Below are 144,179 nucleotides of genomic sequence, written 5' to 3'. Positions count from 1 at the left end.
GAAGTGGTGGTATAAGTTGAATTAGTCCTCAATTAAACTTTGTGTAGAGAATTAGGTCGTCCCTTAAAAGTTCGAAACTAATAATAAATAACTATGAAACCTTCTACTTCCATAAGCACTTCGCTGGTACAGTGGTTAGTGTATCAGCTTGAGGAGGCTTGAGCCCTCAGATTCAAGTCGTAGACTTTTTAAAATTTTTGTTAAAGGTAACATTTATCGAGTACTTCCTTCTTCCTCCCCCTTTCCTTTTCCTAACTGATCCAGACAAGTGATAGGAACATGGCGCATTGAGAAAGGTAAAAACATGAAGTTGCGCTAAACAGGAAACAATTGGTAAAAATATTTCTAATCGCATTGATTCATTATTGTTAGTCTAAAGTATAGAGCTATTACAAATTTAATTGCATGACTGATCCAAACGAACTGATACAATTACACTTAATGTAACCTTTTTTAAAAGTATTTTTAATGTTTCGCTTGTTATTATTATTATTATTACTATTAGACTACTGATTTATATGACGGTTTAGCGCTTGGCTTCCGAACCGGGTCCGAGGTTCGAATCCTGGTGAAGACTGGGATTTTTAATTTCGGGATCCTCGGGCGCCTCTGAGTCCAACCAGCTCTAATGGGTACCTGACATTAGTTGGTGAAAAATTAAAGGCGTTTTGGTCGCTGTGCTGGCCACATGACACCCTCGTTAATCGTGGGCTACAAACAGATGACCTTTACATCATATGCCCTATATAAAACAAGGGAAACTTTACTTTATATTCTGAATTAAGGAGCACTGCACATAAGATTATAAGTCTTTCTATTTCCTACTATACTCCCCTCCAGACCACCTTCTTAGATTATGTACTTACATCCCCCACCCCACAGTTATGTTAAGGGAGAGGAGGAGATGATGGACACCCGAGAGCTGCTCCTCGACCCCATCTCGTTTTTCACGGATCCTCCCACAGGCTCGGTCAACTCGTGATGGGGGATCCCAGGCCTCCCTCGAGGCCTCTCCGAGTTCGCTAGTGTTATCACCTCTTTGGACAAGGATGGAACGCTCTGCTACAGAAGGGTTAATGATTTCTGGAGAAATGTTAGCACTTGTGTATTTTTTTTTCTTTCTAGACAACAAGCAAACATTGACCTTCTGAACTTAATAAGGTCATGGCCACACTAGAAAATGATTTTTTTTTTCAATTCGACATTCACTCCTTAATGCATCATTATAACCAACCCAGAACACAAGAACCAAAAATAATTTTAAAAACAACAACAACTGATAAATCTCCACCAAGCAATAACAGTAACAGTAAAAAAATTACATGAGCTTAAAAATTTCTTTTTGTTATTTTTTTAGTTATTTCTTATTTCAAGTCTCAAAAGAAAATTTGAATTAAAAAAAAAAAAAGATGACCTTTTCCTTGACGATCTATGAGGAGAATGGAAGTGGTGAAGCTTACGAAGCATTGCGTTGTCTCTCCTGATGCCCCCCCCCCCCCCAAAAAAAAAACAACAACACGTGACAGTGCCGATTAAAAAAAAAACTCAAAACAAACAGAAGTTTTGATGATGTTGATCCTATAGAAATTGTAATCTCCAACTCTCTGCTATATTCTTAAAGGCCCTGACTGACTGACTGACTGCACTAATTCTCCCCCTTGCGGTTGACGAAAAATACGAGAATGAAACCTGGTATTACTTACCAGGCACAGAGAAAAAACTCTGACAAACTAAACCATTTTATAAACCGCAGCGTTTAAATTTATTAAAAAGATTTTGTATTCACAATTTGGACCCAATATTTTCTTTTTCAATTCGACATATTAAATCATGATTAAATGAACACGATTCTACTTCCTTTTGTTTCACAGCACAAATGAAACTCTTTTTGTCTTTAACACTGCTGGGCGCGTGACTTTTCTTCTCTGGCAGTTGACATCTCAACGGACAATTGTTTGTTTCCTTTGCAACTTCTTGGTTGACTTAAAAGGCTAATCCTTGATACACAGCTGCTTTTGTAGACATTATATATTAACAATCTTTGTTGTTTTCAGTTAAAACTGGGACAGCTTTCACGATTTTATAAAGCCAACATTGCTAGTGTACGTGTGAGTGGGTGTGTAAAAAGTTCAAAAACAAAATGAAATGTAGGTAGAATATGATTTCTGTCTTGAGGGTGGAATTGTTGGTTCAGGGAACGTTACCACTGTTAAGTGATATTAAAAAAAAAGGGTTCCGACCAAAGAGCAGCATTGAGCTTTCCAAATGTTTTAATATTGAATTTTAAAGCCAAAGAAAAATCAGTAATTGTTTTGTAGAATCTGGTTCAGGATTTTAACATTTTACCGTCACAAAGAGATAAAAGACACCAATAACAGAAACTAATAGACAATTTTAGAACAAATAGACATAATTTTAATTGTGAACTAAATGAAACTTAATGTTGTAAATGTCACAATGTTAAAGAGAAACTGGGGCATGAATGTAGATATTTTTGGCTATCGTACAGATTGTTTGCTCTAATCGTGTATTGTTATTTGTAAGGCTCAACTGTAAAACACATTTCCTCACGGATAATAAAGATTATTATTACTTTTTTTTGGGAGGGGGGGGGGGGTAATGACTGACAGGCGGGGAGGGGGGGAGTGAGTAGAAGTAAGAAAAGTGACCAAAGAATTCTCAGGCCTTTCTATTAATTTAAGTTAGAGAAAAAGGGAGGGAATCAATGTCCAAGTAAACAATATATAGCCTTTGAACAAATCCACGAGCGTAGCCTGTGGGTAATGCTAGAATATGAAGGTAGCATGTAAATTTCACCGTGTAAATAATGTACAGTTCATGAGGAGATGATGACAATGCCGATTGATGTCAATCGCAGAGAGCAACAGCGGGGAGGCGACCAAGAGGAAGAGCAAGAGGAAGTAACTATCTAATAGCCCCAAACGTGTGCTAAAGAAACAAGAGTACGAAGACAGTTTGTGTGAAAACACAGACTCAAAATCGGCACCCGAAGTGGTCCACCCAGGCAGATAAAAAGGCAGATTTCAATATTTTCTGAAAGAATATCAGAATGAAATTCTATCAAAGGCAAATGATAGAGAAGAATGGAGAAAGACGGTTGACAGATCTTTCATAGTGCCTCAACCGTTTTAGCAGACCAAGGGATAGGTGAAAGTGAATGTGAAGTTACATATGAACCTGGCCTAACTGATGTCTTATAATGATTATCTAATTGTTTTGTAAAGGATCAATCTCTTATTTTAAGTCAAAAGACAAAATAAGTAAATTCTACCTGACATTGTACATTAATAAACCTTTAGATGCAGTGTAACTCTAGTTATTAATTGTTGTTTTAAAGTATGTTCCACTTATTTGAATACTAAAATATATTTTTCTTTAAAAAAGTAAAAATTATTTTGTAAATGTAGTAGTTAGTATGACAGAACTTAACTTAACAATTCAATTGTAAAAAAAAATAAAATTATTTGGCACAAAATCTAAAACCGTTTGCATAAATGAGTTCAAAATATGACAAACGAATACCCCACTTACTAAAAAGTCTCTCGTGTTTGTTACTATTAATAATGAATAGTTGTAAAAATGGTGTATTTTTATGAAAAACTGCTTGCATAATTGATTTAAAAATAAGATTTTTCGCTTTCAGAAAAGAAAAAAAGTTGCCGTTGTATCAGAACTTTGGTCTTAAATACTATGATGTCGGATTTTCACTATCTTTTCTAGTTTACGAGATCTAAACGGGACGGACGGACATACAGACCATGCAAAACTAATAGCGTCATTTCCGCTTTCGGGGGACGCTAATAGAAACTCAAAAACGACCACTCTTCCATTAGGACAGATGAAACTCCTTGCTAACGAGTGAAGAATTCAGTGCTTGAAGCTAAATTATAAAATATTCAACCGGAAACAACATAAATATCACACACCTAAATATACATTGATCAGCAATTTTACTTATTTTACACTTTATGACATTTCTTTTAGCGCACTTGATTGAATTTCAAGACATACCTCTATTTATGTCCACCACCATTTACTTATATTGAGTAGACGTGTAACATTTTTAAATTTCTTGTGCTATTTTGTTATGCAGACTTTTAAAATGTCTTTTTTTTTTTTATATATATTAAAATGTCTTTCCCCTAAAGAGATTGAAACAGAAGACCCTTTTTTTTGTTGTTGCCCTCTCTTCCAAAAGAGGCGGGGAGAAAGGCGTCCTCTTGCTTTAGTGAATGTATTAAGTGTAAAGATCCTGGTCCAGCAGACGTAAGCGAGATAATGAAGAGGTAGCCAATGTGAACTGACAGCTCCTAACTGAGTTATACATCACCCGCTGCTCCGGAAGCTAATCCAATCTGGAGGTTTTTAGCCTTGTGTCCAAACAGTTTCCCGCGTGCCTGAACGAGTTTCCAGAAATACATTTATAAGGGTCATAAAAACAGTTCACCTGGCTTTAGCTGGCGGATTATCAGCGGAGCATTCGAGAGAACCCCCCCCCCCCACCCTTCCCTTATATTAGGAGAACTATGGAAAAATGGGAGGGGGGTGAATAAAAGAGCGGAGGGTTGAGTGTTGATGGCCGGGCTATTACTTGAGGTTAATCAATGCAATTATTGGGCCATTCTACGTCATGTCGGGGCAATTTACTCCCAAGTTCGTCATTTAGAATGTCTTCGCCCGGGACCGGTTGACACCGGGTCATTGGTTGAAATGATGGACTGGCGTACAGAGATGTGGTAATCACACGTCCTCATCCATGCGCACACGCTGGCACACACACATCCGCACAATCATACACACTCCTACGCCTAATCACAAATACACAAATATATATATAACACAGAACAATCGTGCACTCCCTGTCGCGACACATACCCTCTCAGACACACACACACGTACTTACACACATAGAGTCCCACACACACACACACATACACACACACACTTTCCATACTAAGATACTTTTTCACATTTTAATAACATAAGCATAATGAAATTAAAAGCTTTAAAAAAAGTGAAACTAGAATTATTATTCAATATGAACAATAAAAATGTATACAATATGGGGGGGGGGTAAATTACAAAGAGAGTTTGTGTTCTCGTGGTTCTGAATGCACGGCTGTGATTGAATGATCTTTTTAGTTCATGGAGCTCTTCATACAGGAGGGCCCCCGCGATAGCAGAGATTATTATGATCTAGTTTGTTAATTTTTCATGCCAAATGTTTCTGAATCATTAGTTACGTAGATTAAAGACTAAATCAATATTAGAGTAGCGGGGACGTAGAACATTGACAATATAGTAAGTAGTGAACTGAAACGGCCAATAAGTACAGTCACTTTGTAAGGTACCTAGTTATGTAACCATAATAAAGCCTTCTACAGCATTAGAGGCCGACGAGCCCATTGGCGTGATGTGGTACGGTATATATATAGTCTACGCTTACGGCTCCAGGGCCTGCGTATACTTGTCCGAGGCCCCGCGTACTGCTGAGGCCGCTTCAGCTCTTTGGAAGTTACAGCACACAGATTAATACTAATTAACATGAACAACTGACCATTTAATCTCGTTTTCAAAAATGTGTAAAATATGTGCATTCTTTTTTTTTTTTTTTTTCAACAAAAATAAACTTTTTTTTATGTTAACTATTGATACACCGAAAAACACATTAAAAAGTAATACATATATATTTTTTTATAACATTATTTTGACAAAAGACGAAACCGTAAGCATAATACCGTGGAATTCACTCTCCTGTTTTAATATATTCAACCCTTTATTTTTTTTAATTTTATGTATCTTGTTAAAAGTGGTGTATTTTTCATGAAAAGCGGCTTGCATAAACAACTAAAAAAAAAAAAAAGATTGAATGAATGCAGCCGTTAAATCTATATTTTGCAAGATAGAAAAGATAGTGAAATCGGATTTTTGATAGCTCTTCTATTTTTTTTAGATCTAATTACATAATTAATTAAAAAAAGGTTCATTTTAAAAGACAAAATTTAGCCGTAGAAAATCTTGTATAAAAAATGTTTTTTTCCTCATCTTATAGATTACAGACGCTTCTTGGGGTAGTTACAATCTAGTAATGGACAGACTGTATTTAAGAATCTAAAGACTAAACGTTTAGAAACCGCCCCAGACTGTCACTGTTTCCCTTTATACCCAAAATCTGAACCTTTTTGATTGCGCGATAATGCTACGTGGGGTCAAGTCTAAAAACAGAAATCAAAACAAAGTAACTGAAGTCTTCTATTTCTCGGGTCATGTCTAAACACAGGTAGGAAAACAAAGAAAACCAATTCTTTTTGATCTGCTGAGCTTTCATTTTGTCTCGAAACGTCTGCTGACTCCAAACAATGGCTATACGCAGTCTTGACCAGCCGTCGGCTCCAAGTTGATCTCTCGGAATCTCCTGTTTGCAATCTGGAGCCAGATGGATATCTCTGACTTATTTCTGACCTCCAGATCTCCAACCAGGGGGATCTATTTTCGGCAAAGACCACAATGAAGTTCGTTTTGTCTCCCGGCATCTTGGGTCCACTCACTGGACCGTGGCTAATATTAAAATATCATTGAGGGTTGAATGATTCATGCCGGGGTAACCCGAGCCCAAGTTTCATCTTTTCATGCACGGCTCGAAACTTTGTTGACACATCCTTGGACATCGACTTGAAAACAGAAGAGAATGTGTGGACACTGAGTTTTACAAACAGACTGATATTTAAAGAATTCCAATTGTATTTTGAAGATAAAGTTACGAGTGCTTATCGCTAATTTGATAGACGTAAACTTTGCTTGACTGAGGAACAAAACAACTGCAGTTATCTTTCCTGTTGTTTTTTAATCATGCAATGTTTTTGGTTGTTGTTTTTGGTTGTTGTTGTTGTTACTGTCCTCACGAGGTTCCCAGGTTTGAACCCTGACCTCGGCCATTTCCTTTCGTTGTGTGGAAGATTTAGATGAGGAGATAATATTTGAAATTTGTGAAGGAATATTTAGGTATGGTTAAATGGTTAATCCAATAAAATAAAACATAAAAATATATTTTAGTAAATTAAATTTCATTCTTTCAAACAAGAAAATTAAAAAATTAAAAAAAAAGAAAAAAATAAGCTTCTAAAAGGACAATATGTCCTTTATACAACTGTTTTCTATTAATAACTTATGAATGTTAGATCAAAAAACAAATGGAACATTTTTTAACACGCCCCATTTCCCCTGAGAAAGAATCCTGGTTAAGCGAATGTCTAGATCTAGTAGACTTGATACTATTCTAATGATAAACCCTTTGATCTAGACCTAGAAGAAGGTGCGCAAAATGTTCCTGAACATTCATTAATTAAACACTGTCAGAGTAGCGGGCCTTACACCCGACGTGTAGTCTGCTCAAGATAAGTATTTTCTAGTCCTCTAGCCAAAATTAAATTAATTTCTTTGTATACTTTGAAAAAGTATGACGGTCAAATTAAAGTTTTACCAACGAGCTAATAATTCTTTTTCCAACGATATGCGTGGTCGAGAGGTTAAATACGCTTGAACTTGGCTTGGGGGCTCGAGGTTCGACACTCGACTCGAGCAGAGTTGTGTTTACTGAGCGCCTAGAGGCAGCACGGAAAAACCTTCTCCCACACCGCTCTGAGCATGCTGTAAGCATGAAAGTAGCGCTATATAAAGATATAATGTATTTTATTTATTTATAAACATCGATTGTCTTATTCCTAGGAAAAATGTTAGAGCTGTTTTCGAGAACAGTGACCACCCAGGTTTTAGGTTTTTCCCAGATGGTTTTGTCCACTCCAAATGTTCAACCTGAGTAGAGGTCTTGTAACAAAGAAATAATATATTTCTAACATATATATTGGCTCTTATATATACTAATATATCTGACGCGAACAGCATAATATAATAAAGCTTGTCTTCGAGTCCAAAGATTAATGAAGATTGCAGTATTTCCCATGGTACGCAGCCCCAGCTGTGACCTACATATTTTGCCACATCCAGGGCAAGCATAGCCATTGACAGCAGGTGGTCGATTAAGATATTCTTTTCGCTGCCTGAGTCTGTCAGTGGATTTTCTTTTGGTCTCAAATGTGTATCCTGCGGCCTTTGTGAGTGACCTCCAGCTGTCTCGTTCTGAGGTCGCATGCAACCAGGTGCTCTCTTCTATGTCAGCGAAGGCAAGTTGGCGCCTAAGCTGGTCTTTAAAGCGTTTGCGTGGGGCACCTCTATTATGTCGACCACCTTTTTACTCACCAAAAAAAGACTGCTTTTGGCATATGTTCATCCAATCGTCCCCCATACGGGATACGTGCCCTGCCCAGCGTAACTGTCGGACCATAAAAAGTCCCTCTATACTGTCCATACCGGCGGTGCAAGGATAGCACTGTTTGTAGTGCGGTCTGTATGTCCATGATGGAGCATCGTTGGTGAAAGCGTTCACATACCCATGGTGCATAGTAGCAAATGACGCCTCGCTTTCAAGGGAAGTTGATAACCGTCTGGTCAGAGACAATAGTGCTTTTGAACGCCTTCATCTGAGAGTTTGTCCTGAGAGTCGCTCCGCGATCAATGTCTACCAAGCGGTGGTTCTCTCAACCCTTCTATATGGATCTGAGACAAGAATATTATACAGAAAGTAACTAAGACTATATATATATATATATATAAACATATGTATACAGTGCTTTTTTGTGACGGTACGCACCGGTACGGCGTACCGGCACCTTTTTGAATGTAGGGACATTTTTTTTTACTTTTCTTGTATTTTAAGGTTTATTATTAATTTGTTAGTAGTTAAATGTTATGAAATCCATTACTGAGTACCGGCACCTATTTTTTTTTTTTTTTTTTTTTTTTTTTACAAAAAAAAGCACTGAATATATATATATATATATATATATGAGACATTTTCATATGTTTCTTTCAATGTTTTGTTTAGTTCATCCATTAAGACAAGTTCATAAACCTTTTTGGTGTATCCGGTGTACAGAATATAAAAACATTGGAAACTGAAAGATTTAAAAAAAAAAACTGTATTATAATAAATATTTTTTTGTGTGCATTATTTTCAGTTTAAAATCATTTTTTTTTTTCAGTTCTCTCACTTGCATCCCAAAGTACTGTTTATTCTAGTTTAATAAGGCCTCATTGACATTGTTTCTTTTGTCTATTTCTTTCACAAATTTGTTTCCGATCATACTCATTCATTTTCTGAAGTTTTTCTTTACGCTCCATCATATCGCCACCAAGTTTCTTCATATCGTTTAGTCTTCTTAGTCTCTCTTACTGTATTGTATGGTTTAAAGAACTGAACGGGATCTTTCAAATTAAAGTGAAATCAATGAACAGATTACTACGATTACATACATCTTTCTCTTTTTCCTTTCTTTCTTTCAAAAGAACAAGGTGTCGGAATAAAGCCTTTTTTTTATAGCATTGATCTTCTCAGACTGTATATGGCAGTGTAGGGCCATGTATAGGGCAATGTATAGGGTAGTATAGGGCCATGTATAAGGCCATGTATAGAGCAATGTATAGGGCCTACTTCAGTTTTTGTAACACTATATTTACATTCGTTTTATTACATCGTAATTTTACAACCAAACTCATTTTGAACGTTTTTCTTTTCGCTTATTGCTATTAATGTCGTGGTAGGGGAGTGGAGATGAGAAACAGTAAGGGTAGATAAAACTTGCACAACTCATTAACTCAATTATAGAAGACAATCCAACTTCATTATCTTCTCGGCTCCGCCCACTTTTCAGATAGTCTTCAAACATAAAAGTCTGCCAATCGAATGTTACAACCAATCAAAGGCAGCGAGATTATTGACGTTAGCAGTAGCAGTTCTTTCTTGCCTGTCCTGGAACGCTGGGGGTCCTCCCGGTAAGACGTTTTGGTGTTAAGTGTGAATGAATAAAACACAAGCCCTGTGAGGCCTTGTGATTACAATCTCATGTCATGGACATGTTTAGAGACTGGCAGAAGGATGTTTGGATACAGGGTGAAGGATGCTTAGCTTCTGGAATCAAAAGTTGTTCACATTATTGCTGAAACAAAGATACTAGATAGGGACCTATGTCTGTAGATACTTAATGCTTTGAAAACAATGAGGTTGTATTGATAGGGACCTATGTCTGTAGATACTTAATGCTTTGAAAACAATGACGTTACATTGATGCTTATAATGCAAGTATTGCTATTTAGAGATTCGTCCACATCAAATATGTCGGGAGCTTGCTCTCCAACGAGTTTCTGTCAATGACAAAGTCTGCACCTTGAAAAATCTTATATTAAATCATAACAGCTTCAGCTATTATATAAATGACTGTCTGGTCGTGGGATATGCACTCCAGACAGTCGTTTTGATGGTCCCAGATTCGAACCTTGTTTGCCGCCATCTCCCACCCGCCAGGAGGTTTAGGCTAGGATGTAATCCTCTTTATTATACGATGCATGCACAATAAAAACTATACATGTAATGATTTTTTAAAGAGATACATAAAGACTTCTATTTGTTTTGTGCAATATGTTTTGTACACTGGTTTCTGTGCAATGTGCGCTGATTTAACTCTTAATCGAAACGAGGATGGCTGCCTGGTCGTGCGGTTTGTGCGCTGGACTGTCGTTCGGACTTATCGACCGTCGAGGGTTCAAACCCTGCCCGCTCCTATCCCCCGTCGTCCTGCGGGAGGTTTGGACTAGGAAGTAAACTATCTTCAACTCTGAAGGAACATCCGAAACATGTAAAACATTTTTACAAACAAACTCACGATATTGGTATAAAATGGAATCAGATACACTGATAGGGGGTGGAGGGAGCACTACTTTCTGATACCTTGCGAGGTTGTAAGCTATGAAACTGACATACAAAGATATAAAAGAAGAACAGTGACTATCTGTGTCCTTTAGAAAGTAATAGTGGAAACCTCTTTTTTCTTTCCTTTCAATTTTGTGGAAACTGAGCATTGGAAATGTTAAGTCCCAAGTGTTGTGTGCCGTCAGTAGTTGAAATATTGACCCAAGACTGCAAGACATTCCTCTATTTATGACACACAAAAGTAAAGAACAAAGAAGATGAATACGGTAGAAGACGTACTAAAAATGTAAATTATAGACAAGATTTGGACTAAATTATCTATTCTATCTTTGAGATTTTTTTTTTTTTGGAAGTATGGAAAAGCTTTTGAAAAGAAAATATTTGTAAAAAGGTATCTATAAAAACCAAAACATATAGTGAGAAAAATTGAACAAGTCACTGAGCCTGTTCTAAAGGTCCGTGTAGTTTCTAGTGAGCCTTGATCTATCTTTTCTTGTCACTGAGGCTGTTCTAAAGGCCAGTGTAGTTTCTAGAGAGCCTTGATCTTTCTTTTCTAGTCACTGAGGCTGTTTTAAAGGCCCGTGTAGTTTCTAGAGAGCCTTGATCTATCTTTTCTAGTCACTGAGGCTGTTCTAAAGGCCCGTGTAGTTTCTAGTGAGCCTTGATCTATCTTTTCAAGTCACTGAGGCTGTTTTAAAGGCCCGTGTAGTTTCTAGAGAGCCTTGATCTATCTTTTCAAGTCACTGAGGCTGTTCTAAAGGCCCGTGTAGTTTCTAGAGAGCCTTGATCTATCTTTTCAAGTCACTGAGGCTGTTCTAAAGGCCCGTGTAGTTTCTAGAGAGCCTTGATCTATCTTTTCTAGTCACTGAGGCTGTTCTAAAGGCCCGTGTAGTTTCTAGAGAGCCTTGATCTATCTTTTCTAGTCACTGAGGCTGTCCTAAAGGCCCGTGTAGTTTCTAAAGAGCCTTGATCTATCTTTCTAGTCACTGAAGCTGTTCTAAAGGTCCATGTAGTTTCTAGAGAGCCTTGATCTATCTTTTCTAGTCACTGAGGCTGTTCTAAAGGCCAGTGTAGTTTCTAGAGAGCCTTGATCTATCTTTTCTAGTCACTGAGGCTGTTCTAAAGGCCAGTGTAGTTTCTAGAGAGCCTTGATCTATCTTTTCTAGTCACTGAGGCTGTTCTAAAGGCCCGTGTAGTTTCTAGAGAGCCTTGATCTATCTTTTCTAGTCACTGAGGCTGTTCTAAAGGCCCGTGTAGTTTCTAGAGAGCCTTGATCTATCTTTTCAAGTCACTGAGGCTGTTCTAAAGGCCCGTGCAGTTTCTAGAGAGCCTTATTATGATAAATGCAAAGTCTTGTGGAAAACAATGTGTTGTTTATTTTTAAAAAAGCTATTTTGTGTGGCCTGTCTTTCCGTCCATTTGTCACTTTTAGATCTCAAAAACTAAAAAAATAGAGAACAAAATTTTAATTCCTATTTTTTAATAATGTAAAGCTTGCAAAGCGTTGTAGCAACTGCTACTTTTTATCTAATGACTGCAAATCATTTTGTTTTACATTGAATATGTAAGCCGTTTGTTTTTCTTCATAAAAATACACCATTTTAAAACTATTTACTATTAATACCTACGACTGTTTTACACATATCAAGGAGGAATAATAATATGGTCCAGTATGATCATGACACATTGCATATAGTCTTGTTGCTTCCAAAATATCCTTGTTTCAATGTTTATGTCAGGGCAACTTAGGGCCAACTAAATGTTTTGTTTTGTGTTGTAACAAAAATTTACAGAATATGTTTATTTTTAATAGAATATATTTCGTACGTACACAATTATGCACATTTTTAGAGTCAACAGGCATTATATAGCGTTTTTTTTTATAGTAAGGCATTCGATATACTGATAACTAAGTCCTGTCCAAATGTAGGGACTCAACTAGAAGACAGCAATGAGAGATTGGACATTTCCCATCCTGCTATCTCGTAAGTCAGCAGTCATTTAGATGATCATACAATCACATCCGTTAGGCTGGCTCACTCTGAATCATATTTTCATAAGAATCAGTTCATTGAATACTAGTCAATATTAGAAATGTCTAATAATAATAATAATAATAATAATAATAATAATAATAATAATAATAATAACGTCAGCGGCCAAGCAATTAAAAAAAAAACGTCAGTAACATTTTCGACCCGCACACGTCAGTTTTGTTTTGGAGGAAGTAGTGTAGTGGTGTTGATAGTTTGTATTTCATAGCTCAGGGCTCGCAAAGACCTTCCTTCAAGGAACAGCAAAAAGAAGAAAAGGCAGTCAGAGAAAGCGATGGAAAGACAACATGAAAGAATGACCGGGGGGGGGGGCATGGCATTAAAATTGATTCTATACAAAGCAAAAGACAGAGAGGAATGGAGAACGATTGTCAACTAATCTTGTGTGGTGCTGCAACGGCCCAACAGACTAAGGAATAGGTGAATGTGGTGAAAGTGATTTCAGAGCTTCTGATATTTAAACTAAAATACATATTACCTCCCTTGCTTACAATAAATATGACCCACGGATGGATTTCTGGGGGCATCTGAATTAATGTAAAAATTGAATCTCTTTTTCATTTTGACCTAGTCGTGTTGAGTTTTTCCAATCTGCTGTTTTGTGTGTGTGTGGGGGGGGGGGGGTATATTTTTTTATTGTATGCTTTCAGAATTGTTTTTGTGTTGTTCTAATGTTATGTTGTTACGTTGTTACGTGTGTACGTTGTTATTGTGTTGCTGTTGTTTTTTTTTCAGTTTGTTTTCACTTTGCCACTCGCTGGCAGGGCATGCCGTACTGGCTTGAGGGGCTGAGCAGGCCTTAGCCCTCCAGTTCGCATACATTTAAAAAGCGATCACCCAGATACCCCATCTTCTTTCTCCCTCCAACCCCTTTCCAACTAGTCCAGACAAGAGATAGGATCATAGAATATTGAGAAAGCCAAAAGCATGAAGTTGCTAAACAAAAGTAATTGATATAAATAATTCTATTATTGTTAGTCTAGATCTATTACAAATTTAATTGACATGACTTATCCAAACTAATTGATACAACTAAGCTTAATATAACCTTTGTTTTTTTTTAAAGTATTTTTTTTTTGTTTTGCTTGTTTTAACTCTTTACTCTCTGATGCTATTAGGATAAGATCTAACACTCGACAGATGGCTAGTGAAAAGTAATTGTTGGTCAAATGGTTGTTGGTTGAAATTGCAACACCACAACAAGCATAAGTAGATATTAATTCTCAAACTGTGACTCTAAATTCCACAGGTTCTAAAATTTATTTTCTTTTTCATCTTTTCCCCTTCCCTTCCTTTCTCTCACTTTCTGTCTCTGTCTGTCTGTCTGTCTGTCTCTCTCTCTCTCTCTCTCTCTCAAAGCCTCTTTAAAAATTACGCGTTCAAAACCTACAAGCTGTTATTAGTCTTATAACGTCTTATAACGTCTGAACTCATTTTTTCCAATGAAAAAGAAACTATAAAACGACGCTTCATAAAATTTACGACTTTATGTTATCGGTAGCAGACGACTTTCATTATTTACATTTCCATCTGCTGGGGAAGTTAAAGAACACCAACAATTAAGCTAAGAATAGTGTACACATGAGTATCAGACACCCTCACACAAACAAGGACCAGTAGATGTCCACAGGCAAGCAAACACACACAGACCAACATTCATCCACATACACATACAAACATTATGCAACACACATAAAAATGTCATAAATATTGGATTTTTAATGGCTGTAGAATAAACAATGTGTAACATCTGACAATACAAATGATCTCTAAAGGGAATGTCTTTGTTAACATATGACTGTCCTAGAGGCCCACTTGTTTTGACGACATACTCATCATTACGTCTCCTAATGTAGCTTTGTACTTTTCTGACATATGTACTTCCGATGTATTTCCGATGTCACGCTGACCTGGGTATCCGGGACCTGATTGTATTTTTTTTTATATTCCCCTCTAATGTATGCATACATGTGTAAATGGCCCGGATGTATGCATACATGTGTAAATGGCCCGCATGTATGTATACTAAACATTGTCTATGTGGGCCCTGTTGCTCATGTGGTAGTTAATACATGCTTTTATTGACCATAAAACAAACGGGATCCCAGGGACATTCGTTTGATTGATGGTGCAACCAATGAATAGAGAATACCATAGGGGAGGGATAGTGTCCAAATGGGGGGGGGGGATGAGTGGAAACATTATATGAAATATGCTTATTTATATTTGCATCTGTGTGTTACGAGAAAAAGAGAGAGAGAGAGAATGAGACGAGGCAGAAAAGAGAGAAGGAGAGAGAAACATCTAGAAAGAGAACTAAGATAAGAGGAAAAAATGAGAAACAGAATGACACAAAAAGAGAAAAAATTAAGACTCACCCTGTGAATTAAACAGATAGATAGATAGATAGATAGATAGATAGATAGATAGATAGATAGATAGATAGATAGATAGATAGATAGATAGATAGATAGATAGATAGATAGATAGATAGATGGATGGATAGATAGATAGATAGATAGATAGATAGATAGATAGATAGATAGACGAGTGCTGTAAGATAGATAGATAGATAGATAGATAGATAGATAGATAGATAGATAGATAGATAGATAGATAGATAGATAGATATAGATAGATAGATAGATAGATAGATAGATAGATAGATAGATAGATAGATAAGAGCCCAATTCTATCAAGCTGTGGTTCTGTGTGTGTGATAGTCCTTCTCTGTGTGTGTTATTTGTGTTTGCGCCTTTACAGTTATTGTTATAGTAGTAATGGTGAAGTGAACAAATGTAGTCAAGCTGAATTTCCATTTCTTAGGGACCATTTAAATCATTGTATCTAGTTTTATATTCGAGTAGACAGATAGGTAGCCCCATGTGCCAATACCCACTCAGAATGAGTCTCAGAACACAGATAACAATTTCTGGGCTTTGCCCCATCAAAAAATCATCAGGAAAACTCAAAAATTCTAAGACTTAACGATAAAAGAGAATACAGGAACGCTAAGACCCACACCTGCTGTCGCTGGGCTAGTTAAGCATGCCTCAGCAATCCCCAGTCCAGAAAGGTTGTTTATAGCACAAAAAATTACGTCTTTTGTCGGTGCCCTATAGAAACACATTGATTGGGAATCTATTATTAACAAAGCCCAGACCTTGCCAAGACGCCCAGAGACTTGAAGATATACTCTCAGAAAATTAAGTAAGATTCTTTTATTCTTTCTTTTCAGTTTGTGGAAACTGAGCATCTGAGACGTTGTTTTCTAGGAGTCCCCAAATGTTGTGTGTCGGCACTGCTTGAAATATTAACACGTGACATGCCTATATTAAAAATGGCGACCCGTCGTGAATTGGAAGACATATGTGAAATTCGCATCACGTGACGTGATACTGTGCCCCCATCTCGTGTCAGTCACGAGCCAGTGTTTGGTTTATGTGTGAGAGTGTTTTAGTGAGGTACATTCCACAGAATAGTCTAGAAGCTAAAAGTAATTTACATTCATTCTGTTTATGGTCTAGGTTATCTCCATTGTTTGAGTGCTAGATGAGGATAGCTATTAATGTCTTTTTTTTGGTTTACATTGACAATTCTATACCAATAACTAGGCTCTACATTGTATTATTGACCTGGATAGTGCTTTACATCCTTTATCTTTTGAATACAGTTATATTTTACAATATACGACCACATGTATTTAAACAATATCGTATCTTTATTTTTATAATAAAAATTCGAAAAGTTTTTGATATAGTAAGAATGGTTAAAACAAACGGGAAGAGCTCCGTCCTTTAAACTTATCAACCAATAATGTACAAGTTATTTCGCTTATTCGATGTCAAGCAAAATAATGAATTACCAATAGATAATTGACTAATATAGTATTTTTGTTTATTTTTTCGTGTTTTGTTATGTACAATAAATAATTGTTTAAAGTATCAACTTGATCAGAGAATGCATGAGGGAGAAACAGTGTTAACAATTATTGAAGGGGACTAAACCCAACAATTTTAATCATATTTGTGAATACTGAAGTATTAATTTCACTTGTTGCAATTAAAACAAAATAATGAATTACCAGTAATTAATAGTCTAACTGGTAAGTTTTATTAATTGATTCACGTCTTGTCTATGTCGATGAATAATTGTGCGAAGTTTCAGCTTGATCCGAGAATGGGTGTGGGAGAAATAACGTGTACACACTTTTTACCATACAGACAGACAAAGTGAGTTGACAAGCTGTTAATAAAAATACATATTCATATCACAATAAAAATATGTTTATAATAGCAACTTACTCATCGAAGCCTTATTTATATCCAAAGAATTCTTTTGACTTTGTAAGTTTTTCATTTTGGTGAACAGACCGTTGCACATAAAGTACAACCAATAGAAGAAGTAGGTCACACCTTGAAACACGCTCTACCTTTAATCTAATGATTCTCAATTTGGGCTTTTAGAAGCTCTACTCTATAATGGTCTCATCGAACGGACTATTTCTTTTTTTTTTATTACAGCTTAATTGTGTCTTTTGATTTTCGACTCATCCAAAAGTCATTCCTCATTGACATCGAATGAGTCTGCTCTTCCCACCCCACCCCCAATATAGGGCCCTGTAACCCCCAAACCCAACTCAAGCACTATGTTATGAAGTCAGAGGTCAACGTGAATAAATAATGAGCCCCGTATCATCAAAGATAATCTGGCTATTCAACACTTTCCCTTTTCTCGACAAAGTTCCTCTTAAAACATAGCAGGTGCTGTGGACAATGGGGAACTAAAAGGACGGGGGGCGGGGGACGCAGAAAGGTAAGGCCAGACAGAGTTCACTTTTTTCACCCTTATTTCATCTTTCAAAGGCAGATCCTAGCATCCTCTTATGGCTAAGAACTATTAATATTTTAGACTTTTAATTAAATCATTTCTTCAGACAGACTCTAAGATTCCCTTCCAAATGTCGCGTCTAAAGCTCTCAAAATTGAAAGCAATGAAACAAAGTTCGAAAGATCTAGATCTACTTTCTTTTAATAAACAATTATATGCCAACATTTAACTCTAGGGGTAAGTTCCATTTCTTTCAAATTATAATAAAAATGGGTTGCATTCTAAGAGATACATTACTCCAGGGTATAAAAAAAAATGGCCTGTTCAGACATTGTTGTAGTCATTTAAAAAATAGTCTTTTTTTTAACCATTGTAAGTCAATTTCAAGAAATTGTTTTGTTTAAATAATTTCCTTTTTCATTTTCATTTTTTAAGACCCTGTTGTTATGGTAACTTTTTTTTTATTGCTATGACCATTGTATGTGTTTTTATGTCTGATAATTAGACTGAGAAATAGTAACAATTATGATATGTAAGAAGGCAAGTAGTTTGCACATAAAAATTACAAAATGAAGAATGTTGACTTTGATGATAATATTTAAATTGTTAATGTAGTGTTTCAATAATTCGCAATAAGTGAAACATACAATAAACACTAATTTATAGATCTATCTCTTTTTTTTTTTCAATTAACAAAATACAGAATAATCACCCCAAGAGTTACAATAAGAGCAATAATTGTTTTAGAATTATATCTTTGTTTTTATTTTATTTCTTTGTTTGTTTTTGAGATGACAATGTAAACATGAACAGGGTATTGTGCACTATTGTGCTGTCCCAGGAAAACAAATCTGTTCATTTTTAACATCACTATAACTGACTATAGGGAAAAAAAAATGTGTTTACTTTGTACACTTAGAGAATATCTGTTGTATAACATGTTAGATAAACACCTCGGATTAACTAAAGATAATTAAAATTCTAATGGGTACTAAGTTATTTTTGAATCGATTTTAAACTAATTAATATTAACCTAGTTTGCTTAAAAAAGTTTAAATTGCGTAAGGATATTTAATTACCATGTTAACAGGTCTAAATGTATTTCAGTTTTCTGACAGTTGATGACAAATGAATGTAATTATACTGATAATTCATAGAAGATCAAGTTTATGCTATTTAAAGCTCCAAACCGGGGAATCCACTGTTGGACTTTTTAAAATTAATTACTAAGTATTAATCTGTCTAGGTATTAAAAGTAATATTAATTGCAAACTGTGTATGTTTTAAATTAATTTATAAATTATTTTTACTTTTATTAGATATCATTCAGTCCCAGAGTTCAGCCCAACAGTCACACCATACACACCCAGTTGTACATAAACTAATAAACGATGTGTTTGATGATTTAAAGTAAACTATGAATTTAATAAAATGATATTTATACAATGAAATGACATATGATTAATGGTAACGGTAAATGAATACAAGTACATATAGATCCAATACGATATGAGAAATTACTAAATCATAGTCTAATTCCATTAACTACTGAATTATTATTTCAAATACAATGATAACCACCTTGTAATAGAGTGTCCGTCAGCATTGTTCTCACAATATTTCATTCCAAGACAAAGATTCTGCAAACTGTTCAAGGTAACATAAGTATCTTCCAGCCAGGACGAATGTTCACCCACGATGAAGAATCAAAGTTCAGAGTAGCACCAAAACTTACAACTTCACAATGTAACACTAAGTCTGGACATAGAAAACCCGCAATCTGGAATCTGGAACCTCAGACTCGAACCCAAAAACTTGAAACCTCAGTCCTGAAACCTGAGACCCTATAGAAAGACAAATAACAGATTCTTCCAATCCTTTAATCTTCTAATCTAATTACAAAATACGAATACGACCAAATCCATATTAAAAATAACTATACAATATGAAATAAAACTCACCCTAAACAGGGGTCAAGATAATCCTTCAAGAATATATACCAAGGCCAACGCTAAGGCTCTCCAGTAACGAAGACACAAGTATAATTCAAGAACTCCAAAGATACAGCTTGTCTCTACAGTCCAAGATGGAGGGAGTCTATCAAACGATCAAGACGAAAAAGTATTGACGTCATATCAAAAAATTATGACGAAGCACAAGGGGAGATCACTATACTGCTCAAGAAAATAATTAAGCGAAAATGACGTCATCACCTATTGATGAAATCGGCGCTATTAGACATATTTACAACACAACTAAATAGATAGTTGCGACATCAACTGTCTGAAGAAATGAGGCTCTTGAGTTTCTATGCTGTTAAGAAGTACTTTGTCATGAGTTGGGATAGTGAGAACTGATTATTTCGTCCAGTGGTGTCCAGTTTTATTTTTTAACCCGATGGTCACACAAGTTTCTAACCGAAATAAAAAAAATAGTGGAGTCAAATAGAACTGAATTCTTACAGTTTCACTGTGCACTGTCTGCAAAGTTTCTGTGGCCAAAAGTACCTCTCAATGAGCCGGATACATCCCGCCTGCTCTATTTTGGGTATCACTGCAATATTAACACATGAATGCGCCATTCAAAAAACAAAATTATTATTTTCAATTGCCTTTTTGTCTTACAAATCAGAAAAAAAAAGGTTCGTCCATCGTGTTTCGATGATGACCACTTTTGTCATCCAGGGAGCTGATGGCTTTGCACTGGGGTTTTGTGCCTCCTCATGTGGTTGGAGAGACTGGAATGTTCAGCTGCACACTGGGCAGGTTATTCCAGATGGAGCCAGTGTCAGAAATCAGAAATGTAGGAGTGTAGTTTACTTTTATTGAAATAAAATAAGTAATATATTTTTTTTTCTATTCCTCATTAAATATACATGAACATTTAGCGAACTGTTTTGTGTAGAAATCATTAGCCTGGCACACAGCTAATATCCTCGTGTAACAGCCATAACAAACTGAAGTAGTCCTGTTTTGTCTCACATAATTTAGAGTAGTCCTGTTTTGTCTCACATAATTTAGAGTAGTCCTGTTTTGTCTCACATAATTTAGAGTAGTCCTGTTTTGTCTCACATAATTTAGAGTAGTCCTGTTTTGTCTCACATAATTTAGAGCAGTCCTGTTTTGTCTCACATAATTTAGAGTAGTCCTGTTTTGTCTCACATAATTTAGAGTAGTCCTGTTTTGTCTCACATAATTTAGAGTAGTCCTGTTTTGTCTCACATAATTTAGAGTTAGTCTGCACTGTCTCCCTTATAAGTAAGAATAAGTCTGTATCGGCCCACAGAATTTAAAATAAGATTGCATTGCCTCACATAATTTAGAAAAGTCTTTTCTTGCCCCAACATAATTTAGTCAAACTTAGTGTTGCACCCATAGGAGAGCCTCCAAATTTAATTCTTTCGTTTCTTGTAAGTTACTAAAGCAAAAAGAAGGAAGCCATCACGCGCACACCAACAAAAACAATGACACACCCACTGAACCACACACTTCATTAATATACACAAACTATCGCTTTTACGCCGCCCTGACAATAAACTGAGTCTATGGTTCGCGTGAACTGACTTGCAGAGACTCGCCTTGACAAAGAGGGCGCATTAAGCCGGCCAACAATGAACTCATTATCCCACGGGCCCACCGGTGAAACGCGACACGGGCACAACAGAATCTTAATCACTAGTTCATAGAAGAAAACAAAATTAATTGCTAAGCCATTACCCGGCTCCCTGGCGTTCATTAGGAATATTTGCTGTCACTTCTTCATTAATTGATTTCATTAAAGGAATTTGATCCAATTTCGCATTGTATTTTCTTGAAAAAAATTTTTTTTTTTTGTTTATCAAATCCCAAGCCTTGAAAACAAAACAAAAATAACATGAAGGCTCAGTGATTCTCCTTCTTCCCGCTCTGTTTTTACACATGATATTGCTGGTCTTGTTGGTTGGACTCTACGTTCACGTCTGTTATCTTTCAACTCTTGCTGTCTGGAAGTCATGTTGAGATATTTTCTGATGTTTGTCTAGTTGTTTTCCATTGATTTCTCCTGCAAGCAATATTAAAATATTTTCTTGACCTTAATTACTTTCATCTCTTAATTTGCTCGCATTTAACAATTAGATTGTTAAATGTAGTTTTGTTTTGGTTGCTGTAAATTGTTGTTAATTTTCCGTTACGTAAATCTTTTAGCGCTTGTTTTGTTACTGGGCATTTGTTGAAAGCCTCGTTCTCAATGTTACATTTATTTGAAGACAATGTTGGAAACGTTACTTATTATTTGAAGAAGCTACATGATTGTTAGAAGCTGAAGAATCACGCACGTCCACATACACACTTCATTACTATGTCACACACACATGTACAGACACAAACACACACACACATAATGCCACTCTGGGTTTAATTTAAGTTGTCAACTATTTATTTTCAAAGCCTTGACATTCGAGTAATGAAAACGTTCTTCAAATAAACAGAAGTGAAGGTTTTGTTTTGGCTTCGCTTAAAAGCTTGAGACTAGCATTGCGTCACGTCCTATTTATAGTTCAAAATAAAAATAGAAAGAAACAAAATGACGAACAAGGGACAGAGGTATTAATTGAAATTGAATTGTTCAACTACTGGATTATTCAATAGGATATGTTTGAAATCGTTATTGGGCTTCTACATAGATTGACAAGACTTGTTGCATTTAAAGGATCAAAATAAAATTATAGATCAAGCCTGGACCTCTTTCGTCTTCTTCTTCTGCGTTCTCATCGTATTGGTTGGGTGGGGGTGGGATCATATAACTTGTCCAATATATGAGATGAATGCGCCAATGTTTCCAGATTTAGCAGCTCTCCATATAATTTTTCTTTTGTAGTTGGGGGGGGGGGGGGGTTGAAAAACTGGGGATTTTGAATTTCGAGATTTTTAGGACGCCCCTGAGTCCACACAATTCTGATGGGTACCCAACATTAGTTGGGTTAAGTAAAGGCGGTTGGTCGTTGGGCTGGTCGCATGACACCTTCGTTAACCGTCGGCCATAGAAACAGATTAGCTTTACATCATCTACCCTATAGATCGCAAGTTGTGAAAGGTGACTTTTTGATTTCATTAAGGATGTTTTAAGGCCAGTGTCTTGTTTTGGGTAGTATGCAGTTCTGAGGACATGGTCCGCATTTTTGGTCAACACTCCACAAGGCATATTTCACTAATCCCAATTTACAGCCTCTGTTGTCTAATTCTGATATGTCCGGTTCGGAGGTGAAAAACTATATATTGATCTTGTCGGGGTTTATTGTATAAATACTATTAGTTAACAAATGTGTGATGCAAATCTATAATTAGCTATCATTTTGGTGTATGCTGTGAATAGACAACCAAAAGTGATCATACTGTCTCTATGTTTTGAACTCTTTTAATAGTGTTTGTGCACTTTCAGCCCTGCAGAATCCAATGTCTAAGGGTTAGGGTTAGGGTGAGAATCCAAAGGTCTAAACATTCTCCCTGATTGGAGATTGTCCTACAAGGCGGGAAATGCACAAAATGGCGTCTACCAGTTATTTTTTTTTTTTCTATTGAAAACGTTTTGAACATCTAATCACTACAAGAAAAATGGTTTGCTGTTCAGTTTAGGACGGCTGCCTGGTCGTGCGGTGTGCGCGCTGGAGTGTCGTGTGGTCGTCTCAATGGTCTCGGGTTCATATCCTGCCCGCTGCCCAAACATTCTCCTGCGGGAGGATGAAGATTATCTTCAACTCTGAAGGAACATCCGAAACATGGCCAACATTTTGCACATTAATATTATAACAGTCAGCGTCTCATTATGAATCTTTATATGGAATAGTGAATGTTCATAATAAAGAGAATAATAATAATAATTTGAATTGTCCTTGGGGGAATTTCTCATACAGTTCTGCATTACACATAAATATACAATATAAACAATAATTTGGCAATTAAATCGTATATAACTTACTGTTGTAAATTTCGCATGTAATGTTAAAGAGAAACTGAGTTATGAACGTATATCTTGTGTGCTATTGTGTGCGTACAAATGTTTGCCCTAATCATGTATTGTTTTTTGTAATGCACAATTGTAAAAAAAAGTTCCTCACGGATAATCAAGATTATTATTATGTATAAGTTAGTACCACTACTGAAACATGTGAAGTTTAAATTAGAACGTTCATTATTATTCAATGATGTAACTTCTGTGAAACAAAAAATTATTGAATGAAGCTGTCGGGAGAAGATCTATAAACATACTCGAATATTTTAAATTTAGATTTACATATGTCATGCACAATCAGTACGCTTTAAACAAGTAATTGACCTACATATAGATTAGGCCTACTGTATTTAAAAAAAAAAAAAGACACCAGATCAGTGCAATTCTTACAAGTAGGCTAAATGTCAACAAAAATGTATATTGTGGAAGTTAAAGAGATACGTGGATCATGTTCCCAGCATGTTCCCAGCATGTTCCCAGCAGGAACTGTTTACCTAACAATGTACACCCGAGCCTGTATTTTAGTTTTGTACAGACTGTACACTCAGACTACAGTCTCAGTCGAGCTTTGCAGCAGCGCTCCAAAACACAAAAAAAAAAACGTCAGTCCCCAGCAGAGTCGACACGGCACATCCTTAGCACTGTCATGTTGGCAACTGTCATGTCAAGTGCTTTGTCATCATTGTTTTCGACAGACGACGTCCTCGTTTCCCGATTCACCACCGCCCCTAGCCCCTCTCTCCTCGCCCTTTCAGCCACCTTTGAGTTAAATGTCACCCAGGTTAAAGTTTGACATAGACAACAGTGCTATATTAAGGGTCGTCCTGACACCTCCTTGCCAGTAATACACATAACCATTTTTTTTTAAAGTCTTACATTTCATTTTTATTTGGGGGGAGGGAAGGGAGGAGGAATATAATCGCCTCATCACTTAATTTGTCAGATAAGGAGGCAATTATCGTGTCGGCCAGGGTTTATTGTCACAAACAATTAATAACAGTTATGAACACTATTTTCGCTTAATGTTCTTGATGTCATACACAGTGCCTAGCAGACTCGCTGGCGCAGTGAATGGAAACACGAAGAGTAAATGGATCATCAGGAGAGAAAAAAAAAAAAAAGATTCTGCTGTGGAACACGTCAGGGTAGCGAGTTCGGGCGTAGACTCGAAACGGTTGCGCCTGTCAGTGGGCCCACACAGGAAGAGCGGGTGGCATTTTTTGTTCGGGGTGACTCAAGGAGGGCCCACCCTCCAGGTCGCCACCGGGGTGCCCCCGCAGACGCTTTAGTTCGCACGGCGGATACAAGTGGAAGAAGAATAGGTTGACAAGAGGAACATTTGAGATAAACGACTCACGCCAACCGGCCAACATGCAGGGGCGGATCAAAGCATCGATCGTCTTTAGCCGAAAAGTGAAAGGAAGGGTGGGGGTCGATCGACCCAAGTGGACATTGATAGCGGGCATCTTGACGACTATTAAGTGGGTGGACTGTGGCCAGTTGAGGTCAACTTAAGACGGGGAGGGTCAAGCGCTCTCGGGATACCATCTGAGGACTCCGTTCCTTGTGCACTATGGAGTTGACACGACTTAATCGGATAACATTTAAACTAAAATGGTTACTTCGATGGGGAGCCAGTTGGTATTTTAGAAATGTCCGCCTTGCATATTAGGCTTTCGCAGCGTTCTTTTATCTGGACAATCAGCGGACATATTGACACAACACACATGCGCACAAAAATATTTGCTCTATTTTGTTTTTTCAAAATTACTTTTTGATGCCTACTGACTATAAATGAAAAACTGCGTCTATGAATAATTTATTGGATTATAGAAATTTAAACACTTTTATGAACTTAATATTTCAAAATCATTTTGTATTTATCTAGCGTTTACTAGTCTCAATTATAGAAAAATCATATTTATCTAAGAATTGTTGATAAATGAATAACAATGCGTCAATAATCAAGATTTTAAATGAAGTGTAGGTGACCCTTCAGGGTGAGTTTTACCCCCCCCCCCCCCCATATCACACTGAAAAATAGTAGGAGTTCTGAATCAACACAAACTTCAATTTAATTTTGTTTTTATATCTATATGCAAATATGTGCATACCATTTTCAGTATCAGTTTTAAAAAACAAAAGTCATTGCTCTAGAAAGTTAGTAGCTTCCAATACACACTATATATTTCTAAAACTTTCTTAATAATATATTCATTTTGTAAAAAAAATACTCTATGTAAGTGTTATTTAAAAAAATCCACTTACTCCAAATTTTATCAGCAGTATGTTTTTTTTTCTTTTTTAGCAGTCCCCGTAAGGGGAAAAGCCGCTATTATGTTTGTGCAAAATGTTCGTCTGTCTGTCATCATCAGGATAAAAAAACGCTTATTTTTGGCATTTTATTTGCCGTTCGGTCTGTCTGTCACGTTTAGATAACAAAAACAACAACTCTAAAAGCTATTGAAAATCTGAGTTAACCTTGAATGTTGCTTCCGAAACATCTCTATAATAAGTATCTATAATAGATTGTTCCGGATGTTTTTGTGAAAAAAAAAAATCAATGCCAACCAATGTTTGATGCTCTTCTAACTTATATTACGTTTAATTTCCATACTTAAGTTAAACTTGCAAAAACACATGATCAATAATATATTGTTCCGGTTTTTTAATGTAAATAGCATACAAATGCTAAATGAAAGTAAAAATAAAATATGTCAAATGATTGTTTGAAATTGCATAATTGACCAACATTACACTAATATTCTTTGACAATACGTCACTATAGTTTAATTATCGATATCAAATCGTTCCGTATTTTCAACTTAAAACAAATTTATGTGAAATGAATTTTTTTTTTTTCAAAAATATCGACAATAGGTTGTTCAGGATTTTAAAATAAGAAAGTGAATTGCTAGAAACGATTATTGAAAATCTATTTTTAGACTTATTTTACAGTTTGCCGAAACATAACAAAAGCTTTTTAATCGTTAAAGAATGTTCCGGATTTTGTTTTGAAAAAGAAATCGACCTACATTACTTTAATTTTTTTTCAAATAGTCGCCAAAAATGTTCCGAATTTTATATGAAAAATCTACTTTCTTATCTTATCTTATATAATACAGACGTTACTTCAAAAAAGAACGCCAAATAACTGTTTGAAATCCCTCTTCTAATAAATAAAACAGATAATCTTCTTATCATTTATGAAAACTAACTCTGTTTATGTAAAATCGCACCACTCCCTTACACTACATTAAACTTTCTAGCTAAAACGTTAGAAAATCTAATTATCGTTAATTGTTAATAGTATGTTCCGAATGTTAAGAAAAACAACCTTCTAACACCAAAGTATGGTTTCAAAATCTCTCCGCAATGTTATGGTACATCTAATTTTCATAAGAGACCATCCCAAAAATTAAATAACGGCATTTGATTTATCTGGAATTCTTATTTTCTCTCACTATATATTAATAAACATCCGGAACAATCTATTATAGAAACTTACAACTATTGCGATGTTTCGGAAGGGAAATTAAATTTTAATTAGATGTTCAATAGCTTTTAGTCTTCTTTTTTCTCGCTATTAACATGACGGACAGACAGACTAAAAGCAAAAAAAAAAATGCGTCTTTAATCCTTATATATATATATATATATATATATATATATATATATATATATATATATATATATATATATATATATATATATATATACACGCACACACACACACACACACACACACACACATATATAATATAATAATAAGAAGAAGAAATGAGAAAAGTATTTCTGTTGTAAGATAAGGTGTGTGTGTGTGTACATACAGACGTTACTTCAAAAAAGATGATTGCGTAATACGTCATTCATCAAGTCATGCATATTAACCTATGACTTAAATTCTGCCAAGTCACTGGTTTTCCTGGCTAGCTCAGGCAACTCATTCCATGCTCTAATAGCACTAGGGAAGAAGGAGCATTGGTACAAATTTGTCCTAGCACATGGAACGAGGAATGTGTCCTTCTGAGTATTTTATTACATTTTGTTTTTGTATTTGAAGATTATGGTTCAGTGTTTTATGTATAATTGATACTTTACTTTTAAGTCTTCTATCCTGAAGGCTTTCTAATTTTAGTGATTTTACTAAAGGTGTTACTCAAGTCAAATGTGAATATTCGTTATTTATGAATCTCACTGCTCTATTTTGTGTCTGTTCCAGTTTCTTATTGTTTTCTTGAGTTGAGTGGTCCCAAACAGAGGATGCATATTCTATTATTGGCCTAACCAAGGTTAAATAACATTTTAAATTTATGTTCTTATTTGATTTATAGAAATTTCTTTTAATAAAATAAATGCTTTGTTTGATTTTTTGAAAGTGTCATCAATATGTGGATTCCATGACAGTTTTTTATTTATTGTAACACCTAGGTATTTTGCGTTTTTAGTCTGTATTACTGGTTTACCATGAATAAGATAAGTGGAATTTATTTGATTTATTATTTTTTTTTTGCTACTCTTAATAACTGGCATTTTTCTAGATGGAAAGACATGCTCCAATTTGATTCCCATTTCTGTAATTCATCTAATTCTCCTTGTAAAATTTCTGTATCTTGTGTTGTTTTTATTGTTCTATATATTATGCAATCGTCTGCAAATAATCTGACTTTTGTTCCTGAACTAATGCAGTTTGGTAAATCATTTATGTAAATTAAAAATATTAGTGGACCTAAGACTGTTCCTTGAGGTACACATGAGTTTACTGTTATTGGTGTTGATTTAGAGCCATTTATTATTACAGTTTGTTCTCTCCCTATCAGAAAATCTTTAATCGACTGATGCAATGGGCCATTAATGCCGAAATATTTTAATTTTTTAAGCAAACTATGGTGGTGAACTTTGTCGAAAGCCTTGGAAAAATCTTTTAAGATAGCATCTATTTGCTCACTATTATCTAAACCTTTTGAAAAATCATCAATTAGTCAGTCCTATTAGTTGTGTTTCACATGATCTATATTTCCTAAAGCCATGTTGGTATGGAATAAGGACATTATGTTTGTCTAAGTGGTTTATGACGTTACTACAGATTATGTGTTCTAGGATTTTCACGTGATGCTGGTAAGTGATACTGGTCTGTAGTTTCCTAGGTCAGATTTTTCTCCTTTTTAAAATAGGGAAGGGGGGGGGGAGGTGATGTTAGCTTCCTTCCAGTCCTTTGGTACTCTGCCCTGGTTAAGTGAAGCCTGAAAACGTATTTTGAACACTGGGGCTAGCTCACTGCTTAGTTCTTTGAGTAATCCATCTGGAATACCATCAGGTTCAGTTGCTTTATTCGGTTTAATGTTTGCTAATAGTTTTCGGATCCCCTTTTCTTGTACCTCTATATCTCCTATGTTGTCATCTAGGTTCAAATTAATTAATATATCTTTGTCTCCTGGGGCTGAGAATGCTGATGCAAAGTATTTGTTTAGGATGTTAGCTTTAGTTTCATTATCATTATGTGTTAAGATATCTTCTCGTTTTAATGGTGCTACTCATGTTGTTTCCATTTTCTTAGACTTAATCTATGACCATAGGTTTTTTGTTGTTATCCTTTGATATTACATTGTTTATGTATTCACTCTGCAGCTGTATGCTTACTTTTGGGGTTAGGTGTTTAATTTTTATGTACTTTTTATAAACTCTTTCTGCCATAGTTTCTTTAAATTTTCTTTATAGGTTTTTCTTCTGTTTACAAAGTTTTTTTTAAATCTTTTATTAAACCAGCATTTATTTATTTTGTTTCATAAGTATTTAGTTGGAATATGATTTTCTGTAACTGGTTGGTTAATGTCTTTTTCTGATAAGAAAGTTTGTTGAAAGTTTAATGTAGCTTGGTATAGTTGTGTTAGGTTGCATTTGTTCCATAGTAATATATTTCTTTTGGGTTTTATATTGGCTACTGCTTTTATCTGACTGTGTATTTTAATGATATCATAGTCTGATAGACCAGGGATAATATCGAAATCTACTACTAATCCAGGTCTGTTGGTTAAGTCATAGTTCTTGTATGTACTCTAGACTAGAATTTGTTGGTCTGTAGATACTGCCTATTATTAGGGATGTTGAAGTGGTGTTTATCTTACAAAATGTTGATTCTATATTTGTTTATTTATTCACTATTATGTGTATAAAAATGGTGATGCAATATTTTCAGTGCTTTCATTTGTATACTTTAATAACAAAACAACTCAATAATAAATTTTATCGGGGCCAGATTTACGACAGTATAAGACTGTAGGGCCGCAAAAGGCATCGCCTTTAAAAGGTGTCTCCATATTTTCAAAAATAAAAAACTTTATATTCAACCACATTTACATCTTAAATGTAAAACATTTAGGAAATGATATTTAATTTACTTGTACATATATACATAGGACACACAAAGATGACACGCTTTCAAATTAATTCATATTACTTAGTGCATTTATATTCTAAGCTTGAAGCGGAAAGTGACCTTAAATGTAATAAAAGATCCTGCCCAGGACCTCCTCTTATTAAACTCCGGCTCTGTATATTGTACTGCTAAATAAAATTCATCTGATAAAAAAGTTTACATTTTGAAAATTTAAATTTGTTTCACAAAAGCTATAATGTAAAATAACTGTCGATATTATTAACCACTAGACAGCAACGGAACATAAAGAACGTATTGATAATACACAAAACCATAAAACATTTATTCATAGCTTATAGAAAAAATAGTAGCGTTGCTTGAAATAAACAAACAAAATTTTATTAAACTATTCTGAATAACAAAATTTATTTAGATTTAAAATATTACCAAATAAAAAATCTCACAACTTATACGTACATGGTCCTTCGGAAATTTTCTCAAAATTTTTCGATTAGTGTTATTGTAAGTGTTATTAGTTATCTTTTTTTTTCTTTTATATTTCAATAACGAGAAAGTCCATGTCACCGATAATTGAGCTCATGTCTCAGCCCTTTTAACAATGATGATGACATTAAATGTCAATGTCAGCCCAAGAATAAATTGATGTCAACGTCAGCAATCATCAATGCCAGTATCTGCAAGTAGCCAAGGGTGTTGTCAAACTAAAAGACTTACAAGGAAGATCGTGTCGGCTGCACACTCACTGTCAATCACAAACAGATATGGAGGTACGTGATCAAAATAGAGAAATGGCAGAAATTTGTGTCAACACGTCGACATTCTTTCTTACAGCTGAACGCATTGGCGACACTAGGGCACTGGCGGATCCAGGGGGGGGGCGGTAGGGGCGATCGCCCCCTCCACTCGGCCGACCCCCCCCCCCTTTGGGGGGGGGCGGACGAATTTTAGTATAGAATTCACACAATTTGTATACGAATTTATTACTTATGTTAATAATATATACTAATTATTTATATCTCAACCTATTTTTAGATTATTTCGCCCCCCTTTCTAGTATTTTGGCCGATTTGGTGGGTCGGGAGGGGGCGATGGCATCAATCCGCCCCCCCCCCCACCATAAACTTTCGAGTGGGGGGGGCGGTCCTATTTATTTGCAGAAACCACAGCTTGCTAACAGAATCAATTATATATCTATATGATTAAAACCTGTTATTGGTATTCTAACTAATCCCTATATTATATCGTTCATCTTTGGCCGATTGGAAGGGGAGAAGCGAATACCTCTACTGCCCTTCCCATCTAAACCCTTTGAGTGTGTGTGTGGGGGGGTCCTACTTTTATGGAGAAATCATAGTATGTGAACAAAATTAGTCGAATATCTATATAATATAAACAGGTGGAAGTGCGATACATGCAATCACCTTCCCCCCATCGGACAAACCAATACTTTTTCTTTTTGTATTATAGTAAGAAATTACAAAAATTTAAAAATCTGTCACTAATATAATTTATATTTGCTATAAAGTAAATTCTTATATCGAGTCGCCCAACCCCTATTCTTTAATGCAAAATGCAATCATTAGCAGAAATTATAAAAAGGAGCTGGGATTAATCGTTTTCATTTTACCGCCCTTCCCCTTTCCAGACAGAGTTTGTGTACTTTCACATGAATTTATCATAACTATTTTAAGAAAGACTATGCTTTGGAAAAGTTATAATTCAAACGAAATTTTTCAGTATAACAGTCACGGTTGAGATGAGTTAAAAAAACAGATAATCTATTCCTAGTCGACTTTTTCCAACCTTTACTCTATCTCATATTTTTCTAGTTAAATAAATTTAGGACTATAACTCAAAATTTATGCCTGTCACAAACCGCTGTGAGCCCACAACCGTTTGTGTGTGTGTAGCAGAACAACCGCAGTCCACTACCATGGCCTTAGTTATTGTGTAAAGTTTTAAGTTGATTTCTGTTATTTATATTTTATATTTAATGTCATTATTTATGTTTTAATATATTTTAATTAGATTTGTTTATTATTGGAAAGGGGAAATAAGTATTTTTTTGTGCTTAAATGTTTATTTTGTTGTCACGGGACCAGAGTACCTAGGCTACAACAAGGGCGGGGTGATCTGGGAAATCTGGGGAAAGGGGCAGTGGTCATCACTGGTCAGATACTGATGATGCATGTAGACGTAACCACTGAGGTTACGCGTCACTGATGATGCAAGGGGACGTAACCACTGTGTTGCGGTGTAGTCCACGTGGGAGGGTTCTTTTTGCTCTGAAAAAGAGACAGTTAGTTGGCGTGGGTCTTGTAGAGCGGACGGTCGTATTTCCCGCTTCTGCTTGTCTTCTCAATATTGTTCGAGAAACTGATAGTGAAATCTAACGTTGATAGCGATGTACCTGTATATAACGTTTCATTTGGAAGATTATATGTTGTGTGTAAATAAAGTTACAGATTAAAGTTATAGTTTCTAACTATATTCCGGTGTTAAGTTTTCTATCTTAATTGTATAGACTAACACCAAAATCGCGACAGGGCTAAAGCCACCAAAGTTCCAGCGTCAACAGTCGGGCCTCCAGAATCACCCTAGACTACGACCAGTTCAAGCAGGCGCCAGCACACTGCTAGCGTCTTGTGACAATGCTTACATTTTATTTAATATTAGGCCTATTAATCGAATTTTTTTTTTCGGCGGTGATCCTCAAAGTCTTAATCTAAAATATGTTGGGTATCTTATCTTTTCAAAGAACAAATCGGTTGTATTTGCAATGTATTAAGCGACTATAAATTCATATTCAAGGTCCTCTATAATAGAATGAATAATGAGCTGTAGATCAGGAGAATGCGTTAATGCAGTTAAGAATGCCAAAAAACGCTTTTAGCGTTGAGGCTTCGCCCCGAACCTCACTGATGAATAATAAGCTGTAGATGTCAGGAGATAGCGTTTCTGCAGTGTAGAATTCAAGAAAACGCTTTTGGAGTCGGGGCTTCGCCCCGAACCCCACTAATAAATAATGAGCTGTAGATGTCAGGAGAATGCGTTTCAGCCGTGAAAAATGCAAGAAAACGCTTTTGGAGTCGGGGCTTCGACCCGAACCACACTGATTAACAATGAGCTGTAGATGTCAGGAGAATGCGTTTCTGCAGTGAAAAATGCAAGAAAACGCTTTTGGCGTCGGGGCTTCGCCCCGAACCCCACTAATATAAGTTATAAGCTGTAGGTGTCAGGAGAATGCATTTCAGCCGTGAAAAATGCAAGGAAACGCTTTTGGCGTCGGGGCATCGCACCGAACCCCACTGATAAATAATGAGCTGTAGATGTCAGGAGAATGCGTTTCTGCAGTGAAAAATGCAAGAAAACGCTTTTGGGTTCGCCCCGACACCCACTGAGGAAACTTACAGTGCTTTCCCAGACCCCCCAAGCTTGCAAGAGAAAGGCCTCAACATGACTGTTTTTTTTTCGCCAAAGATTGAGAAACAGTCTTATTTTATTCTCATATATCGAATATATATACATATATATATGCTGTACGCACGTTTATGCATAGGGTTAGGGTTTACTGGGCGTTAGGGTTAGGGTTTGGAAAAAAATCGCCCCCCCACTCCAAAGTTCTGGATCCGCCAGTGCACTAGGGTCGGTATCTCCCGGTGCGGTCTGCACCTCTCGCTCTCCGTAGTGTGTGTATTTATTTTATTGTTCTACTTGTTAGTATGCTTTTTGTATTTGCTTCTATATTTTATTGTTATCGTGGTAATGCTGATGTGGACAGTTGTAATCAAACTAAATTCTCAGTTGTTTGAATCAATAAATTATCTTATCTTGTCTTATAAGATACATCTAGATATCAGTCGAAATAAACAAAAGCAATTAATGAAACAGAATTGAGATTTTTTTCGAGATCGCTGAATATCTTAATATATTTGATAGAATAGACAATGGGATCATGATTTCCAGATTCTCTTCCACTTTGAGCAAGAATCGTCCTAAAATGGCTTGGATCCTACCTGACTGAATGCACCCAAAGGTGTCGTGGTTAACGGGACAGTGTCAACTAGCTTACACTCGTTGTAAGGAGTACCCAAGGATCGTGTCTAGTCCCACTATGCATACTCTGTGGTTTCATACAGCCAACTTGAATACTCCTATGAAAATCAAGACGAGATTCTGCTACTGATCTCTTGCGCACACTTCATTGGCTTCCTGTGAAAGCAAGAATCGACTGCGAGGTGGCCACACTTCGTCACCAGTGTATCTACAACAAAGAAATGCTCTTGTACCTTAACGAACTGAGAGCCCTGTGCTCCATGGACTTTTTCAGTGCACGGATGGCTGCCTGGTCGTGCGGTTTGCGCGCTGGACTGTCGTTCGGATTTATCGACGGTCGAGGGTTCAAACCCTGCCCGCTCCCATCCCCCGTCGTCCTGCGGGAGGTTTGGACTAGGAAGTAAACTATCTTCAACTCTGAAGGAACATCCGAAACATGTAAAACAAACAAACGGACCAAAGGTTTGGAGCTCACTAACCATTGCTCTTAGACAAACAACATGTTTCACTACATTCAAGAAGAACATTAAGACCTATCTGTTCAAAACGTGTGTTTTTTTTTAGATTAGTTTGTCATTTAGCTCTCATGTTGATGTTTGTAATGTTATCACAGCGCCTTGAGCCTACATTGTGTTCTAAATCAAATTAATAGTATTACGCTAGTATCAAGAATGCCATTTAGATTTGGATGAGTAGAGGAATGGACAGAGTAGAGGAATGGACAGAGTAGAGGAATGGACAGAGTAGAGAAATGGACAGAGAAATGGACAGAGTAGAGGAATGGACAGAGTAGAGGAATGGACAGAGCCTTGAAGGATGAACGGGCACAACATGGCCTAAACGTGTTTTACGTGGTTCGGATGTTAATAGACAGCCTAGACCAAAGTAGATATGTGGAGGGGTGGCGATATAAGGTGGGCCGTTCAAAATGAACGTAACAGATACTAAAATTTACAGACCAAAATTATAATAACTGGGAAGAGACTAAATCGTAGCGGTTTCATTAGAAATGAAAAAAGAGCAGAGGGGGTGGGGTCCTGCCAGAAAACTATGTGAGGGAATGGAAAGATGCAAAGGATGCAATTTAAACAAAAAAGGACGGAAAGGGTTCCTATTTTAAATGTGGTCAAGTCTAGTATATATACATGTAGGCTATATATATATAAAGAGAGTCTAAAGAGCCAAATATCCTTCTTTCATTTTCTGAATGGATCTACATGCCGTCCTTCTTTAAGAGCTCACTATGGAAACAGTTTGGATAAATTCTCAATCTAAAAGTGGGACCGTTCTATTGGAAATACTTATGATTGTAATTCCCGTCATTATAGACATCAATATATATATATATATATATATATATATATATATACATAATATATATACATTAATATATATATATATATATATATATATATATATATATAGTGAAATTCTAAATAAGTTTTGTTAAAATCCTATGTCTTGGTTTTTGTTACAATCCTTTGTCTTGGTTTGTGTTAAAATCCTATGTCTTGGTTTGCATCGCCCGATCCACTATTCTACTTTACAAAGAGCCTAATTCTATTTTTTTTATTAAATTGATTCCTACTCAGTTTCACAAATTATGTTCGTATCTTGATTCTCTCCCTCTTTCATTGTTTTTTCTCCCTTTTTCTCTCAGTTGCTGCTAGACCTCACCGCTACAGTGACTCTGTTTCTGTATTTACATACATTTAAACTATAGATGTCAGTGACCATCACATAGTCTGAAGCACTGCAAATGCATACACAGAAAGTGGTCTCACACATAGTTAAAAAACCATGCATATCTACACATACACACATACACACACTTACAACCGCGGAATAAATCTCCACTCGACCCCTAAATTCCCCCCCCCCCACACACACCCTTTTCGATTTCGACCAATTTTTTTTTTCATTCCTGCGTCTAAAGTAAGACCAAATATTTATCTTCTGGCGCCTGAATTTTCTTGTTACGAAATAATCATGTTTAGATTGGTATTCCGGCACCCAGCTCCCCAGACGCCCTCTAGAGTGAGATGTCCGTCAAGGGAGAGAAGCAGCAACTTTCCCCGGCTAATTCTGCTTGTACTGTGTGCTGCCATCAACGTGATTGGTCCAATATCTCAGCCTTTGAATTATTAATCGTGCGGGGCTCTTCATTTGAGGGGCGAGTTCTCGCCCCCTTGTGTCCACGACGCCATTATTTGAGCAAGCGCCCTGGCGAGCTCCGTGCATTTTAAGGCCGGCAATTTAATGGAAGAAAGGCATTATAATCTCCCCCTTTTTTTTATCTCCTCTATCACTTCCCCTTCTTCGTGTCATTTTTTTTTCTCTCTCTCTTCTTCTTTTCATATTTTTAAAACGATTTCTGTGCAATCCTCCCAGTCTTCTCTCTGATTGGAGGGAACTACTGTGGAGGCTGTTAATGGTATCGATGCGTAGCTCCCCATTCATTCTGCAGACCAGCAACATCATCCGAACCAGGGTTTCAATTATAAAGAGGTATCGATTCGGGGAGGCCACTCTTGGGGTAAGATAAACATACACGAAAGGATTTTAGACTCGGATTTCAAATGCTCGCTTTCTCTCTATCTCCTTTTGGTTGGTCCAGGGATGGAAGGACTAGCTTCTCAAAATCTTGGGAGTTTACGCACAACGGCATTCCACAAAGACCCAGGCCCTCTGCCACGGATTTTGCTTATCTTAAACTACAGTGAGGGAACGTTCCGAGAAGAGAAAAAAAAAGCTTGAAGAAAAGGGTGAGGTGAGAGGAGTATACAGATTTCAGCTCTCCTCTGTTTGAAGATTTGGAAGGCTAGAAGAAAAACGTGTTTGCTTCTCGTCTGCTGGTGATTGCTGGGACTAAGAGGTGTAACAGACGTGATGCCAGTTTGTTATTTCCACGCCAATATCTTCAGAAAGTGTCTGAAGAATTTTCTGTTAGTTTTTTCCCACTTCAGCATCTTGAAAACATAAGAAGACGTTTTAACAAATAGTGAGATGTTTCCAAAGAGAACAGCAATCATCTTCTGTCGGTACAGCAATCATCTTCTGTCGGTAAATTTCTATTTCTTTCGGGTCTTCTTTATCTGTATCTGTATCTTTTTTTAATCTTTCTTATTCTCATTAAATTAAAATGGACTTCATTCACCAATCGTAAACAAACAACATTTAGCCAAAAAAAAATGTCACGTGACAGCCTGTGTATATTACGTAATTTGCATAGAAGAGATAGAGAATCACGTGGCTAAATGTTGTTTATTTACGATTGGTAAATAAGATCCATTGGCCATAAAAAAAAAGAATAAAAGTCCTAATCATTAATAGGACCTAAGAAGTGTAATTTATACTTTTTGTTTCTTCTTTGTTAAAAAAACAACAACAAGCCAATGTAAAAAGCCAACTTAAATTGTATTTAATTTTTCTTCTTTGTTAACAATGTATTCAGAACCTGTCTGATTCCACGACTGTGGTATTTAAAATCATCTAATGCATGTTTTGGCAGTATTTTCCAAATTTTTAAAACTTTTTAAAAGTAGTTAAGTAAAAAGTGATAAATCTACTTTGTGGTACAACAACAGGAGCCAATGGGATCGAATGGACGAGAGAAATGAACATTGACATTATCAAATAGTTTCTTCGTATAAATAAATATGATGATAAACCTCTGCCAGGTTATATGCAAAACCCTTAACATTCCTAGGAAGATTCTCATTGTCTTTTAGAAGGCTGTACTGCTGCAGACTTGCCAAATCACCAGAATATTCTTCAGTGGACACTGATCAATTGACTACATGAATTGTTTTTATTTTTAGCGAACTCGACCCTAGCAGTGCCAAAGAATGAATACTCTTTCGTTTCTAACATAATAATAATAATAATAATAATAATAACTGATCATCTACTGTACTGGGATAGGCCTATTTTGACCGACAAAACTGTAGATTTTAATCGCCCTGATCTGCTGCTCATTGATAAAAAAGAAAAAGTCGCTACCATTATTGACATCGCCGTACCACTATCTCATAATTTAAAAAAAAAACTGAGCTGGAAAAACAAAGAAAATATGGGAACCTTGGCTTGGAGATTAAGCGTTTATGGAAATTATCTAAAACTACAATATACCCCATTGTTATATCAACCGAGGGGATAATAACAACTGACTTCACAGATACCTTAAAGGCCCTTGGCATTCCTAGGAACATTCTCCTTGCCTGTCAGAGGGTGGTACTTCTGTAGACCTGCCACATCACCAGAAAATTCCTCAATGGAAACTGTTAAAGGGACTACGATGAATTGTGTTTCCCTTAACGATACTCGACCCTGGCAGCGCCAGAGAATGAATACTCGTTCTTTTCTAACATAATAATAATAATAATAATAATAGGGTATTGTATTCGAGTCCGAAGATTAAGGACGCTTGCAACATTGTACGTGAATACAGAGACCAATTTGCAATAGATGTTGTTTGCATATTTATTTATTTCTATATTTATCAAAGCCAACACTAAAACCCAAACAATTTTCCTAGAAATGTAACTGCTGATGTAGATCACTGAGAAATGGATTATCGACATGCTAGTTTATTTTTTTAAAATATTTTTTTACAAATATTTTATTATATTGTAAGTTGTATAATCGATGTATTGTCTTAAAAAAAAATGCATTAAATTTTTTTTCTCCTGGATCATTCAATACATAAAACTGTAAACATTAAAACGTTAAAGATAGAACTAAACCTTAAACATGGCACAATGAACTGAAATCAAAACTAGAGTCTATATAGGTAATGAGATTTGTAGGAGGCTTGCTACAGTACAAATTATAAATGTAAACTTGCTCAGATTAAACTAAATTTATATGATTTCAGAATTGTTGATTTTTACAAAGAAATTCCTTTTCTTTTTACTAGAGTGTCTTATGAAACATGAGAAATAAAACAAATAAGGATAGTCACGTTTCTGATAACATCAGTATAGCAGACTGAGTCGGTTAGAAATGTTGATATCTGAATTACAGCAAAGATAAGAATTACTTTTGATCTATTTCCTTTCAATATTGACACATTTGAATGTATTTTTAAAATAAATCTAAGTAGGAAAATAATCTGATTTCAAAATATAAAAAAATCAATTTGATATCATACTTTAGAATTAGGTCGATGAATAGTCAATAAAATTAGACCTACATCGAAATTTTTAGAAGAATTATTTTCATCGAAGCTATCATTAGTTATTTTTCACGTTAATGAGTGTCAAAATGAAACAGTTACTAAGGGGCGTAGCGCAATGTGCATTTGAGCTGCACATGTCTTGGCCAAACAAAAATACATGTAGTAACCGTAAGTTAATAATATTTTAAAAAATGGTTGTGTTTGAAAATTCTAATTTTAAAAGTCTTCCAAGGTGATACAGACTTGATCTATTTTTTTTTTTTAAATTGTGAGATTAAACTCGTGCTTTATATTGGTGATAGCTGAGTGAGTTATGTCGGGGTAAGTAGTGATTGTTGAGTGAGTTATGTCGGGGTAAGTAGTGATAGCTGAGTGAGTTATGCCAGGGGTAAGTAGCTGAGTGAGTTATGTCGGGGTAAGTAGCTGAGTGAGTTATGTCGGGGTAAGTAGTGATAGCTGAGTGAGTTATGTCGGGGTAAGTAGTGATAGCTGAGTGAGTTATGCCAGGGGTAAGTAGTGATAGCTGAGTGAGTTATGTCGGGGTAAGTAGTGATAGCTGAGTGAGTTATGCCAGGGGTAAGTAGTGATAGCTGAGTGAGTTATGTCGGGGTAAGTAGTGATAGCTGAGTGAGTTATGTCAGGGTAAGTAGTGATAGCTGAGTGAGTTATGTCGGGGTAAGTAGTGATAGCTGAGTGAGTTATGTCGGGGTAAGTAGCTGAGTGAGTTATGTCGGGGTAAGTAGCTGAGTGAGTTATGTCAGGGGTAAGTAGTGATAGCTGAGTGAGTTATGTCAGGGGTAAGTAGTGATAGCTGAGTGAGTTATGTCAGGGGTAAGTAGTGATAGCTGAGTGAGTTATGTCGGGGTAAGTAGCTGAGTGAGTTATGTCAGGGGTAAGTAGTGATAGCTGAGTGAGTTATGTCAGGGGTAAGTAGTGATAGCTGAGTGAGTTATGTCAGGGGTAAGTAGTGATAGCTGAGTGAGTTATGTCAGGGTAAGTAGCTGAGTGAGTTATGTCGGGGTAAGTAGTGATAGCTGAGTGAGTTATGTCGGGGTAAGTAGTGATAGCTGAGTGAGTTATGTCGGGGTAAGTAGTGATAGCTGAGTGAGTTATGCCAGGGGTAAGTAGCTGAGTGAGTTATGTCGGGGTAAGTAGCTGAGTGAGTTATGTCGGGGTAAGTAGTGATAGCTGAGTGAGTTATGTCGGGGTAAGTAGTGATAGCTGAGTGAGTTATGCCAGGGGTAAGTAGTGATAGCTGAGTGAGTTATGTCGGGGTAAGTAGTGATAGCTGAGTGAGTTATGTCGGGGTAAGTAGTGATAGCTGAGTGAGTTATGCCAGGGGTAAGTAGTGATAGCTGAGTGAGTTATGTCGGGGTAAGTAGTAATAGCTGAGTGAGTTATGTCGGGGTAAGTAGTGATAGCTGAGTGAGTTATGCCAGGGGTAAGTAGTGATAGCTGAGTGAGTTATGCCAGGAGAAGTAGTGATAGCTGAGTGAGTTATGTCGGGGTAAGTAGTGATAGCTGAGTGAGTTATGTCGGGGTAAGTAGCTGAGTGAGTTATGACAGGGGAAGTAGTGATAGCTGAGTGAGTTATGTCGGGGTAAGTAGCTGAGTGAGTTATGACAGGGGAAGTAGTGATAGCTGAGTGAGTTATGTCGGGGTAAGTAGCTGAGTGAGTTATGTCGGGGTAAGTAGTGATAGCTGAGTGAGTTATGTCGGGGTAAGTAGTGATAGCTGAGTGAGTTATGCCAGGGGTAAGTAGTGATAGCTGAGTGAGTTATGTCGGGGTAAGTAGTGATAGCTGAGTGAGTTATGCCAGGGGTAAGTAGTGATAGCTGAGTGAGTTATGTCGGGGTAAGTAGTGATAGCTGAGTGAGTTATGTCAGGGGTAAGTAGTGATAGCTGAGTGAGTTATGTCGGGGTAAGTAGTGATAGCTGAGTGAGTTATGTCGGGGTAAGTAGCTGAGTGAGTTATGTCGGGGTAAGTAGCTGAGTGAGTTATGTCGGGGTAAGTAGTGATAGCTGAGTGAGTTATGTCAGGGGTAAGTAGTGATAGCTGAGTGAGTTATGTCAGGGGTAAGTAGTGATAGCTGAGTGAGTTATGTCAGGGGTAAGTAGTGATAGCTGAGTGAGTTATGTCAGGGGTAAGTAGTGATAGCTGAGTGAGTTATGTCAGGGTAAGTAGCTGAGTGAGTTATGTCGGGGTAAGTAGTGATAGCTGAGTGAGTTATGTCGGGGTAAGTAGTGATAGCTGAGTGAGTTATGTCGGGGTAAGTAGTGATAGCTGAGTGAGTTATGCCAGGGGTAAGTAGCTGAGTGAGTTATGTCGGGGTAAGTAGCTGAGTGAGTTATGTCGGGGTAAGTAGTGATAGCTGAGTGAGTTATGCCAGGGGTAAGTAGTGATAGCTGAGTGAGTTATGTCGGGGTAAGTAGTGATAGCTGAGTGAGTTATGTCGGGGTAAGTAGTGATAGCTGAGTGAGTTATGCCAGGGGTAAGTAGTGATAGCTGAGTGAGTTATGTCGGGGTAAGTAGTAATAGCTGAGTGAGTTATGTCGGGGTAAGTAGTGATAGCTGAGTGAGTTATGCCAGGGGTAAGTAGTGATAGCTGAGTGAGTTATGCCAGGAGAAGTAGTGATAGCTGAGTGAGTTATGTCGGGGTAAGTAGTGATAGCTGAGTGAGTTATGTCGGGGTAAGTAGCTGAGTGAGTTATGACAGGGGAAGTAGTGATAGCTGAGTGAGTTATGCCAGGGGTAAGTAGTGATAGCTGAGTGAGTTATGTCGGGGTAAGTAGTGATAGCTGAGTGAGTTATGCCAGGGGTAAGTAGTGATAGCTGAGTGAGTTATGTCGGGGTAAGTAGTGATAGCTGAGTGAGTTATGTCAGGGGTAAGTAGTGATAGCTGAGTGAGTTATGTCGGGGTAAGTAGTGATAGCTGAGTGAGTTATGTCGGGGTAAGTAGCTGAGTGAGTTATGTCGGGGTAAGTAGCTGAGTGAGTTATGTCGGGGTAAGTAGTGATAGCTGAGTGAGTTATGTCAGGGGTAAGTAGTGATAGCTGAGTGAGTTATGTCAGGGGTAAGTAGTGATAGCTGAGTGAGTTATGTCAGGGGTAAGTAGTGATAGCTGAGTGAGTTATGTCAGGGTAAGTAGCTGAGTGAGTTATGTCGGGGTAAGTAGTGATAGCTGAGTGAGTTATGTCGGGGTAAGTAGTGATAGCTGAGTGAGTTATGTCGGGGTAAGTAGTGATAGCTGAGTGAGTTATGCCAGGGGTAAGTAGCTGAGTGAGTTATGTCGGGGTAAGTAGCTGAGTGAGTTATGTCGGGGTAAGTAGTGATAGCTGAGTGAGTTATGCCAGGGGTAAGTAGTGATAGCTGAGTGAGTTATGTCGGGGTAAGTAGTGATAGCTGAGTGAGTTATGCCAGGGGTAAGTAGTGATAGCTGAGTGAGTTATGTCGGGGTAAGTAGTAATAGCTGAGTGAGTTATGTCGGGGTAAGTAGTGATAGCTGAGTGAGTTATGCCAGGGGTAAGTAGTGATAGCTGAGTGAGTTATGCCAGGAGAAGTAGTGATAGCTGAGTGAGTTATGTCGGGGTAAGTAGTGATAGCTGAGTGAGTTATGTCGGGGTAAGTAGCTGAGTGAGTTATGACAGGGGAAGTAGTGATAGCTGAGTGAGTTATGTCGGGGTAAGTAGCTGAGTGAGTTATGACAGGGGAAGTAGTGATAGCTGAGTGAGTTATGCCAGGGGAAGTAGTGATAGCTGAGTGAGTTATGCCAGGGGAAGTAGTGATAGCTGAGTGAGCTATGCCAGGGGTAAGTAGTGATAGCTGAGTGAGTTATGCCGGGGTAAGTAGTGATAGCTAAGTGAGTTATGCCAGGGGTAAGTAGTGATAGCTGAGTGAGTTATGCCAGGAGAAGTAGTGATAGCTGAGTGAGTTATGCCAGGAGAAGTAGTGATAGCTCAGTGAGTTATGCCAGGAGAAGTAGTGATAGCTGAGTGAGTTATGCCAGGGGTAAGTAGTGATAGCTGAGTGAGTTATGCCGGGGTAAATAGTGATAGCTAAGTGAGTTATGCCAGGGGTAAGTAGTGATAGCTGAGTGAGTTATGCCGGGGTAAGTAGTGATAGCTAAGTGAGTTATGCCAGGGGTAAGTAGTGATAGCTGAGTGAGTTATGCCAGGAGAAGTAGTGATAGCTCAGTGAGTTATGCCAGGAGAAGTAGTGATAGCTCAGTGAGTTGAGTTATGCCAGGAGAAGTAGTGATAGCTGAGTGAGTTATGCCAGGAGAAGTAGTGATAGCTGAGTGAGTTATGCCAGGAGAAGTAGTGATAGCTCAGTGAGTTATGCCAGGAGAAGTAGTGATAGCTCAGTGAGTTATGCCAGGAGAAGTAGTGATAGCTGAGTGAGTTATGCCAGGAGAAGTAGTGATAGCTGAGTGATTTATGCCAGGAGAAGTAGTGATAGCTCAGTGAGTTATGCCAGGGGAAGTGGTGATAGCTGAGTGAGTTATGCCAGGGGAAGTAGTGATAGCTGAGTGGTTATGCCAAGGGAAGGGGGGGGGTAGTGAGGAGTACATTGTTCAGTTGCCTGCAACATTACGTCATTGAATCTATGCAGCACGTCAGGAGTCACTGATTCAATCCATCGACTTGCCAATTAATGATTGATCTATGAAATGACCGTTACCGCCAATGTGTCTCGGTATCAGTGAAAAACCAACAACATACTTACACACACACACAAATTTCAAATGTACAATTAGACATAGTTACATACACACATAAACTCCAGCACACACACTCTCAATCATCAGCGGTTATCTTTTCAATTAAAAATAAAAGTGTACACAGCGCTATTTCCAATACTAAGATTTTATTTATAGTCTTGATGCTCCCTCACTTTTTTCTTCTCTAATTGGCATAGAAAATTAATGACATCAGTGACAGCTCAATCTTTTTTTTCACAGTAGCTCTTTTTTTTTTCCAAAATCACATAACTATTTTTAGCATCCATTATTCTTCATTTCTCAACATCGTTTTTTTTCCCTCTTTAATGCCTATGAATTGAATGTTTTGTTCATAGACATATATATATATATATATATATATATATAGTGACAATATAGTCTATGGTTCTGTTACACAAAATATTAGCTTGCTGCCGTGAGTACATTTTCGAAGGTCAGGCTCCTACAAGTGTATAACGATTGTTAAACAATTTTTCTGATCCAAAGGCCAGCTAAATGATGGCAAATCTACACATTGAATGTGAAAATTTAGACTAGTGGTTCCCAAACTTTTTTTGGTCGTAGACCCCTTGCCCTGTTTTCCGGTATTCGGTAGACCTCCTGCTAAGCTAATATTGCTAAATTTTGCCGATTCGTTAGCTTCAATATCTTTCTTTTTGACACCCAATAACTTCGACTGTATTCAAAAGAAAAACAAAACGTCTTGTCAAACAAAACCTTTTCGACTACCATCGTTCTTCAGTGTGAAGTTGCAACTGATACAAGTTCTTATTTTCTAACATATTTGCTTCAGTTAACTTTGTTGATAACTAATTGAAACTATTCATGTAATCTAACACTGTTTAGCTACTCAGTCTATGTGTACACATGGGTACACTATTTACAGTAGGACCCAACCATGAAAGGTGCTCCATCCCTTGCTACTGAAATTATAGTTAAAGGGTTAGCATTTTCTTTAAAGTAGTCCTTCAAAATATTAAATATTGATTCGCCTTTATTGTCAACTATCAGTTTTCACAAAAAAAAGTTTTTCGTGAATTTCTTGATCCATATATAATAAAATAAATATATGCCACTAAAAGATGCTTAATTACGAGGAACGGTTGACTTGCCCACGTTTGTAAAGAAATATAGCGTTTCCAAATAATTACATAAGAAACTTTCAATGTCACAACTCATTTCCTCAATTGACCTTTAAACTGTTTTGTTGCTTAGAGGAGTTCATTAGTAATATCAGATGCAGGTTTGTTTACAAAATAGTTTTTAAAACTTCTTTAGCAGCTGGAAAATTATTAATTTTTCCATTATCATGTGCTGTTTTCCAAATTTGGCAATAAGTAAAAGCATGGGCGTAGCCAGGGGATGGGGGGTTGAACCCCCGAAGGGGAGGGGAGTCGGAATTTAGTGACTGATTTTTTGCTTTGATTTTGTTTATTTTAGTTGAGATTTTAATACTAAACCATCACTTGCCCCAGCACAACCAAAGGGGTTTTGAGTTTAAAACCCCCTACCAGGGGGGTTCGAGTTTAAAAACTCCTACCAGAGGGGCTCGAGTTTAAAAACCCCTACCAGGGATTTTGAGTTTTAAACCCTCTACCTGGGGTTTTTGCAGTTAACTCCCCCTCTACTATAAAACAAAACAAAAAAAAATGCAAACGAAAATCCCCTAATTCCAAGAGCACTGTTAAGGAAGATTTTGATTTTAAAACCCCCTCTAAAATTTACGATAAACCCCCCTCTTCAATATAAAAAAAAGCTAATTACGCACTCAAAATGTTATGAGCGTAGCTAAATGGGTTTTGACTCAGTTTTGAGTTTAAACCCCACTTCAGCGGGGTTTGAAGGTAAAAAATACCTCTTTAATAATAAAAACAATGCAAATTATACACTAAAAATGTTATGAGTGTAGTCAAAGGGGTTTTGAGTTTAAACTCCCCTCCAGTGGATTTTGAAGCTAAAAAGTACCTCTTCAATATAAATAAAAGCAAATTACTCACTCTAAAATCTATGAGCGTAGCCAAAGGGGTTTTGAGTTTAAACCCCCCGCCAGGGGGGTTTGAAGATATAAAAAAACATCTTCAGTGTAAGAAAAAAAGCAAATTACGCACTCAAAATGCTATGAGCGTTGCCAAAAGGGGTTTTGAGCCCCCCCCCCCAAACCCCCTCCCCCGAAAAAAAATCCTGGCTACGCCCATGAGTAAAAGGTATTTTAAGACACTTAATAAACCAAATCTTTTTTATATTTTTTTTTAAATGTCAAAGCAAAGCTTTTGTCATTGTAAATCTTTTGTCATTTTATCAATGAGTGTTCAATATTTAAAAAAAAATCTTCATCCTAACAGCAATGATTGTAAAAGTAGATAATTTAGATCACTGTTTGATTAGAGGCTTCTATGACTAATAGGTATGTTCTAGAAAGGAATTAAAATTAATATTTTTTATCCGGTTTACATTCAAAAGAAATTTCCTTAAGCAATAAAGCGATATGGAGAAATATGTGGAAATTTCATGAGCCTAGAGAAAAGAGTAATAAAATAAAAGGGGAAGATGGGGGAGATTTCAAAATTAATAGACAACAAAAAACAAAACAAAAACAACATAATATATGCTTTAAAAAAAACAAAGCTTGTATTAAGCGTAGTTCTATCAATTAGTTATGTCAGTCATGTAATCAAATTTTTAATATATCTAGACTAACAATAATAAGTCTGTGCAATTACAAATATTTTTACCAATGTTTTTTTTTTACCGCAATTTCATGCTGTTAGCTTTCTCATTACGCTATGATCCTATTACTGGACCAGCTGGAAAGAGGAGGGGAATAAAGAAGAGGGTATCTGGGTGATCGCGTTTTAAATGCATTTATAAAAAAAGTGACTGATCTGAATTGGAACTCGAAGGCTAAAGCCTCCTGAGCTTCCGCAAGCCAATACACTAACCACTATGCCAGTGAATCTCTTATGAAAATAGAAGGTTATATTGTTAGCTTCAAACTTTAAAGCGGCGACCTAAAAGTATAAAGTGCACTTAGTCAAGTATAATTTCTTTCCCTTGTTAAGATACCAAACAAGATAATTAATTACCAATTATAAATTAACTAATTGGTTAGTTTTTTTTAAATGATTCTTGTTTTGTCAGGTAAAAGAAATAATTGAGCAAAATTTCATCTTGATCAAAAATTGGGTGTTGGAGAAATAATGTGTACACACTTTTGACCAGACAGACAGAGTGAGTAAATACAAGCACAAACTTTTGACCAGACAGACAGAGTGAGTAAATACAAGCTTTGTCAAAATGTCGAGAATGCTATATTGAATGATCACTGTTGCCAACTAAAGGATTCAAATTACTATGTGGTACAAGCGGAACAGCTTCCAAATTTCACTCTGCAGTAGGCCTACTTAAAAGTGTACAAAAAAGTTAAATGCCTTTACAAATGTTGAGCTTATCCATATTTCCGGTATTTTGTAAAGGTCTACACTGGATTTACCTCCAGTATGAAAGTCTTCGTTTGACATTCTCATAAACTTTCTAGAAAGAAAAGAAAACAAACAAAAATCTTTTTCTTTCCATTTTCGTACAAAGGTCTTTCGGTCTCGGTCAATTTGTTTCAATTAGAACTTAACAATAGCACCTGGGAAGGCCATCGTGCTCCTGGTTTAAGTCCAGTCTGAAATCTTCCAATTCAATATTTAATATAATATTTGGGAGATTTGATCCTTCAAGACAGCGACAGCAGATGGCGGATAACCGAAGAAATCTGCCAATACATTTGGTCAACTTTCCCTTGTCAGGTCATCCCGAGTGAGTTGTCCTCTCTTGTTCCCCCATCTCACATAGGACAAAGGCCTGGTAGGACTGACTTTTATTGAGATTTAAAAGGGGGGCTGGGCTTGTGAAGTTTTCAAAGTGTCGAGTGCTACTTCCCTCCTCCTGGAAGATCCCATTCCTCTGTGCCTTCTCAAGATGGGAGGGAAACTAGGTGGACGGACCTCTGGGCCGCCCACAGGGTCGCAGTGCTGGAGTGAAATCAGTCAAATTACCTCCAGTCATCGCTCATTAGGGATAGTTGGAGACTGTGAAAGACCTCCCGGTGCGTGTTTACATGCCAGTTGGAGTACCTTGGATGTGGCCCCAGCAGGAGTCTATGCAAGCATTTGACAGCTCCGTCTCACACCATTGGACACAATTTATCAAGAGTCCCCGAGAAATCGGGACCCGCCGCTACACTCTCAGACGGTCACGGGAGCTACATGACATACGAGTCCTCCCCCCACCCAACCCCATTCCATCTCCTAGCCCCAACCCCTTTCTCAATTCCACCCCCTCCTTTTCACGATTTTGCCAGTGTCAACTGTTTGCTCACAACGCTTCCATGGTGAGTAGATGTTGCCTTGAATCAACTCTGGGCCATCTTCCATTCACCGGACCTTAATAACGCTGGCTAAGAGCGAAAATATTGTGAGTCCGATGATTACACTGGCACTTGGAAAAGCTTTAATAAGCTCTTACCACGCTAGCTTGTCCTCGCACAAAGCGTTTTTTTTTTCCATCTGGATTCAAATGTGGACTGGATGAAAAGTGGGAGGAGGAGGGAAGTGGGATGACAAGGGGGAAAAAAGGATGAGGGCAAAGAGACACGGTGATTGGCTACTGCAGATATTCATACGCGAGCAAACGTTTGTCCAAACAAAATCAAAACTAAATGAGCCCGCGCTAAACGAGTGTAGAATATTTGTTGATAAATTCACACATTTCTGTTGTGAATGGCTAACAATTTCTTCTTCTTCTTCTTCTTTTTTTTCGTTCCATTAATATTTTCTACATTCATCCCACGTACTAGACCCAGTGATGAAACAGAACAAATAACTCAAGATGGACGACAGACAGCTCAGCCAAGAAAAATACTCCACAGCTTTTCATTTTTAACAACTTTTGGGTTAATATTTTTCTAAAATTAGCTGTGAGTCTAATAGCTACTCGTACTATACCTTCGTATTTTCGTACATCCCAACTATCGTCAGATGGTGATTGTCTCCAAATACTGGCTCTCAAAATCCCGTATAAAAAAAGGGAGTGTGTATGAGAGGGAAGGACAGGAACCACGTGATCACTTGAGTACTTCATCAAATCTGCTACGACGAGAGGGAGTGGGGACTTTTGCTAAATGGCTTTCATTGTTTTCTCTTTTTAAAATTTTTTCCATTGCAATTATATTGGCGTAAAACTTGAACGAAAATCAGCAATTTGAAGAAGTCGCTGTTGTCTAAACATTGAACATAATTAGTACAACAGAGACTTTTCAAATCAGAGCGTGATGAACAGTTGGAGATATTCGTTGATTTCTATTGCTGACGTCATTGTCACTCTTCAAGTATTTATAGTGGCAGTAGGCTTGAAGAGAATTACAAAATGTCAGTCATTCAAAGCTACTACACGGACACACTGTCAATAGAACCAAAAAAAAAAATCAAACCAATAGCAAAGTCTTCGCTAACAAATCAAAACATAAAGAAGCTGAAACAGATTTGTGAATAACATCTGAAAATGATTAAATTTATCAAATAAAGAAGCAATTATGCCAAGAAGCCAATAATTTTGTTTAGATATTTTAATTAAAAATAGATTCACGCACTGGGCAAATGGTGACACAATAACAAAAACTTAGTCAATGGTGTGTAAGCTCGTCACTTGACTATATCGCTAACAGTGCTCATATACATGTATTAGCTACACTCTACATATCAAGCAGCAAGTTATTTGAGAGAAACATTTCAGTTGGGAATAAGAAATACCCGATATTGGTATTGCTATTAGTGTAAACTGTAAAGAGATTTGTATATGCTAATCATGTGCTAAAAAAGGTTGAGCTAAAGTATAATTAAAAAAAACAACAATCCTATAAAATTCTTTAAAAAGTAAGTTAAGTAAGCCTATATCTTTTATATTCTCGTCTTGTAAAAGAGATATGGTCATGTCTTTATCTCTCTTCACGAGAGTGTAATGTAATGATAGAACAGACTTTCTTTATATTGTTACAAATGAACAGTGATAGGTAGAGGTCAACGTATGACCCCGGCGAGATGACACAGCAGCTAGTGTTCCCTGGAATCTACATGTACAAACAAAGACAGGATGTGACGTGTCCTCACGTGTTGTTCCAGGGGACGAATAGATCTAAGTAGAGGGACAGTTACTAATGAACAGTGACAGATAAAGGTCACTACGTGTGACCCCGACTTGATGACACTGCAGCGAGTGTTTTCTGGAATCTACGTGTATAAATAAAGACAGGATGTGACGTTTCCTCACGTGTTATTTCGGAGGATACTAGCCGTGTTTGTGCAACTTTGGACAAGCGATTAGGGACTCTATATAAGCCAGAGAGTTAATGTGAAAGTCAGTCGTATGGAGTCGTGAGTGAGCCGTTACAGTCGATACAGACTATGTAAGACGTGTGCGGCTCTGTGGAAAAGAAATGTGTACGACTCGATGCAAGTTAACTAGGGTAGAGTTAACTGGAGTGAACTGCTGTCGTTAAAGTCTATACAGCGAACTACAGTGGACTTGAGTCGTTACAGTCGATACAGTCGATGTAAGACGTGTGCGGCTCTGATTCGGTAGACTTTGAGTACAACTTGGTTCAGCTTTGGGAGACCTGGAGCGACACTGGGAAGTGTGTCGTTGGTCTGTTCTGTGGAATACGGCTCGATGCAAGTTGAGAAGAGATAAATTGCAACGAAGTGAAGAGATAAATTGCAACGAAGTATAGCTAACTGTAAACTGACAGATATTGTACAGTCTTCTACACTACATGTTAAAGTAATAAATTGTTAGAGTTAATAGTCATTAAAGCTATATGAAACTGAAAGTTTAGTCGTCAAGTTCTTTGCAGTGTTTTTATTTGTGTGCCTACTAGTACATTTAGCCAGAAGATTCAGAAATACGTAACAATTGGTGTCAGAAGTGGGATCTTTCTGGCTAGAATGTATTCCTACAAACTTCTTAATGAGCTTGACTTGAAAGAACTTAGACAAGAGCTTCGAGAAAGAGGTCTACGGCTTAACGGAAATAAGGAATCGCTAACAGCACGTCTCAGACAAGCCCTGTTGGAGGAAGATGAGAATCCAGACACTTGCCAATTTGAAATCAAACCTAATACGATAGAGCTCCTGAGAACTTTGCAATACAAAATGAACTCGTTGAAAGAGAGCATTAAGAAGATAGAATCAGAAATCAACACCAGATTTTCTTCATTTAACCAGTTGATTAAAGCCATGAATGAGAATGAACAAATAGCTACCACGCCCAACAAGACAGAAGAACAAACAGATACAATAAAAGATCAAACGAGAATCATGATGAACGAGCTACTGAACACTCAGCAGTATCAGATTGAGTCGACAGATGAAAGAGCTACACCATTGATGAACAGCGAACAATTGTCCAAACAAGAATGTGGTGATACAGACAATTACGATAAAGATGCTGGTGATGGTTGTGCTGTCTGTGACTGTGATAGCAAACCAAACGAATGTGGCCAACAAGAAATGAAAAGAGACGGTAGCTGTTTCTATTTCAACGAAAAGCGGAATGAGAGCGCTGAAGAAACAATAGAAGAGACCTATAGTTTGACCGAAGCTTTAGCTACAGATAAACCTGATATGAGTACCTCAACCAGCCAAACAGATCAAGACAACGTTGGGTCTGCGTCCAAGCCTGTTACTGTGGGCCTTAAAGACTTCTGTCTATCTGCCATTGTCTACAAGAGGAACTCGAAGCTGGATTATTGCACCCATGCGTTTGACAAGAACTGTACGTACGTAGCTATGCAAGAAGACTGTGAATGCCAAGAAATACACAAACAAGCTCTAGACTTAACAGAAGCTTGTACAGCTATCAAGGTAGGCGTGAGAAGCCCTGGTGATAGTCAAGGAATTACAATAGAAACTGATGCTGAAGTTGATGGACCTTTGCACGTTGAATGTTATCAACCTGCCCCACAGTCGAGTCCTCCAGACTCGGATGAAGGTGATGACGTGTTTGACAACTTGCCTTCAAGTGGACTTGCAGCTCATTCGCAAAGCACCCATCGAAGAATAATGCTGAAGGAACTTGTTAGATCAACAGTATTGATGACTACAGCCATGAAATGCAATACCTTCCTATGTGCTAAGTGGCTGCCATCAGCATTGATCGACAAGAAAGCAAGACAACGACAACGACATCAACGCAACCAAAGAAATATCAAATTGAGGAGGAGGCGGAGAAAGCGACACATGCAGAGTGCAACGTGGATGGCTCCAACAAGATCAAGATACAAACCCACCCCTTCTCCCACTGATAGACCCCCACCTGCACTGATGAAACTCCACAGCCCATATTGTTAGAAAACAAGCCCACCACTTCTCCCACTGATAGACCCCCACCTGCACTAATGAAACTCCATAGCCCATGTTGTTAGAAAAGATTATGTCCGGGACCATAAACCAAAGAAGAAAGCCTTACGAATCAGTTGAAAGTGTGAAGCCACTAAAGAATAATCTAAGAACATTCCTCATTAGAATAGGTTTGATGAAGTATAACAGAGGTTTTAGAAGAACGATAATCAAGTCAGAAGCAAGAAGGACAGAACTAGTGTAAGATGCCAGAACTGTGAAGTGAGTAACCATCTGAGATAGAACTGTACAAATAAAACTGTACGAGAAGATCAATCCAACAGGCATCGTACAAACCCAAAGTCAGTTGCTGTTGTAAGAAAAACATGTGAATATTGCTGTACTGTTATGAACCTGTGTATCTCTGAAGAAGCTCTGTAAAAAGATGCTGGAGAATGTAAAACTCAGCCAGTGAAGAACGAACTCGTTAGAATGCTGATGAATTTTCTCGACAAGAGTGCCCAATGTCGTCATCTGAAGGTCGATGTTTCCATACCAAGATTGATGAAAACATTTGTGAGGAACTGCTGAAAAATGAGGATTTGGCTCCCATTCTTCTATGGAAAGAAGATGGACAACGGCCAGATTGAAAGAACATCTCTGAGAAGGGGGCAACCACCAAAGCTTCCTACTTGATCGTCGATCGATTTCATCAGTATCATGATGAAGTAGAATCTGTTCGGGACGAACAGATCTAAGAAGGGGGCAGTGTTACAAATGAACAGTGATAGATAGAGGTCAACGTATGACCCCGGCGAGATGACACAGCAGCTAGTGTTCCCTGGAATCTACATGTACAAACAAAGACAGGATGTGACGTGTCCTCACGTGTTGTTCCAGGGGACGAATAGATCTAAGTAGAGGGACAGTTACTAATGAACAGTGACAGATAAAGGTCACTACGTGTGACCCCGACTTGATGACACTGCAGCGAGTGTTTTCTGGAATCTACGTGTATAAATAAAGACAGGATGTGACGTTTCCTCACGTGTTATTTCGGAGGATACTAGCCGTGTTTGTGCAACTTTGGACAAGCGATTAGGGACTCTATATAAGCCAGAGAGTTAATGTGAAAGTCAGTCGTATGGAGTCGTGAGTGAGCCGTTACAGTCGATACAGACTATGTAAGACGTGTGCGGCTCTGTGGAAAAGAAATGTGTACGACTCGATGCAAGTTAACTAGGGTAGAGTTAACTGGAGTGAACTGCTGTCGTTAAAGTCTATACAGCGAACTACAGTGGACTTGAGTCGTTACAGTCGATACAGTCGATGTAAGACGTGTGCGGCTCTGATTCGGTAGACTTTGAGTACAACTTGGTTCAGCTTTGGGAGACCTGGAGCGACACTGGGAAGTGTGTCGTTGGTCTGTTCTGTGGAATACGGCTCGATGCAAGTTGAGAAGAGATAAATTGCAACGAAGTGAAGAGATAAATTGCAACGAAGTATAGCTAACTGTAAACTGACAGATATTGTACAGTCTTCTACACTACATGTTAAAGTAATAAATTGTTAGAGTTAATAGTCATTAAAGCTATATGAAACTGAAAGTTTAGTCGTCAAGTTCTTTGCAGTGTTTTTATTTGTGTGCCTACTAGTACATTTAGCCAGAAGATTCAGAAATACGTAACAATATAAACGTGTCAAACATTGTTTCTTGAGCTAGAAGAAGGCTCCAGTCGTTTGTTACCATCAGGATTATTTGTTTTAAGATCGATACTGTTTTGTTCTACATGTCTATTTTGTATATAGTCATAAAGTCTACTTTACCTTATAGGTTGTCTCAGTCATATCATGCACTTTACCTTATAGGTTGTCTCAGTCATATCATGCACTTTACTTTATAGGTTGTCTCAGTCATATCATGCACTTTACCTTATAGGTTATCTCAGTCATATCATGCACTTTACTTTATAGGTTGTCTTAGTCATATCATGCACTTTACCTTATAGGTTGTCTCAGTCATATCATGCACTTTATAGGTTGTCTCAGTCATATCATGCACTTTATAGGTTGTCTCAGTCATATCATGCACTTTACAGGTTGTCTCAGTCATATCGTGCACTTTACAGGTTGTCTCAGTCATACCGTGAATTTAACTTTATAGGTTCTCTCAGTCATATCATGCACTTAATAGGTTGTCTCCGTCATATCATGCACTTTACAGGTTGTCTCAGTCATTTCGTGAATTGAACTTTATAGGTTGTTTTGTCCTATTTATTATTTTACTTTATAGGTTGTCTCTGTGATTCTCATATAAATTCCCGACTTAACGCCTAGTCCAATGAAACGATCTTCTGTAGATTCGTTTTGTACTGTACTATGGACAGTAGTTTTGAAGCCCAGTGTACACCGCGTCATGGGCCAGATATAACCCGCGGGTGATAGATTGAGCATCACTGGGTTATATGTTATTTAACGCCAAAATGTCCTCGACTTGAATGTGCTTATGTTTGTTTTATGCGATGACTTGGTAATTATTTCTTAATACCAACTACGAGTTGGACACATTCAACGGACACAAGAATAAGGGAACAACGATGCGCTTAATAGGACCTGTGAAGACTTTAACTATGTCTATCTACATTCAAGGATAATCGTCCTGTGTCTCTAAATCCATCGATATTTCCTAGCTGTCCATGTCCCATGTTTCTTGCCTCACCCCCCCCCCCCCAAGCTATTCTTCTATTCTGCAACATCCTTCGTCTGGCTACGTCACTACCCTTTACTGTCACTAAATAGCCTACAATGCAAAATATTTATATACTAACTAATATACTCCCTAAGCCATGTAAAATAAGCTAGACCACTACATGAGGAAAATAGAATATTTGCTTCCTAGTTGTTACGATGGTCCTGAGTTCAAATCATGCCCGCGACCTGCCATCTCCTGCCTATCTGTAAAAGGTTTGGGTGTAGCTATATTTAGTTCTGACAGAACGTATGAGAAATGTAAAGTGAAGTCAAATTTGGCCAAAATATAATTCTAATTTACCAAATACAATGTCATGTAATGAATTTAACGAATATTATGACCTCAATTCTATGAGAATTAAAGAAAAATTTTTTAAACCAACCTTAAAAGACTGTGCGTCCTAAAGTATCTAACGCATCGAAGAAGTAACAACTTATAGCGGCATAGATGGACTCATCATATACGACATTGTTTTGAAACGATTTAACTTGGAAATGATAATGGCATAGACTAAAAGATAGCTTGTTATGACTGGCATAAACCAACGCCTTAGTTCTATGATCTTGTCAAGAGGAGTATAATTGTTTCCTCTTTAACATCACTTAAATAGTGATAACTGACTGTCACTCAACTCATTTCCTCTGTTAGGCTTTCTTTCTATTTAATCGAATCAGGGGCGGATCAAAACCGTGGAATGCTGTTAGCACAAGTTGATTGCGTATCTTTTATGTCTGTCATTTACATATTGATTAGCTTGAGCAACGATTAATAAGCTTATTTGATTGATTGTTAGTGGAATGGGAGGGGGAGTGGGGTAGAGCTTCTACATTGCATACAATTAAAACATTTATCTAGTCCTCAAATTTAAGGCTCAAAGCTTTTGTAGAAGACGACATAGAAAACATCAAGAAAACGTAGACTCTTGACGGACCACGGCTTTGTCTGCATCAGATGTGGAATAACATAAAGGTCGCAAATGGGGTTGCGTGGCCATGTGAAACACTGCACTCAAATGTAACCTTCGGAATTGAAGACATTGCCCTTATATAGGCGAGAGTGGACTATCGAGTATTTGGGGTTCCTATGCTGACTCGTTGCAGTTTCAAGAAGGTAAAAAAAAAAAAATCCATTAGCATTTGTTCTTAGTGACTTTTTCAAACATTGACTTTCATTGAAATTTTTGTTTTCAATAAATGAAAAAAAAATGACTTCATGAAAGTGATGCGATTCTATGAGTGTATTTACCCATGTCTGGCTCAATGTTTGTGAGTAGCCACAAAATCTATGAGTGTATTTATCTATGGCTGGCTCAATGTTTGGGAGTAGCCACAAAATCTTTGAGTGTATTTATCTATGTCTGGCTCAATGTTTGGGAGTAGCCACAAAATCTATGAGTGTATTTATCTATGGCTGGCTCAATGTTTGGGAGTAGCCACAAAATCTATGAGTGTATTTATCTATTTCTGGCTCAATGTTTGGGAGTAACCACAAAATCTATGAGTGTATTTATCTATTTCTGGCTCAATGTTTGGGAGTAGCCACAAAATCTATGAGTGTATTTATCTATGTCTGGCTCAATGTTTGGGAGTAGCCACAAAATCTATGAGTGTATTTATCTATGGCTGGCTCAATGTTTGGGAGTAGCCACAAAATCTATGAGTGTATTTATCTATGTCTGGCTCAATGTTTGGGAGTAGCCACAAAATCTATGAGTGTATTTATCTATGGCTGGCTCAATGTTTGGGAGTAGCCACAAAATCTATGAGTGTATTTATCTATGTCTGGCTCAATGTTTGGGAGTAGCCACCGCAAATCTCCACGTGCACTCATTTTTAGTCTTTTTTGTTTTATGAGGTTCCTAACGGCAGGTTCTACCCAATAGGGAAAGCAGTCAACAACTTCTTTATAACTAATAATGTAAGACGTAAGAGCTTAGCTCCCAGTCAGGTGTAGTCACTAAATGGAGAAGGTTTTCAAATCCTTTGTTCAGGTCTGCATGAAGCAGCGGCGTAGCTAGGGATTTGGGGCCCGGGGGGGGGGGCTTGCCCTCTTTAAGTATTACACTTTTTTAGTTTTCATTAAATATGATTAGCCATCTTGTAGTTTCAAATTATTCTCAATTCAGTAAATAACGTTTCACCTTACATAAGCTTAAAGTTATGCTTCGTTTCCTGATATGTGGACTTTTTAAACTGTAGTTATAGAAAATTCCGATGTATTTAAGAGCAGAAAGAATTCTCAACGCACTGAGCCTCTAAGTCATTTTTTGTTCTATATTATTGCCTAACCTTTTGGAATTATAATCTGTATCGGCTCTGATAACAACTCTTCTTATTTTGCACAGATTTTATTTTCTCATTGAGATTACATGTTATAAATCCAGATGACGAGGCAATATTCAGAAAATAAGATAAGATAAGATAAGATAATTTTTATTGGTCCAATCAAATGGAAATTCAGTTTGACTACAATTGACAACTCAGCTGAACTACTGTACAATAACAATGTCGATGCAAATACGAACAACATTCACATATGAGACACATGCACACAACCAGCGCTTTATGGATGAGACTTCTATGAACTTCTCGATAGTGACAGATGATCTTGTAACACTCTGACCGAAAGTGGGATAAAGTAGTTTTTAAATCTTTCTGTTTTAGTCCTAAGGGAAAGGAGACGACCACTGATGTAACAGTGTTTTAGTGGATGCAGGTTATCTTTAAGAATCGTGAGTGATTTGGAAAGGCATCTTTCATGAAAAAGCTCTTCAAGAGATGGTAGCTGTGTTCAAGTGACATACGATGCTTTTTTAATTAGTCTATTTAGTCTACGTCTTTGTGCCAGTGAAGTATTACCATACCAGCAGGTGATGGCAAAGTTAATTAGACTGCTGATGGTTGCTGCATAGAAAAGTTTAATTATTGTGTTGTCGATGTTAAATTTCCTTAGCTTTCTAAGATAGAAGGGTCATTGGTGAATTTTGGTGTAAAGGTTTTGACAGTGTTCACTCTATTTCAGTTTGTTGTTGATGGTTGTACCTAGGTATTTATATTCATGCACTTGCTCTACTGTTTATCTGAATTTCTGAAGGATGACCTTTATGTTTCCTAAAATCTATTATCATTTCTTTAGTTTTCTGAGCATTTAAAATGAGAAAGTTATCTATACACCATTGGTAAAAAGTGTTAATTGTTGAATGGTACAGATTTTCGTCACCTGCAATAAGGCCGATGGTAGCTGTGTAATAAAATAAAATAATAAAATGGTCCCAGTTCGAATCCTGATGAATCTTTAGGGTGCCTCTGAGCCCTATGCGTCTACCCAGCTCTAAGAAGTACCTGAAAATAGTTGAGGAAAAGTAAGGCGGTTGATCATTGTGCTGGCAACATGACACCCTCATTAAGTGAGTCACAGAAACAGATGACATTTAAATTATCTGCCCCATAGATCGCAAGATCTGAGATGGGAACTTTTATTTATATTCGACGACATGTATATAACTCCTTCTGTCTCCGAAGACAATGGATGCGCCCAAATGAGTCACTGGCTTTGGTTACGTCTTGAGATGGGGCAGAATCTGGAGTGACTGATCAAGCCAATTCTGGAGCGGCAGAGTTTGCCACAGTTCGTGCATGTAGGCCTATATTCATCTGTCCGAGGGCTAGCTGACAGGGCAGATTTCTTTCTCTTTGCTGACGCGGCTTCGTTTCTTTTGCATTCGGCGAAGTTCGTACCAGCACGTACAGTCTATCTCCATGCTGTCCGGTCTTGGGCTATCTTCTCCCACATATTTTGGTCGATACCCGTGTCTCTCAGGTCTCGCTTGCAGACATCTCTGTAGGTTAGTCTTGGGCGGCCCTTGGGTCTGGCTCCCTCTGCAAGCTCAGATGACATAAATCGATTTAAAAAAAAGGTTTATCTATTAGGGAGCTTATTCCTGCAGTGATTTTTTAATGTTTTTTTTTTCGGGGGGGGGGGGGGGTCTTCTCTTTATTTAAAGTATGGACCAGATAGATGTAGAGTTTACTATTCCGCATTGACATACAGCCCTACACGGACCTAACTGTAATTTGACAATCATGCGTATCGATAGCCTAACTTGTTACAAATGTGATATGAATTATTTTTGATAAGCACACATCAGTAGTGTCTACGTTCTGGACTAGACATCTAGAATAGATCTATGTGGACACTATGTGAACTTATTAAAACGATTTCTAATCAGTGTCCAGTTGTCTCAGTTTGATCTCTCAAGACATGAAAAAAATATTTATGGTTATAGATCTGTATGTGTAGTCCTTGAAAACACTTCGTCCTTTTTAAAATGCTTATATTAACTCACTCCGTCTGTATGTCTGTCTGGCTGGATTTTTTTACGCGTTTTTTTTTTCTCACACTTCTCATTATTGGATCAAGTTGAAACTTTGCACAATCAATTATTAATTCATTAGTGGTAATTAATTAATTTTGTCTGACATCTAAAAGGAAAAAAATCTTGCAGTATTTAAAGGAAGTCTGTAATTAGGCAGTTATTTTCCTTATATAAGCTTTGTTGTTAAAAAGTATTTTTATGCTTAGCTTGTTTGAACTTTACATATGTGGCCTACAACATTGCTAAAGTGCAGATATGTACTGATCACAGACCTATATCTAAAGCTATATATATTACAAAAATATTTATATAGGTCTGTGTTGGCATCCCGGAAATATGTAAGAGTTATGTTTCTTATTCATATTGACCCATATGATATGCAATGAATCTTTAGAACTCTAGCTAGACCAATTGTTTTAGACTAGATCTAGACTCTAAATAGTAAACATTGAAAATTTGCACGTGTGATAACCTTCTTTTAACAAAATTAAAAATTAATTCTAGATCTATTTGGTATTAATGTAGGTGGTCAGATACGCAGAATCAGGTTTGTATATTTATTTATTTAATTCTTGACTCTAACTCTAAACTCAATTAGATCTAGATCTATAATAAAAATAATAATTATTAGTCTTATTAGATCTAGAATCTAGAAGACTAGATCTACATCTATATGTCGACTATGTCTATATACTCATAGATCTAGATAGTATTAATTAGAATAGAAGAATCTAATCAATCTATTCTAACTATACTCTAACTCTATACTATTACTAGATTCTAATTACTATTCTATACTCTATATACATTACTAGGACTATTATACTGAGTATATTATTAACTATATTTTTATAAGACTACCAGATGGTTACTTTAACTTAAATAAGTAGATCTATAATAAAATAGACAGATTATAATGATAGATGTCTTAGTTCTACTACTACACTACTAGTCATAACATATAATTATCATAATTGACATAATCTAGTCAATTCTAGTCACTAGTCAAAGTCAATCTACTAAAATCTACTTACTACTTTAGTACTTTATATTTTTTTTATATCTAGATTTATAGATCTATTTATAGATCTATCTAGATCTATTATCTATATTATATTTTTAAATATATATTATATATATATATATATTATAGAGTCTAGTCATCTAAATTAATGAGTAAATCCAGGTCTGAATCTCGGATCCAAATAATCAATAAATCTAGTCCTAGTCAACTACAATTTTAAACTTTAGCTGTACTCTCTAAAGCTAGTCACTAGTGACTAGTCTCACTAGATGACTAGAAGCTAGATCTAGCTAGTAGAGATCAAGATCATAAAGATCTACTAGTCTAGAGATCTAGACTTAGACACTTTAAACTTTAGAGTTTAGACACATAGATAAAGACTAGTGACTAATGACACTAATGTAAATAGATACTACTAATGATTAGTCTAATTAGTGATTTGGAGTCTGTACTGAAGTCTACTGATTCTAGACGCTAACCTATAAGTCTAGATAGATGATAAGATTCTATATCTAGACTAGATCTACATACTTGTTATTATTAAGAATCTGATGACCTAACTCTACCTACTACTTCTCTGTGAATCTAGATCTATAGACTAAAACTTTATGGTAGGGCAGGTGGGGCTACAGCTCAGGGGCCTTGACAAAAGAGTAGAAATCTATATTTCAATGGGTGAGAAACTTCTATTGTTTTGTTTTTTTTCATTTTTACCAACAATACTTTCAATCTTAAAGTTGGCTACACTGTCATGGTTAAAAAGTGTCTGCTTATAGTGTGCTTTTATTCTCATAGACTCAGTATATATTCTATTTTGTATAGAATATATATACAAATACATTGCATAAACTCTAAAAATCAACTTTTTTTTTTTTTTTTTTTTTTTTTACTTAAATATGCAAATATTTTTTCAAATAAAGGACTTTCTTTTATAATATTGGCATGCTTTTAGATATTACTATTTGTAATTAATAATTGGATTAGTATTAAAGCTTACAAAAAAAGTGTAGGGGTCTCCACAAAAATTATGCCCCGGAGCCTCCACATACCTAAATCTGGCCCTGTGTTATATGTATGTATACTATTAATAGTATTATAGTGTATACATAGGAGTGTTTATTTTTATTTATAGATCTAGATTCTAGAATATATTATATGTAGATCTAATGTTTTATTATAGTAATATAGTGGTATTATATGTTTATATAGATCTAATATCTAGACTGTTCTACTCTACCAGGGCTTTATGACACTTTACTTTTTAGTTTTAGTGACTTTACACTGTAGCCACAACAAGCTCTAGATTCTAGATTACCATACTCTACTAGATCTAGTCTTTAGTCAGTCTAGTCATATCAATGTTATAGATCTTGAATAGAGGTTGACTATAAGTTATATAAAATATAGTAGGTATAGTCAATCTACAAGTTTAGAACTTTTCTTTTACATTGCTTTGATTACTCATTCAAGATTCAAGTCAATCAATCATTCTGAATCTGATCTACAATTGTTTTCAATGGCTCAATCAGAATATGCCAAGCGATTATTAAAAAAGCAAGGTTGGAAAGAAGGTAGAGTAGGATAGATTACATTATTTAATTACATTAATATTAATAAGACTTGTTCTACTTGTCTAATCATACAGATCGATCAAGATCTAAAAATATCCAATCTATGATTATGACTTTTATGATCTAATGAATTCTAGATCTAATCTGATACTTAACCTCATGCTGTCTTATAAATTATCATTTTAATTAGTTTGCAGAAAAAACTTTTAATTAGGTGCATACTTGTATGAACTAGAAGGCATCCTTTTTTTTTTAATTCAATTGTTTGGAACTTGATAGCATCATAGCTCTGCACAGGTGCACAAATTTAGCTCAAGATAAATGTGACCCTTGTTCATAGCTTTGAAGAATATTGTGTGAAGGCTTATCCATGTCTCTTTAATTTTAGAACTTAGTAATTTTGTTGAAAATACTTTGTTAGAAATGTTTTAATAATGCTCCACAGGTTCTGGTTTAGGAAAAAAGGAACATGGGATAGCTGATCCCATAAAAGTCACTCTAAAAATGGACAAAACAGGGGTACAGTAATGATATTAAGATATTGGACTAGTATTATATTACCTTATTTTAACAAATTGATTTTACAAGATTCAAAATATTCAAAAGATTAAGTTTGAAATTTGAGGAACACCTCTTTTTGGTACTACAGTACTTATTTATTTATTTTATTGCACTAATGTTGTATGAGACAGCATGAAGTATCTTCCATTATTTTGAAATTGATATTGACAACTGTGGTGTCACATGGCATTTCAAAGTTTAAAAAAATACTATATTATTCCACAAAGGCTCATGGTTTCTTATTGTCAACTTGTGCAAAATTAATAAATTACTTCAATTTTTAAATAGTTTTATTATTTATATTTCACTTTAATTACTTTGAAAAAAAAAATATATATTCTTAAAGGTTGGTCATGATCCAGGTAAAGAGTTTACTGACCACTGGTGGTTGAGAGTTTTCAATGAAGCTGCTCAGAAAATAGGGAAAAAGAAAGAGGTATTATCTACTTATCATTGTAGCAAATATATGTGGCTCAGTGGAACACATTATGCTTCAATTTAAAAAAAAAAAGGCCAAGTACCTTTTTGTGTATGTTCATATAATTTTGAAAAAATGGTATTGAAAAAAAAATAAATTTTAAGATCAATAGTTGATACCTATGTGAAAATGTAATATTATTTAATTAAATTACTGAAAAACTCCAATTAACAAGTTGAATAGGTTTTTCAAAAATTTACTTACAATTTTAAATATAAACCTTTTTTTTTTTTTTCTTACAGATTACTGAAAATGATGAGAAAAAAAAGAAAGCTGATGATAAAAAGAATTTTTATAAAGGTTTTGTGAAGGTAGCTGTGTACAAGAAATTTTAATGTCTGTTTTGCCTAACCCAATAGCTCCTACCGCAGTACAGTCTGTCTTTTATGTTTAACTCATACAGTGGGATAATACCTTGTATTGATAGCGACAGTTTTTTAAACTTTCCTAAATGAAAAGCTCATCACATCTTGTTTCGAATGAGAAATAGAGTGTGGTGACTATGTTTTAATGACAACCAAATGTGTATCGCTTTTTAAAATTATTTTTTAAACAATCGGGCCCATAGGTCCTGGACGAGAAAATTAATATTATTATTTATTATCATGTTCAAAATAACATGTTTAACCACATATAAGGATTAGAGTTTCTCATGCTTTCACTCAGAGGGAGTTGACGAGTATGCTAATAATAAATAGGGTAATATTATTAGTATCAAGTGTGTCACTTTTCTGGGATACTCCAGAAATCATAGTTATGTGGGGTCTGTTTTTTTTTTATGACTTTGTCTAGTTGAAACCAAATTTAAGGATTTAAAGATTTTTTTGTAATTGTTGTAATTGCTCTCTAGACAATTGCTTTAAAAAATGTGCTTTTTTTTTTCACAAAACATATCAACTCACTCCGTCTGTTTGTCTGGTACATAGTTTGACACATTATTTCTCCCACTTTCCACTCTCGGATCAAGCTGAAACTTTGCACAATTATTTATTGGCCTTAACAAAGTGAATCAATCAAAAAGAGATATAAATCTTACATTATTTTTGTTAAAAAAAAGTAAGTATGGTTATTTGCTTATAATTGGATTCAATTGAATCTTAAAATCTACAGACTTCAGGTCCTTATGTCAAAATTAATAGCTAGTTGCAAAATTTACTAAGTAGTCAGTGCAATTCAAAGCAATAAACATAACAAAGGCTATTTCAAAGATGATGAGAAATTAAAAAAAAAACAGCTATGAAATTAATTACCTCTTTAACTAATCCATTGCTATAGAATGAATTCAGCCTCTTTGACTATCCTAATGGTTGTGCTACAAATTGTATTAATTACACATAAAGCTCCACACTTCACACTTTAAGGGATCAATCAACCTGCAACTGAAACTTCATCCATAAAATCTACACCTTTAACACTTAAATTAAGCTTCATTAAAGGTTTAAAGATACTAACAAAATATGTACCAGTACTTTGCAGAAGCATATATATATATATAATCTATAGAGATTTATTTTACCATTGCATTTTGGATAACAATACCACATTCATCAATAAAAAAAATAGATTTGCACTTTAGAAGTAATATCATTCAAACATTGAAATATTACTAATAGGGTGTAAAGCAAGTCAATTTTTATTGAATAAATTGATTGCTCTGGGCACAAAAGAATAAAACAATATTTTCTCCCAGGATTTTAAAATAATGTTGAAAAAAATTGCTTAAACTTTTATTATCAAAAAAAGGATTGTTTTAAATTAAATTATTTTGATTTTTCTGTTCACTTCTTTCTAAATTTTGCCTGAAAAATATCAGGTTAGCAGTCTAAGTATCAGAGTTTATTAAGTATGTATATGTTTAGTTAGTTGACTTGAAAGATCAAAGGCACTACTGGTTAATATTCTGTTCTCTTTACTAAGTTGGTTATTTCTGTCTCTTGCAGAGCTCTACTTTAACAAATGGCGTAGAACTGAGTTCCAAAGATTCAGAATCAAGTGAAGAGGAGTCTGAATCAAATCCTGATGCAAGGTTAGTTTTAAAAGTTGTAAAATTGCAAATTGATAAAAAAAACAATTTAGGGTCATTGATTGTTTCTATACTTTGAAACTGAACAGGATGTTAGTGTTAGGGTCATTGATTGTTTCTATACTTTGAAACTGAACAGGATGTTAGTGTTAGGGTCATTGATTGTTTCTATACTTTGAAACTGAACAGGATGTTAGTGTTAGGGTCATTGATTGTTTCTATACTTTGAAACTGAACAGGATGTTAGTGTTAGGGCCATTGATTGTTTCCATACTTTGAAACTGAACAGGATGTTAGTGTTAAGGCCATTGATTGTTTCTATGCTTTGAAACTGAACAGGATGTTAGTGTTAGGGTCATTGATTGTTTCTATGCTTTGAAACTGAACAGGATGTTAGTGTTAGGGTCATTGATTGTTTCTATACTTTGAAACTGAACAGGATGTTAGTGTTAGGGTCATTGATTGTTTCTATGCTTTGAAACTGAACAGGATGTTAGTGTTAAGGCCATTGATTGTTTCTATGCTTTGAAACTGAACAGGATGTTAGTGTTAGGGTCATTGATTGTTTCTATGCTTTGAAACTGAACAGGATGTTAGTGTTAGGGTCATTGATTGTTTCTATGCTTCGAAACTGAACAGGATGTTAGTGTTAGGGTCATTGATTGTTTCTATGCTTTGAATTTTCATCACTTGAGACTATTTCCAACATGTCTCCTACTGTCATTAACTTCAGAGACATTATCTGATTTCTATATTTTTTTTGTTATTTACTTTTGTAGATTACCAACACTAGATGACATTCATACATTTTGTGGAGGTGCCACAGGACATAGGTATGTTTAATTCTCTATTCCATTACCATTAATTTTTTTTTTTTTTTTTACATAGTTCTAAATTGTTTTTCTATTATTTTTAACATTCATTTTATGCTACGTTTCTGTTCAAAAGTTAATGTCTCAAAATATTCAAATTTTGTTTTTAGGGCAGCCATGTTTGGAATAAAAATGAAAGGGAAATTGAGCAGAGTGGCAGAGCAAGAAGCCAATTTTGAAAAAGAATTGAATAATAAAAATAAAGCATTACCCAACGGAGATAGTACTGTTCATTCTGGAAATACAAAGAGCCAGAAGGTGAAGAGAAAAAAAAGAAAAATTTCAAGCGAGGCAACAGATACTCCTAGTCTTGAAGAACAGGAAGTATTCAATCATGAAAATTGTGATAAAGTAAAAAAGAAGAAGAAAAGGAGAAGAGAAGACAAAGAAATGTTTCCTCTGGATATAGGTGACAACAATAAAGAAGACATGGAACAAAAAGTGAAAAAGAAAAAACAGAAAAATGAACTGCTTGAAGAGACTGTTAGTAAAAAGAAAAAGGAATTACTAGAAGAAATTAACTCTGAAGAGACTGTTAGCAAAAAGAAAAGCAAAAAAAAAAAAAAAGAGATGTGTTGACATACAATTGTAAATAATAAATAATACATAAAGTAATTGTTTAAAATAATTTTCTTTATTGTTTCATGGTTTAGTCTTCAAACAACAACATTGTAAAGGCCCTCTCTTCTGGGAGTACTAATACTCTGTGTTTAAATAATTTAGAGATTCCTAAAAAAAAAAGCAGTTATAAAATAATAACAGCATGTGTTGCACAGGCTAGATCATGACTGAATTACTTCAAGTTTCTGTTTTGTTTGTTTTATAGATCAAAATTTTAAGTTCTGGCAAAGATAATTCAAAAACATAAATTATTCATGTCTTCCAACAGTAATCTATGTAATAAAATAATTGAACCTAATACTTTACATATACTGGTAAGTGTGAGCATTTTAATTTATTCTAATAAGGGTGTAATGTCTTAAAGTGTGTGTGGGGGGGGGGGGGGGGGGGGGTATACACCCTCTAAAATAAAGTATTTCACAATGTTTTCTTACCAGTCATTGTGTTTCATTTATGAAGTAAAATTAACTGGCACAAAAGCAAAGAAAAAACTAGTTGCCAAATTTCATTAGTGTATTAAAGGTAGGGGGGTGATGTTCCAACGTTCATCTGTTTTTTTTCATTAATACAGTGCTGTGATTTTAGACCTGCATTTTTTTTTTTTAATTAAAAGAATAGCAGGGTATTGCAACTTCAGAAAAATGCATTGGCTGTCTTTCTATTAGCTTCAGACGAGACGAAGAAATAAGAAAATATTTTTCTTGCAAAAGTTTTTTTTTTAAAACAAAGGTATTTAAAAATATTTTTTTCAATTTACAAAGCATTATGAAGAACCAAAAATAAAAATCTTTGTTATATTTGAGATTATAAAAATAAAAAAAGAAATCAAGTCTTAAAACTAAATGACCATAACAGTGTACTGAATAGTTAAGGGATTTAAGCAAAAACATTTTAAAAATATTTCTTGCTTAAACCAAGTTTACAGAAAAAGTAAAAGGGTAACAAAACTATCACTAAAAATTTTTTAAAAATTTATAACACATTGACGGCTCAAAAGATTCCTAAATAAATGTTAAAAAATAATGTTAGTCAAGATGACAAACTAGCAACTCACTAGAGTCAAAAGAAACTTAAACCAAGCAAAATTTTCTTCTGACTGTGTCCTGTTAGGTCTTCTTTAGAACCAGTATGAACTACTGGTACTGTTAAAAAGTACCACAATTCTACTATATTCATACACCAAGAGTAGTATTGTTTTTTCCAAACCCAAAAGTACAAGTACTATTTTTTTTTTTTTTAGTTTTCTTTTTCTAAACTCAACATAAAACTGCTTTTAAAAAATAATCAGGAGAAAAATACATCATCATAAAGAATACTGTGCACACCTGAACATGTGACTAGCAATGTGCCTAACCCTGATGAATAGAAAGAAAATGTAGGCAAGCACTTCTGTGAGGTTGAAAACTACAAGCTAATTTATGTTGAGAAGACCAGGATGTTATTTTTTTTAATCTATTCACCTAAATATACATTCTAGGCTAAAAGTAAAATAGATGAACAATTTGCTGCTAGATTTAAACATTGCATGGTAAATAAAAAAACAAAATGGTTCAACATCAACAAACCATTAAGTACATGCAAGCAAAAAGATAACAAAAATTGTAAAAATTATTTATTAACAATAGGTAGAAAAACTTTTTTTAAAATTTTTTTACCTTTTTTGGTACTTTCAAAGGAAAAAATAATGATTAAAATAACAAAAATATGTAAAGATTGTTTACATTCATATTCAACTTCAAAGGACCAACTAAATGTGATATATTGATGTTTAAAATAAATGGTATATACTATGTCCATTATTTAGTTGCATAACACAAGTGCGTACAAAATGTAGGACTTTATGAGTACAAAAGAACATTGATAGAAACTGGTATCAGCACAGTTCCAAAGTTTCATCTCAATTAAGATACTGCCAAACACAAAGCTGTACCATGCCAACTACTTTATGAAGTCCCATGTTACTTTCAATCAATATGCAAGTCATCAAAAGTTCTATGAATTATCATATTGATAATGCCATTTTTGTAAACTCTGCAGCACAAATTTTGTCTTTGTCATTTATTATTGTGCTAATTGTTGGAAGTGCTAAGGCAAGTTCTTTGTTGATATGCATTGTACTTTTACAACAGTTTTCAAATTTTGTTTAAAACATTTAGATAACATTAAAATGTATTGCTTATCAACAATATTGCAAGACATTTTATACTTTATGTTAAGATGGGCATGCTGGTCTTTTTTAGAATTTAGAAGTACCCCTATTTTCTACTATGTTAATTTTTCAATTCACAAAATTGGGTCGGAGGAGGGAAGATATTTTTTTAAATAACATAAAAATATTTCATTAAGTTAAGAGATACAAATTTACAAACAGAAAAACAAATACAAAAGCTGCCACCTTCGATGATTGATGAAATTCTGTACTTAAAACAATACTTATTGTTATAAGAAGCAGCTTTGTTGTAATAAATAATGTATTGCGAACCCAGTTGTTTCAACACTGTTTCCTTTATAACTCTTATTATCTACATTATTTATAATGATGGCAAATACAAAAATCAGTTTCTTACACGTAAATTGTAATGACTTGAATTCCACTTGTCTGACATGGTCAGCAGTGACGAATTTTCCTTATTAACACTGAAACTAGTACATGTGTGATTCCAGTTACTCATGACCTTTTTAAATTCTGTATTCAAAACAGGAGTTTTATTTGTTGTGGAGCCTGCATAAATGTTTGAAATATTATTTGACAGAGTAGTCAAATGTCTATTTCTCAGTTTTAACCAAGATTGATGATGATTTCTCATTTTTTGTTCCGTAGCAGTAAATACTATATTGTCTGAGGCTGTCTTATGTTCTTGTACAGGTACCATTAATTTGCTTGATCTGTAGGTTTAAACAAAAGACAAAAAATTTTCAGTTTTATTTTAACTGTTTTTAATTATTACAAAATTTAATCTGAAAGAAAAAAACAAATTAAGTAGTCAAATTGAAAAAACATTACTGTACTTTCACGCATATACCCCCGTATTTTCTTATAACTCGCACAAGGGTATATCCTGCATCAATGACAAAATAAGTAAAACAAAATCATACAACCCGCAGCCTTATATAACCCCGTATGTGCAAAGCATGACTTGCCAAAAACTACTGATACATCATCATTTCTATTTGTTTTCTTGAGGTTTAGAATGAGATGTTCATAAAGATTTCCAATGTACATTTCACACTCACACAGCAAACTATAGGAGTTATAAAGACCCACCAGTGTGTCAATAGTTTCAATTATGCTATGTTTATGAGTAAAATAAATTTTGTAAGCCCCACACCTTTGTATGACTCAATAGCTGCCATTCATTGGTAAGAAATGTGTAAAAACATGCAGGCTATATGCACAAAAATACGGTAATAGATATGATAATTTTAATTTATTTTATCTATCGAGCACAAACAACTATACACAATTTTTAGGAGCTCTATTACAAAAAAGCCACTATTGTTTGCACTATATCTGTCTGTATTTTCTATTGAAATCTTAAAGCTATTAACAATTTGATTTAACTATTGCCTTTATTTTGCTTGAAATAGGTGCAATAGTTAGGTTTGATCTTATAAAAAATATAATTTTATTTTTAAAATGTGTACATATTGTATGCACATTCACGTAAACATAAACCATTTTTAAATTAAAAGAAAAAAAATTTTCAAGGTCTTTTCTAAAAAACCAAGCATGTTTGGGTCCACTATTATCTTCATAAATGGGTGTAAAGGCTTTTATAGGTCTCCAAAATAATACTCATTTGTTTTTAATTTTTTTTTATTAATTAAGTATGCCAATTGTATGCACATGCAGATGAACCATTTGTAAAAGAAGATTTTAAAGGCAGCTTGTCTTACACTCTATTTTATCATGTATACATTCTGTAAGGTGGTAAATCTGATTCCACTTTTGTATTCATCTTGTTTAAAAGATGATATTGGATAAAAGCTAATTTATAAGTATTTCGGTTCTAAAATCAAGTATTATTGTCAACACCAAAAGATTACAAAAGAAATTAAGAAAGATTCTCAAATTATTTGCAATTACATATTAATGTACTTACATATGCTGACATTTGTAGCTGTCATTACTTAATGATCTTCTGAAAGCTTTTTTACTCTTCCCCAAATTAGCTTTATTTCTGTTTTTCCGCAGGCGCAACTATACAATGTGAAGATATGTAGAGATTTTATTTGAAGGTTACATGAAAGGATTTAACTTCAACTATATAATTCTTCAAGAAAGCAAGAAAACATAAAAATAACATGAAATCAAGTGTATGGATTAGTTTATCATGCAAAACCAATGATTGATTTGTCAACAAAGAACATTTTTTTGTTAATACTAAAAGCTCTATCAAGCCTTTATGTTTACTTTTGGTATTTCCCCAAAAGGACAGACTAATTAGAAAGCATAAATAGAAATGTCACAAATTCCATATTTTTAAAGCAATTTTTTTTCTTTTTCCTTAAATCTACTTATTTATGTGTTACATCATTTCCACTTCCTTTTAGACATGGTCTAAATAAAAAACATAATCAATCCTAATAGCATTGATAAGATAGATCTAGACTCTTTTTTCTTTTTTTCAAGAGAGAGAAAGTACTTTATAACACTGTATAAACAATTAAATCTTAATATCATTGAAAAGATAAATCTAGACATTGTCATTTTGCTACATTCAATTACAGCAGGCATGTCAAACACACTGTTTGCAGGCCTCATGCAGCCTGTGACCACTTTGCATGCGGCCCGCTTGGCCGCCTCAAGAATTATCAAAATAATGTTAAATTATTAAGCGTTTAACAGTCAACACTAATTTTCAGGTAAAAAAACAACTAAAAAGTAACAATCAAACTCGTTGAACTTATTATGTATTCTTTAATGGTTAGATATTTGGAAACAAATAATTTTTCAAAAATTTATTTTAAATTGAATTAAATGTGGTATTTTGTTTTTTTTTTATTAAATTAACTTCAAATTATATTGTATGTTATCTTTTAAGTTTAATGCTGTTTTTTTTTTAATAACTTTTTAATTATTATTAATTGTTAATAACATATCTTAAATAAGCATATGTTAGACTTACACAAAAATTATCAGTGGTTAATATTGTCATTCTATTTTATTTCAGTAACTACTAGGCCCCCTTTATATTCAGTCTATTCAGTACTTTCTGCAGTCACAAGACAATTTACACTAGTTTACTGACAATTTAATTTCCCAGAATAATGGATTTAATACTGATGAAGAATCAGTAACTAAAGCAGCAACTGCTACTAAAAGAAAAATTAAGGACGAAAATAGATCGTTTCAAGAAAGATGGGAGTTAAATTATTTCTACACATCGGTATCAAATAAGATTCACTGCTATATATGCAATTCCTGCACTAGTGTGCCCAAAGAGTACAATGTCAAACAACATTACGCTAATCACAAAAAGGCATATTATGCTTACACAGGAAAAATGAGAGATGACAAGCTACTTGAATTAAAAAATAGTTTTAAAAGGCAACATATAGTATTTGTTAAACTGAAAAACGAGAGTGAGTCTGTAGCGATAGCCAGCTACATTTTGTCAAACTTAATTGAAAGCTATAGCAAATCATTTAGTGGAGGTGATTTTATGAATGGGTGTGTCGTTAAGACTGCAGAAGTCCAGAAAAGGTGAAAGTATTCAAAGAAATAACGTTAACTAGGAACACTGTGGCAGATAGAATAAATGGCATGTCAGCTTGCGTGAAAAATTAAACAACAAAATAGCTGATTTCTCGATAAATCAATTGTTGTAACGGGTGTAGCACAGTTGGCAATATTCATAAGGACCTTTGACAGGAATTTTGAGATACATGAGGAACTACTTGAGCTCTGTTATATACATAACACCACAACAAGCGAGGATGTTTTTGAGAAATTACAGAAGGTGATATTGATGTAAAATTTACCTATGCTAAAAATAGTGGCTAAAAATAGCTAGTCTAGCAATCATGATTTGGGTTAGAAATGTTGGTGCAAAGCTGCTTGCAAAAATAAGTGAGGCTGATGCTAATTTTAAAATTGATCATTTTCAGTGCATCATTCACCAAGAAGCATTATGCACAAAGTAATTACAGTTCCAACATGTACTAAGACCAGTTCCAGTCACTATCAATTTTATTCCGTGGCTTTAATTATCGCCAATTTTCAATGTTTCTGGATGACATTGGACACGAATTTGATTGTTTTTCCACTATGAAAGCTACAAAACACTTCACCTTTCAAGATTATCTGATAGAAATTTGTCATTAGTGATGAAAGTGTCAGTGACGAACAAACTTCAACCTGACATTAATAAACTTGTATCCCAGAAAAGCTGTCAAGCATCAGGACAACGAAAATAATGCCATAGTAATTTGTTTTATTAATACAAAAGCACTACAAATTTAGTTAACTAAAGGACAGGTATTCCACTAATTCTTGCATATTCTATTGTATTGTTTCTAATTTACATAAAAAATAGTAGGCTATGTATTCCAACTGATTTTTGGATGCGGCCCATACACCTTAATGAGTTTGACATGCCTGAATTACAGTTAATAAAACCAAATTAATATTTCTTTTTATTTATAGAACAAAATACCAAAACAAATGTAGAAAGGGGAACTGGAATGTGGCATTCAATTGGGGCCTTTGGAAAATGTATTTTTGCAATGCACCTGAAACTATTGGTATAAAGAAACGTATTCAGTGTCTAATGACATGCATTGCTTGCATTAAGATTGAAGGTTGCAAAAATAGATTCAAAAAACATAAAACTAACCAAAAAAGAGGGGGGGAGGTCACAGTCGAAATATAATATAGATTGAATTGAGAAGTCATTATCCAAGAAATTACAATGCACAGGTAAAAAAAAGAGAGACAGACAGTCAGAAAATGAGAGCAGGCCATAAAATTCCCAGGCAAAAAAAGTATGCTAGGTTGATCATTATAATGTGGGCCCATTTATAACAATTCACAAAAACAAAAGGGGGTGTTCCAGTCATGATTATCAATATAAAGCCTGGGAACAAATCAACTGGCTTAGTGCGTACTGCTTGTTAATTTATAAAAACACTATTCCAGTCTAAATGCAAAACAGAAAAGATTGGTAGGTCACTACATATTTATTTTAATAATATCACATAACTAGAATATTAGTGTGATAAACAACAAATATTTTTTTGTGATGTTTTATTTATTAGCTAACTAAAAAACCTTAATTTAAGAATTGCACATGAAAAAATTGTGTAGTCAAGTTATAAAATTTCACAAATGAGATTTTGTACATATTTTTTTTTTTTTTTTAAATATTAATCTATCAAAGGGTCAAGAAATTGATTACCTTGATGGGTGTTACAGAGAGATGATTTAATTCTTCCTGGGCTGAAAGCAAAGTAAAAAATAAATAAAACAATTAAACACATTATCATATATTCATACTTCATGATGGGCTTTTACAATGTGCTTGTGACTTTAAATCCTTTCATTTTCAAAATGAATACCAAGAGTTGTGTGATGCATTGTAGTTGATGAAAACTTAATAGTACTGTTATTCTAAAAGCTTTTGATTATATCAATTAAGATTTGCATACAAAATTAAATTAAATTTTTAAAAAGTTAAAATGGAACAAGATAAGAGCCATACACTAAAGCTTTAAAGTTTACACAGTGAATTAAAATTAAATTTTGATTTCCTTTCTATCTGTTTATTTTATATATCTATATATATTTCAGTGTTCTGAAATACAGATTTGGTGGTTGTTGTTTTCTTATTTGACTTAAAATCTTAATATTAGAACTTAAGCATCTTACTAAGATAGTTCTTTCTAATTATATTTTTATAATATTTGTTTAGAGTAAGAGAGACTATTTTAGACAAGAAATTGCATGTACATTGTGCAACAAAACATTTTAGCTTAAGTCAGCTCAAAGCATGTGACAAATAAACAACTTATACTGTTAATATCAAAGAATAAAATTGCTTTGCTAAATAATCTAAATTGGTAGAAGTATAGAACACATAAATTAGGCTGCAACTAGCATGTTGTGTTATTTTCTCTCATTCTTTGTACCTACCAATTTCAAGAGCACATGTCAGGTACTCCAGATGGGAAATTCGTAAACATAATTTGATAGATTTAGCACCACATTCCTTTAATAATGATGGTGAGATGAAACAACTCTGAAAGGCATGCAACATTCTCCCTGAAATAAAAGCTTCCCAAAGTTCCTCACAGGCAGCCAGAGATTTACAACGCAGAGTAAAGCAAACACTTCCATCTGATATGTCTGTCAATTTTCCATGTTTGCATAACATCTTGATTGCATTTGTCACTTCGGTTGCTTCCTATGTGGGAAAAAAGAAAACAACAATGAACAAACATAGTTATTTTGAAGCTCATAACACAGGAAAATGGATAGTGCCAGGAGTCTGGACTCACAAACTGAAGAGGGAATCCTGCTGCCTCTCCAATACTATATTTAGAAATATTTTTTTTTCTTGTATACAAAACACTTTTCTGATTTAAAAAAAGAATTTAAAAGGCTAAGTGGAATAGTTTTGATGAACACTCATTTCTTATTTTGTATTCTAAACATGGTGTAAATATATATGCAAAGAAAAAATGAAAATTTGTTTTATAATTGTATGTTAAGTTCTTTTTGTTTTCATTCCATCCTTAAAATTCCAAATGTAGGAGCTTATAGCCCTCTCTCAGATCCCAGCTGATTAAGCAGGGATAAGAACACTTTTTTTTTTCATTTGGGGGTGAGTTTGAGAATTACGGAAAATATTTTAAATAAACCACTAAGATAAAACTTTAACTGAGAAGGGAACAACTAAAAAAGCAAAATTAATTAAAAAAATCATTAAAAAAAAAAAAAAAAAAGAAACAACAATAAGTAGCAATACTAAATAAAACCAGTTACCAAGATTAATTTATTAGTTCCTTCAAGTTCTTTTTTAAACTGTTCATAGGCAGCAGGAGATGGATCCTTTCTTTTGATATTTGCATAGGCATCTTAAGGATAGAAAATGAATAACAAAATTTTTAAATATTAATTATAAAATAAAAGCTAATAGCAGTAAAACAATTAGTCAACTATTTAAAATTGAATATAAATATATATAGTTGGGAGCTTTGCTTTTTGTGTAAAAAAAAAAATAGGTGCGGTACTCAGTGATGGATTGCCTAACTTTTCTTTTAACTACTAATTAATTAATAATAAAAGATAAAATACAAGAAAAGTATAATTTTTTTCCCCACATTGACAAAGGAGCCATTAGGCCATACTGGTGCTGTCACAAAAAAAAGCACTGGTTGGGAGTAAAATGAAATTGTCAGCTCTAAGTGTTACTTACTTTTGGCCATCTGCAGCATCAGTTCTTCAACTTCTAGACAAGAGCATTTCATTTTCTTTTGAGTTGATGGAGTAATACTTTCACAGTCCACATTAACTCTGACCTCCCCTAGAAAAAAGGTCAAGTTTATATAGATTATTGCATTCAAGGTGTGTTTGATTAAACAGATAACTCTTTTTTGTTCATAATTTTTTTTTATTTTATACAAGAGGTCATTTATTGCTTGGAAAAAAAATATGTAGACAAAGCTAATTTATGACTATCTCTTCATGTGCAGTTTTCAGGCTATTGCAATGTTGACACGAGTAAACATGTGGGTACAGGTGTTGTTTTTTTTTACATTAATGAATTCCCAAACGCATTTAGAGTTTAATAACTGCCAGTGTCAAAAATATTGATGATCTTCCTTCTTCTGCGTTCACATTAGTTAGAGGGTTCAGATGACCAGTCCAATAACTGAGATGAACCATCCAATTTTACTAGTATTTTTAAAAAAATCACATTTAAGTAAATCTAAATCCATCTACGGTCCTTCTTCAATTCAATTGCATCAGCTTCAATGAGATTTTTTTCTAACTAAAATGACATACATCAATAATAATTTTTGCAGTCATGGCTCCAAAAATTAACTTTGCCTGTTATATCATCTTTAATAAAAATTACTTAATTTCATTTGACATAAAAAACCTGGGCAACCTTTATAGTATTTAGCGTGAGACACACCAAGATAAAATCAAAATTTAAAGAGAATAATGTTGTTATTTTTTAATCATGCTAATATGAATGTTAGTCTTTTGGATTGTTCTTCACTACCACAGCTCAAAAACTATTAGCTTGGCCCAATGCTGATTTAGCTCTATCAATGTTCATGCAGTTAAAAGTATAAGCAATTGAGACCTTAGGTAACGACACGTTAATACAGATTTTTTAAATAAAAGAAATTCTTTTTGAATTTCAACCCTATCAACTATGAGTAAATTATATATATATATATATATATATCATACTTAATAATAAGATAAATAGAACATATCCAGCTAACATCAGAAAAAATATGTAGAAACATGTTTATGATGCCCAATCCTATTTTTTTTATTCTTACTCCTCATATCTCTTCAAAAGTTCATTTCAGTAGACTAAGTAAATACAGGGTGGATTTACTCTTGTTTTTATTTCCTTCTATTATTATAACATACAAAGTAGACTTGAGTATTTTTTAAATTCAAAGCCTTATGTACTTACCACTTTTTCTTTTACGTTTCATTTTACTCTTGGACGAAGGAGGATCTAATTTATTGGCTAACCATCCTTGAAGTGTTTTTCGCAAGGCGTCAACAAAGACAAAGAAGGCTTTGTCTGATCTCTTACTAATGACGTTGAGTAGTTCCTGTTCAGAGATTAATTTTCTGTTCTTAATACTAAGACATTTTTTTTTAAATTTATACTCAGCCAAAAACAAACACAGATCATATAAAAGTAAATCAATATCTGTTTATCTATGGATAGTGTTGATAGCTGCTCTAAAAACCTCATTTATTTTTTCGATGAATTACAAATCTAATCCAAAACCAATATAGAATATTTATTATTAAATTTTTGTCATGCTCTAACAATTCAAGACATGTTTTATTACTTTTAGAAAATCTTATACATTTCTCTTGTAGTGACACTTTGTTTCACTAACTGGTTTTTCTCCCATATCCATCATTCAATAGTTAATTAATACATTTTCAATTGTTTTTCCCTCTTTCCCCTCTTCACCATCCATGGCTAAAATACTTAAATATATATTATAAAATGTATTTATCAGGCATGGCAATTATAATTATTATACCTCATTTTTTGCTTCAGCACCACTTTTCTCTTTAATACGATTTACATCACTTATAGACAATACACGTTTTGCGATTAGTTCAGAAAATATATCATCTGCTATAATATTCTCAACTAACACATCTCGGTTTTCCAAAATAGCTTTCTTGTGTTCTGTAGTCATAGCTTCATCCTCTAAAATAATGAATATATGTTAAAAATTATTTTAAATATTTTCATTCAAAAAAAAAAAGCTGAACATAAAGTAGAAAGATATTTTTTACAATATTGTATTTGATAGTTTTCTGAACAATTCTTTTTTTACCAATTAACAAATCTAGTCACAAAAGAAACAAATGAAAATTGCTCAATTTGAAAGTATCCATAAAATTAAAAAATACTTTATCTCTTTGTTTTTCTCAGGTAAACAAAGAGAAAGTAAAGCGTCTTTAAATTGGTGATACAAAAAAAAAATATTTTCTGATTATTAATTTCATCTAGTTTTATATGTTCTCAAAATACTCATGTATGCCACACTGCAAAAAGACTTGTAAAAAAAGTAAACATTTCTTTGGGGAGTGTTTGTTCCTTTTTGTGTGTGCTAAAAAAAAAAGAAGGTTTTACAATTATGTAGATATTATCAATGTTTTCACAGTTATTATAAATTTTTCTGTGATTGTAAACTATGATGGCCTTAGATATATGGAGTCGAAGCCTATAATAGATATTAGTCTGTATTATTGAGATCTAGGTTTAGAATTAGATCTACATATATAGATCTACCCAGAGCATTAAGGTAACCAACTGTAGGAAAAAAACTAACATTTTTATCCACATTCATCTCTGCCCAAGAAGAAAATAAGCGAGTCTGACTGATGTTAACAACCTGGTCAGACATACATACACAATGTTGGCAATCCTGATGTCACATAGAAACCTGGTGAAACTCTAACTGTTTCGGATGCGCAGAAAAATTGCATCACTAAATATAAATTACTTAGTCATTATTATATATTATAGTTGTTATTGAAAATAAAATAAAAAGAATAATATATTCATTATCTTTAAATGAAAACACATATAAGAAATTGTCAAAACCTTTTCCTTTAAATTATTTAAACATTTTTTTTTAATTCTGTGTTTTATGTACTTTTATCCATATTGCAGAAATAATGCAGCCTACATTAACTGAGCTCATAAACAGAGATCTTTTGAAATCAATTGAATATATGAAAAGAATCTTTATAGCATAAATAAAGAGTGTATTACCAAAATGTGACCAAATTAATCTGCCACAATCTTTAAACAGCCTTTGTCAAAGGCATAATGATGTGATTTAAGCAGTTTAATTTACCTTCACATTCTTCATCAGAAAACTGACATCTTTCTCTAGAATTTTCCTGGTTATCAGATAGATCAGACATATATCTGTTTTGATTTGATGATCTAGAATGATTATGAGTGTCTATGGCGGATCCATCTGCTATGTCTCTATTGCTTTGCAAATTGAAAGAGCCTGATGAATAGATCATCTATATTAGAGAACAATAATTTTGAGAATAAAGACTGATTAATGGATGGAAAAATATATTATTTTTAGAATATGATCCTAATTATTCACTCTATAAGATATACAGGGTTTTTCCATACACTTTTGTGATTAATACAAAGTGTGTTTAATGGTGCCAAAAAATAAAAGATAAGTAGAATAGAAAAGGTTTATTTTTATTAACTGATCTCATTGACATTAATTATGCGACATTTTTTTTGCACAAACATGTATATATGTATTTAAGAAACTAGGCAAAATAATGTTTAAGAAAATTACAAATCAAAATTTAATAATTTTTATCTGAAAAGTTACATCAAATGTGGACTATTACAAATTGATCAAATTATTAATGTTGTCAACAAGCTATTGCTATGGATATATATCATTCAAAGTCATTTAGTCACACAGTGCAGCATTATCTAAGAAAGAAGTAAACACCTTCTTTTTTTAATTTTTAAAATGCAATTAATTAAACTTAGTAATTATCAAACTTACTTGTGGATTTCAGAGCAGAAATACTTTCTTCCAAAGATTTTAACTGTTCAATCTGTTGACGTTCTCTGTTTTGTCTTTCAAGTTCATCCTTAAAAATAAAAGGTTTGGTTGTTAAATTGTATATATATATATGGAAAAATCTGACTTAAAAGTATAAATAACAAAATACCCAGTTTTTTGCACCATTAGACATGTAATATAGTTTTTGATTTTTTTCTAGAGTGGATGGGTAAATCTGAGTCTTAAAGATCAATGTTTTACTTAAGATATACATGCGCAAGACTGGTTTGATTATTACACTGGTTTGGCTCTAAGTGCTCAACAAGTTTCCCATGGTGAAGGGGAGTGCAGCGTTGGTAGTAGTATTAACATTCTCTAAAAGTGATATCAATGTGTTACTGTTGTATTTTCTTACAGAAAAATACAAATCATCTAGTTGAATATGATTTATAATATGATAATAATTAAAAAATTAAGGTTTTATTGTATTTAATGTTTTAAGGTACAATTTTAAATAAAATACAAAAGTTGAAAGGTACACTAGACTTGACTTTTCAAAACCTAGATCCAGTATGACAATGGAAACTATTCAGCTAAAATGATTTGTTTTTTTTATTATTTTTATTATGTATTAATTCATGTTTATTGGTGTGGTGGCTGAGTGGTAAAGTGCTTGGCTCTCGAACTGGGGGTCGGGTTCAAATCCTGGTGAAGACTGGGATTTTTAATATTGGGATCTTTAGGGGGCCTCTAAGTCCACTCAGCTCTAATGGGTACGTGACATTAGTTGCACAAAAATAAAGGCAGTAAGTCATTGTGCTGGCCATATGACACCCTCACTAACCATGGGCCAAAGAAATGACCCTTACATCATCTGCCCCATAGATCACAAGGTCTGAAAGGAGAACTTTACTTACTACTGAATTATGTTATATAATAAAGTGTTGTATACTTAATAAGCTGGCTAGATAAAAGAGTGAACTGGAGAGCATCTTCATATTGTTATATGACAAAGCCCATGTAATGAATGGAAGAGACCCATTATCCACATTTTCTCATTTTATTTTTATTTAAAATTATTTTCAATGAGATGCAGATTCCCCCCCCCCCCCCCCCCAAAAAAAAAATCCTTCAGCATACAAAGAGTAATTGTACAATCCACCTAGCCTACAATGCTACTAAGTTTATAGGCCTATAGTTTTACTAATTTATTAGATCTAGATCTAATCTTCTTCTTGATTTCATTTTATCATTAAAATATAATAAGTTATTATAAACCTTTTCTTTCTGAAGTCTTTTTATTTTTTCCTGGATGTCATCTATGGACTTATTTTTGTCAGCCATTGAATATGATTGTAATAAAAACAATCAAATTCAGATCGATATGATAGCAATGCATTGTTGTACTAGAAATAATAGAAAGACGTGTAGACTTTAGATTTATAATCTATATTCCTATAGTATATTAAAGTATATTAGATATCATAGATCTAGATCTAAAGTAAAGAGAGCTCATAGCACAGAGGGCTTAAGCGGCTTAGTAGACAAGTTACTTATTACTTAAGTAAACCTGCCGCCTTTCAAGCTACTTTAGCTTAGGCCAGGCTAGCTAGGGTACTAGGGTCACACTAGTGACTAGATACTAGACTCTTACTAGAGTAGATAGCTAGGCCTGCTAGGACTAGGAGTGGAGTAGTAGGAGTCACAATAATAGACAGTAGACTAGAGAATACTACTATTAGTTATATTAGTATTAGTATTACTAGAGACACCAGAGTAGGGTAGGTAGCCGGCTAGGTAAGCTACTTGATCTAGACCAGATCTATAGCCCTAATTTTACAGGCCCTGTTCATAATATTGTCTATAAATGATTATGATGTCTAGACTATATCGCATTTATCATATTTAAAATTTAGATCTAATCTAGATATTAGATCTAGACTAGATCTATTTGACACACAGGAAATTGGGGAAACCCCGCTTGTAAATTTGTATTTTTTTCTCTGTTGTTGGTGTAAGTCTGATTTTTTCAACTTGATGTCTTTATCTAAAGTTCTAATACAAATAAAAAGATATATGGTCTAACTGTAACATTCATAATTGTATATTATCATGTTTAATTTTATGATATAAAATGAATATTATTTTTGGTTTGATTAATTATATCTAAGATTATCAGATCAAATCTTTAAAAAAAAAAAAAAGGCTTAAAAGACCATTCAGTACATTAAAATACAAGGGAAAACACTCTTATAACCCTAACAATAATAAAAGCCAGAGATCGTAGAAAATGCATTGCATTTAGAGACTATAGATCTAGATCTAGTATTTAGAGTATTTTAGAGTCTATAGTCACTATGGATCTAGATCTATCTAGAACTATATATTCGCAGTGCAAGATGATTTGTTAAACAATTGAATTTGACTCTAGATATAGATCTAGATTATATATAGATATATTATAATCAATTCTAATCTAGAAAAACATAATAAATGTCATAAAAATAGTAAAATTTAAAAATACTATGAGTTATGAGAGATTCAATATAGATCTAGATCTAATATATAATATATAGATCTAGACTCTATCTATTCTATAAATCTATGTCTATACTATAGACACTATAGTATTATTAAAATTATTATTATTAATATTATTAATTATATAAGATCTAGATTTAGATCTAGAGTCTATAATAATTCTATTCTCTAGACTATATTTATTATAATTTATATTAATAATATTATTAGATAATTAGTAGTTTCTAGATCTAGAATATATAAATAATTTTATATTATAATATATAATATATTTATTTCTATCTCTACTACTAGAATCTACTACTTAGTAGTACTAGTACTACTAGTGTACTAGATCTAGTACTACTAGATTTATTTAAGATTATTATAGATCTACATTTATATCTACTCATCTAGTCTAGACAGTCTAGTTACTAATCTAGACTAGAGTGTAGTATTGGTATATTTATTTATATTAGTTATTTATAGATCTAGATTTATTTATTGTACGGCCTACGAAAGGCATAAAAGGCATATGTACAGCTACACACTGACTGATGACTAACAGTCAGGCGGTCACTAACACAGGTCACACTGACTTAGACTTAGTCACACTTTTATCTTTTAATTTGCTTTACAGAGAAATACTTGATTAGTTGATAATCATAAGTCTTAAGTTGATTGAAATAATAGCCATTATCAATATGAATAGGCTAGATCTAGATGTAGTTCTAGTGTCCTAGTCCTCTAGACTGACTAGATTCAGTCTGATCTGGAAGACTAAAACTTTGAGTAAAATTAGATCGGTTTCTCCATTCACTTAGCAGAAATCAACCATCCTTCCTTGCTCATCTCAATATATGTCAATATGTATTATTATCTATCACTCTATTTGCCTGGAGTGGGAGTAGAGTTATAACAGTATAATAGTCTTAAATAGTATATTATAGTTTATAGTATATAACTATATAATCTGAAGGATATAATCTTATTTTGATTAGATCTAGACTATGTTTTCACTTTCATATAATAATATATATGTAAGAAACATTTTTTAAAAATTTATTATATTTTTCTATATTTAATAGATTCTATCTAGACTCTAGTAAGTATTAGTAATAGTCAAAAGTATTTCTAGATAAATATCAATCTAATCTATGTAGATTTATTGACTATTTTTACAAAGCAACTCACTCATTTTTTTCTTTTACCTGACCACACAAGAATCAATAAAAAAATATTAACCAATTAGTTAATTAACAATTGGTAATTAATTATTTTGTTTGGTATCTCAAACAATGGAAAGATATTGTACTTGACTGAAGTGATGATATAAGCTGAATTAGTCCCCTTTATAGGTCGCTGCTTAGTATGTTTGAAACAAGCTATAGATAACTATACAATCGTCTATAATCATAAGCACCTCACTAGCAATGTGGTTAGTTTGTCAGCTTGAGCCACGAGTTTGAATCCAAATCCTTCCCCTCTTCCTTTTTTTTAATAAATGCTTTTAAAAAACAATTACGGTAAAATTTACTCAGTTAGTATTACTTAGTTTGGGATTTTAAGTCATCCCTGTATCCACCAGTTATTGTTATAACTGTGGTGGCAATGCAGGTACGGATAGCCATGTCCACATAGATGCATGGGCAAGCATACTGCAGTGATTATTGATGATGGTTTAGAACTAGATGTTAAAGAATTATATTATTTAGAACCTAAGTTCTAGAGTTAGTGGTTATATTGTGCAGTGTTTGCAGAGTGTATATTTATTATAATTGTTTTTTTTTTTTTTTATTGTAGTTTTTCAGAAAACTTTTTAACTGAATATCTTATACAAGTCATTTGAAGACAGATAAAATATGGCGTCTTGCCATAAAGGAGAAGGAGATGTTACAACAGAGCCAGATGATGCCAGTTCAACAAATGAAGAATACTTTCACAATCCTGAAGATTTCATTGACATTCATGCTAATGAGAAACCTGTCAAATACACTGACAATGAATCTGTACATAAAACAGACTGTCAACCGAATTCAGAATGCTCCCCACTAACTAATTGCAGCTGGTCATTAGATAAAGATTCATGTTGTCCAAACTCAAAATTTGTTGAGGATTTAAAAACTCCTGTACAGGTCAGTGAAGACTCAGATGTGTGTACAAACTTTGAGAAAAAAACACATATTGGGGATGACAGTGAAGAAGAATATCATTCCGCTGAAGAAAGTTGCAGCAGTGATGACTTTGTGCCAGAGGATGATGACTGTGATAACAATGATTTCCTTAAACAAACAAATGCTGATAGTGACAACACTGGTGAGATTAATGCCACAGAATGTGATGAAGAAAATAGCTGCAGTGAATCTGACAAAGATGAAAAAGAAACTGAAATTGTTGACGATTTAGAGATTAGGAAAAAGACTGAAGAGCTTTTGAGTGCAGAAGAAATATTAGTAAGTTATATTTCTGCAAAGAAAAAAAAAAAGGTAATAATTTTTTCTGCATTGTAATTTAATAGGGATTATTAGAGTTCTCTTTTTTTTTTTTTTTTTCAAGGAAAGAAAAAATAAAAGTCAACAATTGAAGGATGAAGGGAATATTAAATTTCGAAATGCTTTATATGATGAAGCCATTAAAGACTATACTGAAGCACTTGATATTTGCCCTCTTACATTTCACAAAGAAATATCCATCATGTTTGCTAATCGAGCTGCTTGCTACATGAAAAAGGTAAATCTTTAATGCATACTGTTCGAAAAGTTAAAGAACAAAAAGTTATAAGATCATCTAACATAAATGTTGAAGCTGCAAATAAAACTGTTATGCACATTATTTCTAATAAGTGGAAAAATTAATAATTTTTTTTTATCATCAAAAATTTTTTAATGTCTTTGAAGGAATTATATACAGAGGCTATCAAGGACAGTACAAAGGCTATTGATTTACATCCCCATTATTTAAAAGCTATTCTTAGGAGAGCAGAGCTGTATGAGAAAACAGACAAATTAGATGAAGCACTTCAAGACTACAAAAAAGTTGTTGAACTTGATCCATCACAGCATATGGCTAGAGCTGCCTGCATGGTTTGTTTACTTTGATCTAGATTAAATTGCTAGTTTCACATATATTACCAAAACACCATGTGAAAAGAACTCAGTTGTAGATTAAGTGTTTAGGTTTGTTTTAGTTAGGAAATAAAATTATAGAAAAAGAGTTTACTTTGAAATAAAATGTTTTATTGGTCAAAAAATGCAATATAATACAAACAAACATGTCATACTTAATATAAATGATACCGGTACAGTTTTTCGCTGTCCACTTATAGACTTTTACTAGCACTGCAGAAATGTAATATTCGTTAAAAATAAATAAAAGCTGGTTATATAAAAAAAAACAATCAACTAACAAGATTAGCAGTTCTATTAAAAGAAAAGCTAGTAGCCCAATATTAACATATAATATTTAAAAATAATTACAAAATTCTAAAATAATTGTAAATAATATTGTTGGAAATGAAATATAACATGGTTACAAATATAGTTAGTGTTGAAACACAAAGATTGCATCACAAAGGAAGAGATTAAAAACAGCATCACACCTGCAATTGGGGCCCCACGATGACCTTCTAACCACTGTCAAAGCACAAACTAAAACTTTATATTGTAAGATCCTCAGGGCCCACAGAGACCTTCTTTCAAAGAACAGTATCAGGAAAAAGAAGAAAAGGCAGACAGAAAAAGTGATGGAAATACAGCATTAAAGAATGGATGGGCCTTGAAGGAGATTCTATCCTAGACATGAGTGGAGAAAGAAGGTCAACAGAGTGTTGCCGTAATGTCAGAATGTCACAGTGTGAACTTATTTTGGGTGTTAAAATGTGAAGATGACTTGAGGCTACCATTGTGTTGTGTAGATCATACAATGCTCTTTTAGTACTTGTTTTATTTAAGACTTTTATCTCTGATCTTTATTAAACACTCAAATAAGATCCTGTGATGCCGGGGATTTTTATATAGACTCTAAATATCTTTAGAAATTCAAATAATGAAGATCCTTTAATTCAAAATACAAAAACTTTAATTCAGGAACTAGGAATCACACACAATATACAATATACATATTGTACAAAATAAAACAGTACAAGTTGAATATCTTTATAAAATAGATTCAAACAAATGTATTAATTCTACAACTCAAAATTATGCAACTTCAAACTTAGTCTGCAACCTCCCTCTATGAAATCATGTCTACAACTGACGCGATCTTTTTGGCACGGACTGACAGACAGACCACACAACACTGTTCACTGCTATTCCCCTTTTGGGGGGTCACTTAAAATGTAACCTTTATAAGCTGGACTTATGTATTAAAAACTAGATTGTTTAAAATAAATGGGGCACTGGCCAGAATGGCCTCTGCAAGCCATTTCTCTGGTTTTCATTAAAACATTTTTGTTGATGTGGTTGAAAAATTCTCTTTATAGCAAATTTTTCCTTCACTTTATACCTAACTGTCCCCATCTTTTTTATAGTCCGTCTTTTTTTTGCTGCCTTTCAAGATAAATTATTATTGATGTCAATTGAAAAAACTTTTAAGCTTGAGAAATATTAATATTTTATTTCAAATCAATCTTACAATATAGTTTCTGTGTATATCCATTTTTTTTCCTCTGAATGAATTAATGATGAATATTTAGGTTGTACCAGTGTATCTTTTAGTTTTTTCTCCTCTTACTTGCAATGAAAGTTATCCAAATTTCTCTTCAGAAATTGGCAGAACAGATAAAGGACAGGAATGAGAAGCTTAAGGATGAAATGATAGGTAAGAAATAAAAGGAAATATTTTTTTACAATAAATTTTGTCAAAGGCCTATAACAGCCACATATAAACTATTTCAATCTGTAACAACATATTTCAGTGCATTGATATATCAGGTTACACCTATGAAAATGTTTAAGCCTTTAAATAAACCAAAAAAGTAAAATAGAAAACTTTTTCTCTTTAGGGAAGCTTAAGGACCTTGGAAATCTTGTCTTACGTCCATTTGGTTTGTCAGTCAACAACTTCAATATTCAACAAGACCCAAGCTCTGGCTCTTATTCAGTTCAGTTTCAACAAAATCAACCCAATAATGGCCGCTGATTATAATGAAGATGTTTTATTTTTTTAAAGAAAGAAAAATTATTGAAATAAAAGAATTTGTTGATAAAGTGATTCATTTGACTGCAGTCACGTGTGTTTTATAGCAACGTTTGGTTCTGTAAGTTATTTGACTGATGTTGTGTGTTTAATTACAACATTTGGTGTCTGTAAGTTATTTGACTGCTGTTATGTGTGTTTTATTACAAAATTTGGTGTCGGTAAGTTATTTGACTGATGTTGTGTGTGTTTTATTACATTTGACAACTGTTTTATTACAACATTATGTGTTTGTACGTTATTTGTCTGCAGTAGTGTTTTATTACATTTGGTGTCTGTAAGTTACTTAACTGCTGTTGTGTTTTATTTTTATTGCAACATTGGTGTCTGTTTTTTTGTTTTATTACATCATTTAATGTGTACATCTGCAGTTGTGCTTTATTACAATATTTGAAAGTTTGACTGCTGCTGTTTTTTAGCTACATTTTGATATCAGTATGATATTAACATGGTGCTATGGTTTTGACACATTTTGACTTTTCTGTAAGCTACTTGCCTGATGCCGTTTATGTTTTAATTTATGGCTATATTTCAATGTCAACAAACCAAGCAGTTCATTTGAATATAAGTAAAGGTTTCCTGACATTTAAAAATAAAGCACATAGCTCTATTTAACATCCAATCCAATCTTACTTGAACTAAAATGTTAATGTTCTATTATTTTAAATTCAAATAAATATAATTCACTAAAGTCCTGACTTTATTTTTCTAAACCACTCAGTTGATCTTAATGTTCTTGTCATTGTATGAAACAATAGACATTGTCCCCAATAGTCTTCTTCAAGACCACTTTTTGCTGCCAAGATCTAGTCTCTTGTGCAGTCAGTGCCATGAAATAAAGCATGCTTCAGCTGCTCTACACTGCAATTCTGGTTGAGGTGGAGTAGTTTGGGACATTCTAAGAATACTGGGGTAGCTGTGTGGTGTTTATTTTATTTAGGGTGTGAACTGTTGGAAAATTATACTTTCCTATCTGTAGATTGCTTAGTTTAGTCTACACATACTAAAGCCAACTGGTTGAGCTACTCTCCTTTATAATGGTTGGCTAACATGGACTTAGATTGTTATAGTTTACTGTTTTTGTTCAACTGATTACCTTGCTTTTAACAATTTTAACTTTTTCATTTCTGTTTATGAATATGGTCCATGTGATCCATTGCAGAGTGACTGTAGTGTTCAAATTGATCATTGTTGAATAGGTTCTAAACATTAAAGTTTTCAACTCTTATTTGGGGCTAGGAGCAATGTTATTAGTCATTGCCAGAAAAGTTGATTGTATGTAAATAAAATAAAATCCAAAATTGGGTGTATTTTTTTTATAAGCTCTACAACTAATCTAATTCTTTTGTCATTGTGTGAAACAAGAAACTTTGTCGCCAATATAAACAAACACAGCATTTTAAGAATAGACAGATACTAGTATAATAGGGGAGTATGAAAAATGTAAGTATTAATAATAATTAGTTCTTATCGTGCTTTTTGTTTTGTGCAAATGTTACTTTTCTCTCTAAATCTTTATCATAACATTCATATTAAAAACAACCATAATATTATATCATCAAGCAGATATTTGTTTTGCCAATTTTTTTATTATACCAATATTATACTATTCATTTATAAAACACATAATAATTATTAAGAGTATTTTTTTTTGCTAATAGCCCTAGTACAGTGATAATAATGATGTAGGCAGAAACAGCACTTGTTTTTTTTTATTTATATAAATAATAATCCATATGGCATATTACTTGCATGAAATAAAAATTACATACTGGTTTCAAAAACAAAATTTAATAAAATACTCTGAAAGACACAATGATAAAGGCACATTCCTCGTCCCATATGCTAGGACAAATTTGTACAAATACTCCTTCTTTCATAGTGCTATTAGAGCATGGAATGGGTTGCCTGAGCAAGCCAGGAAAAGTGACTTGGCAGAATTTAAGTCATTGGTTAATATGCATGACTAAATGCATGATGCGTAGGATGTAATCTTTTTTTGAAGTAACATCAGTATTACATAAGATAAGATAATATATGTATGCTTTCCTAATTCAAGTCATAAATGTTATATCAGGAAAAATATTTGTTTTTATCAGCAAATGAAATTACAAGTTGATATCCAAATTATTAACATCTCTTTAAAACTAGCATGTCAGTTAACAAAAATAAATTAACATAATAATTTGAAAAAACGTTTTGAAATATATACAATACAAAAAAAATTATCCCATGTCTTTCACACAACTATAATCAATATTCTAAGCTTATTGTTTGCAAAATTTCCTGTAAATTGTACTCTTACAGTCAAACCAGGAACAATCAGGAGTCACTGTTGAGATACAACAAATGGTTCACAACAGAGATATCCATGTCTCTCAAAGGTGGTATTGAGTCAGGATGCATAACAGTCAAGTCTTCATAATGGGAATGATTATCTGGAAACATTTCAAATTAGAATTATCAATAAATATTTAGTATAATTACACTTCATTAATGAAAGTTTTTAATTACCAGTACTTAACTAATAAAAAAAATCTGTAGCCTAAGAGAATGAATCAAACTTGAATTAATGTTATTTCCAATAATAGAGCACCACTGATAAATGCTTATTACTAAGCAATGGTAGCCTAACACAACATAGTGTAAGCTTGTGTCATAACACAACAGTGTTGTAAGCCTGTGTCATCCTTTCCTTACCCCTTAGCTCAAAATGTATCACTTAGGCAATTGCTGTGAACAATCATTCAGGGACTTCAGAATGTGACGAATCTTAGAAAACTTTGCAAGCTTTGCTAGGATGGAAAAACGAAGGGGACAGATAGTAAGAAGGCGGCATTCATGCACTACGCAAGACAGCAGGGTTTCTGTCCAGGGCTTTTGCAAGAGAGGATTTGAGCCTCTCAAACCCTCACTCTAATGGAGTTTGATGATGATGATGATGATAGTAAGAAGACTGTTCAAGAGTTAGACAAGTCTTAGACAGGAATGTAGAAGGGTGACAGAAATGTCAAAGTAGTGTATCTTCAATTATTTTATTCATTTCTTTCATTGGGGTTTTATGCCTAGAACTTAAATGTATGCAAGGAAACAAAATTTAAAGTCATCAGATTTTTGTTAAGCTCATGTAACTAATAAAAGTAGGCCCAATTCTATAAATTTCAGACTACATAGTCACAGCCCAGACCTTACACAGTTCTCTTTCCACATCAAGGAAATTACCTGTAATGGTATTCAAATCTGTCAAAGAGGCTGTGTTGATTAGTATTAAGCCAGTATAAGCAATATAGCTTAGCACTATTATCATGCACAAATACACAGGTAGTGCAATAGCCCAGTATCTAGAATGAAAACAAATATTACATTGTTAAAACAAATCTGGTATTATTATTATTATTTAATTATTTTAAATTTTTTACTTTTGTCCTTGTTAAGAATAAAAGACTACCGGTATTGCATATTATTAGCAGTTACAAGAACTTGCCTCAATGATAATAACAAATTGTCAATATGATAAGGAAATGATTAACTTTATTTTTCTAATATTCCATTAAAAAATATGACTACCAACTACATTCAAAGGTCAGCATCACAGTTATTAGAAAAGCTGATTTCTAGAGAAACCTGTTTTAAAGAAAATATTTTTCAGATAAATCACTTTGTATAGTATTTAAAATTAAAAGAAAATAGTTAGCCAAAAATGCTGAATTAGGCAGAACCAATGCATACCCAAATGTAAACATCTTTTTAAATTGAAAATCCGACTCCACAGCCATGTTCATGTTACATTAAAAAAAAAAGATATTGTTTTCATCTTCATAATTTACATTAACAACTAACTACACTCTACACATGTATAACATTTGCACAAAAAAAACACACTACAATAAATATACTTACTTTTGAGGCCAATATGTGAGGCCAATGGAGTGCAACCATTCATCTGGCACATAGGCCCAAACAATGTACAGTCCTATAATTGGAAAATGATTAATTATCCTAATTTTACAGTCTAGAAAAATAGATCAAATAAAAATACATTATTTTAAAACAGGTAAAATTAAATCTTCACTTGGTTAATATTAAAACATTGGTATAGTCTATAGATCTAAATGTAAAACTAATCTACAATGAAAATACCTAACCACAATTTGAGAAATGCTAAATATCTAATTTAAGTCTAATGTCTGTAAACTTACTACTTAGACTTAGAAATCTAATCTAGGTCGAAGACTATTCAACTAGACGTATTACTCAATTAAAGGAAATTTAGGCCTAGAAACTCTACTAATGGGTCTAATTGGTGACTTTTCAAAGGGGTTACAAAATATTGAATGAATAGAGAACACTGTCTTAAGCTTATATTTATTTCAAAACCATTTGACAAAGTTCACCACCATAGCCGGCATACTTTAAAAATTTAAATATTTTGTCATTACTGGTCCATTACACCAATGGATTCAGAATTGCCTGATTTGTACAGAACAGTGATAATAATTAAAATGGTTCCAAATCAATATCAATAAGTAAACATTGGTTATGATTCAAAGTCTATTTCTAATTTACATTTAAAAATTTAAATGATCTACCTAGTTTGCAGATAAAAACAAACATTCATTATCAAGTCTATTAATAAACATAGACACTACAATAATTTAAATTATTAGAGTAACGACTAATCAGTCTAAGTCTAATCTAGATTATATTTAGACTAATTATATTTAGACTTTACTACTTTAAATACTACTACTAGATCTAATTACTATAGACATAGACTATATATATATATATATATAGAATAGAATCTAGATATCACAGATCAGTACTAATCAAATAATGAATATTGAAAAATATTCACATTTGATTAGAGTAACACCTTTAGTTTTAGTAAAATCATTAAATAAAGTAAAGTAGCATCAAAACATAAAACGTTGACTGTCTGAACCATATCTTCAAATACATAAACAAAACCTAATAAAATACTCAGACACAAAGATAAATTATTTCAATCTATAATATAATTTAAAATATAGATTATAAATAAACAATAGATAATTCTGATAATAAATTATAAATCTAGATTCTAGATCTAGATACTACTAGATCTAGTAGTAGACTAGAGCTCTATAGTACTATATTACACTAAGTAACTATGATTGTATGATTTCGGTATGATTTCTACTATACTATAGTCCATGGGTGGGCAAATTACGTCCTGCGGGCCACGTGGCCAGCCAAAGTGTTTTATGCGGCCCGCGGACACTTAAAGAAATCACATTACACAAATAAAAATGCAAATATATTAAAAATAAATAATTGTAAATATCTATATATATTATTGAAACTTTTGATTTTATCACTTATAATAAAGAAGCTAAAGAAACATTGTCTCTTCATTCATTCTAAAAAGTTCAAAGTAAACTAAGATTATTTTAAATGGCAATATTTCAAAAAATTCAGTCAGACACAAGCCCAAGCCAGTATTTATTCAATGCTATGAAGAACTCTGTTGAAAGTGTTGGATTGGCTTGTACAAGATGGCAAGAATAACAACTGATCAAACCGTGCTTTGACTGAGAAAAAACAGACTCTGTAATAAAATAAAGTGAAATATCCCAACCATAAACTCATTACAGGAAAGTTTACACAAATCTGCATTGAATACCAATCCTTTTATTGCACACAATTTGTAAATCTATATCAAAAAAGGCATATATGTCCAACATTAAGCATAGCTTAACTGATTAAGGCCCAGCGCAGAATATATGTATATTATTGTTTTAGAGAAAAAAATAGTGAAACTTGTTATTGTTGAAGTACACTAGGTTTTTAATAAGCTGCATAATTTTTGTTTTTTTCTGTGTTTATTTATATTTTTCTATTTTATTTGGGGCCACCAAATTCACTTCGCCTAGGGTCTCATATTATCAAAGGCCGGCCCTGACTGCCAGTTCCGAAAAGTACTTTAAGATTTGGAAACAAAACATTCCGATGTTCGGTAACACAGTAGTATCCTCTGGCCTAGCATTAGAAGAAGATGGAATCTCATAGGAAAAAATCGACGTTCCTTGAAGGACATGACTGTGACTTTGTTACTAATATTTCTTATGAAGAGTCGAAGACTGACTTTATGTTTATTATCGGAAGCATTGCAATTTGTTGTTTGCACATGAAATATATGTGCATTTCTTAAGGCCACCAAGTGAAATTAGTTAGGCTTTATCATTTTCCTTAGCTCAAAGGTGAAACTATTTCTAGTGAAATGGTTGAAAAGTACAAGATTTATTTGTATTCCTTGATTGTGAAATTTGAAAGCAAATTTTAAGACATCCGCAACTTGGAACCAGTTTTCAATACCCCCAGCTCACCATTTAATGCAGAAGCTGACTCAGCCTCAGATGACATACCTCCTAGCAAATTATGACCTGAAAGATAAGTTACAGTCAGTTCTTTCGCGGAAGTTCATGGGTGCCAGAACCTGTATATCCGCACTTAAAAAAACTCTGCTGCTAAACTTTTGCATTATTTGGAACTACATTCATCTGTGAACATGTTTTTTTTTTTTTGTTTGAAAATTATCAAGTGTTAGAACTGGTCGATGCTTATTGATGTGCCAAAAATCCAAAATAACAAATATCACTTATTGACTGCAATTTGACAGCAGTCACAATGATAACAACTAGTAAGCTAGTTCCATGGTTCCGGAACATTATGTACGAGAGTAAACTGTTATATACTTTACATTAAGTTCAACTATACATTTGTGATGAAATGTTGTGTTGTAAACATACAATGGTAAAATTTTTAAAAAGCATTAAATTAGTAAAATTTTAGTTTCAAGAAATTGCTAACTTGTTATAATTCCTCAATGGGGAGTGCAAATATATATATATCTTATCTTATATAATACAGACGTTACTTCAAAAAAGAAGATGATTACATCCTACGCGTTATGCATATTTATGCCCCCCCCCCCCCAGTCCCCCAATTTTTTTTATGCAGCCCTAGTCAGAAAAAGGTTGCCTACCCCTGCTATAGTCTTAGTCTATAGTAGTGACACTAAGATCTATGATCTACTAGACTCGAGTAACTAGAGTCTAGATTCTAATATTTTTATAATAATAATCTAGATATCTAGTCTTCTGTCAGCATTAGTAGTAGTGACACTGACAGAGTAGACTTATAAGATTATAACTTATATTATTATTATGAATTATGTGTAGAGTGTAGTCTCATAGTAGTAGATCTACGGTACATAGTACATGCCATGCATGGTAATGGTATATAATACTATATATAATTTATATATATAGTAGATTCTTATATTAGGCACACCGTATTCGGGAACTAGGTCAAATTTTTATTTTATTTTTTTATTTGGTGACGGTTTAACTTACAAAAAAACTGAAAGCAGATTCTTATTCTGCAACTTAAGGACTATAAAAATATCTGTGTTCCTTTGTATTACCACCCATAGTCAAGATTTTATTTTAAAATAAATCAGGACACTTCAGTTTTTGTGTTTTCTCCTTTAGCGCACATTGAGCACCGTTAGGAAACACCACTATGTTATTGCTAATAAATTATATCTGTGTTAATTAAAAATTATTTAGATTGTATTAAAAGAAGTAGATTCACTTCTCTGCAATATGTATTTATAGTATATTGCCTCTCTCACTCTCTAGATATATATATATATATATATGCCTACCTATATAATCTATGTGTAGAAACAGAAATAAATTTATATAATTATAGATCTATTAATTATTATAATTTAATAAATATGATATTTTCAACTAGGCTACATGTATTCTCTGTCTCTTTCTTTTAATTCCCATCCAAGGACCCTCTTCTTTTCATAATTTGGATGTTCGTTTTGTTACACCTTAACATCCCCTCCCTCCCATAGATGCTTATAATTCTTTTCATGACTCTCTCCCCTTTCCTCCACTGCCTGTATGCTAGGTTGTGACAATACAAGCTTAGTGTATACCTCTCCTCACCACCAGCGCTCGCCTGGCGTGATCACCTGCAGTGGGCATGGTCTCTGGCTTCAAATTAGCAGCCCGCACTTTTTCTTTCATTCATAAATTATATATTCTAGATATCTCGATCTAGGTCACATTTATTTATTGAAAAAAAATCATAGATTTATTAATCCCAATAATATTTCTTATTACGATTTTGCCTTGTGCACTATAGGAGAATGTGTTTAATTCATTATTATTCATTATTCATATATTCACCTCCTTTTTTAATTTTATTTAACAGCTAACAGTATGAATGTGATTGGAATGTCTTTCTAAAGATGTTTGGAAGCTTATTTTGATAGATCCACCAGCCTACGATCAAACAGGCTCATAATATAGCCTTCATCCCTATATGGTATGGGTATGAATTGCCGGGGGAGGTTTAAACAATAGCTTTACATACTTGGTTACCGAGAATCTAAAAAACTGCCATCTGCTTTGGAAAAGCGGAACAAAAATACAGGAACTTATCTAAAATTGGACATGCACTGTCCCGAAATATCGTTTTTAGCTCCAAACATAAAAACAAATTAATTATAAACAAAAAAAGTGACGTGTTTCTTAAAGGAGATTTCGATGAGCTGTGCCTAATATAAGAAGCTAACTATACTATATATATTAAATATAATATAGTATAGATTATAGATCTATACATAAGACAAGTCTGAAGTTCTTATTCTAAATCTTACTTAGTCTTACTACTCTTACTAGTCTTAGTTAGTACTCTTAACTCTCAGACGTCTCAGTCAGTAGTAGTACTAGCTAGTAGTCTTAGTCGACTTATTTGATTTACTTAGACTTGAGTTGACTTGTCACTTTAGACTTAGACTTATTTTTACTTAATGATTAAAAAGTTTAAGAAGTTCTTACCAAAACCAATTAATGATAACAAATACACCACAAAGCCGTAAAAAGCTCTCTGCCTCTGAGGAGATGGAGAAGGTAAATGTTCGTTAGTAGTCATTTAAAATTGGGTAAGTAAATAATTGGGTAATAGTTTAGATGTATGGTGTGCCATCTTTGTTTATATTGAGTCTATGCATTCCAAAGAAATCCCATGGTTTATCAAAACAAGTATTGAAACTTGTTACGAGACAATTTTTTAAAACAAGAAAATTATTAAAAAATACTAAGTTAAAGAACTTAGGTCTATTCTATATTTAATTATTTATTACTTATTTTTATTATTATTTAATTACTAATTATTTAATTAAAATAATAATGGGGAAAAAAATATCCCCCCCCCCCTCTTAAGCCAAATCAACTAGAGTTTTCCCATTGTGGCCAACGATCGTTGGAGTCGTTTTGGGGATCCATGTCCAGATTCCTGTGTGAAGTTCTGACTTGAATAGAGATATTGTAAAAATAAGCTTTTTACTAGCGGCCCCCGAAAAGGGAATAGACGCTATTAGTTTTGTGTGTAATGTCTGTCCGTCCGTCCCTTTTAGATCTCGTAAACTAGAAAAGATAGTGAAAATCCGACATCATAATATTTTAGACCTTTCAAAGTTCTGATGCAATGGCTACTTTTTTTTTCTTTCCTAATAGCGAAAAATCTAATTTTTTAAATCACTTATGCAAGCATTTTTTTTCATATAAAATAGGTACACCACTTTTACAACTATTCAATATTAATAGTAACAAACACGAGAGACTCTTTGGTAGGGGAGATAGCTATGTACCATATTTTTAACACATTTATGCAAAAGGTTTCAGATTTTTTGTCAAAAATTATTTTAAAAAAATAGTATTGCTAAGTTCTGCCATACTAACTACTACATTTACAAAAAAAAAAAAGAAAAATATTTATTTTTAGAGAAAAAAAATATTTAGTATATATATATAAGTTGGACATAATTTAAAACAACAATTAATAAGTAGTTTTTCATATTATCGCGTGAACTGCAGACGTACACTATGACCATAGGACACTTAACTAAAGGAATTTTTATTTTTTATATTTTTTTTTTTTTACGGAAATGTTTTTTTCTTGAGGATTTGAATGCGAGATTGACCCTTTACAAAACAATTAGATCAATTAGATATTCGTTATATGACATCAGTTAGGCCAGATTCACATCTAACTTCACAATCACCTATCCTTTTTTGTAGATCTATAAATAAGTTTTTTATTGTATTAATTAAAATAACTAGTAGGCTAGGGTATATTTTAATTTTTCTCGATTATGATTTCTATGCATGTTTCTGTTACAACAAATTATTTCGGTGTTTTATGTAGAATTTTACGTCTTCCTATCTTATAAATTATAGACGTTACTTCAAAAGAGGTACGACCGACGCATTTCATTTGTCAATCTAGTCATGCATGATAGTTAGTGACTTAATAATATGCTGCATTGAGGACATCGAATAGTAGTATTTAAGCCCTTAAAGGCGAAAAACTGGCGAGTGTCAGAAGTTTTAATCAGTGCTTTTTTTTCAAATGGAGGAAGCAAACCCGAACTACTGGCCAGAATTGCAGTCCACAACAGCATTTGCAAAGCTCAAATCAGACTGGAAATACAAATGCATAGCCCTCTGAATTAAAATCAGACCTGAAATTAAGTTCCTTGGTCATGGAGACATTCTGGTATGTTTGCAAATCTTGGACGCTAACTGCAGAACTAGAGAGTAGTTTAGGGTCCTACTCATGGAACCGAGATGCTATAAAAGGATTCTACTATTCAAGGGTTCATCTACAAAGACCGCAACCTAAATGAGAAAAACCAAATCAGGATCACAGTGGCGATTCAGTCCCACGATGACCTGCTGACCACAGTTTAAAAAAATGCAAAGTAAAACTGTAAAGCCATATTACGTTTTATCCGGACGTCTGGTATCCTTAGTACCGCACCTCCTTTATGGGTGCGATTGGCACCCCCCCCCCCCAATAGAGCGACGAACCATTGAATATATATGTGAGACAGACAGTGGTAGATCTGTGCTCGTGTTCTTGAAATACTATTTCATATGCTTCTTTTTACGTCATTTTTTTATTTACATTTTTAAATTTAATGTTAAAGAATCCGATTTAGATTCTAATTGCTTTTGGCCGCACACAGAGCAGGGGTGGGCAACCTTTTTCTATCGAGGGTTGCATACAAAAAAAAAACTTTGGGAAGGGGGGGGGGAGATTAAAGTTGTGTACTTATAACAGAAAAATACTAAATATGTATAATATCTTTTAATTCAAATTTTTACTGCATTATACATTTACATTTAAATTTTTACATTCCCAATTTAGGAATCACACATGAGTAAGCAATTTCTTAAACTAATTTTACTAATATTGTAAAATTTTATTATTGTCTTTTACATCACAACACTACACCACAGATGTACAGCTGTACTTAATGTGAAGTATTTAATTGTTTGTTTCCGGAACAGTGGAACTAGTTTACTAGTTGTTATCCTCGTGGCTAATTTCAAATTACAGTCAGGATTGACATGTTCTAACACTTCCTTATTTTCAAACAAGAAATAGTTCGCAGATTTATGTGCACCAAAATAATGCGAAAGTATAGCAGCGAAGTATTTAAACCTGTTTTCGCTGGCCTGGAGAAATGTCAAAACTTTTAATTAACATACACAAACATTTCATGTGCAAACAACTCACTGCAATGATGTCAATGGCAAATATAAAGTCTGTCTTCCTCTCTTCATTAGAAATATTATAACAAAGTCACAGGCAATATTCATCATTTCTTCCTTGAGTTCCCATATTCTTCTCAATACCTCGCCCATGCTAAGCCAGCGGATACTAGGCCTACTACGGTACCGAACAAAGGAATGTTTTGTTTCTAAATCTTCAAGTAGGCCTACTTCTCGGAATAGCCTGTAGTTAAGATCATTGAGACAATACGATCAATAACATGTTTGATATTCAAAACATTTAACGAAAAAATTCTCGTGTTGATTAAGAGTTTATTGAAGGTTGTTCTTTAATTTTAGTAACAACCCTAACTTTTTCTGAGTAAAAGCACAGTCTCCACCCAGGGCCGGCCTTACGAATTGAAGGCCCAATTTAATGGATGCTTTCGAGGCCTCTATTATAATTTTTTTTTTTTTTACAGTAGGCATAACAACTTTTATTATACAATATGCCCCTATGCACAGTAAGCAACCCAAAACTTTACTTCACTGGTGAATTGCTGTACATTTAGCTTCAATAACAAAGTATTAAAATTAATTTTTCCCAACATTAGTTACCATTAGGCCTTATAATAGGCCTAATAATAATTTAAAGCTGGGCCTTTCTTACTTAGCCTACTTCCTAGCAAAGTCTGTAAGAAAATTAATGCTTCGGCTTATTGGAAAATTCAGTAGATATATCGATCTTGGTGAATTACTAACCTAAGGTAGGTTTTGATCTGAGTTTGGAAAAGCTTCTTTCACAAGAAGCGACTGTCACTGGAATTGCTATCCATTTTCTTAAAGAAAAGAACAAAAATGGGGAAATGATGTAGACATAGGCCTATCATTACTAGCAAGATATTGAAACAGTTGCTAGGGTTTTTGTTGCTGAGCGGGCAGTATTGGCTTTATTGTCTCCATTTCTTAATAAAGCATATATAGGCCTAGATAATCCAGCTGTCTTTTGAGGTGTCTGTCAGGGCAATCTCCAGGTCGGCTGAACATTCTGATATTGTGCTTTGTCATATTCTGACAATTATACAGAAATCCAAAGAATTTGTGATGTTCAATCTAAATTCAGTCTTGAAGTCTAAAAACGATGTCAGCCATGAGGCAGTTATCTGTGGTGTTACTTTAAAGTTCCTTGCTAATAAAATTTACTTGAAACAGTAAAAAGTGCCAGAAAGTTAGTGCAGCCAAAAAACCTATAGTTTCTTATTTGGCTTCCTAAGGATTCAGCTTCACTTTTTCCTTAAGCATCTTCTATGTTTCCTGCTAGTTCTTCTAAAGCATCACACACTTCTGTAGCTTGGAATCTTAGAGTTTAACACTTTCCATTCTACATTCCCATCAGTGTTTCTGATACTAGTTTAACATACAGACCTTTCACATGCTTTTAAAAACAGTCTATCTTTTCGTATTGGAAGCAAAAAGTGTAGGCCTTTATACGCTGCAGGGCTAAAAAAAAATGCGAAGGCATCTAAAAAAAAACGTCTTAGCTATATCTCCAAGATTAAAATTATAGCGCTCGTGAATTTTTTCCCAAGCAAATACATTAGAAATATATATATGCATGACGTTAGCTAATTAAAGATGCCCAAATCGCAGGGCGGGCCGGTCTTAGACCCATTGTTCCAATTGGACCTCGCGCTTGACAGGGGACCCCGCAATTTACACAATTACATTTAAAGATGTAGGCCTTATAATAGAGGGTTTACATATACATATAAGATTGACGTAACTTAACGTTAATAAACCCACTGGCGCCTATATTGTGTTTGAGTTGCTTCCTATGCATGCTGTAGGCCTATAACGTATGTTTGTATATGGCCTAATCTTATCTGATATATTACAGATATAATGTTTAGAAAAATTGGTTAAAATGTTTCTTCTGAATGATCTTTGTAATAAGTTAGACCCTTTACAATTTGCTTACCAAAAGGGTAAAGGTGTAGACGATGCCATCCTAAATATTTTAAACTGTGTCTACAAACATCTGGACTTACCGAACACTTATGTAAGATTGCTCTTTATTGATTTCTCATCAGCTTTTAACACTATACAACTTCATTTACTCATTGAAAAGATGAAAGCGTTGCGGATTAGTCCATACATAATACTATGGGCTAATGAATTTTTGACCCAGAGAGCTCAGAGGGTTAGGGTAAACAATGTTATATCTAATGAACGCATAGTTAACACAGGGGCGCCCCAGGGGGCTGTGACATCGCCATTGTGGTTCATTTTGTACACCAATGATTTTCAATCCGATAGTTCTTGTTGCTCCTTCACAAAATTCGCTGATGATGCGGCTCTTCTTGCCCTGCTCTCAGAGAGCTCAGACGTAAATGAGTATTTCAAAGAATTAGAACACATTGAGGAATACTGTAAAGATAATTTGTTATTATTAAATGTAAAAAAAAAACAAAGAAATGATAATCGATTTTCGTAGGGACAAGAAGGAAAATGATATTGTTTCTGTAGCTGGAGAGACTTTTGAAATGGTGCAAACCTTTAAATATCTTGGTACTATCCTAGACAATAAACTAAATTTTACTGCAAATACTGATTATATCAGCAAAAAAGGGCAGCAAAGATTACGACTACTAAGAAAACTGGAATGGGTTAGCTCCATGGTTGTTTCGTTCAGGAATGACAAAGTTAGAATATGTATTGATCCAAAAGATCTCAATAAAGCAATCAGACGGGAACATCACCCGATGAAAACTATTGAAGATGTGATCACTAATATTCCAGATTCGAAGATATTCTCAGTTCTCGATGCCAAGTCAGGGTTTATGCAAATAAAGCTTGAAAGAGAATCTTCATTTCTCACAACTTTCAACACACCTCTGGGAAGATATAGATGGTTACGATTACCTTTTGGAATCAAATCAGCGCCAGAAATTTACCAAAGAATTATGGATGAAATGCTTCAAGGAATTGAAGGAGCATATGTCATCATAGACGACATTCTAGTAGCTGGTAGAGATGTTGAGCATCATGATCACATTTTGAAACAAGTCATGCAAAGAGCAACGAAGTACAATCTAAAGCTGAACTATGACAAGTGCAAGATAAGGCAAAACAGAGTACCTTATATGGGCCATATCTTGTCAGAGAAAGGTTTAGAACCAGATCCAGCAAAGATAAAGGCAATTATTGACATGCCAGCTCCTCAAGACAAAGATGGAATCAGAAGATTTCTAGGTTTAATTCAGTACCTAGCAAAATTTATTCCTAATCTAAGTCAAACAGATGCTCCCATACGAAAGCTTCTAAAAGATGATATAGAATTTCAATGGAATCATGAACAAAACAAGAGTTTCAAAGAATTGAAACATCTTTGTACAAACCCTCCAGTTTTAGCATATTATGATGTCAACAAGAACGTAGAGATAGAATGTGATGCAAGTAAAGATGGACTGGGAGCAGTATTACTCCAGGAAGGTCGTATAATTGCATACGCATCAAGAGCTCTCACAGATACAGAAACAAGATATGCTCAGATTGAGAAGGAAATGCTCTCAATTGTGTATAGTACAAGCAAATTTCACTGCTACATATTTGGTAAAGAAGTAACAGTTTATAATGATCACAAACCTCTGGAGCAAATCTTCAAGAAACCTCTATTGTCAGCACCAATGAGAATACAGAAGATGCTAATAAGACTGCAGTGGTATGATCTGAAAGTCTGTTATAGAAAAGGCAAGGAAATGTTTATCTCTGATACACTTTCTCGTGCACATCTACCAAATACTGATACACAGACATTTGAATTTACAGATGATTCAGTGCATATGATCTCTGTAAGTGATTCGAAATACAGTGAAATTAAAGACTGTACAAGCAAGGAACTTTCAATGCTTCTGGAAGTAATTATGACTGGTTGGCCAGACACAAGAAGCGAGACTCCAATTGAAGTCAGGCCATATTGGGATTCAAGAGACCAGTTATCAACTTCGGATGGTATTATATACAAAGGTCTGAGAATAGTCATGCCACCAAGCTTACGTAAATACATGCTAAATCTGATTCACAAGTCTCACTTAGGAATAGTCAAGTGTAAGCAGCGAGCCAGAGAAGTCATGTATTGGCCAGGCATGAATGCAGACATTGAAGTGACAGTTAGGGATTGTAGCAGGTGTGCTGAACATCAGAATCAAAATGTGTCAGAACCGCTAATACCTACTAAGAAACCAGATCTCATGGTGATGAAGAAACACTTTGACTCCGAGAAACAGTCTCAGAAACATTATTATGATAAGAGGAAAGGAGTTAAGAGTCATAATCCACTACAAGACGGAACGGCAGTCAGAATGCTACTTAATTCTAAGTGGAAACCAGGAACAGTAGTTTCGAAGCATTCTAAGCCTAGATCATATAATGTCAAAAGTGGAAATAAGGTCTACAGAAGAAACAGAAAACACATCAGAAAGTCTTCTGAGAAAGCAAACAGATTTGACAACAATTATGACTTTCCAGATGACATCTCAGAACAACCAGAACCACTAGATCTAGAGAGTCCAAGATTACAAACTACACTAGATTTTGAGCCGCCACTACACACTGCTTCTTCTAACACCTCTAGACCAAATGAACCTTATGTAACACGCTCAGGCAGAATAGTTAACAAACCCAAGAGACTTGATTTGTGATGAACTGATTAGACTTTTTAGTTGACTAGTTTGTTAGTTATTCTGATAAATAGATTTTCTAAATTAAAGAAGAGAGATGTAACATAATAGTATTATATGTACATTTGCACTCTAGCGCGTCAGTGCAACACCGCTTGTGTTTACGTAATAAATGGAGTTCCTAATATGTCTTCTCTCTTAAACACTAGTTTGTTATTTGTGTAATACGAATATTCTACAAAAACTGTCCTCGTTTAATGTTAGCGAAAAGGCCTTGGCTATGTTTTATCACGCTCACATCTGCAATATTTTAAGTTTCAATATCACTGCCTGGTATGGCAATCTGAGCATTAAAAATAAAAATAAACTTAATAGAATCCTAAATGCTGCTGGCAAAATCATTGGCAAAAAACAAACCCCATTTGGGCAGTTGTTTGAGACAAACATCTATAAAAAAGCTAACAAGATCCTCGAAATAAAGAATCACCCTTTGTGTCAGGATTTTGTGATTTTACCATCACAAAAGAGATACAAGACACCGATAGCAAAGACAAACAGAAACAAACACTCTTTTGTTCCCCTGGCAATCAAATCATTAAATAAGAACAATCTGGTATAAACTTTGTCACATGTAAATTATGAGTGAGTCTGGTGTGAATGTACACTTTGGTTTCTTATAGTTATAATGTTTTTTGTTTGGTGTAATGCACAAATTGTAAGACAAATTTCCTTACGGATAATAAAGATTATTATTATTATTATTATTATTATTATTATTAAATTGGGCAGCGCAATTCATAAGGCCAGCATGAATCACTAAATAAGAACTATAGGCCTACATCTTTAAAACCCTGCGTTAAAAGCCATGACTGATGGTGACATGCTAAATGTAAATTGTGGGACCCCTGTCAGGCGCGGTGCCCAATTTGGAGCAATTTGTAAATTTGGCCTGAGACCGACCTTGGCTCCATCAGTTGTTACACTCGCCATAGTGAATAATCTCCGTTTGCTTTAAATTTGTAGAATGACATGTAGTCTTTAGACACTAGCTAGCTGTTTCTTAGCCTCTTCATCATAAGAATAAGAAGTTTCAATAATTGATGCTTGAAATTATTCATTTTTTAATATAGGCCTATATACATTCAGTGTTCTGTGAGGCCTTAGATCTCTCTCTATATATAGGCCTATATTTGTGTCTGTATGTGTGGGCACACCTAATATTTGTAGGTGTCCGCGGGCTACATGTGTCCCGCGGGTCGTAATTTGCTCACCCATGCACTAGCCTACCAGTAGCTATACAAAATAAAACCACATTACATAACTTTTACTCTTTTTTTTAGCTAGATTAGACACCGGACCGGGCCAGTGCCAGTAAGTTAATATCCTAGGGCTAGGCTGACACAGTAAAATGAAAAATAAATTTTAATAAATAGATTCTACTTCTACTATAGGCCTATATTATAATAGAAACTGTATCTTTTAATTTATGGCAAGGGGTAGGCCCATTTTTAAAATGAATATACATTAATGACATTATTATAATTATCATCATTATTATCTAGACTCTAGACAGATATAGATCTATATAGGTGAAAAGGGTTACATAATATTTGTAGGTGTCCGCGGGCTACATGTGTCCCGCGGGTCGTAATTTGCTCACCCATGCACTAGCCTACCAGTAGCTATACAAAATAAAACCACATTACATAACTTTTACTCTTTTTTTTAGCTAGATTAGACACCGGACCGGGCCAGTGCCAGTAAGTTAATATCCTAGGGCTAGGCTGACACTGTAAAATGAAAAATAAATTTTAATAAATAGATTCTACTTCTACTATAGGCCTATATTATAATAGAAACTGTATCTTTTAATTTATGGCAAGGGGTAGGCCCATTTTTTAAATGAATATACATTAATGACATTATTATAATTATCATCATTATTATCTAGACTCTAGACAGATATAGATCTATATAGGTGAAAAGGGTTACATAAATGCATAGATCTAATTAGGTCAAAGAGGTCCAAGGCCTACAACTGCGAAAATGTCTATACTAAAGGGCAATAGTCTATCATCTCATATTATTATGTAGAGTCTATATCTAGGCCTTGATCTACATTCCGGAAATGTAAAATGGCCGGAGACTCCGATTCTGTTGTAAGTATGAAATAGACTATTTAGATCTAGATAATCTAAATGTAGATTCTATAGATCGATGATCCAGATTGGGTAATTCAACTGTAACTCTATCACTCATCACTCAGTAAATGAGTCTGACTCTGACTAGAGTAGTGTAGTGATCATGAAATTATTGACGGGAATCAACTTAATATTTTATTATTTAGTTAATTTAGCATAGAATGGCATAGATCTATTAAATCTATATTTTATTTATTTATTAATAATTTTAATATATCATGATATATGACTTAGTCACTTACATTTACATTGGACATGATTAGATCGAGATCTAGATCTATTCTAGGTAATATTAGGCTATATATGTTGTAATAAAGTCAAAGTCAACTAGTTACCAGATTTTAGAAATCCATCTTAACTTACAGTATTGTGCCTGATACAAAATGACCTTTAAGTGTACACAATAATTGACAATATCATCAAAGTTAATCTACCTTATTTTTTCATAAGTTTTTTGTATGAATTTTATTATAGACCCACTTATAATACTTAAATATGGATCTACTTGAACATAAATAATAAAGCTAAATTTATTGTTTAATCATTAGTAGGCCTACCATCTTATTTAAACCAATAGTGGGGCAATAGGAAATAATCCAACCTAAAAAAATTTTATAAAGTGTTCCGCTGAATTCTCCTAATGTACGAAGTTTTCCATTAAAGAACAAATTTTAGAAACTTTGCTCGAGACTATTCTACTTTTTCTAGACTCTAGCATCATCTAGGCTAGAAAAGAAAAAGGAATTTTCAAAGAAAGAGCCTTAAATTATTCTTTATTATAAATCAGGTCTAGAATTCTTCTTTTCTATGTGACACTATGTCACACATTGTGACATTTACAATTGTATTCTTAATCGTTTGTAGATCATTTGGCTTCCAAACATGGGGTCCTGGGTTTGAATCTCGGGGAAGACTGGGATTTTGAATTTTGGGATTTTTAGGGTGCCCGGAGTCTAGCAATCTAATGAGAAAAGTTAAGGCGGTTGATCATTGTGCTGGCCACATAACATCCTGCTTGTTGACTGTTGGCCTAAGAAATATGACCATAACTTCATCTCTGCTATATAAATCGGAAGGTTTGAAAAGGGAACTTTACTCTCTTTAATTTATGTAGGTGTTACGACACAAGACTCTTCGAAATAATAATACACTCTCAGGTTTTACTCTATAAATACTTTAATATTATTAACAAGTTATGTACACATAAACATTTCATTTCTCTTCCTGCCAAGTTCTCCCAGCTTCCCCTTTTAACATCCCTTCCATTCATTACACACATTCGCACCATTATTCATGAACACCGTTCTGCGCTATTACCGTAACAGTAGGTAATAAGCCTCATAGGGGAAATTCCGGTCTGACCTTTATAATTTTTCAAAATAATAAATAATAAGGCTTGTCTTCAGGTCCCATATATATTAAAAATTAAAATTAAATTTGGCTTCTATTTTTGAAGGGTGGGAAAATTAATTTTTACAAATCTAACAAGAACATAAGACTAACATGCTATTTAACTTAAGTTAGGCCAATATTAGAATATGCATCCTCTTAAAAAACATAAAGAAACTAGAACAAATACTAAATAAAGCAGTGAGATTTATAACAAACAAATATTCAAATTTGATTAGATTAACACCATTAGTAAAATCACTATAAACTTTGAGACACTTCAGGACAAAAGAAAAAAAGTAAAGTAGCTAAATACATAAAACATTGAACCATAATTAACAAATACAAAAACAAAACCTAATGAAATACTCTGAAGGACACAAAGATAGTGGCTCATTAATTATCTTTTTTTTTGTAATTATCTTCTTTTTTGAAGTAACATCTGTAATATATAAGATAAGATAAAATAGATGCTATCATGCTTTAAATAAGCATTTTAAACAGATGGAGATAGGATTGTGGTGGTTAAGGGTAGATTTTACTTCATAGCTTGTGATATCCATGCTGAAAATGTTGAAATCTACATTTTGGACCCATGGGCAGATCCGATGCATGCCACCTGAGTTTGTAATCTTGTTATTTTCATTTGTTAAATGTATTTTTTTAATAGTTACCCTGGGGATACTTTTATTAATATGTTCATAGAATTAGATTGAAGTATTGTTTAGATGCAATTACAGATATACTACTAAATGCTTGAATAGGATACAGATACAATTATTATAGATATTTTTTAAAAGTCTGCTAGAACAAGTTTCCTTGCTTGGCTAGTCTCTTTGATATTATAAAGTTCATTCTAATAGGAGGTGTGTGTTTGATTATAGCCAAGCAAAAAGTATATCAGAAACTACTAGATCTAATATTGTATAGTGAAACAACAATTACATTAATATTTATATATCCTATACTCTTAAGCGAGCAATTCTTGTATGTATGTATGTATATATATTTATATATATATAAATTTTATTTCAAAAACGGCTCTAACGATTTTCTTTAAAATTTCAAGGTATGTGCATATTAGTGAGAAAAAAATTCTCAACTCATTGGCCACATCTGGAAAACTCGAGGTCGACCGTTATATCGGTTTGAAAATGCCTCATTATCGAAAAATTAATTTTGGCTAGAATGTTTTATGAATGAAAATTTTCCATGACGTAAACGGGAAAAACGCTGCTTACGTCACTAGGCTTATCGCAGTACACTAAAATATTTCTTTGCAAACAAGAACGAGTTTTAAAGAACCATTAGACCTAATTATACATTTGCGCACCATCTTACTGTAGATTGATTTATTATAGAACTATGAAAGAAAAGTAATGAAATTAAATGTGCCGATGTATGATTAGTTATTGTGTTTTAAGTGCTTAATAAATTGTTTACTCTTTAATTGCGTAGAGTAGTGTAGATACCTTTTACATTGTTGTTTATTTTGCTGGTGACCTCCAGCTGTCTCGTTCTGTGCTATCTTCTATGTCAGCTAAGGCAAGTTGGCGCCTAAACTGGTCTTTTAAGCGTTACGGTGTTACGTCAACCACTTTTTAGCTCACCAAAAAAGACTGCCTTTGGCATACGTTCGTCTGAGATTCGTCTCCCATACAGGATACTGCTCTGTCCTGCGTAACTGTCGGACTTAAAGAATTTCATCTATACAAAGGACGCGGATACACATTTGAGACCAAACTAAAATCTGCTGCCGAGGACAGACGCAGACGCTAAAAGAAAATCTTAATCGATCACCGCGGACAATGGTTATGCTTGCCCTGTCTGTGGCAAAATATGTATGTCACAACTGCAATCCTCATTGATTTTCGGACTCGAAGACAAGCCTTATTATTATTTTGCTGGTGAGTTATTACCATGTGTTCATGCTTCGGTGTCTACTGTCCTGTACCAAAACAAAGGAAATTGTCATAACACAGCTTCTCTGCGCCTTACTTGCTCACACTAAACATGATATCCATCTAGCGGTCAACGAGTTTGCGTACGCTGCAGCCTCTTTTGATTTAATTATAAACCTCGGTAAAAAGCTTGGAGTTAGGGCGTGTTGACGGAAGGCCCAGGAGAGATCTGAATGGAGAGATCTGTAAAAGCAGGCCATATCCCTCCACAGGCTGTAGTACCACTGGGATGGATGGACGGATGACAAAAGCCGGTATGAACTTCTTATAGTCCGACAGTCAGGCTGGGCAGGGTACGTATCCCGTATGGGGGACAAACATATTTTTCGGCGTAACAGAGGTGCCCCACGGAAACGTTTCTTTAGAAAACTAATGCAATGATTTAAGTCTATTAAGAAAAAATTTGCCATTTTACTTTGTCACAAAGTGCCTGTTTTACCCTATAATGTAGAGATTTGCGTCACTTGATGTTTCGTACTAAAGCCATAATGAATATATACTAATTCCATAATTAAATGTCTGAACGTTACCATCTGAGAAGTAACACTGCAAAGACTTTCTTCCAAGCCAATAATAGTAGGCCTACAATAGTTTTACGCAAAAGATGGATTGTAAAACTATAAGACGGATGTGAGATGTGGTTGGTCTAGACTATAGGAGGACTTAAGAGACTTTATATTTAATCTCCATGTGCAATTACATTTAGAACTAACAGAACACTAAAGCAACTCTTCAGATTAGTAGTCTTTATCTGATCGTTCATTTTCGTAATTACAACAATAGCTCAATAGTTTTACGCGAAAGAAGCAATGTAAAACGTTAAGACGTGAGCTGTGGTTTTCTATAGGCCTACTGTTGGGGGGACTTTCTATTCAAATCGCCATGTACAATTACATTGAGAACTGACAGAACGAAAAAGCAACTCTTTGGATTGAGTCTTTACCCGATCGTTCATTTTCGTAATTACAACAATATTCCCAAAATTACTTCGGGTATATATCCTTCCTTCACAAATTATTCATCCGAGCGAGGCTCGGTCACCTGATATTTTGTGTTTATGATACACCATGTTTAAGAGTAAGACTGCTTTATTGATTATTGGGAAGTGTGGTCGAGAGGCTAAGTATGCTAGATCTTGGTTTGGCTACCTATGAAGGGGGCTTGAGGTTCGACACCTGACTCGAGTTGTCTTTACTGAGCGCCTAAAGGCAGAATGGAAAAACCTTCTCCCAGATACCCCCTCCCCCACCAGTCCACAAATTAGATTGGACCATAGCGCTCTGAGCATGCTATAAGCATAAAAGTAGCGCTATATAAAAGCTATATTTATTATTATTATTATTATTGATCCTTATGGAAATTTGTTGTGATTACAAGGACTCTTTTCTCATATGAAGACAACACAACAGAAACATACTCATAAATAGAAGAGACACAACATAAAGAGTTATGGGCATATATTTTAAAAATGTAATTTAATAATAGGTTTAGACAATAAATATTGACTATAGACCTCTAAAATATCAATTTTGACCAAGATGTTATGTTACACACAAAAAATATTACAATTTAAGCATCATTGATTTTTAGTTAATTACCCAGTTCACTACAGCAAACTCAAAAAAAAAATAATATATATATATATATATATATATATATATATATAATAAATTGTAAGACACTCAATTTTTTTATGTTCTAATAATCCATCATCTTTATGTAGATTAGGCTTAAATGTGTTAATGTTTATAAAGACAAAAAAAAAATCCATTACTGACAAAGGATAACTAAAGAGATTTTTTTGAATGGCCATTCACTGATGCAGTATGGAATTTTGAGGACAAAGAAATTGTATCTTAGAGATAGCAGAGTTTGAATGCTTGTCATCTTTATTAGATAGATTTTTGTTCCAAAAACTGTCAAAATTTATAAATTTAATTACAGTAGCTATCTGAATATTTTGATGTCAAAATAGAAACAGTTTAAACTCTACAACACTTCTTTATATCTATGCCAATCATCACAGTAAAAATATTTCTTTGGTCTAGATTAGTCTATACATATAGTAAGTAAGTAGGCCTTATATATAATTCCAGATAAGACAAAAACTGATAAATTGTTACTGAAAGCTGTCTTATCTTTTTTTTTTCCTTACTTAAATTTGTAATTATACTATAGGCAACTCATGATTTAGTCTTCTCTATAGAGACCATCTTGCAGCAACTTTTTCAAAAAGACAGCTAGAGAACTCACAGAGACCTGTACAAATGAAAAGTGAACTGAATTAATCCCTGCCAGGCAACTGTTTTATCTATGGTACATTATGAAAAAATGGAACACAAATATGTAGATCACAATTGCTTCTGCATAGTCAAAAGAAACACTGTACTCTTCTTCATTCTTCAGATTAGAAGAAAAGTTCTATTATCATACAATTACTGTAGGTCTAGCATTATAAAAATGTCTGATGTTAAAACAAAATGCAGAGAAAAAGACCACACAAAAATTGATGATGTCAGAAATCAAGTGGACAAGTCAAATTTACCCATGGGTCAACTGTCCAAAAAATCAAAGCAAAGATTTTATTCCACTTCCATTTTCAAGAGACCATGTGGATCTTCCCTTTTAAAGAAGTAGAAACTGTTTCTATTTTGACAATATCAAAATATTCCGATTAATATTGTAGTTAAAATGTATAGGACTACTCTGAGATCTACTTTTATGTTTTGTAACAGATAACAGGTTTATAACTTTAATTATGTCATCATTCTATCCAAAAGGAAATTTCATGCTGGCTTTCTCATCAATACTATAATTATAAGTTAAAAAAATTTTTATTTAAATTTTTTGAAAATGTGTCCTGTGTGCACAGCTGGTCTATTGTATTACTTTGTTTACTGATTAAATAGTGAACAACCAGCACAGAGTAAGACCTACAAATAAAAAAAAAATATCTTAAGTTTATTTAACAGTGGATTGCATATATTGTTTATACCTCATACTTTCATACGTATGTAAAAATAAAGATCTTATTTCAAGAAAACACACTTTAGTTTAGGATTGCAATGCAGACTGCAAATACTTTACTAATGAGTAAAGATATGAATGTAAACAAGCCTATCTTATTTTATGTGTCATAATGTGAAGGCTAGACATCAAAAGTGTTTATCCAACAAAATACACTAATCCTTTGTCTTATTTTAAATGTTTATATATATACTCACAGTATTTCATAGTTGATTATGAGTAAATGTATCATGACACTATAGCAATACAATGTAGTGACTAATGCATAATTAAAATGTTATTGTAATTTCTTCAAAAAAATACTTACTTGACAAAACTATTTCACTATGATAGAGGGAAAATTTGTTTCTTTTAATGGATAATTATTTTTATATAAAAAATAGCACTTAAGATTGTCAGTTTGATATTCATTTCTTTAGAATGGTTTACTGATGAATGTTGAGACTCCACTGCAATGTAGTAAACACATGACTTCATCATTTTAAGTGAAGGATGTCTAAATGGTAATAGGATCAGTCCAACTTACTCTGTTAGGTCTGTTAAGAATCTAATGTAAAATTTACCTTAAAATTGCTATTTTTTAGGAAGTTAAAAACAACCTAAAACTGTTTCTATTTTTTGTACTAAAATACTATGCTATTCTTAAATGTGTCATTATAGGCTTCGTCTGGACTGGTATCTGATGATGAGATGTTTGCCTCATCAAGTACAACTATTAATGATCTCTTTGAAAGACCGACTACTTCAGAGTGTGATGATGCAGTTTGCTTACCAAGGAGGAAAATGAAGTTAAAAGATGAAAAGCTGTGCGGTGTTTGTGGAGATAAAGCTCTGGGTTATAACTTTAATGCTATAACATGTGAGTCTTGTAAAGCCTTTTTCAGGAGAAATGCCTTAAAAGACAAGGTAAACATTTTCTATGGCCTTTAATGACTTCTGTCTTAAATTAGTTGTTACTAAGTTACTTAGTGTAATTGAATCAAATTTTGAAAATTTTTATATAGTGTGTTTATATATATGTACACACACGTGCGTGCGCACACACAAACACACACACATACATATATATATATATATACACACACATACATATATATATACACATACATACATATAAATATACATGTTTATGTGTGTGTGTGTATTTATATATATATTTATATATATATATATATGGTTTCAAAGGTTGTCATGGCCAGGGGTGTCAATGGGGTTAAGCTCCCATTGTCTATAAAATACTCCTAATGGCATGCGTCTCAAATAGCCTCTGACAACTAAGTCCAGCACCTGGCCTGCTCGTGTGGCTTAGATATTAAGCCCGGCGAAACTGCTCTTACTAACAGGTGAAGGGGTGAAGGCGGATACCTGGCGCCACAAAACCGGGAGCTTCGGGCAGATGGAGCTCGTCAGCCTAGTAAGGCAGTTCATCTAGGAGAGGGGTACTCTGACTTCAAACCCCCGCTGCCTTGCGGTACTGAGGCTTCAGGAGACAACCTCGAGGAGAAATCAGGAGTGAAGCCCCTTAGGCGTTGGGAGTATCAGCTGCGAAATTCCCTCCGGCAGCTTCTGCAACTGAGTTGGTGCCAAATGTAATGCGATGCGTTCCTTTGGATCACATCAGCAAGGTCGAGAGAGGGATCATGACGCATGGGCCACCCATGACCCCTTTATCCAAGGCCCAGGAATGCGCCCCGGAGAGGAAACTCTGGTGCTTCTGCAAAGCGGCTAAAACAACACGGGAGACAACAGTTATATATATATATATATATATATATATATATATATATATATATATATATATATATATATATATATAGTGTAATAACTTAAGGGAGGCAACTCAATGATATAGTTGTCTATTTATATGGAGACATCATAAATACATAGAACAACTTCTGCCTTGAGCACATCCTCTACATAAGCTATAGACTTGGGAGTTATCTTCTTCGTAATGTCAACATTCTTCTCAGCCTTGTCTGCAACAGTGCGCACCTTCTGCACTAGCTTGGATATACAGGGTGCATCAAAAAATGTATACACACTTTGAACTGTCATAGACAATTTATTTCCCGTTCTACAATGCTAAATTTCAGCACATAGAAAGCTTAATGTCTAATTGGAAAAATAAATGTGATTAATCTGAGTAATGTTCAAACTGGTGGCCTTCAGCATCAATACATTGCTGAGTACGAGCCAACATTGATTCCGTACATCGTACCAAAGTGTCCACTGAGATTTAGCTGTTGCACCAGCCTTGGAATGTACACATGAAACTTGCCTTTCCTCAGAATGCGTAGCACACTTCTAGCACTTACATCACTCTCATGTGCCGCTTGCCTTGATGATTTTTGAGGTAAGCGCTGAAACAGTTCCAAGACCGCAGTTGTGGGCTCATCACTTGTAGCTGTATGAGGTCACCCTGATCGACCTTTATGCACATCACACACTGTTTCATGAATTTCAAATTTGTCTCGTAGACGTGTAATTGTTAACCTTGAAGGTGGTTCTGTACCATACTCATGTCTCCACTGTCTTCGAACCGCAGCAACATTCTCTAACTTCCAGTACCACTTAATTATCTGCTTCCGCTCTTCAAAACTCAAACGCACGTCCGCCATGTTGCAGTTACTTCCTTGCCACTCCGGCACTGTGTGTGGTACAGAACCACCTTCACATTTATTTTTCCAATTAGATATTAAGCTTTCAATGTGCTGAAATTTAACATTGTAGAACGGGAAATAAATTGTCTATGACAGTTCAAAGTGTGTATACATTTTTTTGACGCACACTGTATATATATTTAAGAATGAGCATGAATGTTACTTGTAGATTGTTTTTTTTTTAACTCTTTAACACTGGTCAAGTAAGAAAGTCTGTTGACATTTTGAAATTTTTTAGTTTATTCTTTTTCATTTAATTTTTCTTTAGACAATGGTGTGCCTTTTTGAAAACAAGTGTGTTGTGGATATACGAACAAGGCGCTTTTGTCCAGCTTGCAGAATAAAAAAATGTTTTCACATTGGAATGAACAGGGATATGATTTTAGGTAAATCATTTTTTTTTAAACTTATATCTTCACACTGTAGATCAACCATAAAAAAAAACAAATAATACTTTTAATTTGAAGTTAAAATTTTAAAATGTTTTTAATTTTTAGATGATTCAGAAAGAAAGAAGCGTATGAGCAAAGTAATAGAAAACAGAGCAAAACGTGAGCCTACATCTACATCCTCTTCGGAAATACACATAAAAACAGAGATTGACACAGATGACTCAATGTCATGTGAGGGCAACACAGAACTTATAAGGCCACCAACACCTTATGGAAAATCACATGGTGACAAACCAGAAATTCTTTTCAAACACATCCCAAAACACTTGTTACCAGCAAACAAAAGCATGTACTATACATTGAGCTTAGAAGAATCCTCTTTACTGAAGGACTTGACCCATGCTTATCAGGAAACTTTAGCTGCCATGCCAGAGATGGGTCCATATTCAGAAGAAAAAAAATATAATAGAGCAGCTGATCTCGTTAACCACTCAGAGATTTGTGTGCGTAAAATGATTTTGTTTGTAAAATATTTAGCTGATTTCAAACTTTTAAGCCAGGATGATCAGATAGCTGCTCTTAAAGCCAGTGTGATGAAAACTGTTTTGTTGCGGTCTGCTTTGTTCTATATTATAGAAAAAGATGCTTGGATTACGCCTAAGGGGGAAATTCCTTCTAGTATACTGAAAAAATCTACAGGCTTTGTCTCTGTACATAACAATCATGTTTACTATTGTCGAAGAGTTAAGTCAATGGCTCAGGATGATCTACATATATATTCTCTTTTACAGGTAACATTTTTAAGTAAATATAACCTTGTATAAAGGAAGTTAATACATAAATATTTGTTCAATAGGATTCAATAATCAAGTTCAAAATCTCAGAATTCATAGAAATAAAAAAAGATGTGTATAATATTTTCAGGACTAAATATTTTTTCAAATTTTTTAAATTAAAGGAACTTTTATGTTACAGCTCTTTTAATGTTTAAATTTCTGTCTCCCTCCACTTCAAATTCATAATTTGTACAAAGCTTATATCAACTCACTCTGTCTGGTAAAAAGCTAATACATGTTATTTCTCCCACACCCAATTTCAGATCAAGTTGAAATTTTGCACAATTACAAATAAAGTATCAATATACAAAAATTACCAATTAGTTAATTATTTTGTTTGGTATTGAACAAGGGAAAGAAATTTTACTTGACAAATATAGTGGTTTAAGTTGAATTAATCCCCTTGATGAGGCTTGAGCTATAAGCAAAAAAGTTATTTTTATGCATTTTAAAAGCGATCACAGTAGCATTCACAGAAATACCCTCTTCCTTCCCACTCCTTTTCTCAAACTGATCCAGACAAGTGATAGGATCATAGCACATTGAGAAAGCTAAAAGCATGAAATTGCACTAACCAAAAACTATTGGTAAAAATATGTCTAAGTGTTAGTGTAGATCTATACAAATTTCATTACAATGCTCATCCAAACTAATTGATACTAATTAATATAAGCTTTTTTTTTTTGTTGTTTTGTTTTTTAAAGTAATTTTTATACTTTTCTTGTTTAATATTTAATTTTCTACATTTTGTTTTTTAACTTCTATCTAAGGCTTTAATTCTCTTTGATCCTGCTGGACTAAATCTAACAAGCAGAGAGTATGTATCTACCATCCAGGATAAATATTTAATTCTGCTAAAACATTATATGGAGTCAAAGTTCTCCTATGACTACTCAAGAGAGTACTATGTCAGTGCTTTGGACAGACTCAGTGACTTGAGAGTCCTGAGTGAAGAGCATGCTAAAATTCTGCTTCAGGTCAATCCTGTGGATGTGGAACCCCTAATGCTAGAAGTACTGAATCTCAAGTGATCTCTTCTGTTCTAGTACAGTCAGCTGATTGTAAAGTATATGTCAGTTTATTAGTGCAAATTTGTGTGTTTTTATGATGAAATTTCTGTTTCATGTTCTGACCAAGTCAAAACCACTGACGTAAATACTTACAAAATATATTTATCTCTAATTCTTTCAGAATTTTTTTTTTTATGTATAAAGATAAATAATTTTTGAAAAAAAAAATTAGCTTGACACTTTTTAAGTTTAAATAATTGTCTTAACTATTTATTTGTATCCGACTTCATTCAATTACCTTGAGTTGTATCATTCAGCTGTGCCATATCCCTTTTAAACTATATTACACCAGTCAGTTGTACCCGCGCTTGTAAATGTTACAATCACAACATTGAGAGTAAATATACATTTTTGTGTATAACCTACAACTATTAATGTCCTGCTTTCTTTGAAGCTTTCTAATGAGAGGTACAAAGTAAAACTTTATTATTTGGAGTAGATGTAATTACATCTTATGCCTTCAATTTCTAGATAGCATATCATTAGTATATTTCATTAAGATTATTTTTGTAAATGTGTATATATTTTTAGATAAAATAAAATTATATCATGCCTATCAAAATGTATTCTTCAAGCAGATTAATGGCTTTCATCATGGGTATCTAAAACATAATTGAAATAGAAAGAAAATAATTTGTAAATGCAAGTCAACAGTATCAACTAATTGTTACATCACCTTATGAATCACACAGAGAATGGAATTAAAATCTCCAACAAAGGGTGTCGTGATAAAATAATATTCTTTGAAGCATTAAAAACTTTACAAATTATTACCCTTTTATAAGTTTACAAATTATTACCCTTTCATAAGTTGATTAATATTTTAGTTTAGTCTAAAAAAAAAAAACTCAACATCAAGGGAAATTTTGAAAGTCATTCTCAAACTCCTTGTGAGTTTGAGAGACACTAATCCGTTTTCCAAAAGCCCTGGACAAAGCCTGAGGTTGTCACCATGCAGGCCAAGAGCATATAGCTTCCAAGACTTGCTGAAAAATAAATTCTGCAAGTCCTGGACAGTGAATAGAATATGAGACAAAATATGGAACACTAGCCCATCCAGCAGTATGCTATTATAGCTTGTTCAGGCCTGAGTAGCCTCCACCATGAGGAGGTGCAGTCAGAGTGACTCGTGCTCTCAGATTCCTTGGGAAATGTCCGGGTACTCAAACCATTTTTCCAAGAAATGTTCCATTACAAAAACTATTCGCTGAAAAAAATATAAAATTACTAAGGTTTATGATGTAATTCACTCTAGTTTAATTTTTGGTTCATTGCTATCAATACAGTAGCTCTACATAATTTGTGATTTTCATTTGTGCAATAGTTAAAATACACAGAGAGAGCTAATGTAAAACAATGTGTTGTCTCACACTATTTGGATTATTAACTAAATTTGAATCAGTGTGCCATTTGTTATACTTTTTTTTAAAATGTTTTTTGTTGGGCTTATAATTATTACTCAGAGGACAGCTATATGTTTTATTTTTTTTATCTTAACACAAGTGAGATTATTGGCATCAAATTATCTTTTTTGTGTGTGGATTTCCATTCTTGTAATATAATACCAGAAAAGGAAATATTTAGAAAAAAAAAAAGTTAAACTCATTCTGTCATTTTATTTTTGTCAAATCAGTATAATTTTTTATTATTATTTTAAAGTTAATTATGTAGATTAATTAATTATTCATAAGCTAAGTATTACAACTAGATTTGAGAGCGTATTTTTAAAAAGATATATTTTTTTATTATGATTTTATATGTACAGGTGAAGAGAAAAGGAAAATTTTAAGATATGAAGATATATTTTTTCTTTTAGTTGCTTTTATCAATACTATAATGGTTAGAAATGTTTTTAAAGTGCTTTTTCCTTCCAAAATAGTGTTAAGTGTCAATTTTAATTACAACAAAATGTGAAATGCTATTCCATTTTTTCTTGTTTGTTACATAAACCTTTGTACATAACAAAATGTTACAATATTTTTTTTGTATCTTTATTAGTTAGCTTCTTGTGTAAATAAAATATCTGTGATCCTGTTAACCTACATAGGCAAATTAGTCTGTACTAAATTTATGTTTATTGTTTGCCACCTTTAACGTTCAAGTTGATTCATTGCTTTGTTGCTCATTAGAAATATGCTAATTTACTTTGATTGACTCATTTACCTCATTTTAAAATTGTGTTATGAAATAGTGTGTACTCTAATTGTTCTCTAGATGCACTGTTTTAATCAGGTGTTAATCATTTTCTTTTTCTGATAGTTGTTTTAGTTATTATGTATGAACTATTGAAACAAAACTAGCATCGAAGTGGTGTCCAAACCAAGCCAAGCATGTTGAAGTTTTTTCCATTATTTTTTTTTTTATGAGTTTAAATCTTTTTCATTATATATGAAGAAGACGAGCAAAAAAAAAATTATTATTTTTTCAATGTTAACATAAAACTTGTGTCTTAATGTCTCTTTTGATGTCATGTTACACTTGTTGTTACTCTTGTCATTGGCTTTCACACTCTAAGTAGTATACAAATGGCCTTTTATCATCATACATATTTATAGAGAAATTGTTTACAATGCGTTGCCTCTTACTGTTAAAATATGATTAAAGAATTTCTAAAAATGTAATTTTAAATGTGTTTTTGTTAACATGCCTTTGCTGCTGGGTCTTTTTATAAATTCATTTATTAGTAATAATTAGTAGAAGCTGATTTCTTCTTGATCTTACTGACAATGTTATTAACTGATTATTGACTTGTAAAGTTATTAATAGATTACTAAGACAAAAACTAATCTTTATTGAAACAAAACATTACAAAAGTAACAGGAATTGTAAAACCACAACATTTTGTGATTTTGATTGTATACATCTTTGAATATATTTGTTTTCTAGATGTGATAATTTACTAATAGAGAAATATTGTTGCTATACCAGTACTGTAAATGATTAGTTTTTAATATTGAAAGAAATAAAATAGAAATGTCAACAAACTGTAAACTTCAAATTAAGCAAGTAAAAGTTGATTCAAGGAATTTCAAACAACAGTTCATTATGGGTGTAATTGAAATATACTTCTCTGTTTTGAATTTTTATTTTGGCCTTGCATCTGAAGGAACATCATTTTTATGAATGCATACATTAGACCCAAAAGTTACACTAACTGCATAATTGAATCTTACTAATTTGATTAAATTACAATGGTCTGTCACATTTTAGGGTATTTACTATTGTCTGCATTTTAATTAGGGAGAAGACAATTTTATACAACTTTAAATTCAAAACAATCAGCTATTATTTAAGCTCTGTTAATGTATTTAATGGATTTATAAAATGTTAATTAATCGCAATCTTTGGTTTACATCATAATTTTTCATTATCACGATTTCTAAAGTAATGTGTTATTCCCAAGCATTATTTTCAATTAAATAATTATAAAGAAAAAGTATAATTAATAATTATGATGACTTGAGATGGTTTCTAGCTCTTCTATCTCAAATACTGTAAATTAATGGGCTCAGGTGGTTGTATGATCCCTAATTTATATTAACACGATGTTGAAGGCATTGTTTTCAAATCCCATGTCTAAGGAAGAGATTATCCAACCCAAATGCTATGGACAACATGATAAAAGAACTCACTCATATTTAAGTACAAACACAACTTTTCTGCAGTTGCTTTTTTTTCATTACTCTTATTTATTTAAACAGCTGTAGTGACCTACTTCGGACTTTTTTCTTTAATTACAGATTGCTTAAATAATTATTTTTTTCTTTTCTAGAAATTCTTATTGTAGTTTAATAACTTGAGTAGCATTGTTTATCAGCATCCAGCATATTTTATAGTAATTGAGTTATAAAAATTAAATAAACTGTTTTGTTGTTTTTTTAAACAAGACCTTGAATAAAGTAATTCATATGATTAGTTATAAGCTATCTACTGTTAAATTTAAGAATTTTAACTTTATGACTTTGCAGTTCAGAAAAAGTTATGCATGCAAAATTTGAAAATTAGCATTGAGTGATTGAAGACATAGTTAGTTGTTTACATGCTCTAAGCTACCTTACTGCCTAGGGCAGTCATCACTCTCTCTGTATGCTGCCCACAAAAGTTATCTTAAGTTTTCTTCTGACATTTTCCTGTTTCCATTTGAGAGAAGTTTTGGAATGTTTATGTTCTTGCATTCTAAATACACACACACACCTGTCCACTTTAACTTATTTCAGATTGATGAAATCAGCAAGAACAGTAACTCATTTTGTTTCAATATGGCTTTGTTCTACATATGGCCATGTAAAAATCATCTGAAATGGTATTGAGGCTTTTATGAAAGAATACATTTAATCATTGATATTTAATTTTACTGCTATTCTGGGAACTAATAAATTCAAAGTTGCAGTTACAAGATTAGTTTTCTGTATAACTTTTGATACGTAGATTGAATGAAGATATGAAACTAGAGTTTAAGTACGGGTATTTTTTGTGGTCTTGCCTTTTTTTTTTTCTTGTATAAATTTTAAGGCATAAAGATATAAAAGCCGTTATTTACGCTTTGTCAGGTAGAAAAATATTTTTTAACAAATTCAATTAGATGTTTAAGTTGTCCAGTCTTAAATATGAAGAAATACCAGTAAATGAAAAATACTTAGTCATGCTTTTATTGCTCAACACATTTTAATTTTTTGCTTGCTTATCTTGCTCATTTCATTTTTTCTTTTATTTCATAAGGTCATTGTTTTATTTGTAAAAAGCATTGTAAGAGCTGTTTCTTTAAAACTTTTGCTGTAACCAGATAAAAAAAAAGAAGATAAAAAATATGCTATGTACTAAGGAACTTTTGATTTTGAAGGTTTACCTCCATTATTCTCAACTCATTTGGTTCATTCTGGTATTGCTGAAAATGCATTTTCCCAAATGGGTTTTTATCAAGTTCTTTAATTTATCTTCATCCCATGTTTGTGTTGAATCATCTTTTGCATATGTATTTTTGATTCATAAACAATTTAGATATGAAATAAAGAACATTGTAGTATAATAATCAACTTCAAAAAGTATTGATTATGGGTATATTTCAGGGCTAATACAGATAAAGATGATAATAATATCCTTTTCTAGTTATGCCTTTTTTTCCCTTTTCTAATCTCTTTCTTCTTATTGCTAGTAGTTCAGACTTACACTATTCTTGTTTGCCTGTAAATTTAGTCAACTCTCGGTAAAGCCCTATTAAGCCTGTAGGTTGAGTTTACATGAACCTAAAATTCTGTGGTATCCTTAGGTCTTCCTCTGCCACCTGACAGTACTGTGGGAGAAACCTAAGTAATAGCCACATTTAGCCTTTTTACACAGAGGATGCTAAAACTAACAAACATTACATCTGTCATAGGAAGTTATTGTTGTTACAATATATTTCACTGAATATAAAATTAGTCAAACCAGTCCTCCAATTCCGAGTGAGTCTAGGAAGTAGTGGAAAGATGATTTCATTTCTTACATTGAGATAACAAACTAATGGAGAGCTTTTTTAGGCTATAAATAAATCATGTTTTGTGTGCAACAATTAAATAAATAATTGTTTCATGCATAAGATATCCTTATGGCAGCGCTTTAAATGGACTTCGTCAAGCATTTCAAGTTTCATATGTGAACAAGTAAGTAAAGTTAAATTACGGTACTTAAAATATACTTTTTTTTTGGTAGGCAATAGTGAAGGAAGATTGATGTGGCTAGCACAACCACCTTTACTCACCACAAGAGATGTTACATATTTGTATTTATGCTGGGCAAGTGTTCTTCTAATACCATGGAGAAACCAATTTGAACTCAGGTCTTATTGTTTGCTGAGAGCTCATCTCCATCACCATGTATCATTTAAATATGTATTGTATTTCTACCAAATATGAAAATATTGATCAGTTCATATTATAATATCCTTTATGTGATGTGTCATTTTGTGGAACTTGTAACTATGTTGTTGTTACTACAAGACTTGGTTTGAAACATCTCCTTTTTATTGGTGCCGGTGATTGGTGTTCATAAACATATTCACATTGCCAACACTGGCCTTGATCATGGTTTTTGTTGTTCTTAAATTATATCCCCTAGATTATATGTTGATATATGTATTCTTATCTTTTGACAAGGGTCTGTAATATTTCTATGGTAATGAACTAGGATGTATTCTCCTATAGTGTGTTCTGTGGGTTGTGATGTCTTCGCTCATTTATACCACCAAGAGTCTGGCCTTTTGATTTTATTACATTGGTCAGTCAGTATTCCGAGCACCCAACTTTGTATCAGCCATTCATCATTTTCTTATACGTTTAAGAAAGATGATGTCATCCTTGACATTCCTTACGTGTGTTGCAGTGATTGGGTTTATCTACCTAGAGTTGTGTATATTTATCATTGTACATTGTTCACATTGACTATGGTATTGTGACTTTAGATTGTAATGCAAATACATGTATTTAACCCTGTTGTTAAGTAGAATATTTATCTAAGCCTGTCACTGTTTTACTTAGTGTTAGAAAATTCAGAAAAAAACAACAAAACACAATATTTATATATTTTTCATTAATTTTTTTCAAATGGAAATAGCTGATGCATATTTGATTACAGGAAAAAAAATTACATTAATGAGATAAACTTATTCTGTGTGTAATATTTTTTTGTTTTGATGTCACGATCTAATCATAAAGGTACATGTACTTGTATTTTAATTTAATCTAAAAACATATAATGGGATTGTATTTCTAAATGTCTTTTAGGTTTTCGGAAGGCAGGTAACTATAAATCATTGAAATCCATTGGTTTCTATTTGTCTGTTATTTACTTCCCTTTGTTTGAGACAAAATGTCTGTAAACATTCAATAAAAGGTTGCCAGCACTGGAGTGGATTTTTTTCTTCTTCGTGAAATAAACATTCAATGCAAAGACATTTTCATTTTTAAAGAATAAAATATGTTGACAAGATGTTTAGTTTAGAAATCTTTTTTAATGAAGTTATGGTATAGTTTTCTTTTTAATTAATTCGAAGTAGTAAATCTTTCCATACACACTATATGTTTTATTTCCACATTTTTTGTTTGTAATATTTCTAGTATTTAGTGATTTGATTTGTTGATTTGAGGCACATCGGCACAATTTAGGCCATGTCGTGCCTGCAGTCCCTTAAGGACTACTCTCTCTCTAAACAGCAAGGGCCAGATTCTATACAGTCATATAATTAAAATTAAGGTCTATTCACAGTTAAAATAGTAAGGGTAGTAAAAATTTAAATATTTGGTAAAAATCTAATGTAAATAGTGCATGTTCACAAATTCAGAAATCAGATCTTCGTAGATAGCCCCACTTCCCGAATAAAGCCCAGTACCTTCCCAGGGTCGACATTATTAAATAGTGTTTTTAGATTAGTGGCTCTAAAATGTTTCGCCCTGACATCCTGGTATCTGGGGCAATCAACGAGGATATGTTCCACGGTGAGGCGAGAGTCACAGTACTCGCAAAGTGGGGGCTCCTCTCTCTTCAGTACAAAAGAGTGCGTGATGTAGGTGTGGCCAATCCTAAGTCTGGACATGGTTGTGCTACCACGCCTTGTCAGACCCTTAGATGTGGGCCGCCACCTGACATCCGCCACAATCTGCCTGAGTTTACTGTGAGTCTCAGCCTCCCATCGGTTCTGCCACTCTCGATAGGTGGCAGAGGCAATACTTTGTCTCAGGTCCGAGTAGGGAATTTGGGTTCCTGACACCGCATGATTTAGGGCTCTCTTTGCTTCTCTGTCTGCGGCTTCGTTTCCCTCAATGCCAACATGGGAGGGGACCCAGATGAAGGTGACATCCCTACGGTCGGCTGTTATTAGGTCCAACAGCTTCAGGCTCTTATGTACCAATGGGATGTCAGTCTTCATCCGCCCCAAAGCTTGCAATGCAGATTTGGAGTCGGAGCAGATTATAAATTTACTCCTTTCTGATGCTTTTACGGCCATAAGTGCAAGCAATATTGCGTGCAATTCGGCCGTAAAGATGGAGCAGCCATCGGGGAGTCTACGGGAGATTGTTTTGTTCCGAAAGGAGCAGGCACACGCGACCTTTCCCTCCATTTTGGATCCGTCTGTGTAGATGGTGCCACAATCTCCGTAGCTCTCCTGCAGTTCCCTAAAGTGGACTTGTAGTATGCTTGGGTCTGTATTTTCTTTTTTGAAATTAAGGAGGGATAAATTTAATTTAGGTTTATTCATTAGCCAAGGAGGATTCTGAGGGGTTTCTATTTTAGAGATTTGGTCAATGGGTGGGGTTAAATTTTGGATGGGTTCTCTCATTCGAAGGCCCAACGGCTGTATGACGTTAGGCCTTCGATTGTATAATTCTACCTCTGTGGGGTTAAATATGGAGTCAAAAGCAGGGTTTGTGGGGTTGGATTTTAGCTTGACTATATACTGCATTGCAAGCTTTTTCATTCTTATATCCATGGGGAGTTCTCCAGCCTCCACATGGAGACTTGGGATAGGTGATGTACGAAACGCGCCGAGACAGAGACGCAAAGCAGCATTTTGTATTGGTTCCAGTATTTTTAGGTACGACTTCCTTGCTGCTCCATATATTATGGATCCGTAGTCTAGCTTGGATCGAATTAGACTCCGATAGAGCAGCAGCAAGGTATCTCTGTCAGCTCCCCAGTCCGTATGGCTGAGTACTCTTAGTATGTTTAATGACTTTTGGCATTTCTTCTTAAGTTCCTTAATGTGGGGGAGAAAATTAAATTTGGAATCTAAGGTGAGGCCTAAAAATTTTGTAGTTTTCACGACAGGGATCTTCTTTTTGTGTATAAATAGTTCAGGGTCTGGGTGGAGCCCCCTTAGATTACAAAAATGCATACTAACTGTTTTGGAGTCAGAGAATTTGAAACCATTATAGTTTGCCCAACCCTGTATTTTGTTTAAACATAACTGTAATTTCCTTTCTAAGGTGTTCATGTTTTTCCCATAAGTAAGAATGACAAAGTCATCAACATACAAAGAGCACTCTATGCCAGGGGACAGCGCATTTATGATGCTATTTATTTTAATGTTGAACAGGGTGACTGACAGAATGCTGCCCTGGGGTACACCCATTTCCTGGTCATGAGTGTCAGAAGCGGAGTTGCCCACTCGGACCTGAAATTTTCGATCTTTCAGGAATTCCTCCACAAAACGGGGGAGGTGTCCCTTAAGCCCCATAAGCGCCAGGTCACGTAGAATGCCATGTTTCCAGGTTGTGTCATAGGCCTTTTCTATATCGAAGAATACAGCTACTAGATGTTCTCTTCTGAGTAATGCATTTCTAATATAAGCTTCCAGCCTTACCAGGTGGTCAGTTGTTGTCCGCCCCTGCCGGAATCCGCACTGGTAGTTTGAGATCACTTTATTCCTTTCCAGGTACCAGACCAGCCTACTGTTAATCATTCTTTCCATGGTTTTGCAGATGCAGCTTGTTAGTGCTATTGGTCGATAGTTAGCTGGGTCAGAGCCGTCTCTTCCCGGTTTAGGTATCGGTATAACTGTGGCTTTCCTCCAGCTGTTTGGGAAAGCGCCTGTTTGCCACACACAGTTATAGACCCCTAGTAGGACTGCCAATGAGGGTTCGGGAAGGTGCTTGAGGAACTGGTAATGGATTTCGTCTTCTCCAGGCGCTGTGTCATGTGACTTGTCCAGCGATTCCCTCAGTTCCTCAAGCGAGAACGGTTTGTTGTAGTCTTCATTGTTCTCTGACCTGAAATCAATGGGGTGTCTTTCCTCCCTGGTTTTGACTTTTTGGAACTCTGGCGTGTAGTGTGCAGTGGATGATTTTTCTGCTATTGAGGATGCAAGGCAGTCAGCTATTTCTCTGGGGGACGTGACAGTTCGTCCTTGGTTTTTCAAATGCCCTATTGCATTTGATTCTTTCCCTTTGATTCGCCTTACTGCCTTCCAAACCGCTCTAGCAGAAGTTTTGGCATCCAGACTGCCGACAAAACTTCTCCAGGAATTTCTTTTGGCTGACCGTATGGTTTGTCTAGCCTTTGCTCTAGCTATCCTGAATAGCTTTAGGTTTTCCTGGGAAGGATTCTTTATAAATGCAGCCAGTCGTTTTTTCCTATCACCAATAGCACTTTTGCAAGCTGTATCAAACCATGGTTTGCTAGGCCGTTTTGGATTTGCAGAGGTTAGGGGTACAACTTTCCTGGCTATACTTAGTAGCTTGCTAGCAAAGGTATCAGCTGGGTTCTGTTCATGGAGGATATTTTCTGTGATATCCTCAGAGCATCTTTTTTGGAATTGTTCCCAATCGGCCTTATTCAGTTTCCACCGCTGAGGTCGTCCCAATGAAGGGAGATTGTTAGTAATGATGATTGGGAAGTGATCACTTCCCCGTAGATCATTGCTAACTGACCATTTAAAATCGTCCAGAAGTCCGGGGACGCATACGGTGAGGTCAATGCATGTGAATGATCCAGTTCCTGGGTGCAAGTAGGTCGGTGATGCATCATTAAGTATGCATAAATCATGTTGGAGGAAGATATCCTCCAGCATACGACCTCTTGTGTCGGTATTGTTGGATCCCCACATGGTGTTATGGGCATTGAAATCCCCAAGGATTAAATAAGGCCGGGGGAGTTGTTTCAATAGGTCCTCCATGTCTGTTCGGTTTACTGGAGCGCCTGGTGGTAGATACAGGCTGCAGCAAGTGATAACCTTGTGAAGGGTTATCCTAGCTGCTACGGCCTGTAGTGTGGTCTGTAGTTCTACCCTCTCATGGGGGATGCTATCCTTCACAAGGATACAGACTCCACCTGATGCTCTCTCTGCATCCTCAACATTCTTGGTGTAAGCACGGTAGCTTCGGAAGCTGATGCAATCTTTTAGAAATGTTTCCTGTAAGCAGACAGCTACAGGAGTCTCAGAGTCCATCAGTAGCTGCATTTCCTCGTAATTGGCCTTGAGGCCTCTACAATTCCACTGTACAATTCTGGAATCCATGGCTTATTCTAGATGACCTACTTGGAGCTATTTGGCCTTGGGAGGCCCCCGGAGGGGTTTTCCTTTATTCCAGTGACCTTGGTATTTTTATTCTTGGGTTTGGATGGAGAGGAGGACAACCCCCTTTTGGGGGAAGTCTTTCTCTCTGGAGAGGGGAGATCCCTCTGGTTAGAGCGGAGGTTATTTCCTCCTCTCTCACCTCGGGCATCCTCTCCGCTTTGATTTCTCCCCTTAGGGAGTTGGTCAACCTCTAACTCAGTAGAGGTTGGGGTGTCTGGCTGGGTTCTCTGAGGAGAACCTGTGTCAGACATGATGTCTCCGGGTTCTCCCGGAGTATTGGTTTTGACATGTTGCTCAGTCTCCATGCTCTCATCAGTGAGCACAGAGAACCTGTTCTTTAGCATGACAACAGGGCTTTCTTGTTTCTTCAGAGGTGTGTTCTTTGGCGGTGTTTTCTTCTGAGTTGGGGGAGGAGGAGGGGGTGGTGGGGTCAATGTGTCCGTCTGTGTGGCTATGGATCTTCCTTTCTTAGCAACAGCCTGGGCGTAGGTCTTTGTCAAGCCGAATTGGCCCTTGGGTAGGGCCAGTACAGCCGATTTCGCCTGGCTAAAGGTACATCCGTTTCTTGCCTTGTACTCCTGCACGGCAACCTCCTGTTTCCACACAGGGCAGTCCTTGGAGTAGGCTGAGTGGCCAGCTTGACAGTTTGGGCATTTGAACTGGGCTGTGCAGCCCTTGTCCTCATGACCCTCTCCAGCACATCTGGCACACACAGTGTTCCTCTTACAGACTGCCGCGCCGTGTCCATAACCCTGGCACTTAAAGCACCTCATGGGGTTAGGTATGTAGGGCCTCACTGGAACTCGTAGGTATCCTGCCTTCACATACTCTGGCGGTGTCCTAGTTCCGAATGTGAGGATAATAGTGGCGGTTTTGACCTCCTCACCCTCCCTGCGCCTGGTAATGCGCCGGGCATGGGTGACTCCTTCAATGCCCTCCACTATTTCCTTCTCGGAACATTCCAGTAGGTCCCTAGAGCTGATTACACCTCTGCTGGTGTTCAGACTCTTGTGTGGCATGACTTCCACTTGGAGATCACAGAGTCTTCTGCATCTTAAAAGCCCATCAGAGTGTGTCTTGCTGTCTACTTCTACAAGTAGTTCCATTGTTTTGTGTAGCTTAGACACACTCTTGGGCTCTCCCACTACTGACTTGAGTCCCTTATAGATAATAAAAGGGCTCAACTTGGTCAGGCTTTTTCCCTCCTCTGTGCATCTGACCACCAGAAATGATGGCCAGGTGGCACAGCTTTTTGGGACCTCCTCTTTTTTATCGTCAATTCGTCGTTTCTTGCCCAGACATAGGTCTGGGGCAAGTAGTTTTGTGTGTGTTTTTTTGTCCATATATATTTTGGTTAATTCGGCACCTGTGCTCCCCACCCGCCATCGAGTCCAACAAGGGGACGGGCCATTCGGATGTCCAGAATGAGCCCGCCAGGGCTACACAGGTGCTATACTCAGTCAGCTGCTACATCGGACATGTGTCCGATACAGCAGCTCCCTGATTGACCCTCCAGCCACCGCCCTCCAGCATAGGTCGACGACCTATGCTGGTAGCTCGGCATGACCAGCCGGTTGACCCAGAGCGGGCCATCTGGGTCTCAGGTCTAGGGGAACTTGGAGCCAAAGTATTGTGTTGTTGTGGTTTATCCTCAGATAGCCACCACTCAAACACCAGGATCTCTTTATCCCCCCTTACCCGTCGCAGTCCACGGCAAACGGACTGGTCTAGGACGTAGTGAGAATTTAAAGTTAAGGAGACAGTGTGATGATCAATGAAGGCAGACTTAGGAAAAGAGGAGGCAGACACAATGATAGAAAAGAAGTAGGGCACTTTTGAGCTCCAAAAGTGCTAAGGAAAGATGAGCGCAGTTTAACGTCATGTCTCGGGACGCAGTATTTAGTGAGGAACAAAAGAATGCATATGTTTTGATACTTAATATTAGATATAGACTGGAGCACTGAGTTGGTAGAGTAGGCTACAATATGGTTTGGCTGAAACAGTCACGTGGTCTGCCCATCACCAAATGGTGACTATAACTATTAAACCCTCGTAATTTCTTGGCCGAATTTCATTGTTAACAATCAGCCACGACTCTATGCTACAAGTGGTACATGAAACACGTTGGATTGTCTTTTGAAGTTATTCTAAGGAAATTAAGTGTACACATTTTGTTTTGAACTAGAGGAAATATTCTATCTCACAGAAATACATTGACGAGTCATATTGGTATCTATATTATAAAGTAGAATGTGTGGTGTATGGATGTATGTTACTTATAGACATCAAAACCGCTTGACCAATCTTGATAAAACTAGGCAGGAATGTTCCTTGGGTACCAACTTAGACCGTAGTGTATGTATTTAAGCCCTAAAACAAACTTAAGACCCTCAAAAAAAATAAAGTTGTCCGACTCTATTACAGCTATAGTATTTTATGGATCTAGGCCATGTCTACAATGTTGACATGAGAAAAGATAGAAAGGATTTAGACCTAGATCTAATTTTAAGAAATACACTTTGCGCAGATAGTTTTTTACTTTGACACATGCAAATACAAAAGAAGATCCATTGCTTTCATTATATAATAAATTTTACCTTCAATTTTGTGTTTCAAAAGCAATTTTTACATAAATTAGTTCCTGATATCTGTAACTACAGATTTCCTGACGAACATTCTTTCATTAGACAATACCGTAATGAATCACGTACTAAAAATTAATTCGTTTAATTGTTTACTTTATAATCCCATCCCTAGATCTAAAACTCTAATCCAACTCTAAGATGATAAAACTTCTCTTCGCACAGATAGTTTTATACTTTAACACATAAATATATTAATTAAAGTCCATTCATTTCATATTTTGATCAAATAAACATTCAAATTTGGTTTTCTAAAGCTACATTCGTTTACGAAAGCTGCGAAGCCGAGTTGAGATAGGCCTAGATTGGCCTAGATCTATATTCATTCATGAATCGCGTACTAAAAATTATTTCGTTTAATTGTTCACTTTATAATCCCATTTATTTAACAAAACTATCGCTCTTTTCGTTTTTAATAGATAAGAATGTATCGACTTCGGGTAAACCATTTTCGCAAAACTAATTTTATTTTCGTAGCGAAAGAGAAATAACGTGAAAGGATCATTAGCTAAGTTTAACATACATATAAATCCAATCCACTAGATTATTCAAAAGCAAATGTTTTAATTTAAAAAAAAAATGGATTTAAGCCTATTAGCTATTTTTACATTGACACATTCGCTTTACTTATTACATTATTATTTCGTTTAATTGTTTACAAAACACTCTCAGTGACTATATCGAAAGTAATGCGCAAATAAAGACCCGCGGGTCGCGGGTAACATATGTCTAGTCTATATTATAAAGTAGAATGTGAGGGGTATGTATGTATGTATGTATGTATGTATGTATGTATGTTACTTATAGACATCAAAACCGCTTGACCAATCTTGATAAAACTAGGCAGGAATGTTCCTTGGGTACCAACTTAGACCTTAGTGAATGTATTGTAGCCCTAAAACAAATGTAAGACCCTCAAAAAAAAATAAAGTTGTCCGACTCTATTACAGCTATAGTATTTTATGGATCTAGGCCATGTCTACAATGTTGACATGAGAAAAGATAGAAAGGATTTAGACCTAGATCTAATTTTAAGAAATACACTTTGCGCAGATAGTTTTTTACTTTGACACATGAAAAGACAAAAGAAGATCCATTGATTTCATTATATAATAAAATTAACCTTCAATTTTGTGTTTCAAAAGCATTTTTTACATTAATTAGTTCCTTATATCTGTGACTACAGATTTCCTGACGAACATTCTTTCATTAGACAATTCAGTAATGAATCGCGTACTAAATATTAATTCGTTTAATTGTTTACTTTATAATCCCATCCCTAGATCTAAAACTCTAATTCAACTCTAAGATGATAAAACTTCTCTTCGCACAGATAGTTTTATACTTTAACACATAAACATATTAATTAAAGTCCATTCATTTCATATTTTGATCAAATAAACATTCAAATTTGGTTTTCTAAAGCTACATTCAATTACGAAAGCTGCGAAGCCGAGTTGAGATAGGCCTAGATCTATATTCATTCATGAATCGCGTACTAAATATAATTTCGTTTAATTGTTCACTTTATAATCCCATTCATTTAACAAAGCTATCTCTCTTTTCGTTTTTAATAGATAAGAATGTATCGACTTCGGGTAAACCCATTTTCGCAAACCTAATTTTATTTTCGTAGCGAAAGAGAAATAACGTGAAAGGATCATTAGCTACGTTTAACATACATCTAAATCCAATCCACTAGATTAGTAAACACAAACTTAGACCCGAAGGCCGCGGGTAAAGTCTGGCGAACATCCTTTCATTAGACATTACCAAATGGTTACACATTAACAGTGATTAACACATCTCTCTACTGAGTCTATTCCTAGGCCTAGGTCTAAAACTCTTATTGAACTCTAAGATAATAAAACTTCTTTTCGCAAAGATAGTTGTATGCTTTAACACATAAACATACTAATTATTGTCCACTCATTTCATATTTTAATCAAATTAACATTCAAATTTGTTTTTCTAAAGCATTTTTAATACATTCGTTCGCTGTTCGCTAAAGCTGCGTAGCCGTGTTGAGATAGGCCTATATTCATTCATGGAAAAAGGTCACGCATGCGCAACACAGAATGAACTCTATAAAAGGCAACTAGATTAGTGTAGATTTAGATCTATGTCTACCTAAAGATCTACTTTATACTGTAACACACGAACATACAAAATTAAGTCTATTCATCTCAAATTTTAATCAAATATATGTAGGCCTACAAGCAAATGTTTTAATTTGAACAAATGGATTGAAGCCTATTAGCTATTCTGATTTGATAGCTTCATTCACACTATTTTTACATTGACTTTACTTATTACATTATTATTTCGTTTAATTGTTTACAAAACACTCTCAGTGACTATATCGACATTAATGCGCAAATAAAGACCCGCGGGTCGCGGGTAACATATGTCTAGTAATCAATAAAGAAAACTTGAACAATAGTTTTCAATAGACCTGCATTTTATTAGTCTGTGTAGCAAGTGTATCACTAACAGTAGCATGTATTTTAGCCTTGTAGTCCGATGGCTTTTGTCATGTTCAGATAGTAGAGGGAGAGGTCAATCATGTCTTGGTTATGGACTTCTAGGACTCGAGTTCGTTGTTAATCAGATATTCTCCAAGAATGTACTCATCGTCTTGTTGGTACCTTCGTAGTTTGGTGATGATCTCCGCCAGCTTCTGAATGACTTCAACTTGTTTGTCTATGAAGTTTTCCACGTGATCACGTGTCTGGAGAGAGAGAGAAGCCATGGCGTTATTACCTCGAACCTTTAAGATATAGGCAAGATTCATGTTTACATTCTCGCACTTAAACTATCCCTTAGTTTTGGGGTAAAAAAAAAAGAGGGTGAGCTCTTAATCGGTCACACTGCTGACTGTACAATTAGATTAGGTCCTTCGCCTTGGGTAAAAGCCGGTTCTTACCATGCGGATATTCAAAATGTTTTTGTTTTTTATAATTCATTCAATTACATTTTTTGTGTGTGGATACTTTTCGTGAAGCCATTTGATCTCGTCAAGTCAATATTAAAACCTTCTTTCAATGGGTTTCAAGCGTCTCGAGTTTATCTCCCTCAGCAAAGGCAACCTTTGAAAGTGGCGAGCATGGGCGACCCGCCCCCCAGGCCCGAGGAACCACGCGATATAATTTTTTGTCACCACTAGCCTATCATGCTACACATTCTAATGTACCGTATGAATACGCTGTAGCCTGAAAAAGTTCTCCTAAACAAGGACTTGTCACTCAGTGTTATTGAAACATATCCGGCATTTATAACCATTACAAAGAAAGCTCTTAGCATGGTATTTTGAGTTAAAACTTCGGTCCCGCATATGACACTCGCCCAGGGCTTCGCGAAATGGCCGTGTCTGTAAGCTGAATGCGCCAAGGTTACTTTGTATATGTTTTTTTAACTCTTGATAAGACACATTAACGATAGCCATTGATGACTTCTAGCATTAGAATTTTCCCCCTTTTTTTTTTTTACAGCTACAGGCTCTTAGGCAGCGACTGCCAATGGGACAAAAGTATCAGTCTCCGCGACCTTCATTAAAAAAAAATAGTTTCACGGCATATAAATCTAGTTTTATGGTGTTCCAATGATGATCATTGACCATTAAAGCGCACCGAAATATTTTAAAAAAATCTGCCTTACTCTTCCCAGACCTCTGTTAATGTACAACATTTAAACACTATTTTGCTTTCAAACAAGAAAATTAATAGTTTCCAAAGCTAACATAACATGTACACCTTACTTGAGGGTCGCTAAATTTCGTAGCTTCTTTGGCCAAATTGATAAGACCATTGTTGATGGATTTTTCCAGAGCTAAAGTATCCTCCAAAGCGTAAAGTCCAGCTCGCCACTGCAAAGAATAGGGTTGTATTTCGTTAATATGAAGTTATTGAGGTTACTATGTAATTTTCTTTTTCCAATTTGGCTGCTAATAAGTGCATTTTTTTTATCAGCAAATATATTTTCGTCACTTTTTCGTTATTTAGACTCGTAGAAATTGTTGAGATCTAATTGTACACTAGAGACATGTAAGGAATTGGGAGGAAGGAGAAGAGATTGGAAAGATTCACCTTTGCAGGATAACAATAATAATTATAAGTTGACTGCTGTCTGGATACAAGTCAGAGGCTCAGGATAACAATAATAATTATAAGTTGACTGCTGTCAGGATACAAGTCACAGGCTCAGGATAACAATAATAATTATAAGTTGACTGCTGTCAGGATACAAGTCACAGGCTCAGGATAACAATAATAATTATAAGTTGACTGCTGTCTGGATACAAGTCACAGGCTCAGGATAACAATAATAATTATAAGTTGACTGCTGTCTGGATACAAGTCAGAGGCTCAGGATAACAATAATAATTATAAGTTGACTGCTGTCTGGATACAAGTCACAGGCTCAGGATAACAATAATAATTATAAGTTGACTGCTGTCAGGATACAAGTCACAGGCTCAGGATAACAATAATAATTATAAGTTGACTGCTTTCAGGATACAAGTCACAGGCTCAGGATAACAATAATAATTATAAGTTGACTGCTGTCTGGATACAAGTCACAGGCTCAGGATAACAATAATAATTATAAGTTGACTGCTGTCTGGATACAAGTCAGAGGCTCAGGATAACAATAATAATTATAAGTTGACTGCTGTCTGGATACAAGTCACAGGCTCAGGATAACAATAATAATTATAAGTTGACTGCTGTCAGGATACAAGTCACAGGCTCAGGATAACAATAATAATTATAAGTTGACTGCTGTCAGGATACAAGTCACAGGCTCAGGATAACAATAATAATTATAAGTTGACTGCTGTCTGGATACAAGTCACAGGCTCAGGATAACAATAATAATTATAAGTTGACTGCTGTCTGGATACAAGTCAGAGGCTCAGGATAACAATAATAATTATAAGTTGACTGCTGTCTGGATACAAGTCACAGGCTCAGGATAACAATAATTATAAGTTGACTGCTGTCTGGATACAAGTCACAGGCTCAGGATAACAATAATAATTATAAGTTGACTGCTGTCTGGATACAAGTCACAGGCTCAGGATAACAATAATAATTATAAGTTGACTGCTGTCTGGATACAAGTCAGAGGCTCAGGATAACAATAATAATTATAAGTTGACTGCTGTCTGGATACAAGTCACAGGCTCAGGATAACAATAATAATTATAAGTTGACTGCTGTCTGGATACAAGTCACAGGCTCAGGATAACAATAATAATTATAAGTTGACTGCTGTCAGGATACAAGTCACAGGCTCAGGATAACAATAATAATTATAAGTTGACTGCTGTCAGGATACAAGTCACAGGCTCAGGATAACAATAATAATTATAAGTTGACTGCTGTCAGGATACAAGTCACAGGCTCAGGATAACAATAATAATTATAAGTTGACTGCTGTCAGGATACAAGTCACAGGCTCAAATGAAATCTAATTATAGAAACGTGGGAAGTAGACAAAAACAATTGATGATTGTTAGACCAAAAGGCCACATTGATGCTTGTGTCATTGTATCTCTATACTATATACATGTAGATTGATCGGTCCTATATTTTTCTGTTCTTCTGCTCGTCTCTGGTACACTAGCAATGAGGGGAAGGGGAGCAACAGAAAATACTAGTGCACACTATCGGTCTGCATAAGATACTTCCGTCTGAAAATGAGACAGTAACTGGAACAAACAACTACTGATATAATCACAACTGAGAAGTTTATGGGCTGTGTGTAGACCCGTCAGAAAACGGTTTAGTCTACGTGAGCTGAGATAAAATAGAAAGTTTCAAGTCAAATGGGTCAACAGAGTTACGTAAACTACTGCCGTAAGGGGTATTTCTACATTGTGGATGAAACAATGTCTTAACTGTCATAGACCTATTTAGGGCCTATATCAAGTGTGTGGTCTGAATATTATAAACAAAAACAGTCTTTATTTTCCATCATTGTAAAGATACTTACATTGTCTCGAGTATCGTCATCTGAATTATCATTATCGTCAGCAGGATTTCGCTTTTTGGATACCGCACTCGTCGTTAGAAAATTACAAATCTGTAGATTATTAGTTATACAAGTTTATAAATATTTTTAAAACCAAACCTTTCAGTGGCTTAGTTAAAAGAAAGATAGTAGCCTACACATAGACTTAAAAGCATTTATTTAGAAATCCTCAATCATTTTTTTCGGAAGTTCTTATCAGGTACTCCTTAAAAATGTTTTTCTGCTTAAAAAAAAAACGAAAAAGCACGTACATGAGGCTGTGTTCGCCCAGAGGCAGCAAAGGAAGGGTGTAGTATGTCATAAGACGTCAGGGACTTGGTGATTTCATTGCACGCATCTTTCAACTGTGAAGTTTAAAGTAAGAGTTCTATACATGTTTGTCTTTTATCTATATATATATGAGATATATTTATAATTATATCCTAATTGATGATCTATTAAATATTGAATAAATATTCCTAATAAATTTTCATTTGGCATATAATATATTTAATGATGATAATATTAAATAACTATATATAATAATAAAGGTAATACACTATAAATAAGCAGAATGCAGACATAGTGTCTGCTTGTACCGAAGAATATTTGTTTTTTAATCGTCAACATTATTGAGATTTTTGTTGACGAAACATCAGGGTTGTCGGCCTTTTCCCTACTTGAACTGAATTGAGTGTTTTCAGTTTATTTGACGTTGCGAGACATTTATATTTGAATCCTCCTGTGCAGTTAGTTGTTAACATCTATATTAAGTTGTGTGACTTGGATCGTTGTGGCATTTAAGCTTATCAACGTTCTCAGGATTTGATTGATAGTATTTGAGTATTTATTTACACAGATTTTTCGCGTGTGATTTGTTGGGATCACGATTATGCGGCCTGGAACAAAAAATTAAATATCGATAAAGGAAGCGGTTTTACTCCGTAACTAATGCAGTAGCTACATGGGATTTGAAAAGTTACAATTAACCATTGTTATTTTTAGACATAATCAAAATAAGTTCAATCGTGAAAGGCTGGATTTTCTATTTTGTGTGTGTTATTAATAGAATAACATTGTCATTTCGTACAATATATATCACGTAAAAAATAGTTAATTATGCACACAAATTAAATAAAACGAAAACATATTTGTTAAAAGGTTTTACACTTTGATCTACATATGTATTCATTTAAAGTGTAAGTGTGTCAATGGACAATTACCTGAACTACAGGGAACCTAACTCGACCACCTCTGTCATTGATGAATGTTGTGACACTCAAAGCATTGTCCAATGCGCGGTCTCTGAGTCCAGTCAATAACTTCTTGAAGCCCAACAGGTTGACATCTGCACGACCAAAGTAAGAAGCCTAGTGGGATCCAGAAACAAAAAGCCTGTAGGTTACAACGTGAACTGGAATGCCCAGTCCAATTGTGTATAATATGATGTCGGGCGTACCCTTATAACGTATTAGTCGATTCTTTAATGATTGAAATGAACTAGGCATTAAAGCTACATTAACTAGACAAAAATCACAAGGCAGAGCTAATCTCTTTTCATTCACTTCTAATAGACAAATTCATTCCAAAGAAAATTGGATGGCTGTAGAGAGTGTAACAAGTTTTTGTCAAAATTGCTCAAACCTCTTGCAGGACTATTCATTTCGACATAGACAAACGTAGTATCAAAGAAGTGAAAACTTTCCTTTAAAAATATCTTACAGAAACGTTTTCCTAGTTAGAATCTATTTTGCCTTGATTATTAGATTAGGCAAAAGGCCTAATCTCAAATTAATATAAATATAGGCTAAAGATTTATTTTTTGTTCAAAATAAGTTTCGTTCATTTATTTTTTCCCTGTGTTTTTAGCGGTCTCCTAATTGGGATAAAATTGCCATTGGTTCTTTGTCCCGCACGGTTAGCCTGGTATAGTATAGGGGGGGGGGGTCCCAGTGGTGAGGCCTTCCGCCGCGACTCTAGTCCGCGAGTCCGGAGTGTCCATTGGAAGTGAACGCAAAATAAAACTCAATGAGGTTTAACCCCGAGTCTCACCCCCCGTCGGACAGGGTGGCGGGAAGGAGAAACTCGCCGCCCAATTCAGGCTGGTGGAAGGGAGCTTTTGATGGATTTTTCTGGCCTTAGAGTTCCAAGTGCGATGCACAACTCTACTAGACAATATCAAATGGTGAAAGAAGCCGGAAGATTCCAGCTACCCGTCGCCTCGGCGTGGCGCCTCCCTGGAAACGTCTAGTAGTGGAACTAGATAGGCAAAGTACGTGTAGCGAACCAGGCCCTTGCGGGATTCCCTGGGTGAGCTTTTTTTTTTTTTATTTATCTCACTCGGGGTAGGGATAGAACAAATAGCCCGTACCCCAGTCCAAAAAGTCCGCCACGCCGTTCCACAAAGGAGGCCGTCATCAGTGACCGGATTAGCTGGAGGGGCGGTCCCTGCACGGAACAGTGGCGGTAACAGTATAGGAATATGAGACAAACTCCCCATGGTCAGCACTGCTCCTGACCACTCATAGTGTGTGGACTAAATAGTACCTGGGGCGGTGCGCTGTGTACGTGGCACGGTCCACTCCTACCCAGTCATTATGGCTGCTACTAGTGGGAGCCCTTGACAGGACAGGGTTTGTGGAACCCCATGTCCAGTCCTGGTTGTTGGATAAAAGCCTTTCTAACAATCAACGGGATAACGGCGCCCTTGCAGGCGCCGATTTCCTACTGGAATTCATTGAAGGTGAAAGAAGCTTCTCGCGACTCAAACTAATGAAGAATTATTTGAGAACAACAATTCTCGAAGATAGATTGAAACATTTGGTAATTCTTGCAATTGAGCGTGATCTGTGTAGGAAACAGAATTTTTATGATATACCTACTGTATGACTTCGCCACACGCAAGGCTCGTAAAGCAATTCTGTTCGTAGTAAAGAATGAATAAAATGCAAAGACGAATTATATTATGCGTATCCCTACCCAAACTTGGGCCCGCGAAATTCGTTTCGCATAGGGCCCCACAATGGTTAAGTCCGGCCCTACTATTTAGTGACGGGTGAATACTACTTGTTCTCCCCCCCCCCTCTCTTGTTTTTTTCGCCGCTAAAGTAACGTGGGGTAACTCTAGTCCACTTACAGAAATAAAACAGTGATGTTTTCTTTATTTCTTGGTGTCAGGAATGGTTGAACCATGAAGAGAATTATACATATAAATAGCTAATGCATCATTGTTATCATAGTGATAGTTGATCTGCACTCATTTCTCTTAAGTCATAACTCTGAGGGGTCGGAAACCAGGCCTTCAAATATATAAATAGGTCTTTTGTGTGTGTGTGTGTTTGTTTTTGTACACATAATTGTGTACGCGAGAGCGGGGAGAGAGAGAGGAGAGAAATTGGGAATAAAAAATAAAGGAATAGGAAAGAGTTGGAGGAGAGAGAAGATGATGACGTAGGTATTACATAAGCTCTCAGCGCCAACTCCTGATTGTGAAATGAAAGAATCTGTTGCTCCAGTTTACTGTTTATCTTTTCATGGAAATTCTGAGAGACATGTCGAACAAAACCTGGAGACAGAAAGAAAATCTCTCACTAAAAGCAAAGAGGGGTTCTTTCTTTTCTGTACTACCAAGTATACTATAGCTAAGGATTAGTCTTAGGCTTTGAATGAATTATTTATTGTTATATATTATTATTTAGCTATTCTTTCCCTTCCATAGCTCAATACACTTTCCTATGTAGACAACAATGTTAGAGAGTTTATAATTTAATAGTGATAAAATTTATAGTTTTTTCATGGTTCTGTCTCCGAGTCTCCCATCACATTAAAATAAAGAAAAAAGTAAGGATCTTTATATTGTTATTGTTACTGTATCTCTTAGAAATAAAAAAAAAAACAATTTCGTCAATCTTCTTTAAAAATATTAGGCCTATTCTATAGTGTTTCCTGTATGATAAAAAAAAAAACAACTTAATATTCAAGAAAAAATATTTTTTAATCGTAAAAAAATTAATAATGCAAATGAAAATGTAAATTGTAATTTCCCTTTACTAAAAAAAAAAAAAAAAATAAATTAGCATATTTTCTCCACCCCACTTTACTACACATTGGACCTACATGGATGTATTTTTTCCATTTTTTCTAAGTTCTTCTCCATCGAAGTTTAAAATTCACTGATGCCTTTGGGTTTTATAGTCCGAGTTTTGAAAGAAATCCGTAAATCAAGGAAGGAAAGGTGAAAATTAGGTCATAGGTAAAATATATAGCCTATTCATTCTTTGTTTCATTGGTTCAGAAAAGAATAAAGATTCCAAAGAATTGAATTTTTTAGTGGAGATATTTTTTAGGTGAGAAATCCATTGCAGATGTACACCACTTAGGCCTAATATATCAATTCACTAATTAAAGTAAACATTATCTGTTTCATTAATTCACTTGTTGGCTTAAAGATATATTCAAATTATTCAAATTGTGGAGAAGGAGTTGTCCAATTGAGATTATGTTTTCTTTTGATGCCTATGGATTAAACCTCCAAAAGCTGATATCCTATTTAGGTTTTAAGTCCAGAAAGACGAAACAAATCATAAGAAGCAAAAATGTTTGATAGATATGAGTAAATGTCACTTACCTAGGTCTTGTTGACTTGAGCTTCCAATCAACGTGAACATCACAAGAATATAAAGTATCATCTTGGAGCTGAAGTGTCAGTCCAGAACTTGTAAAGAAAAACAACAGAGTATTCAAGAAAGATTAAATGCTCAATGATCTGATTTGACCCTGGTCTAGATTTCACTGTGCTGCTGTGCTTGACGTTCTCGGGTATAACACAATTGTTTCTATTTCGTTAGTGTGTTCGATGGGCCTACAATAAATTTCGCGTTGATTGCTGTTGACATTACCCAAACAGAGCCTCAGTGCGCTAGAGCACAACGTGATTTCTAGATTAGAAGATATTCGAGATAAACTAATCAGATTCACAAAAGTTGAAACTCATTAATTTTACACGTTTTATTAACACCTGTCAACATTATCAACGCCTGCTGATAGTGCTGATAACATGTTGATGACTTCGGTTGAACTGGCCATTTTCTTTATTCACTAGCACATAGCATTAGGCTACATAATTCAGTTTTGAATTAACAGCAATTCTCTGATATAAAAAAAAAAGTAAAGTAGCTAATTCATACCATTTCGATCTATAGGGCAGACCATGAACATCTGTTTCTATGGCCATCAGTTAACAACGGTGTCATGTGGCCAGCACAACAACCAACCGTCTTTACTTTCCCTAATATGGGTAGACTCAGAGACGTCCAATAAATCTCGACGTTAAAAATCTCAGCCTTCACCCAGATTAGAATCCGAGACCCTCGGTTTGAAAGCCAAGTGCTATACCACATGACCACTCGACACCACGCCTGTCTTAATGAGACAAAGATTTTGGATTAACAATTAAGTTAGAGCCAAAATCACTACTAAATACTTAATAACAAACCAATTATCAGACCGGCATTATGCATTATAACATGCATACTCTTATTTGTATAATTACGTTCTTTTGTCAGGGGTTACATAATGTGACACAGCTTCTTTAACATCAGGTGTCCAAGCATTCAACAACTAGAAACGTAAAAAAGATGTGTTTTTAATACATAAATAACTTTTTTATCCGCGTCTTGAGGACCTACGACAACCCTGATTCTGAAATAGAACACTTAAAGATGCTGTATTTGGTAAATTATAACTTTTAAAAAAATGTAAAGGCTTTGTATCGTTGTTCTTCTAGCTCATTTGTACCCTCTCCCCATCTCACTGTGGTAGTGTGGTAGACGCTCTGGATTGTCGTCTCAATAGTCTCGATGTCAGTGCCATTAGTACATATCTATCAAAGATTTTAACTCAAATTGAATTGGGTTACAGAAAAACAAGCAAAATATTTTTTAAAAATACTTTTTAAAAAATTATATAAAGTGTATCAATTAATTAAATTTGTAATAAGCCTCAGACGACAATGTATATAGGGGACTAATGCCGATTAAAGCACTACTTCAGTCTAGTACTATTTCTTTCCCTTGTTTGAGATACCAAACAAAGTAATTTATTACGAATGTTTTTATTGATTCTTGTGTTGTCAGGTAAAAGAAATAAGTGTGCACAATTTCAGCTTGATCCGAGATTGGTGTCGGAGAAATAACGTGTACAAACTTTTTACCAGAGAGACAGACATAGTGAGTTGATATAAGCTTAGTAATTAGAATCTTTCATTCATTTATTACAAAATTCTTTCATTAGCCGTCATCGTTACCAAGACCCACATTTGAGGATAAGATTAGTGGGGATCATGGGCGTAGCCGGGAATGTTGGGGTTCAACCCCCCCTCCCGAAATGAAATCCCCCCCCCCGCAGGGAATTTAGTGACTGATTTTTGCTTTGATTTTGTATATTTTAGTTGAGATTTTAATACTAAACCATCATTAGCCCCAGCGCAGCCAAGGGGGTTTTGAGTTTAAGACCCCTACCAAGGGGTTTTACAGTCAAAACCCACTCTTCTATAAAACAAAACGCAAAAAAAAAAAATAATAATGCAAACGACAATCCCCAAATTCCAAGAGCATAGCTAAGGAAGATTTTGATTTTAAACCCCCCTCCGAAATCTACGATAAAAACCACCTCATCAATATAAAAACGCAAATTACACACTCAAAAATTCAATGAGCGTAGCCAAAGGGATTCTTTAGTTTATACCCCACTTTAGTGGGGTTTGAGGTAAAAAAATACCTCTTCAATGTAAAAAGAAAAAGCAAATTACGCACTCAAAATGCAATGAGCTTAAACAAAGGGGTTTGAAGCTAAAAAAATACCTCTTCAATATAAAAAAAAAAAGAAAATACGCAGT

At 34.6% G+C, this 144,179-nt stretch overlaps 6 protein-coding genes across 18 annotated transcripts; 3 read left to right on the top strand and 3 right to left on the bottom strand.

Moving 5' to 3' along the window:
- Positions 1–59,949: 59,949 nt before the first annotated feature.
- Positions 59,950–66,751, top strand: LOC106061944 (G patch domain-containing protein 4-like). Of its 2 annotated transcripts, none has more exons than XM_013220180.2 (8): positions 59,950–60,141; positions 62,089–62,189; positions 62,635–62,708; positions 63,097–63,186; positions 63,471–63,539; positions 65,169–65,254; positions 66,031–66,084; positions 66,234–66,751. In XM_013220180.2, exons 2-8 carry the CDS (start codon positions 62,135–62,137, stop codon positions 66,700–66,702), a joined length of 897 nt encoding a protein of 298 aa, XP_013075634.2. In that variant the 5' UTR covers positions 59,950–60,141; positions 62,089–62,134; the 3' UTR covers positions 66,703–66,751. The 2 variants fall into 2 exon arrangements, with proteins under 2 accessions (XP_013075634.2, XP_013075635.2); XM_013220181.2 differs by having other exon boundaries at positions 62,075–62,189.
- A 1,199-nt stretch (positions 66,752–67,950) lies between these two features.
- Positions 67,951–82,054, bottom strand: LOC106061941 (uncharacterized). 4 transcript variants are annotated; one of them, XM_013220174.2, is made up of 12 exons: positions 81,983–82,054; positions 81,301–81,428; positions 80,023–80,110; positions 79,330–79,491; positions 77,998–78,170; positions 77,406–77,550; positions 76,164–76,271; positions 75,731–75,822; positions 74,879–75,149; positions 74,145–74,185; positions 70,848–70,945; positions 67,951–69,630 (listed from the first exon to the last, which is right to left on the bottom strand). In XM_013220174.2, exons 2-12 carry the CDS (start codon positions 81,364–81,366, stop codon positions 69,300–69,302), a joined length of 1,575 nt encoding a protein of 524 aa, XP_013075628.2. In that variant the 5' UTR covers positions 81,367–81,428; positions 81,983–82,054; the 3' UTR covers positions 67,951–69,299. The 4 variants fall into 4 exon arrangements, with proteins under 4 accessions (XP_013075628.2, XP_055865389.1, XP_055865383.1 ...); XM_056009414.1 differs by lacking the exon at positions 81,983–82,054 and adding an exon at positions 81,786–81,976; XM_056009408.1 differs by lacking the exon at positions 81,983–82,054 and adding an exon at positions 81,795–81,976.
- Positions 82,055–82,276: 222 nt separating this feature from the next.
- Positions 82,277–89,306, top strand: LOC106061943 (tetratricopeptide repeat protein 1-like). 6 transcript variants are annotated; one of them, XM_056009568.1, is made up of 6 exons: positions 82,277–82,347; positions 84,346–84,995; positions 85,099–85,272; positions 85,440–85,625; positions 87,309–87,363; positions 87,548–89,306. In XM_056009568.1, exons 2-6 carry the CDS (start codon positions 84,405–84,407, stop codon positions 87,682–87,684), a joined length of 1,143 nt encoding a protein of 380 aa, XP_055865543.1. In that variant the 5' UTR covers positions 82,277–82,347; positions 84,346–84,404; the 3' UTR covers positions 87,685–89,306. The 6 variants fall into 6 exon arrangements, with proteins under 6 accessions (XP_055865543.1, XP_013075632.2, XP_055865571.1 ...); XM_013220178.2 differs by having other exon boundaries at positions 82,287–82,416; XM_056009596.1 differs by having other exon boundaries at positions 82,331–82,347; positions 84,354–84,995.
- Positions 89,307–89,438: 132 nt separating this feature from the next.
- Positions 89,439–96,835, bottom strand: LOC106061946 (phosphatidylinositol N-acetylglucosaminyltransferase subunit P-like). Of its 2 annotated transcripts, none has more exons than XM_056009687.1 (4): positions 96,645–96,835; positions 91,642–91,753; positions 90,964–91,082; positions 89,439–90,179 (listed from the first exon to the last, which is right to left on the bottom strand). In XM_056009687.1, the coding sequence occupies exons 1-4, from the start codon at positions 96,736–96,738 to the stop codon at positions 90,064–90,066; spliced, it is 441 nt and encodes a 146-aa protein (XP_055865662.1). In that variant the 5' UTR covers positions 96,739–96,835; the 3' UTR covers positions 89,439–90,063. The 2 variants fall into 2 exon arrangements, with proteins under 2 accessions (XP_055865662.1, XP_055865670.1); XM_056009695.1 differs by having other exon boundaries at positions 91,642–91,714; positions 96,645–96,829.
- Positions 96,836–106,078: 9,243 nt separating this feature from the next.
- On the top strand, positions 106,079–124,541 carry LOC106060579 (nuclear hormone receptor HR96-like). 3 transcript variants are annotated; one of them, XM_013218512.2, is made up of 6 exons: positions 106,080–106,203; positions 113,042–113,125; positions 113,283–113,528; positions 115,551–115,668; positions 115,780–116,465; positions 117,281–124,541. In XM_013218512.2, the coding sequence occupies exons 2-6, from the start codon at positions 113,123–113,125 to the stop codon at positions 117,539–117,541; spliced, it is 1,314 nt and encodes a 437-aa protein (XP_013073966.1). In that variant the 5' UTR covers positions 106,080–106,203; positions 113,042–113,122; the 3' UTR covers positions 117,542–124,541. The 3 variants fall into 3 exon arrangements, with proteins under 3 accessions (XP_013073965.1, XP_013073966.1, XP_013073967.1); XM_013218513.2 differs by having other exon boundaries at positions 113,042–113,156; XM_013218511.2 differs by lacking the exon at positions 113,042–113,125 and having other exon boundaries at positions 106,079–106,203.
- Positions 124,542–133,709: 9,168 nt separating this feature from the next.
- On the bottom strand, positions 133,710–142,167 carry LOC106060581 (yolk ferritin-like). Its single transcript, XM_013218514.2, has 7 exons — positions 141,912–142,167; positions 140,746–140,849; positions 138,508–138,654; positions 137,557–137,649; positions 137,267–137,356; positions 135,027–135,134; positions 133,710–134,000 (listed from the first exon to the last, which is right to left on the bottom strand). The coding sequence occupies exons 1-7, from the start codon at positions 141,970–141,972 to the stop codon at positions 133,854–133,856; spliced, it is 750 nt and encodes a 249-aa protein (XP_013073968.2). The 5' UTR covers positions 141,973–142,167; the 3' UTR covers positions 133,710–133,853.
- Between the last annotated feature and the right edge of the window lie 2,012 nt (positions 142,168–144,179).

Source organism: Biomphalaria glabrata, chromosome 1 (genome assembly GCF_947242115.1).
Source record: "Biomphalaria glabrata chromosome 1, xgBioGlab47.1, whole genome shotgun sequence".
Classification (NCBI taxonomy): Eukaryota; Metazoa; Mollusca; class Gastropoda; family Planorbidae; genus Biomphalaria; species Biomphalaria glabrata.
The sequence above is the reverse complement of the archived record's forward strand: the minus strand, read 5'-3'. Positions and strand labels throughout refer to the sequence as shown.

Coding starts and splice junctions, on each gene's coding strand:
- LOC106061944 (XM_013220180.2), top strand. CDS start 62,135: ATGGCTCAATCAGAATATGCCAAGCGATTATTAAAAAAGCAAGGTTGG. Junction 63,187..63,470: donor AAATAGGGAAAAAGAAAGAG/GTATTATCTACT, acceptor TTTTTCTTACAG/ATTACTGAAAATGATGAGAA. Junction 63,540..65,168: donor TTTATAAAGGTTTTGTGAAG/GTAGCTGTGTAC, acceptor TGTCTCTTGCAG/AGCTCTACTTTAACAAATGG.
- LOC106061941 (XM_013220174.2), bottom strand. CDS start 81,366: ATGGCTGACAAAAATAAGTCCATAGATGACATCCAGGAAAAAATAAAA. Junction 75,823..76,163: donor GATGCTGCAGATGGCCAAAA/GTAAGTAACACT, acceptor TCTATCCTTAAG/ATGCCTATGCAAATATCAAA. Junction 69,631..70,847: donor AGCTACAAATGTCAGCATAT/GTAAGTACATTA, acceptor TTAAACCTACAG/ATCAAGCAAATTAATGGTAC.
- LOC106061943 (XM_056009568.1), top strand. CDS start 84,405: ATGGCGTCTTGCCATAAAGGAGAAGGAGATGTTACAACAGAGCCAGAT. Junction 84,996..85,098: donor TGAGTGCAGAAGAAATATTA/GTAAGTTATATT, acceptor TTTTTTTTCAAG/GAAAGAAAAAATAAAAGTCA. Junction 87,364..87,547: donor GCTTAAGGATGAAATGATAG/GTAAGAAATAAA, acceptor TTTTCTCTTTAG/GGAAGCTTAAGGACCTTGGA.
- LOC106061946 (XM_056009687.1), bottom strand. CDS start 96,738: ATGACTACTAACGAACATTTACCTTCTCCATCTCCTCAGAGGCAGAGA. Junction 91,754..96,644: donor GTTATCATTAATTGGTTTTG/GTAAGAACTTCT, acceptor CTATTTTTCTAG/ACTGTAAAATTAGGATAATT. Junction 91,083..91,641: donor CTCACATATTGGCCTCAAAA/GTAAGTATATTT, acceptor TTTTCATTCTAG/ATACTGGGCTATTGCACTAC.
- LOC106060579 (XM_013218511.2), top strand. CDS start 106,180: ATGGCCGGAGACTCCGATTCTGTT. Junction 113,529..115,550: donor GAAATGCCTTAAAAGACAAG/GTAAACATTTTC, acceptor ATTTTTCTTTAG/ACAATGGTGTGCCTTTTTGA. Junction 115,669..115,779: donor GAACAGGGATATGATTTTAG/GTAAATCATTTT, acceptor TTTAATTTTTAG/ATGATTCAGAAAGAAAGAAG.
- LOC106060581 (XM_013218514.2), bottom strand. CDS start 141,972: ATGATACTTTATATTCTTGTGATGTTCACGTTGATTGGAAGCTCAAGT. Junction 137,650..138,507: donor TTAGGTTCCCTGTAGTTCAG/GTAATTGTCCAT, acceptor TAAACTTCACAG/TTGAAAGATGCGTGCAATGA. Junction 135,135..137,266: donor ATGACGATACTCGAGACAAT/GTAAGTATCTTT, acceptor TATTCTTTGCAG/TGGCGAGCTGGACTTTACGC.